The sequence below is a fragment of the Littorina saxatilis genome, linkage group LG7 (assembly GCF_037325665.1).
Source record: "Littorina saxatilis isolate snail1 linkage group LG7, US_GU_Lsax_2.0, whole genome shotgun sequence".
Taxonomy (NCBI): domain Eukaryota; kingdom Metazoa; phylum Mollusca; class Gastropoda; order Littorinimorpha; family Littorinidae; genus Littorina; species Littorina saxatilis.
This window is the reverse complement of record NC_090251.1, coordinates 25,726,450-25,870,628: the sequence shown is the minus strand read 5'-3', so window position 1 is coordinate 25,870,628 and position 144,179 is coordinate 25,726,450. Positions and strand designations below refer to the sequence as shown.

Below are 144,179 nucleotides of genomic sequence, written 5' to 3'. Positions count from 1 at the left end.
CAAGACAGAATCTGTCACAAATGTTCATCAGGTGACCTTGGGGACGAGTTCCATTATATTTTTGTATGTCCTTTTTTTACCAATTATAGAAAACAGTTGTTACGGTGCTATTATTATGCCCGCCCCAATTCAGTTAAATTCAGAGAGCTTTTTTCCACTACAAAAAAGAGTTTATTGCTAAAACTCGCAAAGTTCATGACACTTGTCATGGACTGTTTGAGAAGCGAGTAAAATTTAATTCTCTTTTAGCTTTATACTCCGTTATCTGTTTTGTGTTGTTTGTAATAGTATCTTTGTCCTTATGTTAACTCACCCATCACCCCCCCTCCCCCTTCCCCCCATTTCCCATAGTAAAGAAATGTATGTAATTACTTTGTGTGTTTTATTATTATTATTATTATTATTATTATTATTATTATTATTATTATTATTATTATTGTTGAATTGTTTCTTGTATTGTTTTTGCTCTCCCTCACCCCTCAACTCCCTTTTCTGTACATAGTCTGATTTCTTTTTGTTTTAGTTCCTTTTATTTGGTGTTGAATGAAATGTGCTTTTATTGTGTTTTTTAATTTTCCATGTACCCTCACGGGGTTTTATCGGAATAAAACTTGACTTTGACTTGACTTGACATTCGTTAAGTGAATGACACTCGGCTGTGTGATTCCAGCCTTCCCATAGGAACCATAGCACTTCCACTCTGGGTAGGAGCCGACCGTAGCCCGAAAAACCCACATGACCCTGATGGGATTCGAACCCACGACCTCCTGGCCCACAGCCCGATGCGCTAACCACTGCGCTACGGGGGCCGGTGTACCTCACTTATTTAAAAACAAATTTATTATTGTTTATTTTTGCCGTTTCATGCAAGGAGCGACCATTTTCCTATCTCAGAATATGACCTACCCATAAGCTTCAGGGGGCTTCGCCCCCTGACCCCCACAAGGGGCTCTGCACCTTGACCCCGCTAGGGGGAACATCCCCCTGGACCACCACTGGCACCCCCCCCCCCCCTCCTCTTAGCCTAGTCCGGCCGCCTAACAGCATTTAAAGAAACACTTATTTCATCCTGTAAGCAAACCTGGCTTGAAAATGTACAAGGAAGTGAACGTTTCTCTCTGTACAGAACCTTCAAATCAACCCTAACATTATCCAACTATTTAAGTGATTTGAAACATATTAAAGCTAGAAATCTTCTGATTAGACTTAGATTGGGAGTATCCCCTCTGAAAGTGCATCGATTTCGCTTTAATTTAAATGCAACCTCCGTTGATTTATCTTGTCCATTTTGTTGTGGCAGTGTTGAAGATGAAGTCCACTTTGTTTTAGTATGCCCTAAATATGCTGAGTTAAGAGAATATTATATTCCACGAAAATACACTAGAATCCCATCATTGTTTAGATTAACCATGCTGTTTTCAAACACTAGTAAGCCGCTATTGCTACGTTTTTCTACATTTGTCATGAAGGCGCTTTCCATTCGTAATCCGTAATCCGTAAACGAAACAGGGCGATACTCCCTCACAAAGCATACACGCGCTCGTAAACATACACTCACAGACACACACCATTCATATGACCACACGCACACACAAACACCCATGTACGCGCAAGTGTGTGAAAAGCACACTGAATTATTGGAATAGGATTATATATTATGAGTAGGATGTTCTTGTTTTTGTTTACCATGTGCATTTGTATGCTGGTGCTTGAGATGTGCTCATCTCCATGAAAAGGGCCCAAGGCCTACTCATTAAAACATTCAGACTTCAGATTTCAGACTTCTCTCTCTCTCTCTCTTTCCCTCTTTCTCTCCCTCTTTCTCTGTCTGTCTGTCTGTCTGTCTGTCTGTCTGTCTGTCTGTCTCTCTCTCTCTCTCTCTCTCTCTCTCTCTCTCTCTCTCTCTCTCTCTCTCTCTCTCTCTCTCTCTCTCGTTTCGCTCCGTCAACATTTAGCAATGATCTTAATATGTCCTTTTAAAACGAAGAATCAAATGTGTCGAAGTCAAAACTATCGCTTCGCATTCACGAAAAGAAAAGTGATGTCATTCACCACTTGCTGACACACTCGAGTATCGCCTCTTTGCCTTTATTGCCCTTCTGTCATTTGTGTATACACGTATTTACTTTAGCTTACCAGCCAAGTCGTTTGAATAGAAACGAAAGCTGAAAACATCTGTGGTGGTTTCCTCGATCGCTAACACGAGAAGGAAGGTACCGTTGTATCGTTTGCTTGATTGTTTGTTTGCTTGCTTTCTTGCTTGCTGGCTTGTTTGTTTGTTTGTTTGTTTGCTTGTTTTCTGTTTGTATGTTTGTTTGTTTGATTATTTATTTGTTATCTTGCTTGCTTGCTTGCTTGCTTGTTTGCTCGCTTATTTGTTTGTTTGTTTCTTTTTGTTTGTTTTTGTTTTTTGTTTTTTGTTTGTTCATTTTCTTGTAGGCATTTCACTCACTAGAAACTGTCCAGCCCGGGCGATGAGGAGTTCCGTGCTGTCATACAGGGAGACCACAGTGTCATTCTCAGACGCCACGATCCGGAAGATGTCGCCCACAGACCTGTCCGGGGTGGAGGTGGTGATGAAGGTCTTGCCCCACGTGTTCACCGGTGTCAGCATCTCCGTCAGGTGATCCGCGCTTGGCTGTGCATATATTCATCAGGTGTACTTTAATTCACAGGTGTTGATACAACAACAAGCCTAAAGCTTATAGTGGTATGTATCTTCAAAGAGAGAGAGAGAGAGAGAGAGACTTAGACTTAGACTTAGACTTAGACTTAGAACATTTTATTCACATAAAGGGTAGACATTTTAGGCCATAGGCTTAATCTTACAATGTGCCCTTTACATTCACACAAACACATATTCACGCGTGCGCCCGACTAGAATCATAGAAACATCAAGCATACAGTAATAATAAATGAGAAAAGTAGTAGAAAATACATGAATGGAACATCAATAAAGCAATTACAGAATGGAACATTAATTACGCAATCACATTTGCGCACTCACACGCAGACGCACAAGGAGGTACACATATAATACTAGAGAGAGAGAGAGAGAGAGAGAGAGAGAGAGAGAGAGAGAGAGAGAGAGAGAGAGAGAGAGAGAGAGAGTTTGTGGAGAGAGAGAGAGAATTGGTGAAGACAGAAAGAGAGAGGGAGCAACACAGAGAGAGAGAGAGAGAGAGAGAGAGAGAGGGAGCAAGAGAGAGAGAGGGAGAGATAGAGGGAGGAAGAAAACGGGTGGGGGTACGGGTCTGTGTCTGTCCAATTTCGTCCAAAAAAGCCGGTGCGTCTAATAAATTCATGAACGGTTTTAAATACATTTATATTATCAGAGAGACTCGAATTTCTGTCGCCGTCCACTAACGTGGAAATAATAGTATAAAATGACTCCGAAGTTTATTGATATTTGTAGTGTCATGGCGTTCTAGCAAATACATTGGGCAATCAAAAAAACATTGGTATCTGTATCCACACTGTTGCCGCATAAAAGTGTGCCGGAGGAACAACATCATCCCTGTCAAGAAAACGTTTTAATTACTTAATGAATCATTTTCTTCAGAACTTTTTAGCAATATGTTCACATTTTCTGTTGTTCAACTAGATGGAATAACGGACAGTCGATATAATGCAATAGTCTTTCAATGCGTTCCACATTTCTGTTGTAGGTGGAATAACGGACAGTCGATATAATGCTTTATTCTTTCAATGCGTTCTACATGTCTGTTGTAGATGGAATAACGGACAGTCGATAGACTCTAAACTATAGTAGAAGTGTTCCAATTAATGTGAACACACTTTTTGTAACGAGTTGTGAACACTGTGTGACATGATAATTATAGAATTCTACTATCAAAAGGAGAAGACAGTCATTGTAAACACTAAATAGCGTGCACAATGTGTGCTACTTTTGCAAGTAGAATTATATAGTACGTATCTCACACAGTGTTCAAAAGTGGTTACAAAAAGTGTTTTCCCATTGGAACACTTCTAGTTAAGAGTGTATAATGCTATTTTATTGCAATGTGTTCCACGTGTCTGTTGCAGAAGGAATACACGACAGTCGACAGAACTCTATATTAGGGGTAATCACGGTAATACACGTAAAAATTCACTCGTGCAAAAACATGAGTGAACGTGGGAGTTTCAGCCCATGAACGAAGAAGAAGAAGAAGAAGAAAGCGGCATATGGCTGCCTAAATGGCGGGGTCAAAAGGTCAGGCACGTAAAACAAACACTCGTGCAAAAAACAAAAACAAAAAATCCGTGGGAGTTTCAGCCCGTGAACGCAGAACAAGAAGAAGAAGAAGAAAGAAGAAACAAGTCGCGTAAGGCGAAATAACAACATTTAGTCAAGCTGTCGAACTCACAGAATGAAACTGAACGCACTGCTTTTTTCACCAAGACCACATACTCGTAGTTTCGTCAGTCCACCGCTCGTGGCAAAGGCAGTGAAATCGACAAGCCATGCAGAATAGTGCGGTAGTGGTCGCGCTGAGCAGGATAACACGCTTTTCTGTATGTCTATTCTTTTTAGCTTACTGAGTTTGTTTTTAATCCAAACATATCATATCTATATGTTTTTGGAATCAGGGACCGACAAGGAATAAGATGAAATTGTTTTTAAATCGATTTCGGAAAATTAATTTTAATCATAATTTTCATATTTTTAATTTTCAGAGCTTGTTTGTGTTAGGAAACGCTACCGTTGCTGAGCTTTGGTTCAGTTTTGTGTGTTGCATGTAGTTGACTTATTTGTACTTTGTAGGAAAGTACCGATATTATATTTTGTAAACACAATATTTATGCTTGGACGAGAATGCAGGTGAACTTTCTAGTCCTGTCAAAACAAGTTGTTTATCACGCTGTTTGTAGTGTGAGTTCGTGGCGTTCGTTCGGATTAAGTGCGTCGGCGCTTTTGATGTGCGTCACAGAGAGAATGTCGCTAGTTTAGTCTATGCACGGCTCGTATAATGTAGTTGTATCGTGTTCGGTCTGGAATATTCTCGAGATTGAGTATTTACTATATATACCAGCGCGATTTGAATGTTAAAAGAAGCTTCTATTTGAGTTCTGCTACGTTGTGCAGTTGTATGTATTGAATGCTGAATAAATCCTCGAACTCAATTTGACGAGTTGTTTTCTGTTGCTGCGAAGACGGGCGACGTAGAATAAAAGAACACAACTATACGACGTTTGAGAACTTGTGGCAATCTCAAGTGTCGTGTAACAATTGGGGGCCAAGCCAAGGATCTACGTTTAACGCCAAGGGTTTTCCAGTAACAAGGACCAGCGTCAAGACAGTCACAGGAGGTAGCCATCAATCGGGTGTATCCTGAGGGATCAGTATTGAGACTACGGAACCGTGGATTCGGTGTGACTGGTGAAGAGTTTGGTAATCGCCGCAGCTCGGTACGGTGAGCGACGCCGGAGTGTATCGGGATTACAGAGGTTAGCTGCCGTTTGGACGAGACGGACTTCGTCGCGGAGCTAGTGCATTAATACTACGAAATACGACTGAGGTACGTCGTGTACGTATCGTGAGCAGAGTGCGCCGTCACGTTAGACGAGGAGGGTGGCAGCCTGCGTCTACGAAGGTGAACAGCGACGAGAGAAGCATCGGAGGTGCAGTAGAGACTGTGTTCTTTTAGAAGACTACATTCGTCTACGTTCGGGGCTGTAAAAGAATACAGACGAACGCACCGGAAAAGACCAGAATGGCTGAGTTCTGGGAAAAAGGAGTTGAACTGGGACTAAAAGGCAAGCAGTTGACGGAGTTCGTCGAGTCCCAGACACGACTGCTGGCGCAGCGTGAAGAAAGACAAGCGCAGCGTGAAGAAAGACAAGCGCAGCGTGAAGAAAAAGAAAGAGAAAGAGAAGCACAGCGTGAAGAAAGGCAAATTGAGCTGAAACGCTTAGAGCTCCAGATAGAAATGGAGACGAAACGCTTAGAGCTTCAAACAGAAATGGTGCGTGTTCAAAACGAGCACGAGGCACCACGCCAAAGAGATAACCAGCAGCAAATGTTACACAGGGCACCGAAACTTCCAGCATTCGCTGACGGGAAGGACCAGATCGACTGCTACCTTGCAAGATTCGAGAGGTTCGCTGAGAGTGCTAGATGGCAGCGCGACGACTGGGCGATTCAACTCAGCGCACATTTGACTGGGGCAGCACTTGAGGTCTACACTAGACTCTCAAATGATGACGCCAGAGACTATGATGTGCTGAAGGAAGCTCTGTTGCGTTGCTACAACTTCACTGAAAGGGGCTACCGTCAACGCTTCCGCGAATGCCAGCCATTGTCTGGAGAGACACCGCGCCAGTTTGTGGAGCGCCTGTCGTCATACCTGCAGAAGTGGGTGGAGTTATCAGGTGAAGAGCAGTCATACGAGAGTCTGCGGGACTTGATCGTGAAGGAGCAGTTCCTTAATGCCTGCCCGAAGGACCTGGCGACCCGCTTGGAAGAGCAAAAACTGCGGGGTTTGAAGGACATTACTGATGCTGCTGAGCGTTATCTCATTGCTCATGGAAGGACTCTGGGGACGTCAAAGTCATCGAAACCTTTCCAGAAGAGCGGGAACCAGGGAAACCAACCTGCCAAGGGACAAACTGAGTCCGCACCATCATCCAATGAAGGGCAGAACATAACGTGTTTCCTTTGCAATGCCAAGGGCCACCGAGTCGCCAACTGTCCCCAAAAGAAAAATAACGGACATGTCAATGACAAAGCGCAAGAACATCGACGGAGATATTACGACAACAAGAGGCAAACGAGTGGCTCGAACCAACAAGTATGTGCGAGCAGCGTCATACTTCCAAGGGCTGCCGAGCAAGTGGCTACACCATCGGACGTGGAAGGATGTATATCTGATGGCCAGCTTCTACTCGCCAATGGCAAGTCAATCTCTGTCGTCGCCAGCGCAGCTGTGTCAGTGTCGAACATGCCCGTGTCGAAGGGATTTGTTGAGAAGCAGGAAGTGACTGTTCTCAGAGATTCGGGCTGCAATGGGGTCATCGTCAAAGAGGATCTGGTGCCAACAGAGAAGTTCACTGGTGACTTCAAGTGGACGCTCATGGCTGACAGCAAATGCGTGAAGGCACCAGTGGTAAAAATCCAGATCGATACTCCATACTTCACCGGAGAAGTTGAGGCCGTCTGCCTGAAGAAGCCCTTGTACGATCTACTAATTGGGAACATTGGGGGTGCGAGACGTCCTGATGACCCTGATTTCGAATGGAGAATGGGCTCAGCTCAGCCTGCTGCTGAGGAGGAAGACCCACTGCCATTCGCGAATGAAGATATCAGCGAACTGTTACGAGATGACAGAGCAACTGTGCATCGCCGCGACCAGCCGCAGGTTGTAAGCGCTGTGACGACCAGAGCCCAGGCGAAGAAGGACAAAACAACTACGCCACTCAGGGTCACCAACAGTTCTGCAACTGCTGTCGTGGACAGGAATCGGCTGATTCAGCTACAGGAAGCTGATTCGACTTTAACAAAGTACAGGAGTCGTCCTGTCAAGGAGATGACTAAGGGCGAAGGCACTGTGCACTTTGAAGTAAAGGCCAAGATCCTGTACAGAGTGTTCCAGCACCCGAGAGTCAACGGTGGGAAGCCATTACGTGAAGTTCTGGTGCCTCAACCACTTAGGCGCCAGGTGATGGAGGTGGCCCACGACTCTATTATGGGAGGTCACCTGGGTGTCAAGAAGACATCAGACAGAATCCAGGCTGTGTTTTACTGGCCAGGACTGCATGCAGATGTGACTCGATTCTGCCGATCGTGCGATATTTGCCAGAAAACCATACCTCGAGGAAGGGTCCCGAAGGTGCCATTGCAGAAGATGCCTTTGATCGACCGACCTTTCAAGAGGGTGGCCATTGACCTCATCGGCGAGATCAAACCGCCAAGTGAAGCGGGTCATCGTTGGGTACTGACCCTGGTAGACTATGCAACCAGGTACCCAGAAGCCGTGCCTCTGAAGAAAATTGACACCGAGACTGTTGCCGAGGCACTTGTGGACATTTTCAGCAGAATTGGGGTTCCTGAAGAGATCCTCACAGACCTGGGGACACAGTTTGTCTCTGAATGCATGGAAGAGGTCAACAGGCTGCTGAGCATTCGTCACTTGACTACGACACCCTATCACCCGATGTGCAATGGGCTGGTCGAAAAATTCAATGCGACGCTGAAGTCCACGCTGAAGAAACTATGCAGTGAGCAGCCAAGGCAGTGGCATCGCTACATCAATGCCTTGCTATTTGCATACAGGGAGGTGCCACAAGAGTCCACTGGATTCTCCCCGTTCGAGCTGATGTACGGGCGGACCGTGAGAGGCCCGATGCAGATACTAAAGGAATTGTGGACGAAAGATGTGGACACACCTGAAGTGAAGAACAGTTACCAGTACGTGTTCGAGTTGCGAGAGAAACTGGAGGAGACTCTCGAGATTGCGAGAGAAAACTTGAGAAAGTCTCAGGATAGCGGAAAGCACTACTACGACCGCAAAGCCGTAAACAGGAAGTTTACACCAGGTAACAAAGTGCTGATACTGCTCCCCACTGATCACAACAAACTACTGATGCAGTGGAAAGGCCCATACGAGGTTGAGGCCGTGGTAGGGATCAACGACTACAAGGTGAATGTCGGCAAGAAGTCCAAGATCTACCACGCTAACCTCCTGAAACTGTATGTGGAGAGACCTCCGGAAGCAGTACAGGTCGCAGCAAGTGCGGAAGAACCAGCCGAACAAGACGAGTTCGACGGTGAGGAACTACTGGAGTTGGGAGACCTCCACAAGAAAGAGGGAGTGGATGACGTCAAGCTAGGACCTGACCTGACAGAAGATCAGCAGAAGGAGCTGCATGATTTTATGGGCGACTTCACCCATAGGTTCTCTGATGTTCCAGGCTCTACGTCCTTGGTCGAACATGAAGTCCACCTCACATCTGACGTTCCTGTTCGGTCAAAACCATACCCTATCCCGTTTCAGGCTCGGGAATCCTTGAAGAAGGACATCGACAACATGTTGAAGATGGGGGTCATCCGTGAGTCATCATCCCCTTACTCATCTCCCGTTGTTGTGGTCAAGAAGAAGGACGGCACAAACAGGGTATGCATTGACTTCAGGAAAGTGAATAAGATCACCGTGTTTGACCCTGAACCAATGCCGACGGCAACTGATCTATTCCGACAGTTAACCGGCAGTAAGATCTTCTCAAAGATCGATCTCAGCAAGGGATATTGGCAGATTCCTGTGCGCGAAGAGGACATACCAAAGACCGCCTTTGCAACTCCAGACGGAACGTATGAGTGCCTGCGGATGCCTTTTGGCATGGTGAACAGTGGTGCTACCCTGAAGAGGGGAATGCGAAAAATGCTCAAAGGAATGAAGAATGTTGTGTACTACTGGGATGATCTGCTAGTCCACACGGAGACCTTCGCAGAGCATCTGGAGACTTTGAGGGAACTGTTTTCCCGCCTGACAAAAGCCAATCTGACCGTGAGACCCAGCAAGTGCATTTTGGGGACCGACAACGTTGACTTCATAGGTCATTCACTGAAGGAAGGTCAAAAGGGGCTTTTGTTGGAAAACGTCACCAAGATCCTCAATGCGCCACGTCCTGAAACCAAGAAGCAGGTGCGATCCTTCCTTGGATTGGCTGGGTACTACAGAGAGTTCATTCCAAACTTCGCTGCCATAACGGCGCCTTTGTCGGACATGACCCGAAAAGGATGCCCCAACCGAATACTCTGGGGACCAGCTCAGGAGAAGGCATACCAGACCGTGCGCGACCTGATGTCACGAGACCCGGTGCTACGCCTTCCTGATACTGCCAAAGAGTTCATCTTGCGTACAGACGCATCGGACGAAGGGATCGGCGCCATGCTGATGCAAGAGCATGGAGGTAAACCGTTTCCGGTCAGCTATGCCAGCAAGAAGCTGTCAGGAGCCGAGAAGAACTACTCGACCATGGAGAAAGAGTGTTTAGCCATCGTGTGGGGAATCAAGAAATTTGAACTCTACCTCCAAGGGGTGAAATTCGTGCTTCAGACTGATCACAAACCCCTCACCTACCTGAACTCTGCGAAGTTTGTGAATAATCGTATCATGAGGTGGGTGATGTACTTGCAGAACTTTGATATGCGAGTGGAATCGATCAAAGGTTCAGACAATGTTGGAGCAGATTTTCTCAGCCGAGTATGTGAGTGAAACTGTGTTCATTCTCCAACAGACTAATGTACATACCTGGATTTCCATCTGTTATGTATACATAATATGTGTACAAGTAGCGTTTCAATGATTGAAAGAAATTAGGTAAATTTCTTCTGGTGTTGGGGGTAATGTTAGGAAACGCTACCGTTGCTGAGCTTTGGTTCAGTTTTGTGTGTTGCATGTAGTTGACTTATTTGTACTTTGTAGGAAAGTACCGATATTATATTTTGTAAACACAATATTTATGCTTGGACGAGAATGCAGGTGAACTTTCTAGTCCTGTCAAAACAAGTTGTTTATCACGCTGTTTGTAGTGTGAGTTCGTGGCGTTCGTTCGGATTAAGTGCGTCGGCGCTTTTGATGTGCGTCACAGAGAGAATGTCGCTAGTTTAGTCTATGCACGGCTCGTATAATGTAGTTGTATCGTGTTCGGTCTGGAATATTCTCGAGATTGAGTATTTACTATATATACCAGCGCGATTTGAATGTTAAAAGAAGCTTCTATTTGAGTTCTGCTACGTTGTGCAGTTGTATGTATTGAATGCTGAATAAATCCTCGAACTCAATTTGACGAGTTGTTTTCTGTTGCTGCGAAGACGGGCGACGTAGAATAAAAGAACACAACTATACGACGTTTGAGAACTTGTGGCAATCTCAAGTGTCGTGTAACAGTTTGCGATCCGAATATAATATATGTATATGTTTTTGGAATCAGAAAATGACGAATAATAAGATGAAATTGTTTTTGGATCGTTTAATAAAACAATAATTTTAATTACAAGTTTCTGATTTTTAATGACCAAACTCATTCATTTGTTTTTAAGCCACCAAGCTGAAATGCAATACCAAAGTCCGGCCTTTGTCAAAGATTGCTTTGCCAAAATTTCAATCAATTTGCTTGAAAAATGAGGGTATGACAGTGCCGCCTCAACTTTCACAAAAAGCCGGATATGACGTCATCAAAGGTATTGATCGAAAAAAAGAAAAAAAACTTCCGGGGACATCATTCCCAGGAACTCTCATGTCAAATTTTATAAAGATCGGTCCAGTAGTTTAGTCTGAATCGCTCTACACACACACACGCACAGACACACACACACACACACACACACACACACACACACACACACACACACACACACACACATACACCACGACCCTCGTCTCGATTCCCCCTCTATGTTAAAACATTTAGTCAAAACTTGACTAAATGTAAAAAGAACAGTTTATAAAATCCTGTTGTAAAACTTGGCGCTTTATTTATTTTTATTTTTTTTTTTTGCACTGACCTTTAATCCTTCTTTGGTACCCACTGCAGCCTTCCTGTTGCCGCTTATGACACTGACAGGCTTGGTAGACGTAATGTGAGTGCCTGTGAAGTCTCTCTTCTTCCCCCCTCCTCCTAGGGCGTGGAACGTTTCGAACTTGTTCAACGTCAGTTGGAGTGTTTTGCCTCGGCTGGGAGAAGATTCTTCTTTTTAATCGGTGAAGAAAATTCGGAAATAATATTATTGTAAAAGAGAAAGCCTTTGTAATAAAGAATGCACATTAGATGCAATGTTTTGCCACTGCTGGAGAGAAAAGGGTTTCTTTCGTCGGGAAAAGAGTTTAGAGATATATCATACCAGACAAAACTTTGAAAATAGATCATGTTAATAAGTTGAAAATGTTTCACCATCCCCGGGGGATTCCGTTTTCACACACACACACACACACACACACGCACACACGCACGCACGCACGCATGCACGCACACACACACACACACACACACACACACACACACACACGCACACACGCACGCACGCACGCATGCACGCACACACACACACACACAATGCTGGCAGTGGTGTGCTAGAGAAAACCTTAAAAACAGAGAATTATTGTTATGGTTGTGGGTGTGTGCGTGACTGTGTATGTGTGTGTGTATAGGGCGATACAGAGAAACTACTGGACCGATCTTCGTGAAACTTTACATGAGAGTTCCTGGGTAAGATATCCCCAGATGTTTTTTGGGTTTTTTATAAATGTCTTTGATGACGTCATATCCGGGTTTTGGTAAAAGTTGAGGCGGCACTGTCACTCTCTCATTTTTCAACCAAATTGGTTGTAATTTTGGTCAAGTAATCTTCGACGAAGCCCGGACTTTGGTATCGCATTTCAGCTTGGAGGCTTAAAAATTAATTTATGTGTTTGCTCATTAAAGTTTTCATTAAAATCGATTTTTCGCAAACAGATTGATCTTGACGAAATGTTGTTATATCGCTTCACGCGACTTGTTTATATTGTCATGTCCACCATCATGAAGATTTGTGTAATTTGGTATTGTTTTGGTCGCGTAAAATAAGCTTTTGCTTGAGTTTCTGTCCTGGCTGCTTATTTTCCATTGGTTCATGTCATGTAATTTGATAACATATTGTTTAATCCAATCAATTGGGTTAAACAGTGTTTTATTCAACAATGTATGGATATAATGTATAATAAGCATGTTTAGGATCAACAACAAGCAATAAGCACTTGCGCTCAGAAGCGAGAGGTTGCGAGTTCGACCCTGGGTCAGGGCGTTAGCAATTTTCTCCCCCATTTCCTAACCTAGGTGGTGGGTTCAAGTGCTAGAAGTCTTTCGGATGAGACGAAAAACCGAGGTCCCTTCGTGTACACTACATTGGGGTGTGCACGTTAAAGATCCCACGATTGACAAAAGGGTCTTTCCTGGCAAAATTGTATAGGCATAGATGAAAATGTCCACCAAAATACCCGTGTGACTTGGAATAATAGGCCGTGAAAAGTAGGATATGCGCCGAAATGGCTGCGATCTGCTGGCCGATGTGAATGCGTGATGTATTGTGTAACAAAATTCCATCTCACACGGCATAAATAAATCCCTGCGCCTTGAATATGTGCGCGATATAATTTGCATAAAATAAAAATTAAAAAATTAAAAAAATAGATCCCTGCGCTTAGAACTGTACCCACGGAATACGCGCGATATAAGCCTCATATTGATTGATAAGCTAATATATAGTGGTGATCCTAAACCCCCCACAATTTGTTCTTCTGGTTTATTATTGTCGTGTCCACCTGGTCCATCATGAAGATTTCTGTAATTTTGTATTGTTTTGGTCGCGTAAAATAAGCTTTTGCTTGAGTTTCTGTCCTAGCTGCTTATTTTCAATTGGTTCATGTCATGTAATTTGAAAACATTGTGTTTAATCCAAATGGTTTAAACAGTGTTTTATTCAACAATGTATGGATATGATATATGATAAGCATGTTTAGGATACACAACAAACTTATTTATAGTGGTGATCCTAATTAAACCAATGTGTAGCCACTCACTTGTAAGATCAAATCACAAAAGGGAAGTAAGCGCTCTAAATGCATACGACATGTGTAACAGAGTAAACGAGAGTTATTCGGAACCAATCTCCTGGCACCTGAGAGGATAGCAAGCATTGAAATGAACAAGCGACTTTCATCCTCTAAATTGATCTCTAAATAGCGCTCTGCCTCATTGGTTTATATTGACCATCTGTAATGGGTGCCCGATGGATTTCCACCTTGACGAGGTCGGGGGGCTTGCGTGCCTCAGCCTCCCATAGAGCTATGCCGGCGGGAGATGATGGTAGTGCCACCCAAGCCAGTCCCTTAAAAATAAAAGGCTTGTTACGTTAACAGCTAAACATTTGTTTAAGACACTCACTTGTAAGCCACCCCTTCGAAATCAATCCGACACGCTAGACTGGTCCGAGGACAGGTGATGTTGATCTGGGTGTCGTCTTCAGTGGCAACGACGAGCAGCACCGGCTTGTTAAGGTAGGTTATGGCGTAGTACTCAGTGCCCAAGACGTCCGCTGGCAGGGAGATGTAGGCGTCTGTAGACTTGTGTTCCTTGTTAACCGAGTACACCGATATCTCGTCCGTCGCTGTGATCAACACGCCTTTGTTCGACTGAGAAATATAAAAAAAAGAACATGGCTGAGAAGATGAACAAGTGATGATCATTTTGAACTTATAAGTGGCAACAACAACAAACAAGACATTTATCAAAAAAAGGAAAAACCTTCTGGAGACACCATACTCAGGATCTCTCATGTCAAGTTTCATGAAGATCGGTCCAGTAGTTTTCTCTGAATCGCTCTACACACACACACACACACACACACACACACACACACACACACACACACACACACACACACACACACACAGAAACACAGAAATACACACACACACACACACACACACACACACACATACACCTCGTCTCGATTTCCCCCTCTACGTTAAAAAATTTAGTCAAAACCTGACTTAATGTAAAAAGTAAGAAAAACAAGTCGCGTAAGGCAAAAATACAACATTTAGTCAAGCTCAGTCGAACTCACAGAATGAAACTGAACGCACTGCATTTTCGTGGCAAAGGCAGTGAAATTAACAATCCAGAAAAGCGCGGTAGCGGTTGCGCTGAATAGGATAGCACGCTTTTCTATATCTTTATTCTTTATATTTAGTCAAGTTTTGACTAAATATTTTAACGTAGAGGGGGGAATCGAGACGAGGGTCGTGGTGTATGTGTGTGTGTGTGTGTGTGTGTGTGTCTGTGTGTGTGTAGAGCGATTCAGACTAAACTACTGGACCGATCTTTATGAAATTTGACATGAGAGTTCCTGGGTATGAAATCCCCATACGTTTTTTTCATTTTTTTGATAAATGTCTTTGATGACGTCATATCCGGCTTTTCGTGAAAGTTGAGGCGGCACTGTCACGCCCTCATTTTTCAACCAAATTGGTTCAAATTTTGGTCAAGTAATCTTCGACGAAGCCCGGGGTTCGGTATTGCATTTCAGCTTGGTGGCTTAAAAATTAATCAATGACTTTGGTCATTAAAAATCTGAAAATTGTAAAAAAAAAAAAAAATTATAAAACGATCCAAATTTACGTTTATCTTATTCTCCATTATTTGCTGATTCCAAAAACATATAAATATGTTATATTCGGATTAAAAACAAGCTCTGAAAATTAAATATATAAAAATTATTATCAAAATTAAATTGTCGAAATCAATTTAAAAACACTTTCATCTTATTCCTTGTCGGTTCCTGATTCCAAAAACATATAGATATGATATGTTTGGATTAAAAACACGCTCAGAAAGTTAAAACAAAGAGAGGTACAGAAAAGCGTGCTATCCTTCTTAGCGCAACTACTACCCCGCTCTTCTTGTCAATTTCACTGCCTTTGCCATGAGCGGTGGACTGACGATGCTACGAGTATACGGTCTTGCTGAAAAATGGCAGCTACTTGACTAAATATTGTATTTTCGCCTTACGCGACTTGTTTTAACTTTCTGAACGTGTTTTGAATCCAAACATATCATATCTATATGTTTTTGAAAATCAGGAACGGACAAGGAATAAGATGAAATTGTTTTTAAATCGATTTCGGAAATTTTATTTTAATCATAATTTTTATATTTTTAATTTTCAGAGCTTGTTTCTAATCCGAATATAACATATTTATATGTTTTTGGAATCAGAAAATGATGAAGAATAAGATAAACGTAATTTTAGATCGTTTTATAAAAAATAATTTTAATTACAATTTTCAGATTTTTAATGACCAAAGTCTCATTCGCTGCGTGTCGGAACTGGAATTCCGACACCTGTGTCTAGCGTTGGCTGCGTGCCGGTACTTGAGTTCCGACGGATATCACGAATTTTTAACGGTGTAAACGGTCCTGCTGACCAAGGGAAACAACCCCTGCAATGAACTTCTATCTGTCTAATAATAATAATAATAATAACGATTACTTATATAGCGCGTAAACCTCGTGGTGACGAGCCCAGAGCACTTTACACTTACACAATCATAATACAAACAAGGAAAGAGAACTAAATCCGAATAAATTCAAACATGGTCACACACACCCACACACGCACGCACACACACACGCACACACACACACACACACACACACGCGCGCGCACACACTCACACACAATCTTTCTTTCGTCATTGTCAATGTTCAGGTAACCCGCAATGTCATTCCATGTACGCATACGTTATTCTAGTACAACACACACAGGCACATACACATCCTCATGAACGCCACACTTTAGTATATAATACACGTGGCAGCGCCGATGACTCACCGATCATGGGATCTCCTTCAGAGGTCTAACTTAAACATGTGTGTTTTGAGGGCTGTTCTAAAGGCAGATGGTGACTGGGAATCCCTAATGCTCCGGGGGATTTTCTCCCAGACAAGAGGTCCCTGGTACTTGAAGGATCTCTCAAATCCATAGTTAGTTGATTTTCTGTTTCTTTTTGGTTTACTAAGTACATTGGTATCTGTTGCAGAGCGAAGAGAGGAGAGGTTTGAATATTTTGATAACATCTCAGAGAGATAAGCAGGTCCTGTACCATGAAAGAAAGAGAAACAAATGCATGCAATTTTGTATTGAATACGACTTCTTACAGGCAGCCAGTGAAGGGATCTCAAAACAGGTGTGATGTGGTGTCTTTTAGGGGTCTTTGTGATTAATCTAGCGGAGTTGTTCTGTACTTTCTGCAGTTTTTCAATGAGATAGTCAAATGAACCAGAAAGAAGGGCATTTCCGTAATCTAGCCTTGAAAGAACGAGAGAGCAAATGAGGGTTTTTGTAGCATCGGAAGAAAGGCAGTGGCGGATGGAGCTAATTTTTCTCAGTTCATAGTAGGCATTTCTACAGACAGTGGAGACTTGTTGTTTGAAGCAGAGAGTTTCGTCGAAGATGACACCGAGGTTTCGTACTTGAGAAGCCAACTGAATATCAGTTCCAGCTATAGAGATTTGGGCAGGAAGGGATGGTTCTTTTTTAAGAGAAGGGGGTACAACTAGCATGATCTCGGTCTTGTCGTCATTAAGTTTCAATTTATTTTCGGTCATCCACAATTTCAAGTCAGAGATGCAGTTCTTAGTTGTCTCGATTGTGTTGGGGAGGTCAGTAATAGGGCCAGATTTTTGTAACTGAGTGTCATCAGCAAAGCTTTCATAGGAAACAGAGTGGCGAGAGATGACATTAGATATTGGTTTCGTGTACATGATGAATAGCACCGGGCCAAGTACAGATCCTTGGGGGACACCGAAAGTCAACGGGGATGGAGCAGATTGGAAGCCGTCAATGGAGACTATCTGAGAGCGGTCTGTGAGGTAGGACTTAAACCAAGCTAAGGCAGTGTGGCAAATACCAAAAGAATTGTGAAGTCTTGTCAGGAGAACGGAGTGGTCAATAGTGTCAAATGCTGCCGAGAGATCTAATAGAGAAAGGACAGACACATGCTTTTGATCGAGAGCTAAGAGAAGGTCATTTGCAACTTTGATGAGAGCGGTTTCTGTTGAGTGGCCAGCCCTATACGCGGACTGATGGGGGTCGAGGAGCTTGTTCTGGGTGAGGTGCCCAATGATCTGAGAGAGAACTATCTTTTCAAGTAATTTCGAGAAAAAAGGAAGATTTGAGACGGGTCTGAAGTTTTTTAGGCAGTTAGGGTCTAGGGAAGGTTTTTTAAGCAGAGGGCGGACTACCGCCGATTTGTATACAGATGGGAAGATCCCGGTGGCCAGCGAGTCATTGACGATACCGGTAATGCATGGAACTAGCGCATCAATACACTGGTTGAGAATGCACGAGTCTACAGTGGTACCATTCACTGTAAACAGTTCCTTCCCATCAATTGTTGGGATTAATAAAAAATTTGTTGACGGTGTGCGACCCACGTGTTTTGACTTTTCCAAGATGGCGGATCGTTCTGCTGAGACGTAGTAACTTGAAAAGAGTGCTAGAACGTGTTATTCAGTACGGTTCTGATCTTGACCTCAGTGATGATGATAGTGGAGATGATATTTTAGATTCTGGTGACGAGTTTGTGCCAATGGACGATCATTTGGGTGATGATTCGGGCAATGCAAGTGTCGATCATGACATTGTGTATGATGAACCCATGACGTAAAAATTTTTTTTGTTTTGCTTCAAATTGGATATTTTGCCTGGATATGAAGACAACAAAAGGTATGTACTTTCAAATGTTTCATATATTTTCTAAAAGAGTAAGTTCCAAACTTTGCAAAAAACATAAGGTATGTAAGGTTATCTTGTGTTGTTGATTTTTAATAATTTTTTCAAAATGGCTCTAAATCGCGCGTTGGCAGGGAACACAGGGGAAATTTAGACGCGCAGCGAAAGAGTTAATTAATTTTTAAGCCTCCAAGCTGAAATGCAATATAAAAGTCCGGCCTTTGTCAAAGATTGCTTTGCCAAAATTTCAATCAATTTTATTGAAAAATGAGGGTGTGACAGTGCCGCCTCCGCCTCAACTTTTACAAAATGCCGGATATGACGTCATCAAAGACATTTATCGAAAAAATGAGAAAAAAAAGTCTGGGGATATCATACCCAGGAACTCTCATGAAAAATTTCATAAAGATCGGTCTAGTAGTTTACTCTGAATCGCTCTACACACACACACACACACACACACACACACACACACACACACACACACACACACACACACACACACACACACACACACACACACACACACACACACCTATGTTAAAACATTTAGTCAAAACTTGACTGAATGTAAAAAGGGGGGAAATTCGACACGCTGCGTCCCGCTTTCCGTTGTATGAAATACGCTTTTTCTAGCGAACAAACTGGACGCGTGATGTTGACGAACTAAACTGAATTGAACTGAACTTTAGTTTACAAGGACCAAGATGTGAAGAGACAACACAAGAGGCAGCGAGATAGAGAGGGGGGACAGGCGCACAGACACATATGCAGACAATTATTATGACAGGCAAAGAGACAAGGTCACTCCAAGGCCGAGATTTATACAGAGCAAGACAGACAGAGAGAGACAGAGAGAAACGGAGAGAAAGAGGGATTTTTTGTTTGTTTGCTTAACGCCCAGTCCACCACGAAGGGTGATATCAGGGCGGTGCTGCTTTGACATTTAACGTGCGCCACACACAAGACAGAAGTCGCAGCACAGGCTTCATGTCTCACCCAGTCACATTATTCTGACACCGGACTAACCAGTCCTAGCACTAACCCCATAATGCCAGACGCCAGGCGGAGCAGCCACTAGATTGCCAATTTTAAAGTCTTAGGTATGACCCGGCCGGGGTTCGAACCCACGACCTCCCGCTCACTGGGCGGACGCCTTACCACTAGGCCACCGTGTTGCGACAACAAATTCTTTATTTACGAGGGTAATGGCATAAGCAAACAGGTGCTTTTTTACATCCAGCCCTCGCCCATGGGAGGGTTTAATCTAATGATAATACGTTTTAAAATGTTGGAATATTAATTAAAGAAGTAATAAAAGCAAACGGCAAACAAGCAAACGATTAACAGACTAAACAAACAAACAGAGAGAGAGAGAGAGAGAGAGAGAGAGAGAGAGAGAGAGAGAGAGAGGGGGGGGGGGGGAGTCTGGAGTCTGGAGTCTGGATGGTTTATTGATTAGGCCTTGGGCCCATTTCAATTCGGGGTGTACAAAGTTTCAACATTCATGCTTCATGAAAAATAATCATAGTAATATTAATCATAATAAAAATCATCATCATCGTAATGACAGTCGACATGGCGACAGTGGAAACAGGCATTTACAACAGCAAAACGTTTGAAAAAGGACAGTAATGCATCAGCACAAAATCCAGTCTCTGTCGCACTTCACTCATGTCTCTCTGTCATCCTTCCGTCCATCCATCCATCCATCCATCCTTCTATCCATCTCATGTCAGAGAGAGAGGGGGGAGAGAGAGAGAGAGAGAGAGAGAGAGAGAGAGAGAGAGAGAGAGAGAGAGAGAGAGAGAGAGAGAGAGAGAGATATAACGGGGAAAACATATAGCCACGACGAGAGACACACGGGCAAGGAGAGAAGCAGAGAGGCAGGTTGAACATTTCAAGTCGCCTTCTTATCTTGGCACTATCAATAGATTTAATCAATTAAAAAAATAGATTTCTAATTTTGCTCAGCCAATAGACAGGCACACACACACACACTGGCAGGCAGACGGACAGAAAAACAATTCTACATCTCGCACCTTTTCAGTACCCACGCCACAAATGCGATGAGCGATGCTGACACTCTCTGTCGAGCCTTTGTAGACTATGGCCACTTTCTTGAAGTTTGGGTCAAGCAAGGGAGTGGTCACGTTAACCTGGACAGGGTCCGGAGAGTTTGTGGCCAGGAACAATTCGATGTCGTTAGGTTTATGAAAAGTGCGAAGCAACCTGCATGCAGTCAATCAAAGGTCAAGGTCAAGGACAATTCGAGGTCAAATGTAGACAAATATTTAAAACTGTTATTTTGTTGTGCTTGACTGTAGAATTACACTTCTGTCTGTCTGTATAATTATATCTTTCTGTCTCGCTCCATCTTTATTTGTATGTCTGTCTGTCTGTCTCTGTCGTAGTGTCTCTCTGTCTACGAGGTATGTCTCTCTATCTCTGTCTCTGTGTCTGTCTCTCTCTCTGTCTCCCTCTCTCTCTCTCTTTCTCTCTTTCTCTCTTTCTCTCTCTCTCTCTCTCTCTCTCTCTCTCTCTCTCTCTCTCTCTCTCTCTCTCTCTCTCTCTCTCTCTCTCTCTCTCTCTCTCTCTTCTTTGTCCTCTTCTCTTTCTCTCGTTATATTCTAATTACGAGTGGATTCAATATGACTTCCCATAACTCTAACTCTAACAGGCAAAAAAAAAGGAAGGAAAGACAGAACGCTTACTCATTTTCCATGAAACCGATGAAGAATTCTGTCCCTTGACTGTCGGGAGCTGCGTCAAAGGCAAAGAAATGTTATCTTGATTGTCAACGGGCGGATTTCAGTCTTTTTGTTTTATTATGTCCTAAGAATACATGGAATCCACAATTCCATTTAAAGCGTGCACAAACATACTTTTGGGTCAGTTTTATTCCCAGACGATAACCAGCGCGATTGAACTGCGATGACTTAACCGTGTTGCCTAATCTTCTTCTGCGTTCGTGGGCTGAAACTCCCACGTACACTCGTGTTTTTTGCACGAGTGGAATTTTACGTGTATGACCGTTTTTTACCCCGCCATTTAGGCAGCCATACGCCGTTTTCGGAGGAAGCATGCTGGGTATTTTCGTGTTTCTATAACCCACCGAACTCTGACATGGATTACAGGATCTTTTTCGTGCGCACTTGGTCTTGTGCTTGCGTGTACACACGGGGGTGTTCGGACACCGAGGAGAGTCTGCACACAAAGTTGACTCTGAGAAATAAATCTCTCGCCGAACGTGGGGACGAACTCACGCTGACAGCGGCCAACTGGATACAAATCCAGCGCGCTACCGACTGAGCTACATTCCCGCCCGTGTTGCCTAATGATAAATGTAACAATTAGACTTCATAAAGAATGCAACAGAGAATTTTGAAATTCTTTTGCTTCATGTAACGTAACCTCACCTTACAGTGTTCAGTAATGTATATGTGACCCTCCACCACGGAATGAGTCGCATGTCACCTTTGCATGATTTTCATATTTTTACATTTTCCTAAAGCGGTTTTTATGCTCTATCCAGTGGTGAAAACCGTTTTAGAAAAGACCAAAAACTTGTTTGAGTTATAAGCCTGTGACTAAGGTGACCCTCACACTGTTACCAGACACTCTCCGGACTTATATCAAGCCTAGCGCAGAACCGCGCGAGGTGACATGCGACTCATTTCGTGGTGGAGGGTCACATATTGTATTGATTGTTATAGCTTTTGTGATTTAAAAAAAAGTTAGGCCTACATATATAGATTCAAACCGAAACATCTGCTGTACAGTAAAGTTTTGATGTCCAGATGCTCTACATTAATTTTGTTTCCATTGAAAACAACATTATCTTATCTTATCCTGCTATCTTATTTTATGTTATCTTATGTTTTCTAATATATTACCATATCTAACCCTATCGTATCTGTTATAAAATCTTCTTCTTTTTTTTAATCTTATCTTATCTCTTTTATCTTTGATTGTGTAAGGTTAAGAATGGGGATATCTTTATAGTCATGTGAGGTAACCCTCATGGAAATTCGGGTTGACCTCTCCCTGGAGAAAGCAAGCTGCAATCTCTTGCCTGTATGCATGTGTTCGTGTTTTCAAGCCCTAAGATTTTCGCTGTGAACTGAGGATATTTTACGCGTCCATTGCGTGCACACGGGGGTTTCGAACACCGGAGGAGAGTCTGCACAAGTTTGACCCTTGGAAATAAATCCCTCGCCGAACCCGGGATTTGAACCCACGCCGACAGCGACAACTGGGTTGGAAGTCATGATCTCCGCTATGGAACGAATGAGCGTCTACCCGCCCCTAATTAAAATCATAATTATCTGGCATTGTCTAATTTGTTTAACGCCCAGCCGACCACGAAGGGCCATATCAGGGCGGTGCTGCTTTGACATTATAACGTGCGCCACACACAAGACAGAAATCGCAGCACAGGCTTCATGTCTCACCCAGTCCCATTATTCTGACACCGGACCAACCAGTCCTAGCACTAACCCCATAATGCCAGACGCCAGGCGGAGCAGCCACTAGATTGCCAATTTTAAAGTCTTAGGTATGACCCGTCCGGGGTTCGAACCCACGACCTCCCGATCACGGGGCGGACGCCTTACCACAAGGCCAACCGTGCCGGTATTATTGTCTAATATCCTACCTGCAAAGACAGCGCAAGGCAGCAGGAGCAGCAGTGCCAGGCACGTGCAACATAGAAGCAGTTCCATCCTCTGTCTTTTCGCCCCTCCTACATGACATAGCAGTGACCAAACCAAATGTAATGATACTCTCCTTTCCCGCGTGGAACGTCTTCTATGTCACCAAAGTCACAGACCAGTCTGTACGATGTTGTCAAATGATAGCAATGCCATCTCACACGGCAGAAATTAATATTTATTTATTTATTAAGGAGATTTCTATAGCGCATAACTAAAAGCACTATGCGCTTTACAATATCACCAGGTATAAGCACACGCAAGCATACTCTGATTAAATAGAACTTAGCCTAACAAGACATACTAAGAACACTAAACATTTGAGTTCATACAAAAATATGTAAAGCGCTTTGAGAACGTCAAGCGCTATATAAATCTCCCATATAAATAAATAAATAAACAATGAGGTATCATAATTATATTCCTGGGAGAGTACCCTCGTTGAAATTCGGGCACTAGGGAAAGCGAGTCGCCAACTAGTACTACTAGGAAAAGGGTTCTCCCCCTTTTCCTTCATGCGTGTATTCGTGTACACACACACACACATACACACACACACACACACACACACACACACACACACACACACACACACACACACACACACACACACACACATACACACACACACACATACACACACACACACACACACACACACACACACACACACACACAAACACAATCGATTAATCAACTAATTGACGAGTCAAGCGCCCAGTTACATCTTGATCATCATCATCATCATCATCATCATCATCATCATCATCATCATCATCATCATCATCATCATCATCGTCGTCGTCGTCGTCGTCGTGAACAAACACCACCACCACGGTCTTGATCATCATCTTGATCATCCTCATCTTGATCATCATCATCATCATCAGCAGCAGCAGCAGCAGCATCAGCATCATCATCCACCACCACCATTACATACTATATGAGTATTAATAATTAAATCTGTTTTTATTAATCTCCATAAAGTACAAGCTATGCATGTAGTAGGATGCTTTACCTGGGATGTAGGTCTGCCTGGTCCAGGGAAGTGTAGCAAAATGTTGATGTTATACAAAGTTGCAAGCCCAAGTTATATCGATTGTTTGAAGGCACAGTCCTGCACTTGTAAACAGTTCAACTTACTGTCTTCAGGGCTCCCCAAAGGTGCTCTACCTAGCGGGTTCAGGGACCCCGGGTTTCAATTTGTAGGGTGGTCCAAGGACGCCTCAGTGGAAATTCAGAGTGCCTCCAAATGAGGAAGACTTTAACAGTTCTGTGAATCATTGATAATGTAAGCGTTGTTTGTGATATCGGGTAGATTTACTCGGTAAATTAGCTTCGGTGTAGATCTCGCAGAAAGTGTAATGCATGGTCTTCAAACTCCAGCCAAGTGTTGGGGAGCCCTGATCTTAGATCTGACCAGGCTCTTACGAGGTGCAAGGCCATCCCTCCACTTGTACATATACAATAAAGCAACACCCTGGTTGTTTCCTCTGCTGAGTGGGAATTTTTGATGAATTAATTTCGGAGACTGCCACTAGTATCAGTTGAGAAATGAATTCTTCCAAAGCTACCCACTCTGCACTGGAAACAGTCATGATCTTGATATTTGGTATGTGTCCAAGTGATGAAAAAGCCTGGCCAGACTAGATCTGAGATGGTGTGTCGAATAAGAAGGACTGTATCTTTATTTGCTCGCTCTGAAGACCAAGATAAATTGGGAAAACATCAATTTTCCCTTGACTCACTTTTGTCATTAGGCCAAAAAAAAAATAGGTGTGTTTACGGTAACCCGACCGACCCTATTTTTTTCGCGCAACGCTAGACTTTTTTTTGGCATTTGGGGGGAAAAAAAAAAAAAAAAAAAATCTCTTTTTTTTTGCAAAATAACGTAAAACTATGGTTTTTTGGAGGAAAAAATTTAAAAAAAATCAAAAAAAATCCCGACCTACCGACCCTATTTTTTTGGCCTATGTTACCGTAAACAGACCTATTTTTTTTTTGGCCTTATATTCCGGCGCAAGGATGGCTACTTTTGTCAGGATAGTACACTTTAAAACTACCCAAGGACCCAAGATGTATACAACAGAAATTTCAATTTGAATAATGTGTATGTAGGCTAAATGTACCCTGTAAGTGTGTCCCTCCATTCCAAGTAGTAGCAAGCGTATGAGACGTACGCACTAACATCTTATCTGTTGCAACCATCCTCATAATAAGTACTGCAGTTAATTACGAAGAGAAAGACTACCGGCAGATGTTGAGAACGTAAGAAACGTACAAGCCTTCGGAAGTAAAATTGATTTTCATGTCTGTGCCCGAAACACTCCATCATCTTTAGTTGTGCTTCCAACAGGTTGATTAGCGTGGTAGATCAAGTAGACATGGAACAAAGAGTCACTAATCATCGGATAAATCTAATTAATAGGTCAATTCATCTTTCAGTTCCTCGTAGATAAGCGTCGCGTCTCATAAGAAACACTGACACATTGATTTTTGTTCTATCTGACAAAGCATAAAACAAGTCAACATTCACATGCACGCGAGGTACCACACGCACGCACGCACGCACGCATGCACACACCCACACACCCACACACACACACTCTCTCTCACACACACACACACACACACACACACACACACACACACACACACACACACACACACACACACACACAACAGTAAATAATGTGTAGAGTGTAGGGGTGTTTGCACTGAACGCGTTTGCTAAAACGTCCGTGAACACTGCGTATTCAGCCTGCATGGTGTCTCCAAAACACCTGTGCCGCTATCTCGGAACAAATAAAAAAAAATCGAATTCAAAATTCCATTTTGTGACTGTTGTGTTCATTGACTTGTTCGGTTGCGTTTTTTCTTGTCTTTGACTCTCAATTTTGAAATGTTAACAGACTGAGACTTGAAGTTCATAGCACTGATCCACCGACCTGAGGATATGACGGCCCGTGTCCAGCCTGACAGGTTTATCTGTTCGCATTGTTTTGTATTTTTGCAAAGTTTACTGAAATAATATCCGCGAAATCAATAGACGATGTTCGGAAATAACCCTGTTGGTTTTGTATGGGTTTTCAAAGAGTGAATACCCTAAAAAATAATAATAATTCCCACATGCGTCTCACTTCTTCTTCTTCTTTTCGATCGCCGATCACACTTGGAGTCCAGATCTTGAGATATAACTAGTGGTCCTCTGCAGCGCAGCCACTGGCCCGTACAGCTTGTTGTGCAGGGACTCCGGCAATGGCCAGATTTCCTCTCTCAGCACCTGGTGGTTCCTGCAGTCTCGTAGGATGTGGGCCGTGTCCTGCTCTGCTTCTCCACAAGAACACATGGGGGAGGGCACAACATGCAGCTTCCCGTGGAGATGCTGGTTAAGTCTGTTGTGTCCCGTTCTCAGGCGGAAGATGACCACCTGCTGTGGTCTGGATAGCAGGTGGTAGCGGTCCTGTGGCTGGGGCGTCCTGTGCAGAGACTTAATGATGGTCTTCATCTCTGTCAGGCTCACAGGGTTGTTCTCTTGCTCATCTTCTGCACCCAGCTTTGCCATCCTGTCCGCCTCTTCGTTTCCTTGTACACCACAGTGGGAGGGGATCCATTGCAGTACTGTCCTCAGGCGTCTCACTAAACGCAAGGGTATTCACTCTTTTATAACCCATACAAACCCCGACGGCGTTATTTTCGGAATTAGTATATTCAGCGTTCACACACAAATCTTACTTTGCAAATAGCCAGGCTATTGATTTTAATTAGTGTTCGGGGCGGGGATGTAGCTCAGTCGGTAGCGCGCTGGATTTGTATCCAGTTGGCCGCTGTCAGCGTGAGTTCGTCCCCACGTTCGGCGAGAGATTTATTTCTCAGAGTCAACTTTGTGTGCAGACTCTCCTCGGTGTCCGAACACCCCCGTGTGTACACGCAAGCACAAGACCAAGTGCGCACGAAAAAGATCCTGTAATCCATGTCAGAGTTCGGTGGGTTATAGAAACACGAAAATACACAGCAAGCTTCCTCCAAAAACGGCGTATGGCTGCCTAAATGGCGGGGTAAAAAGCGGTCATACCCGTAAAATTCCACTCGTGCAAAAAACACGAGTGTACGTGGGAGTTTCAGCCCACGAACGCAGAAGAAAAAGAAGAATTAGTGTTCACCGTGTGTGCTACTTTTGATATCAGGACGTTGTAGTATTTCACAAAGTGTTCAATACTGGTTGCAGAGAGGGTGTTCAAAACTGGTTACAGAGAGGGTGTTTAAAACTGGTTACAGAGAGGGTGTTCAAAACTGGTTGCAGAGAGGGTGTTCAAAACTGGTTACAGAGAGGGTGTTTAAAACTGGTTTGTTTGTTTGTTTGTTTGTTTGCTTAACGCCCAGCCGACCACGAAGGGCCATATCAGGGCGGTGCTGCTTTGACATATAACATGCGCCACACACAAGACAGAAGTCGCAGCACAGGCTTCATGTCTCACCCAGTCACATTATTCTGACACCGGACCAACCAGTCCTAGCACTAACCCCATAATGCCAGACGCCAGGCGGAGCAGCCACTAAATTGCCAATTTTAAAGTCTTAGGTATGACCCAGCCGGGGTTCGAACCCACGACCTCCCGATAACGGGGCGGACGCCTTACCACTAGGCCAACCGTGCCGGTCATTACCAGGTTGCGGACTGTTGACGGTCAGAGTTATTTCAGGACACTGTTCTTGAATTTAGTGACCGATCTAATAGACGATTTTTGGAAATAACTCTGTCAGGAATTGCAAGCGTTTTCGAAAGAAATGGGATCATATCGAGCGGACACTGCATAACATACACATCGAAGTCAGTTATTCGCTGCCATCGTTGTTTTAACCGGTCGACCATGTGTTTTCTGTTTGTTCGAGGGTTTGTTAGCGGGGCGCAACTCTTCCGCTTGTAAATCCTGACAGAGTTATTTCCGGAAAACGTCTATTCCAAACAAGGTGGGTGTCACGCAGAGCTTCTGGTCCTTACAGAGTACGGTTCCCTTCTCAGAAACTCTGTTCGGTTGGCTGCTGTTCTCGCGTGAAAATGTTTTGACAATTTTGTTTATTTACGAGGGTAATGGTATAAGCACGAATTGATTGCTTTTTTACGGCCAGCCCTCGCCTTAAGGAGGGATTACACTAATAATTAACACTAAATGAAGAATCAAAAAACACCAAATTGTTTTTTTATTCTGAATTTTGGAACGTTGGCAGTCTCTTTGTTTGGGCATTTTTTTTAACACTAAATGAGTAAAATATTACATTCAAAAAGTATGTCAGAATGGCTTTCGTACATGAGTTCTTTTTCGTACAATCATATTGAACGCATGAACAAACTAAGTGAAGAAAATGAATGAGACGTCACGAATGAGACCCTTTCTGAGTCGGTTAAGCTGACTTTGGCTGAGAGGATACTGAGCAGGTTCAACCACAAAACGAGCAGTCGATTAACCAAATAAAATTACATTTATGTTTCCGCCGTTAATCGTAAACGCCAGCTGCATAGCAGTAAGATATCGAACTTTGGCCAAGCTGTTGTAGGAGTGAGTGAGTAACGATGTTGATATTTCTCAATATATAACGGAGGATCGGCCCCCTTGAAAATATTTCGTAAGTGATCGTGTGTAGGTGGGACCCAAAACAAATACGAGTAGATTCGTGGGTTTCCTCGATAATCAATCAATCAATCAATGTGGGGCTTATATCGCGCGTATTCCGTGGGTACAGTTCTAAGCGCAGGGATTTTTATTTTTATTTTTTTTATGCAATTTATATCGCGCACATATTCAAGGCGCAGGGATTTATTTATGCCGTGTGAGATGGAATTTTTTTTACACAATACATCACGCATTCACATCGGCCAGCAGATCGCAGCCATTTCGGCGCATATCCTACTTTTCACGGCCTATCATTCCAAGTCACACGGGTATTTTGGTGGACATTTTTATCTATGCCGATACAATTTTGCCAGGAAAGACCCTTTTGTCAATCGTGGGATCTTTAACGTGCACACCCCAATGTAGTGTACACGAAGGGACCTCGGTTTTTCGTCTCATCCGAAAGACTAGCACTTGAACCCACCACATAGGTTAGGAAACGGGGGAGAAAATTGCTAACGCCCTGACCCAGGGTCGAACTCGCAACCTCTCGCTTCCGAACGCAAGTGCGTTACCAGTGCGTCAATGATTACGTCACTTTTGATGGGGTTTAGAAAAACGCTCTTAGATTTCCCAGCAAAATTGAGAATATAGCACACAAAAACATGTGTTGGGTTTCCACTGCACCTTTCCGTTGACCCGCATCATTTTTCCCCGCCGAGTTATCAGGACTTAAAGAAACATACCCTAGAGCAAAAAAGGGATAGGTGAAGAAGCAGTACATAGGGCGCACAGCAGATACAAACTTTGCCATTGACTACAAATATGTTAACTCACAATACTCCACCTTCTGTATGAAATAGATAATTACGTTGAAAGTGTTTCGAACTTTGCGCGGCAAGGAACGATCCCATATATAATAATTCTGCTGCGTCATAATTGCAAAATATGCATCAGGAGGTTTCTGTCACTTATAGCAGCTAATCATGCGAGCATTTTGACAAAATCTAAAACATCTACGAGAAAAACTGAAAACCTTGTGAGAAAGAACAAGGTTTCAGGTTTTCATCGCACTTTTCCGTAGGTCCGTATCATTTTTCACCGTCGAGTTATTAGGACTTAAAGAAGCATACGCCAGTGAAGAAAAGGGACAACCGAAAAGGTATTGCACGCGGCGCATAGCAGATGCAAACTTTGACACTGACCAATTATAATTTCTCTCTAACAATATCCAACCTTCTACGTGAAAAATATCTTTACTTACAAAGAAAATATTCCAAGGCTTGTAACGACCCCCAGCATGATAATTATGCTGCGTCATAATCACACAATATGCATCCGGAGGTCTGTGCCACTAGGGCATGGTGTGCACATCTTTAGGGCATAATTACGGATTATCTGGGGTGTTTTGTGTTCTTGTTTGTATCCAGAACATTGACAGAAAAAGTGCAACATATTTGAAGTTAAATAGGTTAAATCATGGAACCACCCAATTTTGGATTGCGTAGATAATTATTAGACCTTAAAGTGGCATATTCCAGCAAATAAACATTTTCAAGCAACCACACGTGTTCTTTTGATTGCATGTTGTCAAAATCTCCGTGTTGAAAGAGGGGAAATACGCACTGTTTTAGGGTCCACTATATTCGGGATTTGCCCTTTAATTGCGCCCCCGTCTCATTGGGCCCCCGTCTCATTGGGCCCCCACACTTTTTGTAGCAATAACAAAACGTGTCATTGGGTCCCCATCTCTTTGGGCCCCCAGCATAATAAACAAGCCTGAACGGTATATTCTGTATTTCAGCAATGCAAAGGTACAACCCCTCCACGTTAAAGGCACAGTAAGCCTCCCGTAAACCATCACAGACCCTCCCTGGGCCATCCCATCTCTAACCCTGAACCCACCACCTAATTCACGTACACCAGCCTTTCTGTCCAAACGATGGCGCCTGCAAAACATGGGGCACACGTCATCAGTTTCCCCGCATACTCAAAAACAGGTGACGTGTCGTTTCCGTAGGATAATTATAGCCGTGACGAAATATATTAATCTTCCTGACGTGTTTTTCAAGCAATGATTAAAAAGATGTCTCTCCGACAATGTTTAGAGTTTGGCTTATCTGTCAAAATCACGTTTGAGATGTCCGTGTTTGAGTTAGCTATTTTTTGACAGAGTTTGGCTTATCCAAATTATAAATAGTCGTATAAAGAGGGGGTCTAGCGGGGAATTGATATTGGTTTTGAGATATCAGAGTTTTTTGCTTTAGCGTGTTTCGTTTAGGCGAGTGCGGCTGTACACACATTCACGCAATCCAGTAATGGGATGTAGACGCAGCTCATTATACTTTAGCTTATTTCAATTCGTCAGCTTTCGACGGACTGGTAATACTCACAAGAAGGCCGGCATGCCTAAATCCCCCTTTGACCTTTAAATAACATTGACCCTGAAAGGTCATAATATCTAGACTTGGGGGCCCAAGGAGACGGGGGCCCAATGAGACGGGGACCCAACGAGACAGGGGCCCAAGGAGACGGGGGCCCAATTAGACGGTTGCCCAATGAGACGGGGGCTCAAAGACATCTTGCCCTATATTCGCCAGTCTCCCTTAATACTCTAGCTCTCTTCCCACTAATATTACTTCTTCGGACATACCCTTAATAAAATGTATCATTTCTCTCTCACTCTCTCTTTCAGACATACACACACATTCCTTCATCCAATCAATCAATCAATCAATCAACCAATCAATCAATCAATCAATAACACACACACAGACACACACACACACACACACACACACGTACACACAAACACACTAGGAGACAAGAAGCATGTATCCAACTTAAAACATTTTTATTACACAAAAACACTGCCAAGTAAAACTTGAAACTATGAACACTTTAAAATTCATTTAACTAAAAATCACTGACTGAAATCAAGATGTGTCAATAACCTATGCACAACAAAGCAACACAAAGCTACACATTATTTTCATGAATCAATAAATCATACCACCATGAATTATATCCCTTTACATACAAAAGTATGTGAAGAATCATATATGTATATGTATGATACAAGTGTTCCTCTCTCTCTTTTCGTTCTCTCCTTCAGTTATGTTATTAAAAGTGCTTTTCTTTATCCTCTCTCTTGTGCGCAAGCACACACACACACACACACACACAGAAACTCTCTCTCTCTCTCTCTCAAAAATGATCAAATAAATAACACAAACATGGGGAATCAAAATGATATGCAAAGCTACTAAGACTCCATTTCATAATGATATATATTTACCTATTTCACAGGCATAACATTTTCCTAAAAATGAAAAAGCAAAACATATTCAACCATTTCTGTGTGTGTGTGTGTGTGTGTGTGTGTGTGTGTGTGTGTGTGTGTGAGAGTGTGTGTGTGTATGTGTGTGTGTGTGTGTATGTGTGTGTGTGTGTGTGTGTGTGTATGTGTGTGTGTGTGTGTGTGTGTATGTGTGTATGTGTGTGTGTGTGTGTGCGTGCTTCCTCTTTGTTTTAGTAGGCATTACAAATGCAGGACAAAAAAGAATTCTCAAGGGCACAAACATCCATTTATTTAAGTAAGATCTCCTCTTTACTGTGAATGCAAACAAAAAATTAACTTTATCAATGTCATACATTGATTGTCTTCACAAATATGAAAACACACACACACACACCGCTTTGGGTAGCAGCGTTGTTGAACACAACTGTTCAAAATATTTCTTTCCAAATAAGAGAAAAACCATCCATCTTTACCATGAACGGTCAAAACAATGATCCTGCTAAACACACAATTTAAAAAGAATTGTCACAAAAGCAAACACGCAGATTTGAAATTATAATATCTGAACAATGCTCTGTTAAATGTTTAGCCAGTGAAGAACACACTTCTCACCCCCCCCCCCCCCCCCCCCCCCCCCCCCCCCCCAATAGTAAAATGTTTGTTTCCAATGTCAAGGCGATGAACCCCTTTTACAAAGTGTACATATCCCTTAATTCTTTTGACATAATTATGTTGTAATCGTCCGACAAATCCAATATTTTTTTGAGATAATTAATAATCTTAGCTTATTGAGCTCCATGGATTCAATTCATTGTATGCGGCATTGCTATTTGTAATTCTTTGAATAAAATTGTTTAAACCAAAGGCCAAAAATATGAGTAACTTAAACAGCAACAACAAATTTGTTTTTCTATTTACACAGAGACATCTGGCTAATTGTTATTAGCCACTTTGTTATTAGCCAAAAATCATGCGAGATGTGGCCCCTGGATGTCGGAGAACTGAGTAACTTTCCGCGTAAAGTCCGCAAAATCAACTTTTATCATTTAAAAAAATAATATTTAAATTGAAGGGTCAATATAATTCTAGGGTCGGGAGGAAACAAATAGTGTGGGGAATCTGAAACATTGACTTTTTTGGTAGCTTTATGTTATTTAGACCGAGCACAACCACTCCTGGATAAACAGTCTACCACAGACGTTCTTGTGCAACCAGACACATTTTGATTTTTTTTGTTAGAAATATTGATTTTAGCAGCAGACAATGTTTTCTGGATGGGTCTTAACCTATTCACAACCACAAGAAACTGGCATTCTGAGATCAACATCAATTATTTGTTGTTATAGTGTGTATACATTCACATCCCCCAAAGCAAAAGAAAATATTTTGCTGTGTAAATAAACATGAAATAGAACCTAAATGAGGAAACTGATCCTCACCGTAACAGTTCCTATGTTTGAAAATTATACATTCTTACATTACCATGCTGGAAACTAGTAAGCAGACAAACTCAATTTTAAAAAAAAAGTTTGTGCTAGTTAAAACACACACACACACACACATGCATGCAAGCACTCACACACACACACACACACACACACACACACACACACACACACACAGAGTAAAGTACTTAGTAGATGGACTATAGGTATTCTGTGTTGGTCAGATACATTTTCAAAAGCTGCACTTAGTTCTAGTAAATCTGCTGCTTGGTTCATTTGTATGTATTAAATCTCCATTACTTTTTTTCAAACAAAATCTTGAGCATCATTTCATCCAAATTATGAAATTAGTCAGAAGCTTTTGATAAAGGTGTTTGATATGCGTTTAGTTACGTAAAAAAAAAAAGAAAAAAGATACATACAATATTTTGAAAAAGAGAAATTGAGATTTCTTGATGTGACATTCAGGTATATGATTGAAACATTTCAAAGACCAGATATCACATATGCATGTTAGTCTAATAGTCTTTTTGATAACGTTTCATTAGTCATCATTAATCAATAACTTACTCTAATGGCTTTTTCCATATCCAGAAGAGACCATACAACAATGTGACCAGTAAAACACATTACTTGTTTCATTTCCATTTTTACATTTAGTCAAGTTTTGACTAAATGTTTTAACATAGAGGAGGAATCGAGACGAGGGTCGTGGTGTATGTGTGTGTGTGTGTGTGTATGTGTGTGTGTGTGTGTGTGTGTCTGTGCGTGTGTGTGTGTGTAGAGCGATTCAGAGTAAACTACTGGACCGATCTTTATGAAATTTGACATGAGAGGTTCTGGGTATGATATCCCCAGACATTTTTTCGTTTTTTTAATAAATGTCTTTGATGACGTCATTCGGTTTTTTGTAAACACGTAAACACCCTCATTTTTCAATAAAATTGATTGACATTTTGGCCAAGCAATCTTCCACGAAGGCCGGACTTCGGTATTGCATTTCAGCATGGAGGCTTAAAAATTAATTAATGACTTTGGTCATTAAAAATCTGAAAATTGTAATTAAAATTATGTTTTTATAAAACGATCCAAAATTACTTTTATTTTATTCTTCAACATGTTCCGATGCCAAAAACATATAAATATGTTATATTCGGATTAAAAACAAGCTCTGAAAATAAAAAATATAAAAATTATGATTAAAATTAATTTTCCGAAATTGTTTTAAAAACTAGTTCATCTTATTCCTTGTCGGTTCCTGATTCCAAAAACATATAGATGTGATATGTTTGGATTAAAAACACGCTCAGAAAGTTAAAACGAAGAGAGGTACAGTAAAGCGTGCTATTCGGCACAGCGCAACCGCTACCGCGCTAAACACTCTCTGTCACATTCACTGCCTTTTGCACTAGCGGCGGACTACGGTCATTGTGAAAAAATGCAGTGCGTTCAGTTTCATTCTGTGAGTTCCACAGCTTGACTAAATGTAGTAATTTCGCCTTGCGCGACTTGTTCTTCTTCTCATTACTGTTTTGTCCAATCGCTTGGAAATTGGGGTCTCTTCCTCCCAGTGGAAAGCTAGCAGCAACAGAGTCGCGCTACCCAGGTGTGTGCGTGTTTAAGTGTTATCAGCCACCTGCACTTATGGCAGAATGACCAAGGTCTTTTACGTGCCACAGTGGTGACACAGGGGTGGAACATGGATACCGTCTCTGAGTCTGCATATAAAGTTGACCTGTGTCCGTCCGGGCCTGGAATCGAACCCATCACCCTCGGATCACAAGTCCAGTGCTCTACCCACTGAGCTACCAGGCCCCTTTTGCATCAGTATCACATCAGTGCCACAAAAAGAACACACCAACTATGTTTTTTTTTTTATATATTCCTTGAATGAACTCTTAACAGAAACATGACCAAGTGAACTCCTAATTAAACAGTCATGAATGAACTTCCCAGTAAACAGTCCCATACCCCTCCCCTTAAAAAAAAAACCCACCCCGCAAACAAACATGAATTAACCAACTAACAAACAAACAAGCAAACAAAACTGCTGCAAAACAGAAGCGAGGATAAAAAATGTAAAAAAAAAACATTGGGAAAAGCACACAAATAGATATGTGAAATAAAAATATTCATTAAAACAACCAAAACTATACAAAATGAACAGCTGGTCAGTCAGTGAAGTGAAGTGATCTATACTAGCTTTTGTTTAAAACACGATCGCACACTCTCAGTTTCATCCCACATATAAAAGGTCAAATCTCTCAGTCACTGGCACTGGCCCTGACACACTTGCGGTTTTAAGTTATGATTGTAATACTTGGTCTGAAACGACAACTCTTTCTCTCTCGTAACTTACGGTAGCATATATGATATAACATTTCTTTTTACATCACAATACACAAGTCTAAAAATGTCTACACATCGGGTACGTATAAGATGTTACCAATTGTAAACCACAATTTGCAGCAAGAACAAAAACATATGACAGGGGTGGGGGGAAGCGGGGGGTGGGGGGAGGCGGTGGGGGGGATGGGGGGGCGGAGGGGGATGGGGGGGGCAGGGGATGGGGGGAGAGTCCTTGGTTCTGGACGCCTCTGCAGCCCCCACCCCCACCAGCAATTGTACTTTTTTTCTCCAAGAGAAACCCAAAATACTCATTTCAAATGGTAAATTTCAACAGCATCTTTAGAACTGTCTCCCTGCCTTATTTTGGAAGCCCCAGCCCTGACTACACATAATTATGAAGTCAACAGAAGTTTGAGGTTTTCCGGTATAATATGATTATGGTTCTATTCATGAAGGTACTCTGGAAGCACATGAAAACTCTTTCTCTTTTCCTCACTAAAGTATTCTGAATGAACCCCACCACAAACTCAATTCTGAAACAAACATATCATTTTAAGAGCAAACATATCATTTTAAGTCAATCGTAAGTAAAAAACAATTGATCTGTTATACTTCCAGTTTGACCCAATAAGATGCGAGAGCAATATTCCAGTCAAGTTATATGCCTTGAAGGAAGGAGTTACTTCCCTTAGATACTTGTCATTAAAACTTGTGCAAATGAACGAACCTTTTATAATACAGATCGTAAGCTTCTGCCAAACTTCAAAAACTTTGACTTTGTGCATTACCACATCACTTAAATTGTTACTTATTGTTGTTGTTGTTTCATCAAAAAGTAGATACATGCACGTGCGTTTAAATATGAAAAACAAGTGTACACACGCACGCACACACACACACACACACACTGTACCCCCCATCCCCAAACACACACACACGAACACACAACTTGCTCAACTTCAGAATGACTAATGCAACATCCAACTTCACAACAAAAAATTCACCTTTTTTTTAAAAGAAAATTAAAACACAAGTCGATCTATCCATGCCTCCACCTAAATCAAGGTATGTAACACTCACAGCATTCATTGTTACAACAGACCAGTCCATTACTGTATGAAAACAGACTATAACTCACATACACACTCATCCGTGTCTTCATGAAGCTTAGAGCAAATGACTGCACTAGTTTTGTCTGGCGGTGAACCAAATTCAAGTCAGTCTGTGGAACAAATTGGCTATGCCTCACTCCATGGGATTTTCCTGACACAAAGAACACATCATTCATGAAACTTTGTCAGGTCTCTGCAGATAGTCCTGTGAGCTACTGCACCTGTCCAATTCAGTACAGGCCCCCGCAATTGAGACTTGTGTTCCCTCTCTGTCAATAGATGATTTTGGGAGATAACTCTGTCGGATTTGTATGGGTTGTAAAACAGCGAGTACCCTTGCTTTTTCTCAGGCAAGTATTGACACATGACACACACCCTCGCTAGTGACTGGCTTAAAATATCACGTGGGGAAATGATGTCACGTGGGGAAACTTTCCCATGTGACATTTTAGGCCAGTCACTAGCGAGATTGTACATCTCAAACACGTATACAGGAAGCATGTGTCAACATTTGGCCAGGAAAAAGCAAGGGAACTCACTCGATCTTTCACAACTCGTACAAACCTGACAGAGTGATTTCCGGAATTCGCCTATTCCTATGCCCGCCTCACAAGAAATCCTTGGCTTCCTTGATTTTCCGGGCCATGCAGCAAGCAAAGATGATGCCGAATATCTGAAATCAGATAAGAAGATGGAAGTGACTAAAATGGTGGAAGATTTTTTTCAAAATCCTAAATAAAATTGTAATTCTCAAAAGATTGCCTTGGTGCTGTGAATTAAAAGAAGTAAGGTTATGATTTACACATGATTTTCAAGCCATCAGCAACACTCGTCAAACTTGCTTAGCTGTCTTTTAACCTGCCAAAATGAATAACAGTCATAAATTGTAGTGTGATTGTCTGAATATGGAGAACAGTCATGAAGCTTATTTTAAACTAGTGTGTATCATTATAATCCAAAATGTAGGGTATTTTACCCATTTTTATGTGAATATATATATTTTTTTAAATTGGTCAGTGCTATCGGTTTTTACCGCATTTGATATTTTTTTCACATCAGATTAAGGCTACTGTTGTATGATCTTTTGGTCTCATTTGCAATATTGCTGTACAACACATCAAGCACGATCAAGGCAAAACAGCCTTTCCTGCTGACCATTAGAAGAACAAGAACAAGAATTTATTCCGCCATAAATTTATAGCATGAAAACCATTGGTATTTGTCCTTGTGTAGATTACAATCATACAGCCATACTCTCCTTACAAGAAAAAAAAAAAAAAAAAAAAAAGGTCAAATGGCTAACGTACAACAAACTACAAACCTGCAGACAGCAGAAGCCCAGCCCGATGCCCCCGATGATGATGAGATGAGACTTGAGGAACAACTCCAGGCTCTCCCAGCACCCCTGTAACCACACAAATCTCAGTTTCAGCAGCAGTGTATAAGTTTGTAAATGCTTGCAAAGCATCCCAAGACTGTTACTGGTTTTGAAAATAACGCTATATAATATAAAAATGTCTTAATATTATCCTTCCAGAATAATTGCCTTTCATTTTTATCATTTTCATAACTTTATTTTCCCATCGCTTGGAAACTCGGGTCCTTAATCCTCCCACTGAAAAGTTAGCAGCAACAGAGTCGCGCTAGCCAAGTGTATGCGTGTTTAGGTGTAATCAGCCACCTGCACTTATGGCACAATGACCGAGGTCTTTTACGTGCCACAGTGGTGACACAGGGTTGGAACATGGATACCGTCTCTGAGTCTGCACATAAAGTTGACCCGTGTACAGCCTGGCCCGGATTCGAACCTGTGACCCTGGGATCACTGGTCCAGTGCTCTACCAACTGAGCTACCAGGCCCCACGTGGCACTCACTGTTAGGTATATATTGGAGGGGTGGCCGCTAACGCCGCAGCCGTCAGACGGTGATATACAGCAGGAGTCTGGCACAATGTTGTCCGTCGTGTCCATGGCCGTCCACTGCGAGTAACGCCAGTCCTGGAAGCCGTCCTTGCCGTCAGCTCCACAGCAGTGAAACTAAAACAAAAGAAAATGTATTGTATAACGATGTCGTCACAGAATTTTGGCGTAACTCATTTCAGACAGCTTTTCAGCAGAAGGCACAAACTGATTAGTTTTATTTAGAAATAATGTTGATATGTGTACCTGTTATGCATAGAAAGATCAAAGAATGTTAAATCATGTATTGTCCATCATATTTAAAAGAATATTTCTCATGGATAAATGATTTACTCAAAAACATCAAAATCGCCAACAATCGAATTACGCCAAAATTCAAGGACAATGCCGATAAGTGAGATGCACAGAGTAAAATGTGGGAGCAGAGTTGTCGTCGAGACACTTGAGATTAAAACAAAAGTTTGTATTTGTGTTCACAATTGTTTTGACGACTGATCCCAAAGAGTTTTGTTTCAGAGGCAATGCGTCAGGAATAAACACCCATCCACACCATCGAGTTTCTTAAACTAGAGACATACAATGTCTCTACTTTAAGAGACAAGAGCTATAAAAAAAAATGTTGAGACCCCCTCATTCAGGACTTCCTCCCTTGTAAGGCCCTCTTTTCTCAGACTTTCTGTTCACAACTTTTGTTAATTTATCTCCATTTCTTTTTTAAGACCTGGTTTGCTCATTTTTTTGGAGATCTTAAAAGGGGGAGGGGGGGGGGGGGGGGGGGGGGGGGTTCCACTGTATTTTTCTCCATACGGAATAAATAAATAAAAACAAAGAGACTGCCAACGTTCCAAAATTCAAAATAAAAAAACAACAAAGGTCGATTTTTGGAACGTTTGTTATTGACAAAACAATACATTCACAGATATTTCAACCAAACGGTCTTTTAAGTGAACAGACAAACAAATATTCACACGAAACTTATCTTGATAGAATCAGTTTTCGCCCACTCGCCAGGAAGTCGAGTAAATGAATGAGTGGGCGAAAACTGATTCTATCAAGATAAGTTTCGTGTGAATATTTGTTTGTCTGTTCACTTAAAAAACCGTTGGGTCGAAATATCTGTGAATGTATTGTTTTGTCAATTACAAATGTTTCAACAACCGACCTTTCTTGTTTTTTGATTCCATACGGAATAATATGGAACCACCCTCTAAGACCCCCTGACTGTAAAGACCCGAGTTATCCAGATAGCCAACATGTAAGCATTACCATTCTGACATGTGTACCCACTGGCACTGTCACCTAATAAGTACAATCCTAGGCTAATTTTTCACAACACACACTTTCGCTTACTTGGAATATATACGCCCCCATAAAGATCGATAGAGAAAGGCGGAGGCGAGTCACAAAATCTAGATAATTTCGAATCAAAGTTCGAGTCATTATCTCTCTCGCCCCTAGCATGGACCTTTTTGATTTTGTTGCCCTCAATTTATTTTTCAATAGTGATCATCAGTCAATACAAGAATCTTTTTAAGTAATTGTACCGCAAAAAATGACAAAATCAGACAATTATCTAGCGACAGCACAAAGTACTGCATGTCAGAAAGGTTTTCTTGTCCCGTGGTTTTCATTTCAATGGTTATAAAAGTAATAGTCTACGGTAATAGTAGTTTACTGAGGAAAACTTCAAGGGAAGCAACTCTTATTCTGAATTCCACTCTGCTAATGGAAAGCTACAACTCTTCATCCTTTGCATAAGATAGGGTAGGTGGGGTTGAACAAGTAAGAAAACAATAAGTTAAAATAAATTCTACACTTCCTTTTCATGACAATATGAAGAACTATAGCTCCATCATTTCAAATCTTCGCATCTGTCTGAGCAGTAACATGATCATATCGACACAATACTTGCTATCACAGTAAAAACCAAATTGCTCACCAAAAAACACACACACCTATAGAGTTAAGTGCCTTAACATCAAACAAAGTATAAATGTGCTATAAAAATAAAATAAACATATTTCATGTACATTTGTTGCTTTTTAACTGTGCCCTTTAAAATATTTTTTTTCTAAACCTCTGACAATTCTAACAAGTCGAGAGCAAAACACGATGTAATACATTGGCTCAAGAAAATTGTGATTTAAAAACATCCTATAATGGTGGACAACACACAGGTAATGGACGTTTGATAGTGTCAAGATTTAGGTGAGGGGAGCAGCTCTAGCTCTGCAAAATCAAATCCGCTAAACCACAACCATTCAGGGGACGTTATCCAGCTTGGCGCATGTTAGGTTGTTGCTGGTTGGGTAGTGTCCCTTCTTCTTTCTGTTCTTGATTTTCTCCCCCGACCACACCAATATGAATATTAGCGATATTTCTGGGTCACAGGCTCAGTGCAAAAGCCTATACTGGTAGTAAATACTCATGCAGAAAAAAAGTAATTCAGTGCGATTGCAGTTTGCGTTTCTCTAAGAAACTGACACAAATTTCCATGAGGGTAACCTCACATGACTTTACATGCTAACCATTCAATATTTCATCCTTTTCCAAAGCTGGCACTACACAGCAATTTCGGTTACTTTGCAAGTGGAACTCTCAAATGTACACTACATTGGGGTATGCACGTTAAAGATCCCACGATTGACAAAAGGGTCTTTCCTGGCAAAATTGTATAGGCGTATATAAAAATGTCCACCTAAATACCCGTGTGACCTGGAATAATAGGCCGTGAAAGGTGGATGCAGCGCCTAAAGGCAGTCGATCTACTGGCCGATGTGAATGCGTGATATATTGTGTAAAAAATTCCATCTCACACGGCATTAATAGGTAACATGCGCCTTGAGTCGCCTTGTGTGGTGAGATGCATACGTGCGCGATATAAATCCTCGTAAATAAAAAAAAATTAAATAAATAAATTAAGTAGATGTGCAACGCCAAGGCACTGCATACCCCAGCGAAAGACAAACCTCTCTCTCTCTCTCTCTCTCTCTCTCTCTCTCTCTCTCTCTCTCTCTCTCTCTCTCTCTCTCTCTCTCTCTCTCTCTCTTTCTCTCTCTCTCTCTCTGTCAAACACACACACACACATACACGCACACACACACATACACGCACACACACACAAACACACACACACACTCACACACACACACACACACACCCCAAGTCACACACGCACACATACACACACTCACTCACACGCACTCACTCACTCTCTCACAAAAACTTCATACACACAAAACACACACGGTGACACCCATACGCACATATGGACAGACAGACATACACACCTTTACAAACAAACACACATACACGCACACACATACACGTATGCACATGCACACACACACACCACACACACACGAGTACAGGCTCATGCACGCGTGCGCGCGCACACACACACACAAATACACACACACACACACACCCCACACACACTCACACACACACGAGTACAGACTCATGCACGCGTGCACACACACACACAAATACACACACACACACACACACAAATACACACACACACACACACACACACCACACACACACTCACACACACGAGTACAGACTCATGCATGCGTGCGCACACACAAATACACACACACACACACACACACACCACACACACTCACACACACACACACACACACACACACACACACACACACACAAATACACACACACCACACACACACGAGTACAGACTCGTGCACGCGTGCGCACACACAAATACACACACACACACACACACACACCACACACACACTCACACACACACTCACACACACACGAGTACAGACTCATGCACGCGTGCGCACACACACACAAATACACACACACACACACAAACACACACACACACACACACACACACACACAAACAGTAACACTAACACATGTGAACAAAATGAACACAAACACACACACCGCGCGAGAGAGAAAGACTACAGGGAGGCATGACGTCATGATGCATTAATTGACGTCAAAGACTTTCGACCGTGACGTATTCTTCTTACGCGAGCTTTATCCATAGACTTGGAAACTACGGAATTTCTACCCGTCCAAAGCGGCCTTGGGTGGCGTTTGCTAAAAAAATGGGGGCGCCAATTTTACCCACCGTATTTTTGTTAGTATGGTCCCAATTTTTGGTGAACTTCCATCTCCAACTGTGGCCCATTTTCGGGCACAAAGAATCCTTCTTTATCATGTATTATTCGGTATGCACATTTCTCAAATCGATTACAGTATAGCGTTCACGGGATACCTCCAGCTTCGCTGGGATAAAAGCATGACAAATTGCAAACTAGTCTGAGATAATGGGTATCGGTTACATGTACAAAAGGATGTCTGCAAATAATTATCACTCTGCACAAAATGCAGTTAGGTTCAAGATTTTTAATAAGGCCTAAAAAAAAAATAGGTGTGGTTACGGTAACCCGACCTACCCTATTTTTAGGGGCCGACCCTATAACTTTTTTTTACATTTGTCAAAACAAACACAAAAAAAACCAAAAAAAAACCAGTGCAGAAAACGCAATGAAAGCAAAAGCGCTCGAGTCGCACACTTATTTCCCTGTCAAGTAGGTTTAATTTGTACACATTAGAAAAAAAAGTTTAAAAAAAAAGTGATTGCCTACCTTCCTACCCTATTTTTTTTGGCTATGTTACCTTAACCACACTTTTTTTTTTTGGCCTAAGAGCAGTGATGACGCTAGTATTTTTTCAAACCGGTACACAAACTTTTATGATGCAAACTGTCCAGAAAAAAAACCTGGTAGGCTGGTCATTGGAACCAGTAAGAGTCATACCAGAATACTGGTTTTGTTGTTGAACCAGCGAAAAAAAAAGGTAGTTCTAAAACTCAACCGGTAGGTCATACCGGCAGCCAATTTTTTTCCGGTATTCTCATTTCAACCGGTAAAATACCGGTGATTACCGGTTAACGCCAATACCAATAAGAGTTAATTTCAAAGGATGTACTTAATCCCATGCAAAAGATTGGACAGATTTGTGAAGGTTAGCCTGGCAGTTTCCATAGAAAAGAAGGGTTGGGGTGAGGGACTGGGGGGCGGGTGTGGGTGTGGTGGCAGAACTCTTAACTCAGTCGGTAAAGCCGGTACAAACAGAGGTAACATTTATGTGTTGAAAGACAATATCCATATATCCCGTCCATGTGTCACCGCTGTGGCATGTAAAAGACCATTCCACAGGGCTAACACACAAAAAAGGTGAAAAACCTGAAAGGCCAGGGTCCACGGCGGAGCCCCCCACAAGCTGAGGCTTCTTTTTTTTATTATCTTGTAGGGACAAAGAACAAAGTTTTACTTTAAGAAACCAGATTTTCCGGTTTTAAAAGTTTTCAAAAACCGGATTTCCGGCGAGAACCGGAAAGGTGTTAGCCCTGATTCCGGCAGAGGGTGCAGTTGGTTGATTACACCTAAACACGCACACATCTGGGAAGCGATCCTTTTATTGCTACTGGTTTGCCACTGGGAGGAAGAAACCAAAATTTCTAAGCAATGAGACGATAATAAAGTATAAAACTCAATAATATGACATTTTGAATTGTCAGCTGACCAGATTCCATTTCCGTTTTTATCAATTTATTATCCCATTGTTTGGAAAATCAGGTCGCTTGCTCCCACTCCCAGTGGAAAGCTAGCAGCAACAAGAGTTGCGCTACCCAGGTGTGTGTGTGTGTGTTTGGAAGTACAATGTAATCAGCCACTTGGATTTATGGCAGAATGACCAAAGTCTTTTGCGTGCCACTGTGGTGACACAGGTGGGGGACATGGATACCATCTCTGAGTCTGCACATAAAGTTGACCCGTGTCTGTCCCGGCCTGGATTCGAACTCATGATCTGGATGATTGATGCAAGCTACGCTCACTCACATCTCTCTGCATGCTGTTCACAGCCTTGGTAATGGCGGGCACAAAGCCGTAGCCCTCCATCATCGTCTGATTCAGGTTCCTCGCTAGCTCCTCTCGGATCTGAAACAAGCGTAAGTTGCAATCAAGTCAATGATAAAATAATAAGAGGTTTTTTTCTGGTTTTTTTTCTGGGAATCAGCTTTTCTTAATGAGATATTAGGGCTTACAAACGGAGATGCCTTATTTTACAATCTTATAATATCAATAACACCTCATTCATTATGTATCTATGTTATATAAAATATAAAACAGTCAATCAGTTAAAAAAAATAAACAAATTGCCTTTTTTATCCACACACAAAATTCGTACATATTTAATTTTTCCTTAATAGCTATTTCCTATCTATTCATTTTTTCCTGAGCAGCTATTTAAAACAATTTTTTTTTTCCTTTACATTCTTCTTTTCCATTACATTTATATAATTTCAAAACAAATGGTAAGAGTTGTTTTATGCTTTAAATACAAGGAAAAATATCAAAAAAACTAGTGACAATTTATGACTGTCCAAAATATTAAATCTTGTTCATCCGATCCGATAGAGTGGGATGGGTTGGAAGGATGCCTTAAAACGGCAATTACACTGTAAATATTGAAACACTATCTATTATCTATTAACACTACCTATTAGCTCAGGGCAGTATTTCAACCTTTGCAACGAAACTTTGTAAATTGTTTAAGTAAAGTGTATGACTATTTGATTTGGAAATTGTGTACAGAATAATTTATTTATGGATGTTTTTGTGAGGCGCTTATTTGCGCCATATATGTACAGTGGAACCCCCCTTTTAAGACCCCCCAGTTTAAGACTCCCTCCCTTTTACGACCCCGTTTTCTCAGACTTTCTGTTTATAACCTCTGTAAATGTACCCTTTTATTGTTACATGTTTGTCTACCATAATTTACCATTATTATTTTGACATTATTTCAAATTTGTTATATTAAAATCGTCCGCCAAATTTCATTTGCTTTTAAGAGTACGCTCATAAGCCTAGCTTGTTGTGCTCCATGTTCCTTATTTCATGTATGCGGTAATAGTACCAATGGAATTTATTGAATAAACTTGTTTAAACCAAATGTACCCCCATTTTCACTCATTTCAGACTCGCTCCTTTTAAAGACCTGATTTTCTCAGATTTTTGGAGGTCTTCTTCTTCTTCTTCTGCGTTCGTGGGCTGAAGCTCCCACGTACACTCGTGTTTTTTGCACGAGTGGAATTTTACGTGTGTGACCGTTTTTTACCCCGCCATTTAGGCAGCCATACGCCGTTTTCGGAGGAAGCATGCTGGGTATTTTCGTGTTTCTATAACCCACCGAACTCTGACATGGATTACAGGATCTTTTTCATGCGCACTTGGTCTTGTGCTTGCGTGTACACACGGGGGTGTTCGGACACCGAGGAGAGTCTGCACACAAAGTTGACTCTGAGAAATAAATCTCTCGCCGAACGTTGGGACGAACTGATCACGCTGACAGCGGCCAACTGGATACAAATCCAGCGCGCTACCGACTGCGCTACATCCCCGCCCCTTTTTTGGAGGTCTGAAAAGGGGGGATCCACAGTATCCTCATTATTATCATCATCATTATTTTCTCAGTACTCACAGCGCTTTCATACATGTAGGCCAGCACGCCAGAGATGGCCTCCATGACGAAGATGACCAGCAGGAGGAAGGCGAAGGTCACCAGACAGCAACGGATCTCGTGCAGCGCTCCCAGACATCCCAGAAAGCCCACCAGAATGATGATGATACCCACGGACAGGAAGAGGAAGGTGGTGGCCGAGTAGGTGTTGTTGCCTAGGAGACTGATGTAGTCGTGTCGGCTGATCAGCGCCCAGATCCCCACTGCCAGGAAGGTCAGACCCGTCATCTGTGGATGGAGGTATGAAAGTATAAGGGATGAGGATGAAAGTCGCTTGTTGATTTCAATGCTCGTTGTTCTCTCAGGCGCCAGGAGACTGGTTCCGAATAACTATCACTTACTCTATTACACATGCCGTGTGCATTTTGAGCGCTTACCTCCCTTTGTTTATCAGATCATAATTATGTACATGTACGCACATCATTTTTTGAAATCACGTAAATTTTTTTAAAATTTGAGGGAAAATGATTGTGTTTTTAGGGGGGGGTTTGTTTTTGTTTGATTGGTTGGTAAAATATAGATCTTTTCACTATGTAACATAGATTACATAGATCTATAATAATATGAGTAAAAAGTATTCTTCAAAAATAATGTTACAGGAAAATATATCTCACTGTAAATATGTTTGCTTCCACATGCACAGAAAACACATATTCTCTGTCTGTCTGTCTGTCTGTCTGCCTGTGTGTCTCTGTCTGTCTGTCTCTGTCTCTGTCTCTCTCTCATGCACACACACACACCCACACCACACTGAGATAGCATGGAATGTAAGAGACAGAAAGACAGGCAGACAGACAGACAGACAGACAAACAGACAGACAACTCAGAAGGCTAAAGCAATCACATTCAAGGAAGAAGACTCAGACAAAAATCAAATCAATAGACACACACACACACAAAAGGAGAAACGGAACAACAGACAAACAAAATGCCTGAAGTGCACACAATGAGGTCATGGAAAGTTTGAAGAGGCAAGAAGAAGTGTAGAATTCTAGAAGTAGAAAGCAGTGGAGGAAAGAGGGGGGGGGGGGGGGATTGTGAGCATGAGGAGTTTTAGAGGCCAGAACCACTGAAAAGCAGTACAGAAAAGAAAAATGCAGTAATTCTTCCTCTTCTTCAAGGTTGAACGGGACTTAGGGCAGAGGGGGGTGTGTGAAGAGTGCTAATGAAGCCCCTCTTGGCAACACAGACCGCCATTGCACTGCATCTCTGTCTGCTGTGGTATGGATTGTGGCCTGCTTGTTCGTGCCCCCTCCCCTGTCTCCCAATATAACCCACCCCAACAATGCCCCTCATTTATTCGTTGCATTCTTTGGTGACCTATTTTTTCTGTGTATATTTTCTTAGTTACTGCCTTAAAGTTGTCCTCGGTTTCTCTTGAAAACAAATATATATCCAGTCTCAAATCTGTTTCAAGTTACTGAATAATAACAAAGGGCATTTACAAAAGGAAACAAAACATGACAAAATACCACTGCTCAATGGTACGCGTTTCATATTTTTCATAAATGTATATGTTTGTGCAACAAATTGAGTCACGTGGTCGTAAATAAAACATCCATAAAGCTCAGTGAGCCATTCACATGTTGGCCGCAGTCTCTTCTCCTTGTTCTTCCCCGAACCCCCTGTCCATCACAGAGCGAGTGGGAGGGAGATAATACACACCTACACAACGACAGACTCCGGCAAATCAAGCCGACTTTAAAGTTTGCACTTTGAACACTCACAACTTTTGGAGAAGAATCGTTTTCTGCTCTAACTTTTCCACAATCTGCACTTGTTTCGTTTTCCTTTCTTTTTTTCTTTTCTTGTTTAAAGCACACCCATACACTTTCTTTTCTTGTTTAAAGCACACACACACACACATCCACACACACACACGCACACGCACGCACGCACCGTACATCACATAGGGAGTCCCACAAAGCGGATTTGTAACACCCCCTCCCCTCCGCACTTCTATCCAACCCCCTTCTTTTCCTCCCTAAATCCCTCCATGAAAAATCAAACACACACACACACACACACACACACACACACACACACACACACATACAGCGCGCACAAATCCTACACCCCAAAGGGAGTCCCCAAAGCGGATTAATTTGTAACACCCCCACCCCCCCCCCCCCCCCCCCCCCCGCACTTCTATCATCAGCACCTTATAGCCATCCCTAAACCCCTCAAGCAAAAAGTCTGAGACAGCGGACAGCGTGTAGAGTACTCAGGAATCGATCTTAAACAGTGTAAAATGTTTATACCACTCTCATACTGCGCACGAAAGACAGAACTGACAACTTAGCTGCATGGTTTAACGACACTGTTTGGAGAAGATACATGAGCTTACCAAATCAACGCGGGGCTTGCCAAATCAATGCTCAGCTTACTAAATCCATGCTCAGCTCACTAAATTCATGCTGCCATTTGTTTCTTAGCACAGGACAATGACGCCAGAAGAAGACAAAGGAAATACGATAAATAACAAAGAAAATCATACTTAAGGCCTGGTAAACAAAACAAACGTGTTTTAACAAACAAAGAAGAAAAGAAACAGTCACTGTGCAAAACGAGAGTTGATAGCACAAAAAAGGAACATTTTTGTCTAGCTATTCCACGATTTGTATTTGTTCATTTGTAGACACGCAAGAACGCACGCACGCGCGCGCACATACACACACACACACACACACACACACACACACACACACACACACACACAGAACTTACAAGAACAACAGCAGCTAAATGAACGGGATAAAAGACGAATGTATTCCCCACAGGTAAACCGACCACTCTCGTAACAAAACTACCCTGATGCAATTCTTGGCACAAGCAAGGGAACTAAAATAACGAACCCCATTGACAGCTTTACATCATTCCCCTTCTTCCTCAGACTTTGTGCAAACGAGAAATAAAAGACAGACTGATACACACAAACTCACAACACAGACAGACACAGACAGACACACACACCCAGGCACACTCGCAAAACAGACAGACACAGACAGACACACACACCCAGGCACACTCGCAAAACAGACAGACACAGACAGACACACACACCCAGGCACACTCGCAAAACAGACAGACACAGACAGACACACACACCCAGGAACACTCGCAAAACAGACAGACACAGACAGACACACACACCCAGGCACACTCGCAAAACAGACAGACACAGACAGACACACACCCAGGCACACTCGCAAAACAGACAGACACAGACAGACACACACACCCAGGCACACTCGCAAAACAGACAGACACAGACAGACACACACACCCAGGCACACTCGCAAAACAGACAGACACAGACAGACACACACACCCAGGCACACTCGCAAAACAGACAGACACAGACAGACACACACACCCAGACACACTCGCAAAACAGACAGACACAGACAGACACACACACACACCCAGGCACACTCGCAAAACAGACAGACACAGACAGACACACACACCCAGGCACACTCACAAAACAGACAGACACAGACAGACACACACACACCCAGGCACACTCGCAAAACAGACAGACACAGACAGACACACACACCCAGGCACACTCACAAAACAGACAGACACAGACAGACACACACACCCAGGCACACTCACAAAACAGACAGACACAGACAGACACACACACCCAGGCACACTCGCAAAACAGACAGACACACACACCCAGGCACACTCACAAAACAGACAGACACACACAGACACACTCACAAAACAGACAGACACAGACAGACACACACACCCAGGCACACTCACAAAACAGACAGACACAGACAGACACACACACCCAGGCACACTCACAAAACAGACAGACACAGACAGACACACACACCCAGGCACACTCACAAAACAGACAGACACAGACAGACACACACACCCAGACACACTCGCAAAACAGACAGACACACACTCAGACAGACAGACAGACAGACAGACCGACAGACACACACAACACACACAACAGACAGACTGACAGACAGCTTCCTCTCATTCCCCTTCTTCCTCACACTTTGTGTAAACGAGAAATGAAAGACAGACCCACACACACACTCACAAAACAGACAGACAGACAGACAGACAGACAGACACACACACACAACAGACAGACCGACACACACACACTTAGACTTTCCTAGGTTTACCTCGAGATCTATGATCCATGTCTCGGGGGGGGGGGGGGGGGGTTGAGGGAGGAGGACGGAGGGACGAGGGGGAGGGACGAGGGGGAAGGGGAGGGTTTCTTTAAAGGGGGTTGCCACAGTATTTTGCAACTTGTTCACACAAAATGTAGTCGTGGGGTGAAAGCCGCAGATTTAAGAATGTGCGCCCCAGGGTTTAGTCACCTCTTGCAGTACTCCACTTATCGATCTCACTGATGTTGCCACCTTAGCAGAATTAACTCTATTTGTGGATGTTGGCCTTCCGACCTTTTGTTGACGTTGTGTTGTCTCTTGCAGGTTGTCATTGTTCTCTGCTGTTCTGCCAATGTCGTCATCGTCAAATGTCAGCAATATTTGACTTGATGGATTTTGTTACTGTCCTCTCTTGTTATGGCAATCTTTTCATTATGTAACATCGATTAAAGGCACACCTCTTCCCGTGTGAACAGTTAGACCCCCCGCGGGTTAGGGGGAAGAATTTACCCGATGCTCCCCAGCATGTCGTAAGAGGCGACTAACGGATTCTGTTTCTCCTTTTACCCTTGTTAAGTGTTTCTTGTATAGAATATAGTCAATGTTTGTAAAGATTTTAGTCAAGCAGTATGTAAGAAATGTTAAGTCCTTTGTACTGGAAACTTGCATTCTCCCAGTAAGGTCATATATTGTACTACGTTGCAAGCCCCTGGAGCAATTTTTTGATTAGTGCTTTTGTGAACAAGAAACAATTGACAAGTGGCTCTATCCCATCTCCCCCCTTTCCCCGTCGCGATATAACCTTCGTGGTTGAAAACGACGTTAAACACCAAATAAAGAAAAAGAAGATGAACAGTTAGGCTTACCGTCTCAGATCTTGGCAGGCTTTTACACGGGATAAGGCCAAATAAAAATATAGGTTGGTTTAGGTTAACCCGACCGACCCTATTTGTTCCCGCCGACCCTACAACTTTTTTTGTCATTTCTCAAAAAAACAAAAACTTTTGGCACATTTTGCGAACCATACCAAGACTAATGGGAGTAACCTCCTCTAAAATCGACTAAATCAAAGCAAAAAAAAGCCGACCTACCGACCCTATCTTTTTTGGTCACGTTACCCTAAACCAACACCATTATATTTTTATTTGGCTTAACACTTTCTACCCCACCTATGTTGACCAATTTTTTTTAGCCGTGACCAGCTGTGCTGCAGCAGGTCACTCAGAATTGTAGTAACTGTGTAGTAACTGTGTATTAACACACTGGAATGCAGGCGTAAGATGGACGTTACAGGAAGCGACTGAAGCTAACAGTCTGAGCGGATATATATTCGTACCTGGTCAGATAGAGCCATATGACCACGTGCACACAAATAGGGCCCAACACAGCGACGTCATACAGTGCCATTCTAATCAAAAAGAGCAGTGCTGTCACTTATACTGACACACTATGCCATGCGCAAGCATGCCCGTATTTCAAACTAAAAACAAGAAATTCCTCCGAGGTAGGAAAAACACCCCCGTTGGTCGAAGGGAAATAACCATTCTCACTGCCACCAAGTGAGAAGGTTATTTCCCTTTGACCATTAATATGTCCCTCTATAAGTCCTTGTAGAATCTTAATCCACCAATAACTCCCTAACCGTGTGTTTGACTGGTCCCAATTTTTGTAAGGACCGTCTCAGGAATGTATAGAACCTGTTCACCAAGTTTGGTGACGATCGGTCCGTTCATTCTTGAGATCTATATGCGAACACAAACACACACACAAACAAACAAACACATCGACCGAATCCTATACACACCCCTATACCGGCGGTGTAAAAATATAATAAACGCAAAACATGTTTTTGAAATACACAATTCGCGTGACGTGTCTTACTATTGTCACAACAAAAATCGCACAGGTATTGCGTTGGACCACAGGCGGAAGGTATCGTTCACTGGACCACCACTATCATAGTACGACTATGATAGTGGTGGTCCAGTGAACGATACCTTCCGCCTGTGGCCAACCAGATGACGTCAGAGTGATAAGGTATCTTACCCAGAATATGACGTTGAAGACGACCATGAGGGAGCGAAGAAAGGGGAGACTGCAACATCCCGTGTCTTTCCGCCGGTTCTTGACGTGTACCGCTGTGGCGACCATTTCTTCTGCAAAGACACATTCACAATCATCATTCAAGGCGCGACTGGAAGCGGCTGAACTGCAAAACGGTGCATCCCCCGTTTCAAAACCTTCAACAATCTTAAAGACTCAGGTTTTAAAGTAGAGTTGTTGTTTTTTTTAGTGCAGGTGAACTTGCAGCAGACATCCTGAAACAAAATCTGAAAAGTGGGGTGTGTTAGGCTGTAATTCTTAAAAAGGTCTTAAAAGACAGGGGGTGGGAGTGGTTGAAGGGGAGTGGGGGAGGGGGGTGGAGTCTGCTCAATAATAATGGACTACCTGGCTACCCACTTGACTGCCTAATTATTAATCGATTGACCGATTCCGTAAATGAAAGCATGAAGCCGTGACTGTGCGAACATTGGCTTGATCTGTCACAGTTTCTCGAAAACTTCCCTTAATTACTCGCAACATAATGTGTCACAAAGTCCTGTCAATTAAAATGTGACGAAAGTGTCCAGCCCAAGTGCAGACACAATCCCTTTGCTCTTGTGAGTGTTCATGCAGCCCTGGTGTTTTTCAAAACTAAGAAGAAGTAGAGAAGCTCAGCATGTGAGACCACGATAAGTTTTTGCGAGGTGTACGACACAGCAGAGCAACACTATCTATTCCGGACACAGCTGGTACAAGCACGTGCCAGTCGTATTGTTCTTTCCTCCCAAAAACAAGGGCTTGGGGCAGGACCGAACACTCGACTCTTCCACTCGGGGTGAAAACACAAGGACGGGATGTTTTCACAACACACACGGTGTCACCCTCGCAGGAATGTAGGTGGATAGGTACGCATGAGGTGTGTCTGTGTGTGTGTGTGTGTGTGTGCGCGCGCACACAAACACACACTCTCTCTCTCTCTGATGAGAAGGATGAGTCTGCGTGTTATGGATTGTGTGGGCGTGTGTGTGTGTGCGTGAGTGAGTTGGATTGTGTGCGGGTGTGTGTGTATGTGCGTGTGTGTGTGCATGTGTACACAGGTATTCTTGACGTGGTGTAAATGTATGAGTGAGTGGTGCAGATTAATGTTGTTTGTTTGTATCCCTTTGCATTATTTTGATATGTCAGCTTAAATGTGTTTTTATTCATTTGATATTCGTAAAGATCATGTAGTAGTTGCGATAATGCATGATTAATCTCTACATGTATAACCTTTTATTCGCTTTTTTTTTCGTGTCGGTTTACGATTGTCATTGTTTCCATCTTAATACATGTTTAGTTTTAGCAGGGACAGATTGTAAGACTAGGCGTCAGCCTAAAATCTCCATCCTTGAGTAATAAAGTTCGTTCGTTCGTTCGTTCTCTCTCTCTCTCTCTGAAAGCCAAATGCATGTTGAACATTTCAATTTGCCACTTTTATCTTGGTAAGCAAGCACCGTTAATAGAGTTTTAAAATACAGCGCTAAAAGTCCACAAGATGGGGCACTTCTCATAATTTACTAGCCAGCGAGCAAAGTTTACTCGCCAAACCAACCATTTGCAACTTTACTCGCATTTGGCGAGTAGATTAACATTTCTACTCGCCATTTACAGATTTTTACTCGCCAAATACTCGCCACTTTCAGGCCTGAAATAGATTCCAAAATTCGCTCAGCAAATAGACCAGACAAAAAATAACGAAATTTGGAGAGAGAAAAATCAACGAACCACTTGTAAGCTGTTCATTCGCGCTTCCATAATTCTTTTGGGTTGTACCGTAACATCATACCCGTTATGCGCCATTCTCCCACAAACGGTACTTAACTTTCTGATGTAAAAGCATACCCGTTATGCGGCATTCTCACAAAAACAGTACTTAACTTTCTGATGTAAAATCATACCCGTTATGCGCCATTCTCACTGAAACAGTACTTAACTTTCTGATGTAAAAGCATACCCGTTATGCGGCATTCTCACAAAAACAGTACTTAACTTTCTGATTGAAAATCATACCCGTTATGCGCCATTCTCACTGAAACAGTACTTAACTTTCTGATGTAAAATCATACCCGTTATGCGCCATTCTCACAGAAACAGTACTTAACTTTCTGATGTAAAACGGACAGAAACTGGTAAACTTCCTCCGATACGTTAATAGGAATCGACTTATTTCCAAAGGTACACGTTGAATTTTGTTGAAACCAATATGAACATGTTTACAACGCTACCACCACCCCACACACATATTTCATGCCGGGGATTTTTGTGTCAATCTACCACGGCTTCAGACCAGGAAGTAATCTGTTTGTAAATTACATAGGACAAATATAAAATCTTTGACATTTCAGTTCCAAAATCGTACACGCAGGCGTTAATTTCGCGGGGAGTCTTAAAAACTCCCTTAGGGGCGAGCTGCCTTTGGAGACTTTGTGATGTGAGCAAAATTCTCAACAACAACAACAACAACAACAAAAAACATAATAATACTAAACATTTCAAAAACACACACCAGTAAATGACTAAAATAAAGAATGAAATGAAAAATGAAAAGAGAGAGAGAGAGAGAGAGAGAGAGAGAGAGAGAGAGAGAGAGAGAGAGAGAGAGAGAGAGAGAGAGAGAGAGAGAGAGAGAGAGAGAGAGAGAGAGAGAGAGAGAGAGAGAGAGAGAGAGAGAGAGAGAGAGAAATGAACTGTACTGAACTGAACTATAATTTGTGGTACACATATGTTTTAAATTGAAAAGAAAATATACAGACCATCACTAGTTATTTGTATTTCTCTCGTTCAAGATGATTTTGTTATCGTTTCCGATTGTTATGTAATTTGCACACAATTCATTCGTAGAGGATCATTTTCTTTCCCGGAAGAGGTTCTTTAAATGTTTTGATTTTCATTCTGCAAAACTCTCTCGCCTAAAGGGGGATCCTGTCCAGAAAGACCACTTTTGGTCGGTCCCTTGAGTGGTCGTTACGGACAGGTTCAAGTGTACCTTTGAGGTCGCTGACATCAACATCTTCACTCGGTACCAGTCAGAGACATTCTCTCCCTTTTCATTCATTTCAGGCAGCCAATTACATGTACATCCGTCTTTCTCAATCTCAACTCCACCATCCTCCTCTTTCTTCCACGGCGTCTCTCCCCCCCCCCCACCCCCCCCCCCCCCCCCCCACCCCCCCCCCCCCCCTCGAATCGTGACTGAAAAACTGTGTGATCGAATATTGAAGAAAAACGTCAATATCCGAGTCGTATTGTTTTGCTCGGAAGTTTAGAAATGCTGATTTTGTTTCTCTCTCCCACCCCTCGCTCAGTGTTCTCATTAATCTGGGAGCAATTAACCGTTCAGCCGTAGGCCTCCTCTGACTGTCTGTTTCTGTCCGTTTCTCTCCCGCCCGCTCTCTCTCTCTCTCTCTCTCTCTCTCTCTCTCTCTCTCTCTCTCTCTCTCTCTCTCTCTCTCTCTCTCTCTCAATCTCTCTCTCTCGCTCTCTCTCTCACACACACACACACACACACAAACACGCACGCACACACACACACCTTGTCCAGCTTTCCTCAGGAGAAGGGAGAAGGGAGTCGGGGGGGGGGGGGAGGGGGAGGAGGAACCGCATCTCTAGCCCAAGGGCAGGTGCAGCAGACAGACACGCCCCACCCACATGGCCAATTTGCCCCCCCCGGGAGAATGGGCAGAGGGGCGTGCAAGGACAGTGGGCAGCGAGGGGTTAATGAGTATAGTCTCCCTGCAGCGTCCAGCATGATGACACGTTCTGTACTGTCACCACCGTTTGGACTGACGCCAGGTCAGTGAAGGTAGAGGAAGGAGGAGGAGAAGGGAGAGGAGGGGGAAGAAAGAGGAGTAGAAAGAGGAGGAGGAGGAAGGAGGAGGAGGAAGGAGGAGGGGGAGGAGAAGAAGAAGGAGAAGAACGAGAAAAAGAAGATGTAAAAGAAGAAGATGATGAAGAAGAAGATGGAGGAAGAGGAGTGGGAAAATGAAAAAGAAGATTGAGGAGGAGGAGGAAGAAGGAGGAGTGGGGACATGAGGGAAGAGGAGGATGAATGAAGGGAGGAAGGAGAAGAATTTGGAGAAGAAGGGTGGAGGAGGAAAGAAGAGATGGAGCAGGAGGAGGAGGAGTGAGAGGAGGAAGGAGGAGGAGGAAGAACAAGAAGCAGGAGGAGGAAGGTGAAGGAGGGGGAGTTAGAGGAGTCGACGTGCACATTCCTTCCTTCTATTCCTCTTGGTCGTCTTCTTACTTGACTCTGGTAATGGAATGAAGGGGGATTTTCCCCCCAGCTTATCTGAAATCTTTCTCTTCCAATGAATACTGAACAAAAACAAAAATGTTTTCATTTCCAATTCGAACGAATTGATTTTGGGCTCGTTTCGCCTCATTATTGTCAAATTGAGAATCCGCGTAATTTCAGCTTTTTGCGTGTTTTATTTGAAAGACTTCACAAGTTGGACAGGGAGTACGGAATTGCGTTTTTTCCTCCTAAATGCTCATCAAAGACGAAGAAATAATTAGACGGAGAAAGAACGATCTCCGAAAGAAATATCAACGCGTTCGTTGACCTTTCTCCACATCATGGCATGATCATCTGTTTTTACTGTATGCCCGGTCCTTTACCTTAGAGGGGCGGCTATCCCTGTGTAATTATGTCTTCCGTTACTTCAGAAGAAAAAAACATTCCAAATTAAGCGGAGAAAAGTATACTTCAGACTGGGAACATTATTATCCAAGCTAAGATCACCTAAACATTACGCGTGAGCTCATGTGCACAGACAGTCAGCGAACCAAAAGTCTCAGAATTCTCTCTCTGTCTCTCTCTGTCTGTCTGTCTGTCTCTGTCTGTCTGTCTCTCTCTCTCTCTCTCTCTCTCTCTCTCTCTCTCTCTCTCTCTCTCTCGCTGCTTATTTTTAACCACAGTAGACGACCCCGTCTTTAGAAAGAGGCCCAAATGTAAAAAAGCAGATAACTAGTTATTCTGCAACTCTTGTTAAATCAGAATTCTCTCTCTCTCTCTCTTTCTCTTTCTTTCTCTCTCTCTCTCTCTCTCTCTCTCTCTCTCTCTCTCTCTCTCTCTCTCTCTCTCTCTCTCTCTCTCTCTCTCTCTCTCTCTCTCTCTCTCTCTCTCTCTCTCTCTCTCTCTCTCTCTGTATTGTTTAACCACATTATATTAGTCCCTAATTAGTACGATGACCAGATGTAAAACAAAAGCGGATCACTTGCTTATTCTAACCAATCCTTGTTACAAAATGATTAATTGTATCTTCTCTTACCTAACCTAACCCCCCCACACACACACACACACACACACTTTCTCTCCATTTCCCACCCCCACTCCTCCTCTTCTTTAACACACAACCTTGTCCCATACCAAATTTATTTAACACATACTTACGCGTATCAAATGCAGAAAATGTCGACACGGCAACATTCTGTATGCAAAACAACAACAAAAAAACAAAAACAAGTCGCGTAAGGCGAAATTACTACATTTAGTCAAGCTGTCGAACTCACAGAATAAAACTGAACGCACTGCACTTTTTCACCAAGACCGCATACTCGTAGTTTCGTCAGTCCACCGCTCGTGGCAAAGGCAGTGAAATCGACAAGCCAGAATAGTGCGGTAATGGTCGCGCTGAGTGGTATAGCACGCTTTTCTGTACCTATCTTCGTTTTAACTTTCTGAGCGTGTTTTTAATCCAAACATATCATGTCTAAATGTTTTTGGAATGAGAAAACGACAAGGAATAAGATGAAATTGTTTTTAAATCGATTTCGGACATTATATATTAATCCTAATTTTTATATTTTTCATTTTCAGAGCTTGTTTTAAATCTGAATATAACATATTTATCTGTTTTTGGAATCAGAAAATGATAAAAACTAAGATGAATGTAATTTTGGATCGTTTTGAAAACAATTAATTTTGATTACAATTTTCCGATTATCAATGACCAAAGTCATTGATTAATTTGTAAGCCTCCAAGCTGAAATGCAATACCAAAGTCTGGCCTTCGTCAAAGATTGCTTGGCCAAAATGTCAATCAATTTTATTGAAAAATGAGGGTGTGACAGTGCCGCCTCAACGTTTACAAAAAGCCGGATATGACGTCATCAAAAACATTTATTAAAAAAACGAAAAAAAGGTCTGGGGATATCATACCCAGGAACTCTCATGTAAAATTTCATAAAGATCGGTCCAGTAGTTTTCTCTATCGCTCTACACACACACACAGACACACACAGACATACACACACACATACACCACGACCCTCGTCTCGATTCCCCCCTCAACGTTAAAACATTTAGTCAAAACTTGACTAAATGTAAAAACATGTCACGGAACAAGATATATAGCATCGTTCTTGTTTCATTGTAAGGCCTAAAAAAAATAATAGGTGTGGTTACGGTAACCCGACCTACCCTATTTTTAGGGGCCGACCCTATAACTTTTTATTACATTTGTAAAAAAACAAACAAAAAAACCAAGAAAACGAGTGCAGAAAACGCAATGAAAGCGAAATCGCCCGAGTCGCACACTTATTTCCCTGTCAAGTAGGTTTGATTTGTACACATTAGAAAAAAAAGTTAAAAAAAAAAAGTGATTGCCTACCTTCCTACCCTATTTTTTTTATGTGGCTATGTTACCGTAACCACACCTTTTTTTTTTTGTGCCTAAACAACCAGTAAAGGAGGGATGAAAAGTACCATTACCTCTCATTCGTACGGATTATTGGGCCATTGGGAAAACGTATTATCATCCACTTTCATTCAGTATATTGATGGCGGCCGGGCTTATGTGGCTCAATTAACGGCAGTGTTGCGTTTGCTTGTAGCCCAAAGAATATAAGCAAATTTCCCTAGGTCCCCATAAATTCCATCAACGTGTATGCATCCACCACCATAACCCCCCCCCCCCCTCCCACTAGCGGTAGTGGTGTTTTTGAATATCATTTGTAATACATATACACCTGTTCCTTTACCTAAAGTGTGTGTGTATGTGTGTGTGTGTGTGCGTGCGTGTGTGAGCATGTGTTAGTGAGTGAGTGAGTGAGTGAGTGTGTGTGTGTGTGTGTGTGTGTGTGTGAGTGTGTGTGTGAGCGTACATACGTGTGTGTGTGAGCGTACATACGTGTGTGTGTGTGTGTGTGTGTGTGTGTGTGTGTGTGTGTGTGTGTGTGTCTGTCTGTGAGTCTGTGCATCTAAATGTGCGTACGTGCGAGCTATAACTGCCCGTTTACAAAGATTTACGACAAAAACGTTTACATAAATAAAACGTCCACACAATGACCTTATGTCCTATAATTCAATGAAACGTTTATGCCCGCCGCACACCGAGACGATATGATTCCCACGTAACTTGACCTCCATTGCTGTCTCGGTAACGTCATAAAAAAACGCTCAGGACGAGACAGCGCGAGTCTCCTCGAAATTCCCCGGATGTCTTTTCTTTGGCAGCAAATGCGATGTGTTTCTCATTTGTGCGGGGCCGTTTTGCAGGCTTCATTTAATGCAGCTTGGAAAAATAATGGATAGCAGTAATTGAGATAGACACTAAGACGAATGGCCTGTGTGGCTGAGGAGAAAAAAACATACACAAAAGTGAAAATAAAAAGAAAGAAAGAAAGGGTAGGGCGCTGACAATCCTGCAAAGACGTGGACATGAAGAAGCCCAGCGGAACGTGTGTGCACACGCTCCAATACCCTCCCCCCCCCCTTCAAAAAAACCACATAACAACAACAACACTACTTTTGTTTAGATTAAGACGATGCTGATAATGACAACGATGGCAGTGATGATGATGCTGATGATGTTGGTGTTGCCAACTATAACGACAAAGAAGAAGAAGCAGAGATAATGATTACGACGACAGAGGATACACACGAGTATAAAGCTTTTACACTCACAACATTTAATACCTCACACACACAAATTAAATGAATGTAACACAAACAGAGGAAAAAGAGGAAAAGGCGTGATTGAAGACGTGGAGAAGGATAGAATGCAACAACAGTCAGCGTTCACATGAGAGAGAGAGAGAGAGAGAGAGAGAGAGAGAGAGAGAGAGAGAGAGAGAGAGAGAGAGAGAGAGAGAGAGAGAGAGAGAGAGAGAGAGAGAGAGAGAGAGAGAGAGAGAGAGAGAGAGACGCTTGACGCTTTGACAGTTTATTGTCTTTAGCTAATTATAAAGCCTTATTGTCCAAACAGTGGTAATACACGCAATTGAAAATGAACGTATCCACATGAAATATTGGAAATGAATGTATTTACACGTACTATTTACAGACGTTCTCTAGCACAGCATCCTTGCAAGTAATGTATATAGTTGTTACTGAAAAGTTCCGCTCGAAGGCAAATTGTTTACTTCAATGATCAGAGAGAGCAGAAAACATCCACTGAAATAAAATTCGCAAGCGAAAAAAGAACCACTTGGAGAAGCTCATCGCCGCCAAGAATTTCAGAAGAAGATGGAAGATAACACAAAGGTTTAAACGAAGCTACAAACTGAACAAAGCTTCGTCTGTACTCGTACTCTTCCAGACATTAAAACACAGTAAATGCTCTCTGCCAAGTTCAAGTTGAATCTTAACAAGTCGCGTAAGGCGAAAATACAACATTTAGTCAAGCTGTCGAACTCACAGAATGAAACTGACAGTGAAATTGACAAGAGCGGGGTAGTAGTTGCGCTGAGAAGGATAGCACGCTTTTCTGTACCTCTCTTCGTTTTAACTTTCTGAGCGTGTTTTTAATCCAAACATATCATATCTATATGTTTTTGGAATCAGAAACCGACAAGGAATACGATGAAAGTGTTTTTAAATTGATTTTGCAAATTTAATTTTGATCATAATTTTTATATTTTTAATTTTCAGAGCGTGTTTTTAATCCAAATATAACATATTTATATGTGTTTGGAATCAGAAAATGATGAAGAATAAGATGAACGTAAATTTGGATCGTTTTATAATTTTTTTTTTTTTTTACAATTTTAAGATTTTTAAAGACCAAAGTCATTAATTAATTTTTAAGCCACCACGCACACACACACACACACACACACACACACACACACACACACACACACACACACACACACACTCACACACACACACACACATACACCACGACCCTCGTCTCGATTCCTCCCTCTACGTTAAAACATTTAGTCAAAACTTGACTAAATGTAAAAAAAACAAAAGCTGCTCTTATCCCATGTAAAAACCTGGACAGATCTGTCGAGATTTACAAGATGATTTATACGGGGAAGAACGGATCTTGAACAACATAATTATTGTATTTCCCTTTTCTATTTCAAGGCTTCATTCCTATAAAGACCTGATCTTCCAGCGCTGAAAGTCCACAAAATGGGGCACTCGCCTTTGGCTAGTACTTACTCATAATGTACTAGCCAGAGAGCAAATTTTACTCGCTAAACCAACCATATTTTGTTTCAGCAACTTTACTCGCTTCTGGCGAGTTGATTTAACATTTCTACTCGCCATTTACAGATTTCTACTCGCCATGGCGAGTAAAATACTCGCCACTTTCAGGGCTGTCTTCTCACATGTTGGCTGTTTTAAAACACAAACAGACATCTAATCTAAGTTTGACAGACAGACAGATAGACAGACAGACAGACAGACAACCAATACACCAGCGTACATAGGGAGGTGTAAAAAGGCCATGGGGGAGGGGGTATCTTGTGTGTCTTGTTCTTCAAAGCCAGACCCCCGTGACAGATTAACTAACCATACAAAGTTCGGTGGTCAGTGTAATGTAGCTAGACAGCTGGCCACTATCTCCCCTTGGTCACCGTTAAGACACAACAACAACACTGGACACAACAGCGGCTATTCACAGTAAACCACTGGTCAGGGCGGGGCAGTAGCGACACCGACAGCCTGACAACACGGCACACAGGTACAACTACAGTCATTGACAATGTGGACTGAATTTCGCTTGTACGAGAACACGAGAGGGTTTGCAACTAAACTGCGGACAGTCTGCGTGTGGACATAACTGTGGTGGTTCACATAATTGCATGAAGTTACACGAACAAGAAGGCGTCTTGAAATATACGGTTAGGGTTAGGGTTAGCCTGGCTGCTTCCTGTTCATTACAGGATTTTTTTCTGAAATAATGTCGTGGATTGACGAGGGGGGGCGATGCTTTACCACGTGCACCGGGAATGGGCTTTTTGGACGTAACGTGCATGGGAATGGGGAAATTCTCGTAGCGTGCACCGTGCACAGAGGTCCGGCGTGCACCGTGCATGGAGCTTTTTCGTAACGTGCACCGTGTATCACCGTGCATGGCACTTTTGGCCTCAACGTGCACGTGCACAGACACCCCCCCCCCCTCCATGGTGACCCTCATTGACATTGGTGTCAGTTACAAAATTAAGTCAGAAAAAAACCATAGAAATAATTTTTGGTTAGATGTGTTTGTGTGTTTCCTTTTTTTCTCTCTCTCTCTTTTGTTGTTGTTGTTGTTGTTGTTGTTGTTGTTGTTGTTGTTGTTGTTGTTGTTGTTTCTTCTAAACTTGAACAATGTTTTGTGTTAAACTGACTGACTGTTTTTGCATAGTGTGTAAGGACTTGACTGTCTGCCACGTTCGTATTTCTGATTGCAAGTTTATTTTGAAGACACCGTGCACCGTAAGCCGTGGGCTTCTTGTCGTTTTCACTTTATGACAATGTACATTTCCCGAACATGTTAAAAAAAATTTTTTTTAAAAATCATTGTTTAAACCAAATACTTTTTTTATTGAGGGGTGGGAGGTGGGGGGGGGGGGGAGAGGGGGGGGCTGAAGTACCTCTCTGCACAGAAGCAGTAAAACTGTGGTTTGTTGGCGTGTGTTCAAGTGGATTGGAAGATCTAATCAGGGGTAAACACCTGGAGGAACGTGGTTTTTTTTCCTCGCAGTTATCCATTTAAACCGTGTATCACGACCACCTATATAGCCACCGGCACGGTTGGCCTAGTGGTAAGGCGTCCGCCCCGTGATCGGGAGGTCGTGGGTTCGAACCCCGGCCGGGTCATACCTAAGACTTTACAATTGGCAATCTAGTGGCTGCTCCGCCTGGCGTCTGGCATTCTGGGGTTAGTGCTAGGACTGGTTGATCCGGTGTCAGAATAATGTGACTGAGTGAGACATGAAGCCTGTGCTGCGACTTCTGTCTTGTGTGTGGCGCACGTTATATGTCAAAACAGCACCGCCCTGATATGGCCCTTCGTGGTCGGCTGGGCGTTAAACAAACAAACAAACTAGTTCCTGTGAGGACGTTAAAGGCACAGTGCGCCTCCCGTAAACCATCACAGATACTGTCAGGCTTTTACACACAGTACACCCTTTCATTTAAACGCTCACCGCTTGAGAACATCCTAGGTGCCCTCCGTAAAGAGCGAGCAATTTTCAAAGAATTTATTTTTGCGTGGTTTATCTTACCCCTGAGCCATCGTGAACCCGTGTTCCTTTACTTTATTTGGTGTTTAACGTCGTTTTCAACCACGAAAGTTATATCGCGACGGGATGAACCCGTGTAATCCAGTTTCCCTTTTTCACAATGCAGTCGTCAGTTAGTAATTTGAATGCGACTCGCTGAGCTTATCTGCAATAGCACGTTATTATGTACCTCTGACTACTCAACTCAACTCAACTCAAATTTTATTGGCTTCAATTTTCATGGAAGAATTTGTCTTGCGCTTGGGAGAAAGTAAGAGTATAACATATAAAAACAGCATTCATATCACATTTCATGTATCACACACAGTAATCACTAGTATAAGCCTACAATTATCACATTTGTACCTGTATCATGCATGAAACAAACGGCTGTGGTTCACAAGAACTCTCGCGATGGCTTTTGACTGTTCAGAGGAACTGGCGATAGGCATAAACCGTCGTCTGCTACGAGAACCACGACCTTGCGTGACCCTGCTTCCGGGCGTTTCTTTTTTCAAACTTTCAAAAGTTCGAATTGTACTGATCTTGTCTTGATGAAAAAAGAATTCTTTTATGATTTAAGAATGTTTGTGTAACAAGCTGTCAATATATTATTTAGATTTTAAAAGTTAGGTCTAGCGCCAAAACGCACCACGGTCCGATTGTCTACTGAGACAATCCGCAAAATTAAGTCTTTGAAAATTGCTCGCTCTTTACGTATGGCACCTAGGATGTTCCCGTTTGGTCAGCGTTCAAATGGAAGGGTGTTTGTACTGTGTGTAAAAGCCTGACAGTATCTGTGATGGTTTACGGGAGGCGCATAGCATAGCATAGCATTGGTGATCATTTTAATTGTTGATTTCTTCATTTTAAAACTGTCGGCTTACATGAAGCTAGTTCAGAAAAGTTGTGTGCGAGTCGAATCTGAATAACTAAGAAGCTGTTGCTATGATCGACGTCAGAAAATAGCTTCAATCTAAGGTTGCCCATTCGAGCATTGTCCTTTTCAGATGTAAGACACAATCAGCATCGCCTATCCTCAGGTATGTCGATTGTGGGATCGCCAATTACAGGCAGAAGTGGTCGCAGTATCGAAACGAAGTCTTGGCTACAACGAAGAGCACAGGTAAACCTAATGAGCGTTAGTAACTTACCCCTCGCGTACACACACAACTAAAAAGAGAGAGAAAAGTGTAAACGGTGATGGAGCCGGTACATGCAAAAACCCTCTTCCGCCTGACTGATTCCAGCGACCACCCAAATGGTTCTAAGAGGACGTTAAAACGAATTATCATATCAGCGTCCAGTCAAGTGCAGCCGCCTCGGACAAAAGGTGACCATCGTTGGTCAGTCATGCGTGCGGGAAGCGCTTGGAGTGCCGGCCGCTGATTACGCGGTGCAATGAAGCGTGCATCTTGTCCTACTGTTTTCGCCCCGGTGGTCTCAGCTGACCTTACAAGGGCCATGGTGGGGCACTATGAGAACAGGTGAGGTATGTGTGAAATACGGCGATATGGCACCATTACAGCCATGGGGAACCCGCAGGAAGCGTAATGGCTTCGTCTACGATTTTCCCGTGGCGCGTTCTACGATGGACGTATGCGTTCATTACAGCGTGTGGCAGGGAAAATCGTAGGAAACCGAGTAGAGGAAAAAGGCGAATTGAGACCAGATGCCTTATCGCTCCATAAATGTGGGTTAATCCGGTATTTGGGCGTACGTTTCTTAAAAAATCAATAAACGAACGTGCTTATACAGTATAACGATGAAGAAATAAAACAACATAAATTAAATGAATAGAAGTAAAGTACGAAACACATGGACAAAACATCCTGGACATTTTTTTTTTAAATCTCTACCGATCTTTTGATCCTTGGATCGTTCGATCTAAAACCTTCCACAAATGCTAGCTAGCGGCCGTTTTGCAAGCCGGCCAAAGCGAACAAAAGGGCCTGGCTTCATCAAAAACCGGTCACTAAGTTTCGGTGGAAAGTCAAAGAAACCAAAGTAATGAAGTGGTTAATTCACTTATATAATTTGCTGGTGAAAATCATAAAAGACCATTCCGCCATTTGGTCACATACCAAAAATCAACAACCTAGGCGCTTTCCGTGCACGGTCGCATTTTTCATTTTTTGTTTGTTTGATAAATTCAGTTCATTGTATAAAAAAAAATATAAAAAAATGTAAATCATTAAAAACAAAATTCCAACTAACATCAGCAAGCAATTAGGATGCTGATGTTTAGTATGTGATGGTCTTATCCCACATACAATCCTGGCCAGATTTGTAATGGTTATTACGGGAAACAATGTGCCTTTAATTGAGCAAGAAACTCCTTCTATGCACAGAAAGTAAAGTTGGGATGTAGTTTTCTGTTACAATTTAGAAACTGACATCTGCGTGAACCTGTGAAATAAATTCATCAACAAAGTTGCATCCTCCAAGCAAGTTAGTGTAAGGATGCTCTTATAGTATGTAATAATCGCCTTGGCGGAAGCGTGGTTTACATGATGGTTCACACAGGAAGGAAGATACCTTAGAAATTGAGGAGTTCCTTGGTTGGCTGTTGGTTTTTTTATGTCCCTTCAAATGTTAGGCTGATCGGGGGCCCGGTAGCTCAGATGGTAGAGCACTGGACTTGTGATCGGAAGGTCGCAGGTTCGAATTCGGGCCGGGACGGACACGGGTCAACTTTATGTGCAGACCCAGAGACGGAAGCCATGTCCCACCCCCGTGTCATCACAATGGCACGTAAAAGACCTTGGTCATTCTGCCATAAGTGCAGGTGGCTGAATACACCTAAACACGCAGACACCTGGGTAGCGCGACTCCGTTGCTGCTAGCTTTCCACTGGGAGGAAGCGACCCGAATTTCCCAGCGATGGGACAATAAAGTAATGAAAATGAGAAAATGAAATGAAAAATTAAAATGAAAATGAAAAATGAAAATGGTGGGGTGGGGGTGACTATATACTGCTTTGTGTGTATGTATCATTCACACATATATATATATATACACGTACATTATACCAATTTAATGTACCGGCCTCTTGTAAAAACGCCGGTACCTTCTCCTGGTTGAGGGTAGGCTGGGATGAAGAAATACAACGCAAACACACAAGCAGGTAATCTTCGAGAGAGGGGGGTGGGGGAGAGAAAGAGAGAGGGAGAGAGAGATGCAATACGCAGACAATACTGTATAAGAGCCTCCTAAAACAAAAGAATCATCACTCATAAAGCACTGAACAGCTTCCCAAAACACGCATAACTGAAAACAGTCAGGTCTCCTTCAGGAGTCTCAGCATACACAAAACTTGGCAAACGGCAAGAAAACCGTTAATACATAAAAACAATAAAACAAAAATAGAAACTCTCAGTCTCGGTTACAAAAACAAGACACACGAGAACAAAAGACGGGGAGAAAACCAGTCAGTCACAACAAAACAATCTTGCCTTTAGCCATCTCTGGCAGTGCTAATTACCGCAGCCTGCAACACGACCAGAAAGGTGAGATGGTAGCCAAGACGTTCCAGAAAATCTGGCACCAATTCCAGAAAGTAGCCGGCCTCACAAAGACTCGGACTAACCGTGCGGGAAGAGTGACGACAGAATCGGGTCTACCAGCAGAATGTCTTTACCTCTACCTCTCTATACCGGCAAACACACGCGTACAAAGCCGAAACTTTCTCCTCCCTTTTCCCCGTTAAAAACAGCTGTTAAAATCATCAGTTGGCCCAGGTTTGGGAGAGAACGAGAAAGCCTAGAGTACTCAGGAGAGTTGTTGAGTGTGGTTTTTTTTCCCCTTTTTCCTTCTGTTTTTTTTTCTCTCTTTCCTCTGAAACTTCTTGTCGTCTCAGAGTCTAACCCGCACGTGAAGTCCGGCAGTATTTTACATCAGTGAACTGCTTCGTTCTGCTGGATTTTCCGAGCACTCGCACTCCGGCAAACGCTATCTCTCTGTTTCTGCTAACAGCGATGATAGAAATTGATGCGTTTTGCTTATCACTTCCCCTTACTTCACCCGTCTTTTTTCCACCTTTTTTTTTCTATTTTTCTGTTCAATTCTTCATAAAAAAAAACATTTTCGCAGCCCAAGCACATTCCTCTCCACCCGAAAATCACTGCGTTGTTGCTTCTTTCGCGGTGAGAAACAGAAGACGGAAGAATTCGCAGGTGAATAAATAATTGATTAATAATTTTTGTACTAATATTTCGCGAGACCAGCCAGGCAGCAGCTCCAAGCGAAAGAAGACTGGCTGAATGTGAAAGTTTTCACAGACAGAGCGAGAGGTGGGGGGGGGGGGGGGGGGGGGGAGAGAGAGAGAGAGAGAGAGAGAGAGAGAGAGAGAGAGAGAGAGAGAGAGAACATGCCGCACGAGCCTGCCTTGTCCACTGTGTGAGCGTCTTGTTGTCGCTGTCCAAAATCGCTGTCTATCATTGACTGTCCCCGATTTGGTAGAGGGGTGTGTGGGTACGAGGGGGCGTGGTTGTGTGTGGGTGTTGGGTGAGTTGTGCGGATGTAGGGTGTGTGTGGGGGGGGGGGGGAGAGGGGGGGGGGGTAGCAATATCCCGATTTAGCCCAAAGATAGCTCGTGGAGCTGCGTCGTCAAACAGAATGAATCTAAAATAGAAAAACAATACAAAAATAAGAAGAAGGTTAACTCAATTGATTAAATTGATTAGTGTGACTTCATCTCCACAGCGCTATTTGTGTGTGTGTGTGTGTGTGTGTGTGTGTGTGTGTGTGTGTGTGTGTGTGTGTGTGTGTGTGTGTGTGTGTGCGTGCGTGTGTGTGTGTGTGCGTGCGTGTGTGTGTGTGCGTGTTTCAAAGAAAACAAATGGTTACAAGAGAGAGAATGTGTTTCACCTTTTCGTAAAAAGGTGGCACTCTCAGGTAAACAGCTGCTGGAGTTGTTCTCACACATCTGGCCTGCAGACTTGCACAAGGCTGTGATTTAACTTCACAGAGTGAGAGAGAGATAAGAGATACAATTATGTGTTACTGCTTGTAGAATGCAATGCATGAGGGGGGACTGTAGGAGGGATATAACGGGGATCAGTGTGTGTGTGTGTGTTTGGAAGTACATGTACCGTTGGCGAGGGAAAAAGAACCCTAGGGGTGGGGAATGATGGCAAAGGAAACGCTTTCGAAATAATACTCCCAATAATTAAAGAAACACACTTTTTCTGTTGCAAAATCAGCTAGCCATGTTGCAAAAAGACTTGCGACACTTGCAAAAACAAGCGCCGCCCACTCATGGTCAAGCACGAGGCGGGTACGAATGCGCATGCGGATCGCCACCGGACCACTGAGAAGAGGTTTGATCACAATATAGCTCCCATCCCTGGGACTATTTATCAAAAATGTCAGTAACCAACAATTTGCTGTTATTTATCGGACCACTTAAATAAAATAAAAACTGAAAATACCGGAAACAAAATCGGTTTATTATTTCGTTCCAAATTGTTTTCCCCCGAACAATGAAATTGTAATCAGTTGTTTTAATAGTTTTGCATGACCGTTTTTTGCTTTACTTTATATGTTTGTCTGATTGTTTGTTTCAGTTTCGGTTGTGTGTGAGAGCATCCATTCGTACTTGGCAAGCAGTTACTGGTCTTGAAAAGGGCATAGCGTGATTGCTACACTTTGAGTCAGAATGGAAAATAAGTTGGTTGGAGAATGGAACAGTACAGGGGGATAAGGGATGGGTGCTTGCAACAAAATAACTGTAAGAAAATATGCAAAACAGCTAGTCGGCGAAGGAAAGCGTAGCCCTTGGTGAAAATGCAAAACACAGCCTCGGATAGTGAGAAAACGCACAGCCGCGGAGCACAGTCAACAGATGGCTTGTCAGAAATGATTTTTGTTCAACACTGTCCTTGAGAAAGGAAGCGGAAAGGTAGAGAGGTGCTCAAGCCACTTAGAGCAGAATGCCAGACTTCAGACTGCTAAAAACAGACTCTTCGCTCCTCGTTTCTCCAGAGACACGCAGGGAGCTTGCGATAAGACAACAATTTGACTGCGGCTTGCAAGAAATCAACTGGCACAAGTAAACAACGCTACAAAGAAAACAGCTGAAGCTTTGGGGCTTTAATCCGACGCGACGGGGTAGGCTAGGGGAGAGAAGATGCGATGTACCTTCTGTGTGCATAATGCGTTTGACGGTGCACTGACACACATACATATATATATAATATACATTGTCACACTGTTGTCCGTACATAAATATCAGATTCCAAGCTCCCATTCTCTTCAACTGCTCAACTTAGTTCAAAACACACTCTCGAACACACACACACGTTAAACATACACACGCTAAACACACACACACACACACACACACACACACACCATACAATTTTTTTCTCTCACAAAGGTTAAAACAAACCACCGCAATTAAACACCAGCACAGACTGAGTACGACAAATGCAGCAGGTGGCCTAACTATGTAATGAACCCAGCTGATCGAGACAAAGCTAGTCAGTATAAGTGCTTTGAACTTGGGCACTGTGTCAATGACGAAAAGGTCACCAGAGTAACCTCTGACCTTTCTCAAAGGTGTACACAGTCACAAGGTGCAAGAAGATTAACGAGCACCCGACACACCAACCGGCTTTAAATGAAAACCATACCTGCTGATTAAATGTAATTACAAGTATTGCCTGTTCTCATGCAATGACTCGGATTACTATGAGCCAAGCTGCACTGTGTAAGTTATGTACAATTTCTGCACGAATCCTAATTGTTTAAACTTATTCACTTCTGCATTTAAAACTGATACAGCAATGCACACTAAATTGTATAACTGTATTACACTTCACCTGCAGTCCATATCATATGAGTTCTGTGTGTCACAAAGTCTTGGTCCCAAAACAATCCTGGTGAAGGATAAAGTAATCAATGTCAGGCATAGTACATGATCATGATGTCAAAGATGTGTCTTGTTCAAAGCTCTGTCCAGATCTGCCCAAAATCACAAATACTGAGAATCTGAGAATTCAGAGATCTACATGGGAAAGCATGGGGTCACAACCACCGATCACAATTTTGGTAACAAATCTGATCAAGACTTACAACCTGTGGGCCAGCAAAAAGTTGCTTGTCGAAAAAACTAGCGGTTGGACTTAAAAAGCATCAAATAGATACATGTATGTACATGTACAAGCTCGGTTTTTTTATGGACAGTGCATCTGGTAAGAACAGAAACAGTCATTTGACAAAACATACACAACAAAACACAAATGAATGAAAACACTCTGACCTGATCTTACCCTTGTTTGTTTGTTTGTTTGCTTAACGCCCAGCCAACCACAAAGGGCCATATCAGGGCGGTGCTGCTTTGACATATACGTGCGCCACACACAAGACAGAAGTCGCACCACAGGCTTCATGTCTTACCCAGTCACATTATTCTGACACGGGACCAACCAGTCCTAGCACTAACCCCATAATGCCAGACGCCAGGCGGAGCAGCCACTAGATTGCCAATTTTAAAGTCTTAGGTATGACCCGGCCGGGGTTCGAACCCACGACCTCCCGATCATGGGGCGGACGCCTTACCACTAGGCCAACCGTGCCGGTATCTTACCCTTGGCTACACTCACAAGAGTATTACCAACCCAACCACTCCAGTTAACCAGCCACACAGAGCAAGAATTTACTGCTGCTGTCCTTACTAAACCACACTGACAGGGACAAAGTCACTAAGTACTGAAAACAAGGGCACTGTGTCAATGAAAGTCAAGGGTCATCAAATTAACCTCTGACCCTCAGATTTACCTCTGACCTTCCCCAAAGGTCACACAAGGTGTTTGCAAACTTATCAATCTACTAGCTACCTGTCCAGTTATGAAACGTGAAGTGTTGATTAAATGCTTAAATTGCAGTCCTCGCGCAATAACTGAGATTTTAATACGCCAAGTTGAAGTTCAATACATCTGCCACAATAAAAAAAACTCAATTTTGACTTTATTTGACACCTACCAAGTCCATTTCAAGAATAAATCATGTACAAGGACTGGGTGGCCGAGTGGTAACGCACTTGCGCTCGGAAGCGAGAGGTTCCGAGTTCGACCCTGGGTCAGGGCGTTAGCAATTTTCTCCCCCCTTTCCTAACCTAGGTGGTGGGTTCAAGTGCTAGTCTTTCGGATGAGACGAAAAACCGAGGTCCCTTCGTGTACACTACATTGGGGTGTGCACGTTAAAGATCCCACAATTGACAAAAGGGTCTTTCCTGGCAAAATTGTATAGGCATAGATAAAAATGTCCATCAAAATACCCGTGTGACTTGGAATAATAGGCCGTGAAAAGTAGGATATGCGCCGAAATGGCTGCGATCTGCTGGCCGATGTGAATGCGTGATGTATTGTGTAAAAAAAAATTCCATCTCACACGGCATAAATAAATCCCTGCGCCTTGAATATGTGCGCGATATAAATTGCATAAAATAAAAAATAAAAGAATAAAAAAATAAATCCCTGCGCTTAGAACTGTACCCACGGAATACGCGCGATATAAGCCTCATATTGATTGATTGATTGACAATGTGTATACGAGTATGCACACAACATATCTCCTAATTCCATTCGGATTCCTAATTCTATTCACAAAAGAGTAAAAAGTTTGGAACTAAAGTTGTTGTAACATGAAGTCACTATGTTCCTGAACTTTAGCGTACCAGATACACAAAAGCATAAGCATAAAGCAATCTTCAGCCAAACTTTGGAGCAAATTATTGTCGTCAACCGTTACCTAGTTATATTAATCTAAAAAAAAAATCACTGATTTTTCTTGCGCTCTCTCATTTTTAAACATGATATAAAAAAATAAAAAAACGACACTGTCACATCGTGACAACCAAACAATCCAATCAGCTAAAATCATAGATTTTATATTCTCAAGTCACTGCTTCTGCTTTTGAACACACAGCGCAACACTTTCTTTTTAGGGTACACAACAGTAAAGCAATATTTATATATATATATATTCGTGACACGTCACGCTCATATGTCAGCCATGCAGCCACATTTAGCTGAACATAAACCTATTTGGGCCATAAATCAGGTCTGCTTTATAGGCACTTCTTTCCCCCCAGTAAGAGGCACTTAATGACCATGACTCACCTTCATGTTGCTAATCACAGCAGGTGCAGGTGAACATTTTGTGCTTCTCTGACCTGACGCTGAACAACTCATTCCCAATTCCTTTGTGAAGTTTCATCTGGGATTTATCAGCACCCCCCCCCCCCCCCCCCTTCTTATTCAAAGTAATGTTAATTACTTTTCCGTTAACCTTTTTCAGGTGCAAGCTGCTGCAGGCATGAAGCACATGTATCTGGCCTGAGGGTGCCTAAAAGTAAAAGAAGTACAGTGCTGTAGAACGTCGACCCCCACAACCCCCCTTTTTTTCAAGACCGCCATAAATCTAAGGCCTAAAATGAAAATAGGTGTGGTTACGGTAACCCGACCTACCCTATTTTTAGGGGCCGACCCCATAACTTTTTATTACATTTGTCAAAACAAAAAAAAACCAGTGCAGAAAACGCAATGAAAGCAAAATCGCCCGAGTCGCACACTTATTTCCCTGTAAAGCCTAGGTTTAATTTGTACACATTAGAAAAAAAGTTTAAAAAAAAAAGTGATTGCCTACCTTCCTACCCTATTTTTTTTGGCTATGTTAACGTAACCACACCTATTTTTTTTTTGGCCTTAATTAAAAGTATGGTTTCACTGTACTAGTACTACTAGGTTAGTGAGTGGGAGTGCCACTCTAGTATTGTTGCTGTCTTGACGGATTGAGCTCCAAATTTAAGCATCGTTAATTAATTTGGTTGTTCAATCGACGAAAATGCACCATAAATGGCGTACATGGTCAACCATGGGACATCATTTACACGAAAGAGTTGTCTCCCTTGTCCGCTCATACGGATAATTCCTTCTTTGACCCATGTAAACGAAATGCATTCGTTACAGTTCATCGGAGTTCATTCCGTAACTTCAAAGGGATCTAAAATGACTTGTTATGATTACAAGTGCAGGTTCTACAAATTTGGAGACTTAAATGCCTTTGAATTATGAGCTATGAATTTAAAGGTCAAGATTACCCACCTATAGGTGTATGTATGATGACAAAGTTCTGACTTGTCACAGTTGTGCGGCCACAAATGCAGATATTTTTGTTAAAAAACAACCTGTCCTTTGTGTTACGTCTACCCTCTCCATTTAGTATAGACTCCTGTCTGAGACAGGTGAAACTGAAAGTCACCCCGTGTAGGAATTCCATAACAATGAGAGGAATATAAAGGAGCTGTATGCACAACACGTACCATGCAGACAGCAAAAAACTGACAGCCACACAGGAAGCCTGTCTGTCTGACACTGACAGCTGCTGGGCATTTATGCAGACGCATGAATTGCTCATGCAAGCTATTTCCTCTCTTCTCTGATGATGAACAGATGCTTTATAAATGTTTTGGATATCCCCTTCGTCAGAATTCTAAGAGAACCAGAATGAAACAAAGAAACCGATAATGATAATTGATACCTCGGGGGGGGGGGAGATGAGCCAAGAGATGACATTTCATTTTAAGCATTACTGAATTGCCAATTAAAGACAGTAGGTTGACTTCCAGAAACACATTGTGCGCAGGGGCTGGACCTAGTGCACTCGGGTGGGTGGCTTCCAAACTGAGGCAAGGGTACATGTAGATCAACCGTGACTGCATGGCTAATCCGGAGGGGGGGGGGGGGGGGGGGGGTATTGGGATGCTGTTCGAAATGCATTAGGCAAGCTACCTACAAACTGGCATGACTGTGAGAACAGTGGACGGGTGATACTGGCACCGGGGACGGGAGGGTACTGGTAACGATAACCTAAAAAGGTTCTTACAATGTATCGATCCTGATCCTGGATGGCCCGGGAGGGGTGCGAGAAACTCCACACCTGTGCGAGGAAGATAGATCTCTTGAGTAAGTGGTGTCGGATGACGTTTGTAAGACATGAGACGCCTTTGCGAAAGCATGTCACCTACGGAATATGATCTCTGATGCATCAGTCACTGTTACTCCACTGACTTATCACATAGACTGATCGACAGAGGGCAACAGGTGCTTCAAGTTTTAATGGATTCCACCAATCCTCTCCCCCAAACACACAAGTTTCAGTGCACCAGGTCTCTTAAAAACCGAAATGCCCTCAAACAGTCATAATGTGTCTAACACTTCAGAGATCAGGCACTTTCACAAAGAAAGTGCAGTACCACACGGTTGAAAAGACCACGTCGAAGGCAAAGGCAAACATGCCAGAAATTCTAACTCGGTGATCACACGATCCGACAAGCACTTTTGTGCATATTTGCAACATCGGTGAGGTAAAATTTTATAGTTTCTATGGGAAATACACGTCTGCGTGAGAATAAAGTCAAAAATACTCACCTTCTTTTTCTTGCAATCACTTTCACAAAACTTCTGGAACACTTCTCACAGAACGAATGTGCTCACAACTCCACATGATCAACAAACCGAAGGCTGATCGGCTACTTTCGGAACTTTCCGTCCGCCGCCACGAAAGTGACCGAAGAAGATTTGAGGTGGTGTACGTCATCAGTTTTGGAGCACGCAGACAGCCGACGATTCATTTCCTGTAACTACTATTTCCTGCAGACGCGCTGAGAAATGGCTGAACAAATGGAGGTAAGACATGAAAAAGCTTTTGGTAAAAAGTGAGAGATGATCCTTTTCTTGAGGGCGTCATTATGAACAGACATGCGCGTTTGTTTTATGATCATGTATGTGTTCATTGTGTGTTTCATTAGCGCAGATTTCCGTTTTCGATTATTTGCTTTGTCTGCCCGAATTCTCACGTGGTCCATGGCGCTTTCATTTTGACTGAAGACACGTTGCCGGTTGCGGAAAACCACCAGAGCAAAAGCACACAAAAACACCACTTTGTATTCAATAAAAAAAATAATCGCTTTAACACCAACAACAAAAATGTGCAACATGATTAGCTTGGACTATCTTTACATCTACAGTAAAGAGAAAAATGATTTCATTAGCAAGACAACTACGCATGTTGAAATGATGAACGAAAGGAGAACAGCGAAGAGAGACTTGACACAAAAGAGTGCCGAAAGCATTAAATTACACATGTGTGCTATGATCAATGTTATCATACAGCAGTGATGCTACCGACGATCACATAGAGAAAAAAAGATGTCGATGATTTCCAATCTTTCTGCACCTCGCATAATTAAAAAAAAAAATGATATTGTCCCCTCTCTTTTCACATTCGACGATTCGTCATTTGTGACATTGTGATCACCTGTATCCGTTTTCCCTGAAAACCCACTTAAAACCTTTAAGGGGGGGGGGGGGGGGGGACTCACCAAAGGTCTCAAGACAAATTGAATCTGAGATACAAATTGAATCTGAGATAGCTGGCAATGGGTCTGTCGGTGTCAAAACTGTGATGATACTCATACTGATAGCTCAATTCTTTAAATCACAAGTGCTGAGTTGCCAACTGCTACGCTGATAGCATGCTGATTTTCACTAGCAATTGCTACGCTAAGCTAAAGACTGCTATGCTTTAAGCAAATAATCACAAACCTGCAACAGTTGCCTTGTTTTGTGTGACTGATTTCTGCTTCCCACTACGTGTAACTGTCACAAAATGGGTCATAAAACGTCGTCTTCATCAGTACATTTAAAAAGTGGCACAGCAGATACTCTCTAATGGGCATTTTGTGTGCCTGCATTTTCATGAAACTTTAAAAACAATTAGGTTGCGGCACACCCCCTGATAACTGACCATCAATGTGTAAAATCATCTATTTTTGGTCTTCTTTCGATAATGATTTCTCAGTCACTAATCCACCAATGTTTGCCTACTAAACATAAAATTGAAGAACAATCTTTTATCTTTACAATACTCTTGGTTTTGTTTGAATTGATTAAATGTGTACCTCAAGCCAATAAAAATAAAAACCCATGTGTTGCGCTGCTCGCGGCATTTTGGACCGCCATGTTTGCAGCCTTTGTGTGTACAGATTTTCGTGTGCTTGTTTCGCGGCCTTGGCTTGTGTTGGACATGCGACCTACACACCTATATTTAGTATCAAAGTGTTCACGGAAGAATGAGGTTTTTAATGATGTAAAGTAGAGTTGTCTTCCAATTAAAAGCATGGGCGTAAAATAGATTTTTCTACAAAAGTTGAGTATTTTTCAACGATTCTGACAAAAATATCCACCTAAAACGCATCCTAACTTCAAGAAAAATGAAGCTGAATCCGTACCCTTTCGAATGAGGTACTAGGTTAATGTATTCATGACGTGTCCAAGGCAAGCGAGCCAATCAAAACGAAGGGTCCGTCCGCGATGTTCGAATTCGCCAGTCACAAAATGGCGAGTGAAGAAAGTGACGCCGCGGATGCGATTGTGACGGACAATTCAAGTGGAATCGGTAAGTTTACTGGTTTTTTGTTTCAGTTTATGCTAGAAAAATGATGTAGGAAGATATCTGTTGTAGTATTTTGCACATATTGGGAAAAGTATTGCAGAAATCAAAACTTTCAGCGAGTGCTAGCGGACACGATGTTCGAAGAAGTTTCATCAGACCGGAAGTGGCGGTCGGTTCGATAAAAATGACTTTTTCCAAGATTTACACATTATTATAACAAAAATACACATCTAACACAAAAGATTAGAGTCTTTTGGAGTTGTCTTATTTTATTTTTTAAAGGTAGTGGTAGGATTACGTTGTAATTTGGATCAAATCGACAGCGTCTGTTCGGTCAAGGGAGGTAATCACCATAATGCGTCCGATCCGCACCTTGTTTTGTGTTGTACGACGTGATACATTTGAACTAACGAATTGATACGCTTCGCTGTGAATAAATAAAAATGTTATGGCAACAAATAGATAGACTGCACAATATTCTTTTCACTGAATGAAGTCAAAATAATGAAACTTTTAAAAGAAAATAAGAAAAATAAATAAAATGTCACTTTTTTTTGTTATTATCTTTTTAACATTTTTCTTCAACAATTATTTATTTAGGCAAGCACAGATTTATAATGACACATTCAAAAGCAATGTCACTGTTTGGCAGTGAACCTGAAAGTGACACAGAAAGAATCAGGACACACACACTGTATATATTGTTACAACTTCTGGCTTTTTTTGTGTGTGTGCAGAGGGTGAAGTGTTTGAACAGCTGAAGGCTGTTTTTCTGGCAAATGGAAAAGGCAGCTTCCTGCGGTTGTCCTCAGGGATCAACTACTACTCCAGACGTTGCTGTTGAGGGATCAAGGATACAAAACATATGATGAAGCTGCACTGTTTCTCAACAAACTTCCGGATGTACCTGTTGCAAGACTTCGGTACATGCTTGTGTCTACAAATGCGAAGAAAGATGTGTCTTCAAGTTCTTCACTGTGTGACACAGACAGCCTTGGACCTTACTTAGAAGGCATGCCCCATCGTCATCTTCAGGGCGTGCGTTCATCGTGGAAGCACCACACAACTTGGGACAAACGTATCGTGCCTTTAAGGCCTACGTGATTGAAAATGTGCTGCAAAATAAAATGACTGTGCTTCCGGCTAGCTTTTTTGGGGGGGGGGTCTTTGTGCTGAAGGGGTTCCTTTAAAGGGAGTATTGTACTTTTACTTGATAGTAAACTTGGATTCTTCTTTGCTTTCAAATTTGTGGTAAATCCATCAATTCGTTCAAAAGTTGTGACAGTTTTTGTGTGTGTACAGACAGCAACATGCCAACTCTTTTTCATATTTTTAGGATTTTTTTTACTTAGTTTCCATATTTTTCAAGCTATCAATCCCACATTTTGCAAGAATGTAGATAAACGTAGAATGTGCTATGTCTCAAAATTTCATTTAGATACTCCAAGTATTTCAAAAGTTATGAAGCTTTGCATATATGTACTGGGGGGGGGGGGGAGGGGGTGGGGGGTGGGTCCTTTGTGCTGAAGGGGTTCCATTCAAGGGAGTATTGTACTTTAACTTGATAGTAAACTTGGATTCTTCTTTGCTTTCAAATTTGTGGTAAATCCATCAATTCGTTCAAAAGTTATGACAGTTTTTATCTGTGTACAGACAGCAACATGCCAACTCTTTTTCATATTTTTATAAAAAAAATTTTTCTTAGTTTCCATATTTTTCAAGCTATCAATCCCACATTATGCAAGAATGTAGATAAACGTAGAATGTGCCATGTCTCAAAATTTCATTTATATACTCCAAGTATTTCAAAAGTTATGAAGCTTTGCATATATGTACCTGGTAGAACTGCCGGCCGGACGCCGGTCAAATTGATGTTTTTCCTGACTTTGGCAATTAATAAGTCAAAAGGTTATTCCAATAATGTCTTGAAAAAAATTGGGCATGTTCTATATATATTTGTTTGGAAGATCTGACAGTTTCAGATATCTGCTGTCAATAATTTCAAATCTGTGATGGCCTAAACTTGCCCCCCCGGGCAGTTTTGGTTTGTTTTCCGCTTTGTTTTTCGTAAAGTTTCAATGCTTACTGGTAAAACAAATATGTGACTAGAGTGCTGGAACAATGATTTCTTTCTATTCCTGGTTGCTGAGAACTGATTCTCATAAGCTGAATTGACTGAGCAATTACTTTGTAGTAGCTTTGTGCTGTTAAAGTTGCCCTATTTTTCAGTTTTAAATCGCATCGCGACGGCGTACATCTTAAAATGCGAATATCTCAGGAACTAATAAAGGTATCCACTTACTTTTTTGTGTGTTTTGCTTGTTTTTTATTGTTCTTTAAAGATACACCAAAACATACACTCTCAATTCATAACAAAATTTTGACTGCCGCAACCTAAAACAATTATATTCTTGTGCAAGATGGCATAAATGCGGATGTGGGAATACATTTGAGTAGGTTGCGGCACACCCCCTGATAACTGACCATCAATGTGTAAAATCATCTATTTTTGGTCTTCTTTCGATAATGATTTCTCAGTCACTAATCCACCAATGTTTGCCTACTAAACATAAAATTGAAGAACAATCTTTTATCTTTACAATACTCTTGGTTTTGTTTGAATTGATTAAATGTGTACCTCAAGCCAATAAAAATAAAAACCCATGTGTTGCGCTGCTCGCGGCATTTTGGACCGCCATGTTTGCAGCCTTTGTGTGTACAGATTTTCGTGTGCTTGTTTCGCGGCCTTGGCTTGTGTTGGACATGCGACCTACACACCTATATTTAGTATCAAAGTGTTCACGGAAGAATGAGGTTTTTAATGATGTAAAGTAGAGTTGTCTTCCAATTAAAAGCATGGGCGTAAAATAGATTTTTCTACAAAAGTTGAGTATTTTTCAACGATTCTGACAAAAATATCCACCTAAAACGCATCCTAACTTCAAGAAAAATGAAGCTGAATCCGTACCCTTTCGAATGAGGTACTAGGTTAATGTATTCATGACGTGTCCAAGGCAAGCGAGCCAATCAAAACGAAGGGTCCGTCCGCGATGTTCGAATTCGCCAGTCACAAAATGGCGAGTGAAGAAAGTGACGCCGCGGATGCGATTGTGACGGACAATTCAAGTGGAATCGGTAAGTTTACTGGTTTTTTGTTTCAGTTTATGCTAGAAAAATGATGTAGGAAGATATCTGTTGTAGTATTTTGCACATATTGGGAAAAGTATTGCAGAAATCAAAACTTTCAGCGAGTGCTAGCGGACACGATGTTCGAAGAAGTTTCATCAGACCGGAAGTGGCGGTCGGTTCGATAAAAATGACTTTTTCCAAGATTTACACATTATTATAACAAAAATACACATCTAACACAAAAGATTAGAGTCTTTTGGAGTTGTCTTATTTTATTTTTTAAAGGTAGTGGTAGGATTACGTTGTAATTTGGATCAAATCGACAGCGTCTGTTCGGTCAAGGGAGGTAATCACCATAATGCGTCCGATCCGCACCTTGTTTTGTGTTGTACGACGTGATACATTTGAACTAACGAATTGATACGCTTCGCTGTGAATAAATAAAAATGTTATGGCAACAAATAGATAGACTGCACAATATTCTTTTCACTGAATGAAGTCAAAATAATGAAACTTTTAAAAGAAAATAAGAAAAATAAATAAAATGTCACTTTTTTTTGTTATTATCTTTTTAACATTTTTCTTCAACAATTATTTATTTAGGCAAGCACAGATTTATAATGACACATTCAAAAGCAATGTCACTGTTTGGCAGTGAACCTGAAAGTGACACAGAAAGAATCAGGACACACACACTGTATATATTGTTACAACTTCTGGCTTTTTTTGTGTGTGTGCAGAGGGTGAAGTGTTTGAACAGCTGAAGGCTGTTTTTCTGGCAAATGGAAAAGGCAGCTTCCTGCGGTTGTCCTCAGGGATCAACTACTACTCCAGACGTTGCTGTTGAGGGATCAAGGATACAAAACATATGATGAAGCTGCACTGTTTCTCAACAAACTTCCGGATGTACCTGTTGCAAGACTTCGGTACATGCTTGTGTCTACAAATGCGAAGAAAGATGTGTCTTCAAGTTCTTCACTGTGTGACACAGACAGCCTTGGACCTTACTTAGAAGGCATGCCCCATCGTCATCTTCAGGGCGTGCGTTCATCGTGGAAGCACCACACAACTTGGGACAAACGTATCGTGCCTTTAAGGCCTACGTGATTGAAAATGTGCTGCAAAATAAAATGACTGTGCTTCCGGCTAGCTTTTTTTGGGGGGGGGTCTTTGTGCTGAAGGGGTTCCTTTAAAGGGAGTATTGTACTTTTACTTGATAGTAAACTTGGATTCTTCTTTGCTTTCAAATTTGTGGTAAATCCATCAATTCGTTCAAAAGTTGTGACAGTTTTTGTGTGTGTACAGACAGCAACATGCCAACTCTTTTTCATATTTTTAGGATTTTTTTTACTTAGTTTCCATATTTTTCAAGCTATCAATCCCACATTTTGCAAGAATGTAGATAAACGTAGAATGTGCTATGTCTCAAAATTTCATTTAGATACTCCAAGTATTTCAAAAGTTATGAAGCTTTGCATATATGTACTGGGGGGGGGGGGGGGGGGGTGGGGGGGTGGGTCCTTTGTGCTGAAGGGGTTCCATTCAAGGGAGTATTGTACTTTAACTTGATAGTAAACTTGGATTCTTCTTTGCTTTCAAATTTGTGGTAAATCCATCAATTCGTTCAAAAGTTATGACAGTTTTTATCTGTGTACAGACAGCAACATGCCAACTCTTTTTCATATTTTTATAAAAAAAATTTTTCTTAGTTTCCATATTTTTCAAGCTATCAATCCCACATTATGCAAGAATGTAGATAAACGTAGAATGTGCCATGTCTCAAAATTTCATTTATATACTCCAAGTATTTCAAAAGTTATGAAGCTTTGCATATATGTACCTGGTAGAACTGCCGGCCGGACGCCGGTCAAATTGATGTTTTTCCTGACTTTGGCAATTAATAAGTCAAAAGGTTATTCCAATAATGTCTTGAAAAAAATTGGGCATGTTCTATATATATTTGTTTGGAAGATCTGACAGTTTCAGATATCTGCTGTCAATAATTTCAAATCTGTGATGGCCTAAACTTGCCCCCCCGGGCAGTTTTGGTTTGTTTTCCGCTTTGTTTTTCGTAAAGTTTCAATGCTTACTGGTAAAACAAATATGTGACTAGAGTGCTGGAACAATGATTTCTTTCTATTCCTGGTTGCTGAGAACTGATTCTCATAAGCTGAATTGACTGAGCAATTACTTTGTAGTAGCTTTGTGCTGTTAAAGTTGCCCTATTTTTCAGTTTTAAATCGCATCGCGACGGCGTACATCTTAAAATGCGAATATCTCAGGAACTAATAAAGGTATCCACTTACTTTTTTGTGTGTTTTGCTTGTTTTTTATTGTTCTTTAAAGATACACCAAAACATACACTCTCAATTCATAACAAAATTTTGACTGCCGCAACCTAGTTTGAGATAATGCTTTGCTACACTTTAAACATTTGCTACGATGAAAATTCTACGTTGCTACACTTCACAAGGGTTAGTAGGTCTGCCAGTGTCATCAAATGCGAATTGTTTGATCAACCAACTGTCCCCCCAGACAAGATTTTTAACCTTTAAAAGATCAAGATGTGTAGTAACTCGATCACTGTAACAGTAACAAAATTGTGAAAAGATGTGAGCATTTTGGAATGTTCTTCACTTTACTGTAGTGTAATAGACCAAAATTTCAGTACATGTAGTTTCACTTTCAAACTTGGAGACTATCATGTAAACTGAGGAAAGAAAAAAGGTCGAAGGGACATGGACAAAAAACCATGAACATAGTTCTTTACTAAGTACAATCATTGAATCAATCATGTCTTCTAAAATTTAGGTATGTGATTAATTGAAGACAGACTCTTGACATTGTGATTCTTGGGGCAGCTGCTTGTTGAAGACTTCAGGGATGTCGTTAGGCGTCGGACATAGACCGATTAACAGGCTCAAATGTCCGATTCACATGGCCGCATAGCGGTCAGATGTCCTATTGCTTTGAACTGAGCGCTGGCATTGTCCAATAAGAACTCAATTCCTTCAGACAGCGCAATATTCGTTAATTCTCCTTTCAAGATACACATTTTCAAAAAGCGACCAAGCATTCTCGCGTACAGGTGCACTGAAGTTGTACAGTGCGGATCTTGCGTTTGGGTGACACACGTCTGCAGCACATTAAAGTTAGGAGTATGGAAGACAACTCCAACGGACTAAGTCTTGCGTCTGCTTTTGCTTTCAGTTCGAGACATTTTGACGAAGCGCACTGAGTTATGCGTACTTATGGCTAAAAATAAAACTTAAGCCTGCCAAAGCTGAACACGTTTGGCTATTCAACGGCATACTGTGCTACATGGGGGGGGCCACGGCGAGCGTCATTCTTGAAAATGAAAACATTCTGACGTCCTATTGAAATTCCTGAAAGCGGTCAAATGTCCTGTTGATGCTGAAGAGCTAGGACATTTGTCCTATAGGTATGAATTTGTAGCAACATCCCTGAGACTTAAGCACTGTATTGTATTTGGAACAAAGGTGACCCATGCCATTATTTATCGCTGGTCCTTCAGAAACTGTTGAGAAACGCATGTACATTTTTTCACTTGAGTTCCATTTTCCAAATGTATACTTGCTCTTTTTATTACATTAAATCAAGTTTTGACTAAATGTTTTAACATAGAGGGGGAATCGAGACGAGGGTCGTGGTGTGTGTGTAGAGCGATTCAGAGTAAACTACTGGACCGATCTTTATGAAATTTTACATGAGAGTTCCTAATCCCCAGACGTTTTTTCATTTTTCGATAAATGTCTTTTATGACGTCATATCTGGCTTTATTTATTCTTCATCGTGTTCTGATTCCCAAAACATATAATTATGTTATATTCGGATTAAAAACAAGCTCTGAAAATTAAAAATATAAAAATTATGATCAAAATTAAATTTCTGAAATCGTTTTAAAAACTATTTTATCTCATTCCTTGTCGGTTCCTGATTCCAAAAACATATAGATATGATATGTTTGGATTAAAAACACGCTCAGAAAGTTAAAACGAAGAGAGGTACAGTAAAGCGTGCTATGAAGCACAGCGCAACTGCTACCGCGCCAAACAGGCTCGTCACTTTCACTGCCTTTTGCATTAGCGGCGGACTACGTTCAGTTTCATTCTGTGAGTTCCACAGCTTGACTAAATGTAGTAATTTCGCCTTACGCGACTTATTCCTTTTTCTTTTTTCTACTCTGATTGGTACCCTGGTAACTAACTGCCAGTCATTAACTCGTTGAATGATTTTAAACGTTGCAGGCTGCACCAAGTGTCACTGCCAGCGGCGATGGAACAACTGAGACGCCCGCTGCTGGGCTCCAGAATGGATCCTCCGTTCCTGCTGAGGAGATGACCTCCAAAGACTACTACTTTGACTCCTACGCTCACTTTGGCATTCATGAGGTTTGGACATTGTTCTCAGCATTGTACATCACATGAGTTAGGAGGTGTAAATGTCTGCAGATGTCAGACATTGCATTAACTATTGAACATATTTGATTTAAAAGAGTAAGAAATGTATAGGTTTTTGTTCAGGAGGTAAGGACACTTAAGATTTGTACTTTTGGAGGTATAAATCAAGCTTGCCTCGTGCTTGTGTTTGAATCAGGACTGTCAGGACTCTGAAATTGTGATAAATATCAGCTTTAGTGTGTGTCTGCATTATTAGTTTTACTTTCACTTTCAGATTGCATTTTATTATTAATTTGAATGAAGTACTAGTAGAACCCCTCTTTAACTCTTAGCATCCTGTACTGTTCTCTATAGAGTAATGCTCATATCCTGTAAGGATTTGTGAAAATGAGCCATAAATAGGGTTACTCGGCAAAATGTGTGTAACTTTTGTATTTGTTGATAGATTTGCTTTATATTTTAGGGGAGGTTAGCACTTAGGTTGTTCTACATGCCTAGTATGTTACTTTAGTTTTATTTACCCTTTTACCTGTAAAAAATTAAACTTAATTAGCAATTGCAGGTGTTATTATATGTGTGTGTGTTAATAAAACATTTTCATGGACAACTTTCTTATGTTGTGGTGTTTAAAGTGTACAGACATCATGCCAAGAAGTAAACATGCACACCACTGACCTTTGGATGACTTTATAATGCATTATTGATGAACGAAATCACAGGTACCAATAAGTCACGTTTTCTTCTATTCACAGTTTTCACTTCAAAACCTTGCTGATGGGCATATCGCTCCGTCTCTTCTTTAATTTTTTGGAAGAGTGTCTCCGGGAAAAGTTGAAGAAAATACTCCACTGGTTTGGCATCTAATCCCAAAGGCATAGTTGGTCCAAATTCACTTTCAAAAGGTTCTTTTTCGAAGTCCTCAATAATGTCCACCCATTCTGCATCAGAGTCAACTTCTGCGTCGGACTCAGAACTATCGATCTCTACCTCCGAATCAAAATCACTGAGATCGGCAGTGTGCACTGTAGACACTGAAATATCACTCTGGTTGTCAACACCAAGTCCCTGCGCTCTTTCTGCGATTAACTGATCGATTAAATCGCCAAATTCTGATCCACTGTCGGACGCATCATCTGCCATGGCGGCCACAAGGTGTGCAGAAAAAAATCCGAGAAAAATTGCGCTAAAACAACCCCAAACAAAGAAAACTGCAGTCAGCGGGAACAGACGACGCAACTAGAACGTTTCCGGAAGTGGACTAAACCTTCTCTCTCGCACAGAAGAGCTCCAACTTCCTTTGAGGTCATTTCTAAAAATGGCATCAGCGAGTTGCGGTTTCGTGCGGTACAGGACTGACATAGAGGTGCGGTTTCATGCGATACAGGACGCTAAGAGTTAAAGACCTCCAAAAATGTGTGAGAATCAGGTCTTATAACAGAGGGAGTCTTAAAAGGGAGGTAACTTTACACAGGTTATCAACACAACTTAAAACAAATCAAGGTCTTAAAAAGGAGGAAGTCTTAAACTAGGGGGGTCTTCCACTGTATGAAATAATGCTAACTCTTGGGTGGCGTGTGTGACTTTCAGGAGATGCTGAAGGACGAAGTGCGCACCAGGACGTACCGTAACTCCATGTACTACAACAAGCACCTGTTCAAGGGAAAGACCGTACTGGATGTCGGCAGTGGTACTGGGATCCTCTGCATGTTTGCTGCCAAGGCTGGTGCCGCCAAAGTTATCGGCGTAAGTTTTCGTGATTTAGTGTTGTGTGTATGTGCTGCGCTTTCGTTTGCAATTTTGTTGTTTGTGTAGGAAAATTGTTACTGTTGTGAATTTGTCAGGTTAAAAGTAGTACTTTTTATCTGGAAAGGACAGTAAAAAAATTGAGACTTGGCTCCAGAACAGGTCTAGACTTGGGTCCAGTCTTTCGTTTTATTTCATTTATATGATTGATATTGATGCACTATTCCGTGCACTATTTTGCACAGTTTGTGGAATTCCTGTCCCAGAGTACTATTACAAAAATGTACAAGCCTACTTTAAAATTGATACTATTCTGGTAGTAAATTTACTGTTACGATTGCCATTGTGATTTAAGCCTTTTTGTCAGGCTTTTCATCATTCTTTCTTTTTTGCTGAAGAGACTTACATTTGTATGATTTTTTTGTCTTTCCAGATTGAATGTTCCAGTATTATTGACTACAGCCAAAAGATCGTCAAGGCCAATAAACTTGATCATGGTGAGTGAAACGCAGATTCCCATCTCGATTGTATATTGTAGTCATCTGATAGTGTTTTTATTCACACAGTATTGCATGGGTGAAACTAGCCCGTCAATTGACTGAAATCCGTCAGTCTGAAAATAAGTTTGACAGAAATTCCGTCAATCCGCAATTTTAAAAAAATTGGAGAAAAAAACCCGAAACTACTTGCGGAACGCGTTTTCGAACTGCAATAGTGAACCGGTTGCAGTTTGCTTGGAAACGGAAGCGCTTTTGCCCGTGCTCGCGGTAAACCCCGTGGGTGAGGTTTCTTTGCTTTCGGATTCGCTCTGCATCACGATAAAAAAAAAAGTTCTCTCGCGTTTTGGCAGGCATTACGAAGTGGTGACACGTTTTCTGCGACAAAGATGCCGGTTTTGACGGAAAACGCACGGACAGATCTTATTGATGCTGGTCTTGCCAACAAATGGCGATGGGACTGGTTGGAGTTCATCAGTGAAACTAAAACTGTGTGTGATAAGTTTGGTGCTTGAAACTCAAGTGCTTTTCCTTGCGAACTTTGCACTACAGTGGAACCCCTCTCTAGCGACCTTGAAAATGTTGACAAAAATCGGTCCTTATGGAGGGGGTTCCTTACAGAGGGAGGGGTCAGGGGGCCACAAAGAAAGTCACCTCAGATTTTCAACAAAAAAAAGAGAAAACAGAAGTTTGAGTTGCTGACGACCGTTTCCTCAAGCAAACTGCTTCGATTTCATGTTTGACATTGTGGATGGTGTCCACCAGTTTTGGTGCATGTACTACCCTCAGATCTCAGTACCCTGGCCAAGTTTCCTCTCAAGACATCAAAGAGACCGCCATAGGTTAAACTCCCCATAGGTTAAACTGGTGCAGGAAGTGTTTCCTCTCTCAGATATGAAAGGGGAACCACCTCTTGTAGCTAAAACTGGGTCAATGGCCCCTGGGAAGAAGGTCAGTGTCTTTTAACAAGGCCACCCAACTATCACAATGAACCTGCCTTTGATCTCGATGATTGGTTTGTGATGTTTACTCAGCCCACCCAACCATCACACCTCTCAGCGGTTTAGTGCCTTTGCTTACGCGAGACTGTTATAACTGGTTATAACCGGTTTGTCAGTGATGGTTACGCTGACTGAGAGTCTGGGCTTTGTCTGACAAAGTCGTTGCACAAGCTGTTAGGTCGGTCCTTAGACGTTAGAGCGGGGTGGTCGCTACACTGGTGACAACTATATAAGGAAACACATCGGTTAAAAAAAAGGGTCGTTGTGGCGGGGAAGTCCTTAGAGAGGGGTTCCACTGTATAAGAGATGCTACTGCTTAGTTGCTACTTTGTGCAGTGCTACATCATGCTGTTTGCATGTGTGACATTCTGTTTCATCATTTATTTCAATGCCTGTCTGGCAATGTTTGCTTCTTATAATTAAATATTTCGAACTTTTATTTCAGTTGTTCAGTTGTTCACTTTCTATTTCATGTAGTATGGCTGTTGTCAATGTTAATTGTTATCAATTGTGTCGTTGTGTTGGAAGATGCAAGTGTGAAAGGATACACACAAAAATGATTACTTCTGTGAATTGTTTTGATTTTGTTTACCCTTTTTACCATATCATTAGAATCTGAAGGTATTTTTTTGACCTGCATGATAGTGTATTTTTTTGCCAGGAAAGGCCACAAAATCACAATGAATAATGCAAAAAAAATCGTTTTCGGCCCCCCTGGACCCCTGCCTCAAAAAATTTTCAGTCAATTTGATTTTCCTAGATTTCACCCATGGTATTGTTCTCAGTTGTTAAACCTTTTTTTAATCATTAAACCTTTTTATTTTTTTTTATTCTTATTTCTTAAGTGGTTACACTGATCCGAGGCAAGGTGGAGGAGGTGACTCTCCCTGACGGAATTGAGAAGGTGGACATCATCATCAGCGAGTGGATGGGCTACTGCCTGTTCTATGAGTCCATGCTTAAGACCGTCCTCTACGCCCGCGACAAGTGGCTGGTATGTATTTTTGGCCAAGAACAAAAATGTGTGATATGCAGGGTAATGTGTTAGAAATAACAAGAGGCGAAGCCTTCAAGGCTCACGTAAGAAATCGACAAACAGCAACACAAACTCAATCACTCCGTCACACATACACACACACAGTAAGCATAGGGGACACGGTGCAAGAGTGCGAGACACTAGATCTAGATCTGTCTGTCTGCAGCCTACTTACGGGGACACGACTGCCAGATGGCCAGATCGACACTGTGCTTTCGACAGCACTTCCTCGCGCAGACACTGGAAACACGCTGTGGGCACGTTTCATGATATTGAGGATTGCAGTTTCCCTCTCACACACAATATTCCAAAATAATAAATAGTCAAACAGGGGCCAAAAAACAGTTAGCACCAAGAGTTCAACTTTTTATCTATCCAAAACAGTAAAAAAAATTATATGAACATTCGTATTTCCAAGATGATTGGCGTTCCAAGACGCTATATCCTAAAAACCCCAAAACATGCTTTTACAACTTCAGTGCATAATAACTGCCCAAAGGTGCTGTTTAAAGCAACCATTGATAATAATTTTTAACATACTCCTTGAACACATTAATAAAAACGGTTAACTTGCAAATAAAGGGACAGTATTGATCAGAACAATGGTAAGATAAAGGACGCTACTTATATTTTGTACATTTTTTATCTTTATCGTTTCCTGTAGACCTCAGAAGTTCTAACCAGCTTAAGAAATCATTCTAAAATCGAAAAACAAACATCTATACAGTTTGTACGCAAAGTAGATTGATATTTGACACAGTCACACAGACATACGTGGGCTATGGGGCAACCCTACCCCCTAAATTTGAAAACGGGGTCAATTTCTTAACTGCATGCATTCAGCAAAACAATCCCTAAAAATTTATTTTTTTCACAAATGAACTTATGACTTTAGAAAAGCATTCAAAAATGCATATATACAACGCTTTTTCTTTGGTCCCAATTCAAGGGGGTGTGCTATTCTCAGGTAACACTGTGAACGCTCAAATGAGACTTGGTCACATGTCAAAATAGTAATCCCCCCTGTTGTTCATGGTTCGTTGGTGGGATTTTTTTTTATCTGAGCCATTGGCAAGCATGAAATGTCATCAACATTAGGAAAGACATAGTATCTCCCATTGTCTTTTGCGCGCAAACACTTCACACAGATCTCCTCTCGATCTGGCCCATCGGGGAAATGGGTTGACTTGGGGATGATCACCGCCCTGTATCTCTCCACCTTTCCATCCATGCTGACAAAGTCAGCGGTCACAAAGTCCCCAACTTGAATGTCTCACTGTGGGACAAAGAACCTGGTTTTCACGACTGGCACCACGCGGCATCCAGTGGCGTGTTGTGGGTAGACGTCCATTGATTTTGATAATAATTTTTATATTTTTAATTTTCAGACTTTGTTTTTAATCCGAATATAACATATTTATATGTTTTTGGAATCAGAAAATGATGAAGAATAAGATGAACGTACATTTAGATCGTTTTATAAAAAAATAATTTTAATTACAATTTTCAGATTTTTAATGACCAAAGTCATAAACTAATATTTACGCCACCAAGCTGAAATGCAATACCGAAGTCCGGCCTTTGTCGAAGATTGCTTGGCCAAAATTTCAATCAATTTGATTGAAAAATGAGGGTGTGACAGTGCCGCCTCAACTTTTAAAAAAAGCCGGATATGACGTCATGAAAGACATTTATCGAAAAACTGAAAAAAACGTCCGGGGATATCATACCCAGTAACTCTCATGTCAAATTTCATAAAGATCGGTCCAGTAGTGTACTCTCAATCGCTCTACACACACACGCCCACACACACACACATATACACACACACACACACACACACATACACCACGACCCTCGTCTCGATTCCCCCTCTATGTTAAACATTTAGTCAAAACTTGACTAAATGTAAAAAGAAAAAGAAAAATTCAAAAAAATGGGATAGCGGCGAAACGGGATTGCGCCAAAATGGGATGCGGTAGTAAAATGACGCTTGGCTTGTTAAATGTCGCCAAAATGGGACGGCGGCAAAACGGGATTGCACGTAAATGGGATATTGCGCGAATTATAAACGAAGGAGTAGGCCCTAAGTTTCTCGTACGAGATGTTTACTGGGAGTAAATATTTGGGGAGTAAAAATTTAGTTCCTTGTGAGTTCTTTTTTCGTACAAGATTTTTACTGGAAGTTTACTCCGTCCGAGTCAATTTTTCGTGGAGTAAAAATTTTGTGTTACACCGGTTCATGACCGTTGTGGTAACGAGCGCACATTGTTGTCTCTATATATTGTGTTCCTACGAATCGAAAGTACGATCGCCAAGCCAGTCTGTCATTGAAGGCAACGTTCGATATTTCCGTCTGTCAGCGTTGCCAACGTTCGACAGATTTTACTACTGTTACTCACAAACTTTCAATTTACACAATGAAATGCCAATAACATGTACACACAAGAATGGGAGACGAAGGGAAAACCTACTAGCGATTGAAATTATGCAAACGAACTCACAAATCCCTCACTTTCCGAATGCAAACGCTGCAAATCCGTATGCGTGCGTCGCTGTGCCGAACGTTGGGTTGACGAACGTTGCTGACAGACGCAACAAAACTTGATCAAAAGGCACTAAAAACGATTAAATGTTTTACTCACTGGGTATCGCATTCCTCTTTTTCTTCCTGCAGACGATATGAAGCGGTTGAAACGTCGTTTCCGATTAAAGGCTCGGTTATTTCCGTTAAAAACGAAGTTTGCCGAACGTGTGATTCAGTCTACAGACACCGGTCGGATCACAACAAAAATGTTCATTCTTTGCGATTTTGTGATACTGTTGATGATACACCTGCTTTCCAGTGAAGAACATCAATAAAATGATGTTCACAAGCAAGAATAACAGACAAAAGCACGCGATGTGTAAAATTAGGCTTTGCTTTGCAAACAAAGCACGTGTTTTTTTTACTGACAGACACTTTCGGTGGTGATTGAAAATTTTTCCAGAAACGGTTTTATGCTCCCATTTGATATTGTTTCCCTATTTTCTCTAGTCAGAGACTAACCTTGTGTATTAATTGAATTAATAACCCCATTATCATAAGTTTTGTGTGTTATTTTTGTGTCTGTTGAATCACACTTTGAGATGGGGTCATGTGACAGAAGGAAATGGTGTCTGTCAGGATTCACACGTTCGCTTCGAAAAACGCGCTCAAATAATTGCTCAAACACAAACATTTTAGCTTTTATTTATTTTTTTGTATTGCAAATACCATACTTACTCATGCCAAGCAGAAAAAATGATGAAAATCAACACAGTAAGCAAGTAATTTGAAGGCAAAGTTTACACACATCAAAGAGTCTGATTACCGTGAAACCTGCCTGTGCAGATTAACCTGCAGGAAATATCCTTTGGTATCTTCTTTGTCTATTTTTCTGGAGCTACGAAACCGAACAATGTGAAATCGTCTTCTCCGAATCGGCGAACTGCAGCTCGGTGATAACTGTATCTATACCACAAGTCTTCACGCGATCTGACCTAACCTTGACCCCTGATCTGGTCTACATACCACACACGACACAAACCAGTCACCTGTTTTTACCCCCCCAAAACCCCCCACCACCCGTTTTCTTTGGATACACACTTTAACTACATACGTGCCGACGAAATGTTGATCATTGCTTCAATATTTTGAAGCTGTTGCTTGGATAATAACCAGGTAAAATTAGTATTTCGGTGTTTAGTCAAATGTTAAAGTTTCTATCACACACATACACACGCACAGACAGACAAAGTTTAGCATCGCATAGGCTACACTTACGTGAGCCAAAAATGGTTGGTAGACTTTTTTTGTTTTCTTTTGTGGAAAGCACTTCTAAGTATTAAGACAGTTGTTTTTATCTCCTGTGTGTTTGTGTAAAAAAAAAAAAAAAATCTTGAAACTTAACGGAAAAACGTTTATGGGCTGCAGAAAAAAATAGGTACGGTTGGATTACCATAATCACATAATTAGTTATTACGCCTTAACATTTCAGGCTGTGTGTCAATGCATGTGAGAGAGTGAATCATTAGAGTGTACACTGGTGTGTCTGTTCGTACATTTGTTATATTTCCCTATGTTGACAGTTAAAGCTGTGGTCTATTTATGACTATCCGGGGCTACGAGTTTGAAAAGATAAGGTGAAAATCATGTACAGAATTCTGTACAGCAAACGCTACCCATCTATACGGCGTGTATGACCTTGAGAGCTTCAGTCAACGCTTGAATTTTGCAGTGGTAACATCCGGTTTGCTCTCTCAGAGCTGGGCATACTTGTCAAAATAAACGACTTGGCAGGGATTCGAACTCAAGGCCTCGGGTCTTCGAAATGCCGGGGCCAATGTCTTAACCGCTAGGCCACTCCACCAGTGTTGTCAAAGATGGAAATAATAATAATTTTATATCATTCTACGCTTCAACTACCATTCATGCGTTGCAAAAACATAAAAATTGCCCTTCAAATTTGCCTTTATTTGCAAACATGTTTCACGGAATCGCAGTACATGTTTACACCGTCATGCTACACGACATTCGCCTATCTCTATTTACAACATTAAAAAAAAATGACAAGAAGAGTATTTGAATCTCTCCAAAGCTCTGTGAAGTTAAAAACAGACATCAAAGAAATAGTTATACATGTATTCACTTCTGAACAGTGGGCGGATAGATATATAAATCATGCTGCTTCAAGAATAACATAACATGAATTCATATCAATGTTTTTCCTTCTGTAGATATATAAATCATGCTGCTTCAAGAATAACATAACATGAATTCATATCAATGTTTTTCCTTCTGTTTCTCAATTGGCGCGGTAGCCTAGTGGTTAGGTCATCAGACTCGAGGTCGAGAGTTCGAATCTTCGTCGGGGCTTTAATTTTTTCCCCTTGATCTCTCTTGAAGATAAAATATGATCAGTCTTGAGAGAGCAAACCGGATGTTATCCCTGCAAAATTCAAGCGTTGACTGAAGCTCTCAAGGTTATACACGTCGTATAGGTGGGGTTTCGGGTAGCGTTTGCTGTACAGTAGAACTCCCCCTTAGCGACCCCCCTGTTTACGACCACCCCCTTTTTACGACCGATTTTGCTACCACGGATGCATTCTACTATATAATGAACCCCCAGTGAACGACTCACCCCAAAACGCGACTTATGACCAAGCTTTTGGGGATGAATTACGACTTTCGCGCATTTGTAGTCGAGCAGATGAAAACAATACATGGCGGCTCATGCTCCTCGAACTATCGCGAGACAACAACAAAATTAAATCTCGCGCACGATAGAATCCGCGGCGACTTCCTTAGGAGTCGGGAAGACGCAAATCCTGTGTATCGTCAAGGATAATGACCCAAAACGCAACTTAAGACCGAGATTTTTGGGATGATTTACGACTTTTGCGCATATTTCGAGCAGACGAAAACACAACATGGCGGCTCTCGCTCCTCCAACTATAAAAACGAAATCTTGCGCGCGCGAGATCCTGATACATCCGGGTTTTTTCTGCACACTATCTTGTCACGACGACTGTCTTGTTGACAAACGAAGATTCGCAAAAGAAAAAGAAAAGCACCGACTCTTGAGTAGAGAGCTAAGGCCAACAAAAAAAAATGCTTTGGTTACGGTTTCATGGCCAAAAAAAATAGGGTAGGTAGGTCGATTAAACTTTTTTTTTGTTTGTTTTTTTGTTTTTTGGTTGGTCCCTCTTGAAATGATAAAAATAGTTTTCGAGAGTCATGCCAAAGTCCAGTTCGAAAGAGTCTTCGGGCTCGGCACTTATTTTCGTCGACCCAACACATTTTATCCCGAACAGTTTGCCGTCCAAAGTTGGATGAAAATCATGAAAAAATGTCCACCAAGGTTGCACTCTTCGAAAGTTCGATATGAACGCACTTTCCGAATACGATTTCAAATGCAGACGACATCTTTTTACGTTCGCGCAACGAACGAACGCACGAGACTGACTTCCCTTGGATATGGGAGTTGTAAAAAGTGGAGTGGTGTCCCTTGTCGGGCTTGTTGTTGTCTGCTCGCCGGCGATCGATGTTTTCTCTGTGCCGTGGTGTTGTCGTTTTCGGTGGGTTTGTGTGTGTGTGTGTGGTTTTTTGACTCACATGCGAAGCAAAAGTGAGTCTATGTACTCACCCGAGTCGTCCGTCCGTCCATCCGTCCGGACGTCCGTCCGTCCGGAAAACTTTAACGTTGGATATTTCTTGGACACTATTCAGTCTATCAGTACCAAATTTGGCAAGATGGTGTATGATGACAAGGCCCCAAAAAACATACATAGCATCTTGACCTTGCTTCAAGGTCAAGGTCGCAGGGGCCATAAATGTTGCCTAAAAAACAGCTATTTTTCACATTTTTCACATTTTCTCTGAAGTTTTTGAGATTCAATACCTCACCTATATATGATATATAGGGCAAAGTAAGCCCCATCTTTTGATACCAGTTTGGTTTACCTTGCTTCAAGGTCAAGGTCACAGGAGCTCTTCAAAGTTGGATTGTATACATATTTTGAAGTGACCTTGACCCTGAACTATGGAAGATAACTGTTTCAAACTTAAAAATTATGTGGGGCACATGTTATGCTTTCATCATGAGACACATTTGGTCACATATGATCAAGGTCAAGGTCACTTTGACCCTTATGTCAGCGGGGAGCGAGTATTACGCCATGAGTAAATTTTCTTTGAAAGTTGAGTTCAAGTTGTTCTGCTGTTATGTGTTTGGGTGTGTGTGTGTGTGGGTGTGTTTTGATATGACAGTAAACTGCAACTGTGTGTTTGTGTGTAAACATGACAGTAGATACACTGCAACCAAGTTTATGACCGACCAGCCAAAAACTCAAACCCCCCTTTTAAGACCCCCCCTTTTTACGACCTAATTTTCAAGGTTTTTCCAAAGTTGTAAACAGGGGGTTCTATGGACTATGGACTAAAAAGCAAATGGTGAGGACATACTCACAAAACCTATTTCATTTACCATTGTCAGCTATTAAAAAAAAAAGAAACTCAGACAGTGAGAGGTATCCAGGACTTGATCCACAATCTGTCATCTGACAGTTTTTGTGTTGTGACAATAGATTTTTGTTTTTTCAGGCTCCCGATGGTCTGATCTTCCCTGACAGGGCCACCCTGTACATCACAGCCATTGAAGACAGACAGTACAAGGATGAAAAGATCAACTGTAAGTAACAGTCATAGTTTCAGGTGTCTGTGATTACCTCCCTTGGCTTTTTTGATTTGGTGTGACTTTACCACAGTCGAGGTTTTTTTTATTGAGGCCTTTATCGGCATGTTTTATTTGTCTTCTCTATTTTGCTGTTACAAGTATAGTAATCTACCTAATATCAAATTTGTGGGGAATTGAACTTAAATTGAACTCGGGAATGCATAGTTGGAAGCAAAATTGTCTGTTACATTTTTGAGTCACTTGAGAAAATGTGACTCTATGTAATCGGTCAGTGTTAGTCTGTCTGTCCGTAGACACCACCTTAACGTTGGACTTTTCTCGGAAACTATCAAAGCGATCGGGCTCATATTTTGTTTAGTCGTGACCTCCAATGACCTCTACACTTTAACGATGGTTTCGTTGACCTTTGACCTTTTTCAAGGTCACAGGTCAGCGTCAAAGGAAAAATTAGACATTTTATATCTTTGACAAAGTTCATCGGATGTGATTGAAACTTTGTAGGATTATTCTTTACATCAAAGTATTTACATCTGTAGCCTTTTACGAACGTTATCAGAAAAACAAGGGAGATAACTAGCCTTTTCTGTTCGGCAACACACAACTTAACGTTGGGCTTTTCTCGGAAACTATAAAAGTGACCGGGCTCAAATTTTATGTGAACGTGACTCCCAGTGACCTCTACACTTTGACGTCTGCTTTGGTGACCTTTGACCTTTTTCAAGGTCACAGGTATGTCTTGAAGGAAAAAAATTGAAATATCATATCTCTGAAACTATTCATCGGATTTGATTCAAACTTTATAGGATTATTCTTTACATCAAATTATTTACATCTGTATTGTGTTGTGAATAGCAATTTCTTCCTGTCCATCTGATGCCTCATATAATATTCAGAACTGCGAAAGTGACTCGATCGAGCGTTTGCTCTTCTTGTTTTTTAATGGGAACAAAAACAATAAATGAGCACATACACAGATTGGGCCCTCTATGTCATTAGCTTGAACTGTAAAGATCATTGAAATTCCTTGGTGCTGATTGTTTTCAAAATGCTGTTTTCACAAGTATGCTGCGCGATTTATCATGGGTTTTCCCAGACTACTTCACATTTCAATTTGTTCTTTTCTTTTATCAATAGGCTGCTAAAGGTTTGGAACGGTTGTTTTCATTAATACTCTATTTTGTATCACCAGGGTGGAACAGTGTGTACGGGTTTGACATGAGCGTGGTCGGCCAGGTGGCTGTGTGTGAACCGCTGGTGGATGTTGTGGACCCCAAACAAGTTGTCACAAACTCCTGTCTCATCAAGGTACATGTTCTTTTCTCTTTTTTTCACAGCTGTGTAAATGATAATCACATCGACATGTTTGCACATGCGTCATTGTTTTTGATGTTTGTGGCTTGCCTTGTTTTCACACTTGTGTGCTTGATGTTTCTAGTTTGCCCTGTTTTTCACTCCTGTGTGATTGTTTTTGATGGTTGTGGCTTGCCCAGTTTTGACACCTGTGTCATGTTTGTTGTGCAGGAGGTGGATATGTACACCATCAAGGAGGGTGACCTGTCGTTCTCCGCCCCCTTTCACCTGAGCGTGAGACGCAACGACTACCTGCACGCCCTGGTCACCTTCTTCAACATTGAGTTCACCAAGTGCCACAAGCTCACGGGATTCTCTACAGGTAAGGGACATACTTTCAGAGTTAAAACAATCGTTGGTGTGTGCCATCATAGGGGAAGCCTGCATTTAAAAAAAAAAATCTGACTATGTTGTGGAACTTGGCAGTCAGTCTGCTGCATTAGAACAGAGGCCTTGGTCAAGTCTGTTCTTGTAATCAAACTGCAAGAATGATCTGTATAACTAATTGTCTCCCAGGTACGGATATATCTGTACCCACTCATATGCCGATATGGCTCTGTACCCACTCATATATCCGCTCAGACTGTTAGTTTCAGTCGCTTCCTGTAACGTCCATCTAACGCCTGCATTCCAGCGTGTTGATACAGTTACTACACAGTTACTACAATTCTGAGTGACCTGCTGCAGCACAGCTGGTCTCGGCTAAAAAAAACTTGGTCAGCATAGGGGGGGTAGAAAATGTAAATATGTCTTCTGTAGATTACTTTCCTTTCTACCTCCATTACATTCTTCCTTCATTCCACTTGTGTATACAGCAAAAGCCAACAGCCTGGCTGCTTACTGTGTAGTGGCATTTGTTGCTGAATTTATTTTGAAAATTTACATTGTGTCGGCGATCTTTGTTTTTCATTTCGGTGCTTTTTGTTGTGGATAATGTTGGTAGCAGTCTGTGCTTGAGTTGGCTCCCTTGAATTTGGGGAAGCAACTGACAGGAAGGGGACGATCTCCTCTCCAATGCGGTATGACTTAAAAGTACATTCCTGTTGACTCGTCTGCCTTGCAGTCCATCAGACCTAGTTCAACATATGCGGCAGACAGAAAAGTTCTCCACTCACCGACAATAGTGATCTTCGTGTTTAAAAAACCCACCTAAACCTGACGATCTATACATGTTGGGATTGTGTTTATATCTCGCAGCCCCTGAGGCCCCTTACACCCACTGGAAGCAGACGGTGTTATAACTGGGGGAGCATGACCTGCCATTCCGTACATGTTACTCTTTATGTCTCGCAGCCCCTGAAGCCCCCTACACCCACTGGAAGCAGACTGTGTTTTACCTGGGAGAGCATGACCTGACCATCAAGAAGGGAGAGGTGATGGACGGAGTCTTCACCATGAAGCCCAACAAGGCCAATGTTGTAAGTATAACTTCTTCTTGTTAAATGTGCCTTTCTTCCTGTGTAAAACTGCATGTAAATTGCAACATGTCTGTCCAAGCTTTAACTTGGGATACGAGCATCTTTTAACTTAGTCATGTATCAAAACCAGCAACCTGGCTGCAGCATGTCTAGATTGGAATTTTTGACTCACATGCGAAGCAAAAGTGAGTCTATGTACTCACCCGAGTCGTCCGTCCGTCCGTCCGTCCGGAAAACTTTAACGTTGGATATTTCTTGGACACTATTCAGTCTATCAGTACCAAATTTGGCAAGATGGTGTATGATGACAAGGCCCCAAAAAACATACATAGCTTCTTGACCTTGCTTCAAGGTCAAGGTCGCAGGGGCCATAAATGTCAAAAAAACCAGCTATTTTTCACATTTTCTCTGAAGTTTTTGAGATTGAATACCTCACCTATATATGATATATAGGGCAAAGTAAGCCCCATCTTTTGATACCAGTTTGGTTTACCTTGCTTCAAGGTCAAGGTCACAGGAGCTCTTCAAAATTGGATTGTATACATATTTTGAAGTGACCTTGACCCTGAACTATGGAAGATAACTGTTTCAAACTTAAAAAATGATGTGGGGCACATGTTATGCTTTCATCATGAGACACATTTGGTCTCATATGGTCAAGGTCACTTTGACCCTTATGAAATGTGACCAAAATAAGGTAGTGAACCACTAAAAGTGACCATATCTCATGGTAGAAAGAGCCAATAAGCACCATTGTACTTCCTATGTCTTGAATTAACAGCTTTGTGTTGCATGACCTTGGATGACCTTGGGTCAAGGTCACATGTATTTTGGTAGGAAAAATGTGTAAAGCAGTTCTTATTGTATGATGTCATTGCTAGGTTTAGTTATTTGACCTTGACCCTGAAGGTCAAGGTCAAGCATGTGAGTCGTATGGGCTTTGCCCTTCTTGTTGTTTTATGCAAGTATCTAAAGATTTTCAGGAAATACTTTCAGTTTTTGAAAGTTAAATCCTTAGTTTTAACTGCTATGAGAATGAAGTCCTGTTAACAATAAGCCCTTGAAGGTATTTATTTTCATTCTGATGGCAAGATTGCTGGTGAGTTGAGTGAGTTCAGAGAATTTCTTGGAGGTTGCTCAAGGCAGGGATTTGGCTAGAGAAGTTGAGCTCTCTCGAGTCTGTTTCTGTTCTGTTTGAAGTATTTTGAGCAGAAGTATGACAAGTCTTGCATTAGTTCTCTCTTATTCATAAAGACACCTACCTTGCTTGAAATTTGACTGACTGGTTTTTTTCTTTACCTCTTCTTGCAGAGGGACCTGGACTTCACCGTCGACTTTGACTACAACGGAGAGCTTTCAGAAGCCAGCGCCAGTTTAGCTTTCAAGATGCGTTAGTGACGTCCGTCCCAACCACGCTTTCCACCAGGCTTTTCAAGACAGTGACTTTGTGTGTGTGTGTGTGTCACTCGCGGTGCTTTGCATTGTGTCAGTGACAGGCACATTTGTGGCGTCCTGATGTGACGTGTCAGGTGTCGCGTTGTGATGCTCTAGGCGCCCTAGCGCCAGCATTCACACCTCTAGTGACTAGTTTGACGTCAACGTGCTTCACTCTGGGCGCCGTCGCGCCAGTGCTTGTGCGTTGATGCCAGACAGTCGTTGTTCTGGTGGTTACTTTGATACCATGCGTTTGCACTGTTGGGAGAGTGTAGTGTGAAAGTGTGTGCGAGAGAGAGTTGGGGTGTGGCATGCTGTGAGAGGGATTGAGTGTGTATGCATGATTTGGTTGGTGCTGATAGACTTTTTGCTGTGCCGTGTGGTGTTAAGGAGTGCTGAGGTGTGCCGTTGAGCTGTTGTCTGCGTGTGAACTGCTGCTCATGATCCAAATTGCCACTCAAGCTAACATGTTTGAGTTGAAAGTTCCAGTTCTCTGCTTTTGTCCATTTAAGAATTTCCCACTCGCTTTCTTTGATACACATTGCTCAGACCATTTGTTGTCACCTCGGTACTTAAAAAAGAAGATGATGGATCTGATGAGTCCATATTCCGTTTCCCTTTTTACTTAATTTTGATTTGTCCAATGAAACGCTCCCCTCCGACATGTTTTCATTATCATTTCCATTCAGCGAAGAACAAAACTTCGTCTCCTGGTTGATTGCCTAAGCAGCTATTTAAAGCTAAGGCCAAAAAAAAAATTTGTCTGTTTCTGGTCACCCGACCGACCCTAAATTTCGGCGCCGACCCTAAACTTTTTTTTTCCAAACTCAAAATTTTTTTAATTTTTTTTTTGGTGGTAAAGGACAGGGTGAGAAAATGAACAACAAAAACGTGTGAAAACGAAAGTCCGCTGACGATTTGTAAATGTGTTGAGTGTCTTGTCTCTATGTATAGTGAATCCAGTCTCTTTGCGCGATTTTTAAAGTTAGTTTTATTGGTCTACATTTGGGGTAAAAAAAAAAAAATATCCCTACCTACCGACCCTATTTTTTTTTAGCCATGTTACCAGAAACAGACAATTTTTTTTTTTGGCCTAACTTCAGTCGGTCAGTTACCATTTTGTACTAATGCAGGATAACAACTCATTTTTTTTCAAATTTGATTGTGAAGACTGCTAGTGCTACGCAAAAATTAAGTGATGTTGAGGCAATTCAGATTTGAACGGATAATATACTTGACAGAAGGGTGTGGTTATGTTGATTTGAATTAGCGCAGTCAGTTTTAATGCATCTGTTCAGTACCTTGTGTTCTTCATTTCTAACTTGATGGTTGATCAGATTGAAGGCGGTGTAAAAAAAAAAGTACAGCCAAAGAATCACATTATTCAAATCGAGAGAAGATTATAACTAACAGCTGGCCTCTTTAAACTTTTAAGTCAATTTAACTTTTTTTTCTTTAGACACTTGCCTCTTTTTTGTAATCCTGCTTTTGTAATGCTTTTTTGTAATCCTGTTTACAAAAAACTAGTTGTGATTGAAGCTGAACATGAACTGCTGATTTGATTTGACAAGTTTTTCAAATCTGCTTGTGTGTACAAGTGCTGAAACAGATGATTAGGCACGAGCACGAAAGAGAAGCACTCGTAACTTTGACACAGGGTTCGTACAGGTCATGGAAAACCTGGAAAGTCATGGAATTTGATTTTTAATTTTCCAGGCCTGGAAAGTCATGGAATTTCAATTCAAGCCATGGAAAGTCATGGAATTTAACAAAATTAAGAAAGAAAAAACATTAACCTTTAGCACGCCAGCGGCGATTTTCGTCTGTCCCCCCCCCCCCCCCCCCCCCCCCCTTGCGTCACCAGCACAAGGCTTGTTCGTATGACCAACTTCTCGTTCGTATTTGCATACGAATATAACGGTATTTTTAACGGCACTTGAGCCAAAGCGAGGCTCACTTCCTTCCGTTATCTCGTCGTGTCGTCTGCGCTGCATTTGAGTCGGTTTCGTCGAAGTTTTCTGCTTTTGTTTTTCCATCGATAAAGTACTTTAGCGCTTCGACAAGCAAGATGGAGAATGATGAGTTTGAAACTTTCTTTCGAGTTGTTTCTTGACAACAAAATGTATGCGGAATTGGAACGAATTACCGAGGAAGATCTTCGCAATGAACTGTGTATCGCGGTGAAAAAAAATGACAGTTCGTCAAGTCACAGTGACGGTTACGAAACGGAATTTACGAAAGTGCAGATGGATACAAACAGTGGCTGGTCCAGTTTAGTGAAATGACAGGACCAGCAAACATTACCGATAATCTGACTGCGTAGCAAATGCTTGACTTGCTTGTCGAAGAGACACTGCGTAGAAACTGACTCAAATTCAGTGCAAAGCAAGCCAGTGTCAAAACTGGCAGTGACAAGACGTAAAAAGTTTGGTGTTCGGAAATGGCGACCTGTGGATCTAGTCATGGAAAATGTTATTGAGGCTCATGGAAAGTCATGGAATTTTGTTTCTAAAAAACAGTGGGGACCCTGTTGACATGTCCCTGATAACTCCGCAAAGAAAGCTGTATTGTGTGATTGGTGCAACTTTTAATATTTTTTTGTATCTGGACTTATGATCTTAATACTTTCGCTGTGAAAAATAATTTTTAGTTTGTTTGGCCTAATCTAAGTGTGTGTCAGATGAAAAATAAATACTGTGTGGGTAGGGAGCAGATTCTCCTGAATGGGAGAGGGGTTGGTGACGTTCATATTTCATTGTGTTGTTTAAGACTGCGAGCACAGTACCCCTTGTATTTAAAAAGTTCACTTTCTTGTTATTTGGGCTTCATGCTAAATCTTACATTTTATCAACTGGGCTGTATGGATTGGTGTAAGCACGCAGAGCAAAAAGCAAATCGATGAATTTTCATGAAAGGACTGGGTGGCCGAGTGGTAACGCACTTGCGCTCGGAAGCGAGAGGTTGCGAGTTCGACCCTGGGTCAGGGCGTTAGCAATTTTCTCCCCCCTTTCCTAACCTAGGTGGTGGGTTCAAGTGCTAGTCTTTCGGATGAGACGAAAAACTGAGGTCCCTTCGTGTACACTACATTGGGGTGTGCACGTTAAAGATCCCACGATTGACAAGTGTCTTTCCTGGCAAAATTGTATTGGCATAGATAAAAAAATGTCCACCAAAATACCCGTGTGACTTAGAATAATAGGCCGTGAAAAGTAGGATATGCGCCGAAATCGCTGCGATCTGCTGGTCGATGTGAATGCGTGATGTATTGTGTAAGAAATTCCATCTCACGCGACATAAATAGATCCCTGCGCCTTGAGTCCGAGTGTGGAGATACACTCGCGATATAGGACTTCATATAACATATAACATAACTGTTTGTATTTCATTGCCTTTCATTCATTCGTTTCATGATGATCATTGAAAATAAAGATGTGAAGTTTTATCCTTATTTGTGCGAGTTTTTGTGTGTGCGTGTGTTTTTGTTTAAAGAGTTGTGAAAATTGACGGTCAAATAATTAGTTGTGCAGCATATATTATACTCCGTAGTCTCCCTTCTTGAAATTAAGAGGCTGGTATGCCTTTCTCAAGCAATGGAAATTTAGATTTGCAATCAAACTAGTGACTTTTTGCCATCAAGGTTAGGGCTAAAGTTAACGAGGAAGAGGAGTTCTGCCTGTATAAAAATAGAATTAGATGTTTTAGTATGACTTGCACAGTTAGTTATAAACAACAGAAAAAATACACACCAATAAAGGCACTGCAGTTGTCAAAAGCGCGATGAAACTTCAAGATTTCCTGAATACCTTTGATCAAACATATACAGTGGAAAATGCACACAAATTGAAATAATGTCCACGACTAGTTTAGCTTATGGCGTGGGTGTGGCTTATGATTAAGCTGTTGACAAGTCTAGAACTGACTTGTGCTATATTTGATCAATTGTGAGGGGTTCATCATATTTGTGCAAAACACCACTGGTCACCTCGCTTTACCTTTCTCCTCATTAACTGTCAATCTCTTGACAACTAAATGAATATATTTTCATAAGAACCTTTTAAGTGCTGTTCACATGGCAGACTTTCTCCAAACTTTCCAACGATTTTAGTACACAGTATCAGGGGCGGATCTGGGTTTTGAAAGGGGGGGGTGCAAAGTTCTTTTTTTTTTTTTTGTATCTTTCTTATCGGCGAAGCGCCGAACCGATGGCGCGAAGCATGGTAGGGGGGTCCGGGGGCATGCCCCCCCTGGAATTTTGTTTTAAAAAGGAAGCAAAATTGTGCAATCTGAGCGTGTAAAGTGCTATTTTCAGGTGATACATTTTTCTTCTTTTTTTTTTTTTTTTGTTCCCCTGGGGGGGGGGGTGCAATTGCACCCATTGCACCCCCCCCCCCAGATCCGCCCCTGCAGTATAGTCGGCGCCAAGTCAAATAAAAATCGTTGCCGATGTGACCAAACAAACTAAACAAGTTTTAAGCGGCAATTCTCGGCATACTTCAAGGCCTGTTCAGCTATCGGACCTACCTCCTATAATGTGGGAAGAACAGTTTGGTTACAGCTAACCAATCAGTAAGCGCGATAAGGAAAGTGCGCCAAGTCACGACCGAGTCAATCGAGCACTGCGCTCAACTGAGTTTTTGATTCTCGGCTAAAATGTCAAGGTGTTTTCACATGGCAGACCGTTTGCCAACTTGGCCTCAACGATTCGGGAGCAATTTCAAACCAACAAAAGTTTGGGAAAAGTTGCTTGGAAGTCTGCCATGTGACTTTAGTCAAGTTTTGACTAAACTTTTTATTTTAACAGACGAGACGATGATGGTGTGTTTGTGTGTGTGTGTATGTGTGAAGAGCGATTCTAAGAAAATTACTGGGCCAGTATTCATGAATTTTAACATACAAATTCCTCCCAGGCGTTCTTTATTATTATATTGTGTTGATCAATGTCCGGTGATAAAGTCATATCCAACCGGCACGGTTGGCCTAGTGGTAAGGCGTCCGCCCCGTGATCGAGAGGTCGTGGGTTCGAACCCCGGCCGGGTCATACCCGGCTAATAAAATTGGCAATCTAGTGGCTGCTCCGCCTGGCGTCTGGCATTATTGGGTTAGTGCTAGGACTGGTTGGTCCGGTGTCAGAATAATGTGACTCAGTGGGTGATACATGAAGCCTGTGCTGCGACTTCTGTCTTGTGTGTGGCGCACGTTATTATGTCAAAGCAGCACCGCCCTGATATGGCCCTTCGTGGTCGGCTGGGCGTTAAGCAAATAAACAAACAAACAAAAAAACGTCATATCCGATTTAAAGTGAAAGTTGAAGTGGCACTGTCATGACCCATAGACCTATATGCTGCATGACCTTATTTTTCAACAAAATGGTTAAAACTTTGGTGAAGCAACCTTTGACTCAGACCAGAATAAGGTACACCTTGGAAGCTTGAAAATTAATGTATACGTTTGCTAATCAAAAAGTTGTCATTAAAATCGAATTTTCTCTCACAGATTTAAAAAGGATTGTATTGAATTCCTCCTCTTCTCGTGAATGCAAATATATATAGATATGTCATGTTTACTCTGAAAATGTGCTCAGAATTAAAGAAAATCGGTGTATGTAAATTAGGTACTACGTTCGTGTATGATTCGCCGAGACGAACGCAATACGGCGTCTTGGTCTTTGGGCTTGGGCTAGCCAAGCCTTACTACTTATAGTTTTGGTGATAACAGGTTTTCAGTTATTGTTGATGTTTTAGTTTCAGGCCGACAAATTGACTAAATGTGTTGATATCGCTTCACGCGATTTTTGTTTTGTTTTTGTTCATCACTGAGACTCGCGTTCCATACACATACAAACATTAACCTCTCGCAGGCAGCCTCCTCCTCATTACATTTAAGATTTCTACATTGCTTATTAGGGCGGCTTAGGAGATATGATATCAATAAGACAATACAACAGAGTATGGGTGGGGTAGTGAAAAAATAGGGGTGGGCGTGGAGGTTACATACAAACTTGACAGATAACAAGCAGTCTTAGAAGGTGAACTGATACAAAAAGAGTAGGAAAAGCGGAAGTAGATAAAACTCATGTTGATTCTAAATTGTGAGAATGAAGTCTACAGAATGCGATCTCACAGATGTAGGAAGGAACACGCTTACACAAAGAACTAACGGAAAAACACATGTTTGGGCATAACACGGAATTTTCTTCTTTTAGTTTTGAATTGATTTTTAAAAAATATATTTTGCATTGGGGAGAAAATTGTGTGACTTTTGCTTTACGAGTGAAAGGAAGTGCAATTATATAGGCATGAAAGTGCATGACTATATAGTTCTTTTAACGGAATTTCTCAGCGACTTAAGATACATACCTGCAATTATGAAGTTCGAGTCAAATATGTTGTAACAATTTTAAAGAAAATGGTAGAAAACAATTCGCGTGAAACGATATCAAGATATTACGTCATCAAAGACATTTATCGAAAAAATGAAAAAGAAGTGCGGGGAAATCATCTGAAAGAAGTTGTATGCAAAGTTTCATAAAGATCTGTTCAGTAGTTTTCCTGGAACTGCTATACACACACACACACGTCACACACATCTCCTCGTCTCAATTTCCAGTCGATGTGAAAACATTTAGTCAAAATTGACCAAATGTTAAAGGTACTGAACTTGTCAAATCCAGGTGCACGGAGCCCCTGGGGCTTTTAGTCATACCTCAGGCAGCATCCGTTAGAAGAACTACCAAGTTTCATTGACTTGCACCCAAAGAGTCAAGAACTGCGATTTTTTTACGAATTAATTCCGTACTCGGTCTTGGTCTATTTTTGGATATAAATTTAGATCAGGTAGATCACCACATCATGCACAAAAATACACGTCACTAGCAAACTATGTCAGACGTCATCATGAGTTTGTGTAAAACAAAATGGAGGCCGGAATCACTCAGTTGAATCGAACTCCGACCAAACACCACGTAATAACTAGGTTAATGTATGCACTCGCGTGAACAAGAAACTGTCGAGCTTCACAGATGTCGTCGTTGGGTAGTTTTGGGTTTGTTTTACTACCATGGGAGGATTTTTGAACTGTAAATGCACTCATCTGCAACAAAAACGCAAAACGAAGGCTGTGAGCTGCACTGTGCCTTTAAAACAAAACAAGTAATTTCTCTTCGAAAAATAAATAAATTGTTAAAGTGGTGTCAGTCATTGAATAAGCAGATACACACTCTCTGTCTCTCTCTCTCTCTGTCTCTCTGTCTCTCTCTCTCTCTCTCTCTCTCTCTCTCAGTCTCTCTCTCACACACACACCGTGACGCGCGCGCGCACGTCGCTCTTGCACTTTTATACGTGCGCGCGCGATTCGGAAATGTAAACAGAGCCCTCCTTCACACTTTTCACGGTTATTGAACATCCATCCCGTATATTTTCTTTTCCTGTTTGCCGCTTCTCAATGATTCCACAACAAACACTGATCGTGGCACAGCTGATTTTATATTTCAGATCCCAGTCTGATTACACTTGAAATGCTAAGCTTATTTGAATTTTCAAATATAATCTGCCTCGTGATATGCACAAAGTTGCAAACGGCGTAACCTCGTGCTTTAGGTGCGTGTTGATCACGTGTCAACTTCTGGCCAATGAGAACTCCCCGCCAGACAGCAGACGGTCAGGGTCGCCCGACAAAACACACAGAGTTGTGACCGCTGCAATTTTGAAAAGAGCTGTCTTTATTCCGATAACGGTAAGATTGCTTTGATATGACATGCATTTAGCAAAGAAGTGGTTAACGTCATGCATGAACTGTCGCAAAAATAAAAACGATTTTTCGGCGGCTAATGAAAAGATTGTCGATGTTGAGTCGTCGGTCATTCGATTCAATACTCAAATCGAAGATTTGTTCCTCATAGCCGGTCGGCTGAAATACATCACGTTGATCCATGTGTAGAAGTGATGTGGCAGTGATCGGAGTATAGTTGTTTCTGAGTGAACTTTGCAGGAGGATGCTGGCTTTTTGTTGTTAAATATTTGGCAGAAGAGACTGAGAGTCAGAGTCCGTCGGCAGCCATTGATGTTTTCATGTTTGAATTTACCGCCATAGATTATTTATACTCTGGTTCGTCTGCACGAAAGATGGAGTAAGCGTAGATTCATGAGCACAACGCACCCGAGGGGTATCAAGTGCGACAATGAGTCAAAGTCAGCCTAGACACAAACTGACAAAGTGCGTAGTGAGCAATGCCTTCTCTACTTATCTACATGTATACGTTTTCGATCTTGACTGACTGGTAGATGCAGAGAGGCAGAACAAGAAAATGTCAAGTGCCGGTCAGAACCAGACGTCGACAAAGTGACGCTAAGTGGAGAGCAAGTGTGGCCAGCTGCTACGAAACGCTCAAATTTATCATTCCCAACGGGAAAACACTGCCAAAAAGGAAAGCATCGAAGGTAGGCTGACTCATACTCATAGATTTCAATTGTTACACCGTCAGAAGTTCAGACAATTTATCTTTAAGTTTAATCTATATAGATCTGCAGCGTCAGTAGTCGCAAATAGGACATGTCAAATAGGTCTGTGAAACGCACTCACAAATACACACGCACATACGCATGCACGCACAATTTTAGACCAAAGATGTTTACTTGAACGAACCTACCACGTAATGTTAAACAACGCTGGGGGGGGGGGGGGGGGTGATCACAGATTGGATTGAGTTTCTTGTTGTTTTCTTTTGTTTTTGTGTTGTAAACTTAGGTTTTTCCTTGTGGTAAAACTTTTAAAAACGAGCAAGCCATACCCCCCAAAAAAAAATTTCCGTCCACTGAAACAGTTCAGAAACAAGATCATCAAAAGGAATAGACTATACTGAAGTATTATATATATTTATTTACAACACATTTAAATTTATAAGAGGTTGAGATTTAGATTATCAAATGTGACCCTCCACCACGAAATGAGTCGCATGTCACTTCGCGCGGTTCTGCGCTAGGCTTAATATAAGTCCGGGGAGTGTCTGGTAACAGTGTGAGGGTCACCTTAGTCACAGGCTTATAACTCAAACAAGTTTTCGCTCTTTTCTAAAACGGTTTTGCATAAAAAAAACTCTTTAACTGTTTAAGAAAATGTAAAAATATGAAAATCATGCAAAGGTGACATGCGACTCATTCCGTGGTGGAGGGTCACAAATGTAGGAATAGGATCATTCATTACGTTTTGAACTTTTGGTTCTTTCGTCGATTTGTTTGCATGTATGATGTAGTTAGGTTTTTTCTTTGACATTTCCAGTCCTTGATATTGCAAGAAACGGAGAAACATATAGGCAGTTTGGAAAGGGCGTTATCAAGGCTTTTGAACATTGAAGGTAAGAAGAACTGACTTCCTTCAGTGCATAGTGCGTGCTGTATAATTGAATGTGAGCAACATGATGTATTATATTATATCCTTTTGTGTTCATTAATTGACGAGTACTCAAGGTCGGAGTTGGACAGGAGACGTACTCACTTCAGAGACTAAAAATAAGGTTGGAAGTGTTGCGTATACTTCATTAGCATATATCACTTAGGCCAAAAAAAAAAATTTGTCTGTTTCTGGTCACCCGACCGACCCTAAATTTCGGCGCCGACCCTAAACTTTTTTTTTCCAAACTCAAAATTTTTTATTTATTTTTTGGTGGTAAAGGACAGGGTGAGAAAATGAACAACAAAAACGTGTGAAAACGAAAGTCCGCTGACGATTTGTAAATGTGTTGAGTGTCTTGTCTCTATGTATAGTGAATCCAGTCTCTTTGCGCGATTTTTAAAGTTAGTTTTATTGGTCTACATTTGGGGTAAAAAAATAAATAAAAAATAAAAAATCCCGACCTACCGACCCTATTTTTTTTAGCCATGTTACCAGAAACAGACAAATTTTTTTTTTTGGCCTTATCAATATCATTATCAATATCAGTCCGACACATTCTCTTGCAGAGAAAGAAGTATTGAACATTCGCCAGTGTAGCCAAAATCGTCTCCTGATAAACATCACAAAGAACTGTCATACAATGCGTGAACGTCTGATAAGATTTTGATGAAAAGCAATTTTTTCGATAACCTGCGTGATTGTGACGGATCTTAGCGGATTGAAGGTTTCTATTTTAAAGAGAGAGAAATAAAAGATGATCCCCCCCGCGGGTTAGGGGAAAGAATTTACCCGATGCTCCCCAGCATGTCGTAAGAGGCGACTAACGGATTCTGTTTCTCCTTTTACCCTTGTTAAGTGTTTCTTGTATAGAATATAGTCAATGTTTGCAAAGATTTTAGTCAAGCAGTATGTAAGAAATGTTAAGTCCTTTGTACTGGAAACTTGCATTCTCCCAGAAAGGTCATATATTGTACTACGTTGCAAGCCCCTGGAGCAATTTTTTTTATTAGTGCTTTTGTGAACAAGAAACAATTAACAAGTGGCTCTATCCCATCACCCCCCCCCCCCCCCTTTCCCCGTCGCGATATAACCTTCGTGGTTGATAACGACGTTAAACACCAAATAAAGTAAAGTAAATAAAAAGATGAAAATCTGTTTTAATGTTTCACTTGCAGCGCAAGAAGAAGGCCAAGGAGTGTTGTGGAACAAGGGGGACAACTGGTCACCGGCAACGCTGGAGGATTTTCAGAACGACTTCACCAAACAGCAAGGGGTCATTTTTCAGCAGTAAGAATTAAGATTTGTTTGTGTCTGGCCAATTTCCCTTGAAAAATGCATCATTATGTATGTATAATAAAAAGTTAAAAAAAAATTAAAAACACTGAACAGCGTTACAATTTACACTGCACACACCTGTGCCGTTCGTCTTTGGTAGGCCTATACCACTTTTGACTGAGAAAAACAAGAACTCATTTATCAGCAACAAATATCTGGCAGCAGTGATTAAAAAAAGCTCATTGTGTGAAATGCAGTATTGATTTTTAAGATTTGAATCCCTAGGGCATAGTGTGACCAGACAACGATTGTCAGATCTAGCCAAATCATTTATTTTTACCTTGACTTGATTCTTTTCAAATAAATCAGAAGGGAGTCCAGGGTTTCGTTTACTAGTGCGCCCTGCGCCATTGGCGCATTAAATCTGAAAATGTCCTATCACAATTTGCGTCAGTGCGTCAAAGGGCGCATTGAGATTATACGTTCCACTGCGCCAGCAAATGTACACTTTACATCGGATCACACACACATATACACGCACGCACACACACACACACACACACACACACACACACACACACACACACACATACAGAGATAACACGATATAGCGGCTAATTCTCAGATGGCACCATATTGCACTATTTTGCATCTTTGGTCAAAAAGTGTACAGGCCTCTTTGGAGCTTCTAGCCTTCGACTATGTCCCATCGGAATTTGGTTGAGGGGGACAAATGTCCCATTGCCTTTTTCTTCCAGGTTAAACCCTGGGAGTCAAATGTTCTCACCAAAAAACAGCAAGAACGCGCGTCACTTTCGATCTCACTTCCTCCCTTACAATTCATTTTTTAGGTTAGGTGACGTTAGACGTTCATTTTCTGTGTCTGTCTACTCTTCTTGTTTGTTTCTTGTACTTCTTTTTCTGATGAAGACAAAAGTCAACACTGACTTGTTCATGTTCATTTGTTTCTGTTTTCTGGTGAGTAAATTTTGTTGTTATCTTGGTAGTTCCTCCCACCCGCGCGCAGTCCCTTGATGTCAAAAGGGAGTAGATTAGGATGTTCAGCGAATCATGTGAACATTTTTGTGTTGTACTAGCACTATATAACTAGCACACAGAGGTTCAGAAGCAGCTTTCTTTACTGTTTTTAATTTTTGGTTTTTTTTACACTTGTTTATGTCTTCGTACAAATAAATGTTTCCCTAAAATTTTAGTACAAACTGAAGTGAAGTTTACAACTGGGTTATATCACGCATACACCGATGGATAGGGACAGACAGACTGGTTGGTTCGTTGTTAGAGGCAGAAAGACGAGGCGATTGATTGATTTATAAACTGCGAGACCTTCTTTTCTTCTTTTTATGTTTTTTTTGTGTGTGTCTTTTTTGTTTTTGTTGTCTTACCCTCAGACATAAACATGACACGATGCAGATCTGACTGCAGGTCGCCTCAAGGTCGCCGGTGTTACAACATGCTGCACGACATACAGGAGGAGATCCTAAACCTCAGCGCAGACAATCACAACATCGCCTTCGTTCCCCTCAACCCCGGCGACGACGACAAGAACACCAGGGACGCTGCCACATGCACTACACGGAGACAGCGGGTCAGAGATTTTGATGAGAGTCATAACAGAGTTCAGACCTGGGAACCCATACGATTTCGCCGTATTTTGTACGCCTATTAAAATACGATCAGTACGCACGGTTGAAATAAAATACGACGAGAAAAATTCCTAGACTACTTTTCTTCATTAGCGCATCCCTGTCATTCCTGTTTATTTCTTGTGCACTGTATATTTTAATGATTAAAATAACTTTATAACTCGGCATTTGATCGATGATTACAGCTTTTGTCATCAAACATTGGAAGGAGCATTAGTTTTAAATGTGTTGGTAAACTTAATTAACGGTGCAACAGACACGTGCGAAGCATGATTGAATCATGGATGTTTAAATGTTGTGTGGACTACACTATTTTTTTCTGAAAATACGACAAGTTTATTGGAGAATACTCCAAGAACAAAACGGGGGTTCCCAAGTCTGAGAGTTTCTGAACTAATTGCGAGTATTAACGATTAGTTTGGCTAGTAGAAACCGGCTGGCCAGTGATAGTTCTGGTCAAACGCATAACTACTTTTGATTGTATTTATCCAGTTTCAAAGTCATACAAACACTGCCAATGCCTACCCGTGCCTTTTCGTGAAAACACGGTGTTGCTAACCATCCCAGGTCTAGCCAGGCTTTCTCGTTACACAGTAGTGGCTTTTTGAAATATTAATTCATTAAAACAAAATTGTTTTTAAAAAGCCCACATTCAGGCTGTTCAGTTTTGGTTTGTGACCAGACTGGGTGCTCTCTGTAAACAGTGGTTTTTTTCTCCCCAGAATGGATTTCTTTAAAGGCCCTGGTGCCTTTTTCAGAAATGAATCCATTAACACATTCAAACTCACCATAACAAGGAGTCATGGTGTTCAAGTTTCTATCTTCTGATTCTCTCAGGTGCTCGGGAACTTGCTCCTCACAGCTCTCACTAATTACAAGATTGTTGCCTGTTTTAAGAAGGCTTACTCCCCTTTGTTGTTTGATCACAGCATTTGAATCGCGATGTTTTGATTTTGTTGGGTGAAAAGCAGTTTCAAAACAATTCAAACACTGGATATAAAGAGTTTTGCTTATGGAATTCTTATCTTGCCATAAGAACCAAGGATGAAACTGATAGTTGTATTTTAGGAGTTACTTCTGTACAGCAGTCCCTCTCATGAACGGACACCCTTGGGCCATAGCAAAACTGTCCGTACATTGCAGGTGTCCGTTCACGGGAGGGGTGACCACACCACCCCCTCCCCCATACACTCACACAGAGACACACAAACAACAGGATTGAGTCTATGCTAATCACTTCTTGTGGCTGCTAAACAATAACAATAAACTCCTAATACTTCTTTAAACGTTCTGTAAAAATGATTTGTATGAAAAGTGTTGAAAAGAAGAGATAAAATAAATCCTCAAGGCAGTGAACACACTCATCATGCACTGACATACGAAAGCAGCCACACAAACACAGCACAGAGGAGCGTGTGCAGATGCTTTGCAAGAATAAGCTTGAAAACCAGTTTGAATAAATAGCAGCAGATAGAGCTGCATGTCATAATCATGTAATTTATTTTCTTCTTGTCTGGCTTTATTGACTGCATGCCGATCATGTGGCATGGCAGTGACTTTTCACTCTTCAGTCGGAAATACACTGTACATAACACAGCTAGCTCCCACTCTCCCTCACTAATGCCTACCCCAAGCCGTGACAACTGATGCTTGGAAATTGTGTGGAAGAGTACACCTCTCTATTTCTCTCCAATGCTCTTCCTGCTGACATGCAGTGACACCGGACACCCCACAGAGTTTAGCCAGCTACCCCTCCACCCCCCCCTCTCCCTCTCTCTCACTCCCTCTAGCCATGTACTGTTTGGGGCTGTGCCAAACCAGAGCAAAACCAGTTGACTGTGTGTTTGACAAAGCAAGTCACTGGTCAAGGCTGAGGGGAAACAAGAGTATCTTGTCAATGAAAGAGGTTACACACAGATCGACACACGATGCTGAGAACTGTGGCCGGTTTTTCATTCTCTTTCGCTCAGGACCTTCATCGACTGTGGTTTCTGTTGTTTACGTCCAACAGACAAGAATAAAGAGCACAGTGCAGTTTCATGTTGGCATCTTCGTAGGTACTCCACTCCTGACCAAAACTACCCCCCTCCTGATGGGTACACTCAAGTTATCAGTGACTGTCATCACGCCATTGCGGCTGTGATCTTTGTACCAAGAGCCCGACTGCTCTGTTATCGATTTTGTTGTGGTGAAAATTTGACGATGGTCTGTCCGTACATTGGAGGTATGACCTGCTGTTGGGACCGAAAATGAGTGTCCGTGTCCACGTTTTGCAGGTGTCCGTTTAAGGGGGGGGGCAAATATAGAAGGAAAACACTCCTGCCGAGCAAATGTGTCCGTACATGTCAGTCAGGTGTCCGCTTACGCCGGGGGCCGTACATTGCAGGGACTGCTGTATCATGAAAACAATAAAGGTGAAAATGACCATAGTACATACTTATCTGATCGCGCTAGGTGTGATGAATCAACAGAAGAAATGAAGAATAGCTGCACCAAGTACTATTGACTTGATCGTTGTGACAATGCAGTCAAATTATAGTCACTACAGTAGCGTAGCAGTAGCTTACATCGCATACAAAAACGAAACAACAACGTTAACAGAACAAAACAAAAACAGGTCACATGCGATTAAAACCGACGTTTTTTTTCCGCGGTCATTTTCACATACCAGCTGATAGCTACTGGTGCATGTAAATACATTTTCCGTTAACGCGAACACTGCCAGAAACATCATTGCCAGCAAGTATGTTTATTGTTGAATTCCTTGATGTACCTTGTTGCAGATTTCCAAAGCCCGGTGCCGCTACGAAACAGAAAGAGCCACCCAGAGAATACTCTCTGCCTACAACACAGGGGACTTCGTCGACGCAGTAATCCCTTTCCCAAACAACACCAGCACAGACGACTGCAGCGACCAGGCTCAGGCTGTCCCAACCACCCCAGTGACCACACACACGTTGACCAACTCAGCTTCAACCGCTTCCGTGTCCAGCAATGCTGTCGTTGGCACAACCGTCCGACTGCAGAAACTGGGAGGCTTTTTCATCAACGCAGATCACGGGTTCCACGCCAGGGCTTCGCGGCGAGCGTCCGATGGAATGCCCTTTTCAAGTCTGTCCGGGTTTGACCGAGTGGTGGTCAAGCGACAGCATGAGAGTGAACAATTGCAGAGTCTGCAGGAGGTAGAAAGCTGGCAGCGAGTTATTTTTTGCGCATGTTAGTTGTTGCTTGCATGGTTGTTTGGTATTTTGCTCTTTTAGGCTGGGGGTAGAACTGATGCTGGCAGATAGTTGTCATTTGTGCCTGTTACTTTTTGATATGTGCATGGTTATTTGGCATGTGTTTATCGTTTTCTTTTCTTGTTTTGTGGTTTTACAGATTCATCAGTTTGCTGTTGATTAATCGCTTAATTGCTGAGTTCTTATCAAATTGATTGTCAGTTTCGTACTTAATATTGTTGAAATTGCTCATTAAGTGTGTAGTAGTGGACTGGGTGGCCGAGTGGTAACGCACTTGTGCTCGGAAGCGAGAGGTTGCGAGTTCGACCCTGGGTCAGGGCGTTAGCAATTTTCTCCCCCCTTTCCTAACCTAGGTGGTGGGTTCAAGTGCTAGTCTTTCGGATGAGACAAAAAACCGAGGTCCCTTCGTGTACACTACATTGGGGTGTGCACGTTAAAGATCCCACGATTGACAAAAGGGTCTTTCCTGGCAAAATTGTATAGGCATAGATAAAAATGTCCACCAAAATACCCGTGTGACTTGGAATAATAGGCCGTGAAAAGTAGGATATGCGCCGAAATGGCTGCGATCTGCTGGCCGATGTGAATGCGTGATGTATTGTGTAAAAAAATTCCATCTCACACGGCATAAAAAAAATCCCTGCGCCTTGAATATGTGCGCGATATAAATTGCATTAAAAAATAAAAATTAAAAAAAATCCCTGCGCTTAGAACTGTACCCACGGAATACGCGCGTTATAAGCCTATTGATTGATTGATTGATTTTCGGTTGGTCAAATTTGACAGCGATTCTTTGTTTTGTAGAAGCTCGGGAAGTTTCAGCTCGCCAGATGACATTATTATTTAAATGTTATGATAGTTATTTTAATAATTGTTGCTGGCTTTTTGTTTTAGGAGAGAATATCAGATGTTGGTTGTAGGTGGGTGGGTGTTTTTTTAATTTGTATGGAATAGCATGCTTTTACCTCCCAGCCGCCCAACCCCAAATCTCCATGTCTACAAGCAAATATTTTCTTTTGAAGTGGACATGTCTATCTTTTTTATTACAGTTTGGAGTTTGTGCATGCATGCGTTATTATCTTATAGTTGTTTGAGCATGAAAGCATGTATTATACTGAAGTCTAGTAGCTACAAAATAATTGTTACTGTCTTTGGACAAAGAATTGTTCATGAAACGATCTGGAAACCGAATTGACTTGTATTTTGAGTAGTTCACAGGATTGCTCTATTTCAGTTATTAATACGCATGGGCGTTTCTTCTTCGTGTTTAATTTTCGTTTGATCAGTTTAGCATATATTATACAAGAAGAATTCTGTACTGGTATATTCTGGCTTGATGTTGAATGAGAATAAAACTGGAATGAAATATGAACAGGAAGGTCTGTGTTCTAAGTCTTTGCTGAAATTGCTATGTCGTTGTCGAATACTATATCGATAGCATTAATTAGGTTACAACTTACAAAACATCGGATTGGCTCATCGGCAACACTCGAGAGATCGGTACAACGTGATTAAAACGAGTATCAAGCATGTACTGTTTCAAACTGCACATTAGTATAAGCAGTGTTACCGAAAAATACTGACACAGTCGAATAACAAACGGGTTGCTAAAACAGGAGCAGCTGCAAACAAAGAGAGAAACAATTTTAGATTGCACTCAACGTTTTTCACGTGCCCCAAGGTTCCAGTGTCGATGACGCCACGCAAAGTGTACGGCCTCGCTCACCATGACGTCATGATGCCACAAGAGTGTGAGGTCACAGACGTTGGACACTCGGCGGCGCCTCAACTGACCGCTCCAGTGGCCAAGCTGACCAGTCACTTCTTGGGCAAGAGAGAGGACAGTGAGCACAGCGTTCCCACTCTCTCCAACGTGTGCAAGAAGGTGGGAGATTATGTAGCATTTTTGAGTCACTTGAGAAAAAGTGACTCTATGTAATCGGTCAGTGTTAGTCTGTCCGGCCGGCCGGCCGGCCGTCCGTAGACACCACCTTAACGTTGGACTTTTCTCGGAAACTATCAAAGCGATCGGGCTCATATTTTGTTTAGTCGTGACCTCCAATGACCTCTACACTTTAACGATGGTTTCGTTGACCTTTGACCTTTTTCAAGGTCACAGGTCAGCGTCAAAGGAAAAATTAGACATTTTATATCTTTGACAAAGTTCATCGGATGTGATTGAAACTTTGTAGGATTATTCTTTACATCAAAGTATTTACATCTGTAGCCTTTTACGAACGTTATCAGAAAAACAAGGGAGATAACTAGCCTTTTCTGTTCGGCAACACACAACTTAACGTTGGGCTTTTCTCGGAAACTATAAAAGTGACCGGGCTCAAATTTTATGTGAACGTGACTCATTGTGTTGTGAATAGCAATTTCTTCCTGTCCATCTGATGCCTCATATAATATTCAGAACTGCGAAAGTGACTCGATCGAGCGTTTGCTCTTCTTGTTGAATCTAGAGCTAGAAACTGCACACGCTTTCAGGTTCAATTACCTGTAGACATGGTGAAAATTGGCCCGTCTTCATCAAATTCAAGGTAACAGCTGGGTAAAATTCAGGTCGAAAAAGTAATGTTCGTTAATTGAACTTTCTAAAGGTAGAGTTTTGAACTTGCCTATTTTAAAGCCTCTGATGACCCTCATGGTCATTTTTGTTCCTAATTAAGTATACACTTTGTATTGACTGTCTGGGGTTTCAGAGCTTGGAATCCTCTTCGTTTTGAAGTATTTCGTCCAATAAAAATCTGTTTGCCTCATGAAAGCTTTTCTTCCTCCTTCATAACAGCCCGAAGCTTGTTCCCCTTGTCTCTCTTTCGCTTAAAGATATGCTCAGGAAGCACCGGATAGCTATGTATTGGTTTTAAAAACGTTCCGGGGAGCAGGCTTTGACCTTTGAGAGGGATGCCTCTACGGCTTTTCTTAGCCACTTTAATAATCCACACGTCAATGTTTTCTCCTTTTTCACCGTGTTCCATTTCAAGCCCTGGACTTCTGAAATCGCACTCTGGTTTGAGTTTTTGTCAATGATAAAAAATGCTGACGTGGGTTTGTGTGTGTGTGTCTCCGTTGAACTCAGACTATATTTCACTGTAGCTATTGTGCGTTCTATTCATTTGATTTTTTCTCTCGTTAAATTTCATTCACATTTTATTTGATTTCACATGCGCTTCGGTATGTTCTTTGCACCAGTAATCAAGGTGTTTTATATTGCAGCTGGATTTCACCGTCCCACCACCAGAGCTGTTGTTCGAGAGCGACGGCAGTATACACGTGACAACCAGTCCGTCGCCTGTACTCTCCTCTGTTGTCACCGCCACCAGCACGGGGCTCACCCCCCTCAAGGCGGCCACATGCACGCTAGGTATTGTCAGAAATAATCTGTGTGTGTGTGTGCTTTATGTTCGCGCAGGCACACTTGCGTCCCCTTTTTGACAAGCATCTTCCTCAACCCTCAGTACCCTCCCAAGTACCAACCATCCCCACCCCTTTGCCACCACTCCCCCCCAAACCCCCGGGTCCCCGAAGATCTTTGCATCACAGAGCGAGTGGGAGCGAGATTATACACACCCACACAGACTCAGTCCGGCAAATGTGTGTGCTTTATGTTTGTGTTTAATTAAATGTAGGAGATTTAAATATACAGAAAAAGGGCAGTTTATTCAAAACTTCAGGATATCCACATCTCTTTGCTTAGCACTGTACTTTTGTTATGATTCGATAAACACACTGTCACAAAAACTGCGTCAGAAAAAACCCTACCCAGGAAACAGGCACCCATTCTTAAAGTGTAATCGATGCGTCACAAAATACGTTTCGGCATAGGCGATACGAGAAGTGCAATGTTGATACATGTATAAAATCTCTCAATAAACAACAACCCATGAAGGTAGGGGAACATCAGAGCTGGGCACAAAGCACTTACCTTGCAGATTCGCATGCGCAGTCGCATGGTACAACTGTCTATCGCAGTTTGTCGCACAATTCGCCCGCTGTGTCGCAAAATTGCAAAATTGCCGAGCCCTGGCCTGAAAACAAAGCTAGAAATCTGGTTTAAACAGTGTTTGATTCAACAATAATTCATAGATACAATAAATAGTGAGCATGTTTAGAATCAAGCTAGGTACATCACGTGCCGGCATTCCTTGTCATTACCATCCTGAAGAAGTCAGCGACTGTGACGAAAGTTTGATGACGCATTTACCAACACTGGTTGCTGTTGTGTTTTCTTTTTGTTTTGATTTTGTTCAAGATAGGTATCTCTTACCTAATCGTGTCACCTGCATTACCTTTTCTGCAGGTATGACGCCACTCAAGTCAGCAACTACAACCTTGAACGAGGACGTGCACACGTTCACGCCGTTGAAAACGTCGTCAGAACCGTACATGTCGGACACAGCTCTCTTCTCACCCAACTCTGCCTGGGCCCTTGGGAACGCCATGGACGCTCGAGTCCCTCAGGTACAGAAATATATTCACAACATCTTTAGAAAGTCTGGAAGTAGGTGTTAGTAGTACAGTATCAGATCATTTGATGTGGAAACGTTTACATTCAAACGTTCATTTTGATCTCTTTCCATGCTGTGCAGGCATGTCTGCATGTGTGACCTTGAATTGATTGACCTTGGCCAGTTTCTATGCTGTATGGGCACGACTGAATGACCTTAAAATATTGACCTGTTTCTACTCCGAGCAGGCAGGACTGAGTGACCTTGAAACGTTGACGGATATGGAGGATGACCACAACCTGCTGTGCATGGAGAGTTTTGACCTGGATGACGTCACGGAATCATCTTCGCATGACAAGTAGGTCACATACTTGCTACATGTACAACTTTCCACATGATTCTTACATTTTCTCTATTCCTGACCTTTCCATTTTTGAGTCACTTGAGAAAAAGTGACTCTATGTAATCGGTCAGTGTTAGTCTGTCCGGCCGTCCGGCCGGCCGGCCGTCCGTAGACACCACCTTAACGTTGGACTTTTCTCGGAAACTATCAAAGCGATCGGGCTCATATTTTGTTTAGTCGTGACCTCCAATGACCTCTACACTTTAACGATGGTTTCGTTGACCTTTGACCTTTTTCAAGGTCACAGGTCAGCGTCAAAGGAAAAATTAGACATTTTATATCTTTGACAAAGTTTATCGGATGTGATTGAAACTTTGTAGGATTATTCTTTACATCAAAGTATTTACATCTGTAGCCTTTTACGAACGTTATCAGAAAAACAAGGGAGATAACTAGCCTTTTCTGTTCGGCAACACACAACTTAACGTTGGGCTTTTCTCGGAAACTATAAAAGTGACCGGGCTCAACTTTTATGTGAACGTGACTCATTGTGTTGTGAATAGCAATTTCTTCCTGTCCATCTGATGCCTCATATAATATTCAGAACTGCGAAAGTGACTCGATCGAGCGTTTGCTCTTCTTGTTTTTTTCGGTCTCTTTGATTTTCTGTCAATTCGGTCTCTCTTCTTTGTCTTTCGCCTACTCATTAAATTACACTTATGCCGAGAAAATTGCATGGCTTCGCCGGTTTGTTTTTCCGTGGTTGCTTTTCATCTGATGTGTCTATCTCTGTGCGTACGTCTGTGTGTGTGTGTCGGTCTGTCTCTCTGTCTCCTTGTTTACATGGTCGTATAGCCCTGTACGTGAAAGAGTACCCATTCAAATAGTCTTTTGAGAGCTTCGTTGCGGACACCGTGACATTTGGTAAAAACTTTATTATGTCTCATTTCGCCAGGACACCCCAGAAGCCGCCAAACTTGGAGGACACCAGCAAGCACGTGTGCAAGAGAAGATCTGGCTGCAAAAAAAAAAGGTAAGTAAATGTAGAATTTACGTGATCCTACTTTGAAATGAATGTATTGACAGATATTCTCATCTCGCGTTAACACTACTTTATTTACTTTTGTACGGGTAGATTTGCCATTTTGAATGACTGTAACTATATGGAAAAATACTCCCATCTCGCGTAAACCCATCTGTACTTAAACGTACGGGTAAATTTGCAACCCATCAGATTTTAGATGATTCTTTTGCTTTCTCATCCGAGAGGCTTTACATGCGCAGGATAATGTTATATACATCCAAGCACGATAGTGAGAGCATTTATACAAATTTGAAAGCTCTCTTTGGGCGTACTTGTTGGATACGGTTGTATACCATCAATTTGTTTACCAAGCCAACCGAGCAGAAAAATGCGTTTTGTGTTTCAGCCGGTCAGAGAGAAAGCATGGACACGCAGCAAACAGACCACGACCCCGATGTCGGAAGCGGCTTGAAGGGCAAGTCTTTTCCTTATTTCTGTTCAGCTTTATGCAACTTTATTTTGTTTCTCTCAAAGTGAAACCTATAATTTTGCTTGAAGGGCAAGTCTTTTCCTTATTCCCTTTTAGCTTTGTGCAACTTTATTTTGTTTCACTCAAACCTATCATTTTGTTTGAAAGGCAAGTCTTTTCCTTATTTCTTTTCAGCTTTTTGCAGCAACTTTATTTTGTTTCACTCAAACCTATCATTTTGCTTGAAGGGCAAGTATTTTTCTTATTTCTTTTCAGCTTTTTGCAACTTTAGTTTATTTTGTTTCTCTCAAACCTATTATTTTGCTTGAAGGGCAAGTCTTTTCATTATTCCCTTTAAGCTTTGTGCAACTCTATTTTTGTTTCACTCAAATCTACCATTTTGTTGACGAAGAAAAATCCCTGCAAAAAGTCAACACTGACAGTTTGCTGTACTTATTAAGCTTGTACTTGTTTGTCGTTGAAAGAAATCACAACCACTTTCACGTTGAATTGATGGATGCTCTTTTTTTCCACAGACTGTACGAGAAACACACGGAGGGCAATGACAAAACGAGCGGCGTTCCCTTCACGACGAAGCTGTGTGACGGCAGTAGTACTGAGTGGTCCGACTTCGACGGGTGAGTTAGCTGCATACGTTCTTTTCAAGGTTAAATTCAGGAGCACTGTCCTAAATTCACTATCCCCATCTACAGTGCGCCATGTCCTTTGATCATGAAAATCAAGTTTTTTGAATTTATTGAATTTCAAAGTTAACAGAATGTATCGCTTTTTATCACTATTTTGCTTCAGTTTCAAAGTACTGCCACTTTTCTCTCCGTCTGGCAAACTTAATAACTTGCAACAGCTTCACTGAGTTGACTTTGGGACACTGTTCTTGAACATTACCCTTTTAACCTTCGCCGGTCGTCGTGGGTCCGTGTGGACCCAGAAGGGTGTTTAATTGCAAACATCTCTTAAAGGCATATGTACGCGCTCCCGTGTTTACAAAGTGTAGTTTGCCCATAATCGATGTCAAACGCACCATAAGACCATGTAATGACGATATGTCGCCATGCGCGGACCATATACATGCATTACAGCTTGTTTTAGAGTCTCAAAAACTTTGGATGTAAACAAAGACGCGGAGTTATTTCCCTTGCGTCAACGCTACCTCTGTTGGCAAATCTATAAATAGGACGATCCAGATCAAAATGAAAATTAACATATCTCAACATTGAAGGGGTCCTAGACCACAATATTTTGCAGGGAACTTAATTTAGCATGTCTCCAGCTGTTGGTAAAGCAATTAGCGTGTATAGTCATCGAGTACATATGGCTTTAAACCAGTTGGATTTTTTTAATGAGCTTTTAAGAATGCCTCAGACACCTAAAAAGCTCTATGTCCTAAAAGATCATTAAATTTCAGCGAGATGTAATCAAAAAAACAAAGGTCAAATTTAGACTAGGCCCTACACACGGAAGACATCGTGGGGCCGTGCGGACCCATGTTTCTCAAACTGAAGGAACTTACATAAAAACAAGGGAGAGAAGTCACAAACCGTCAGGTATTGGCTCTAAACATCATTTTCTACGATGTTTCATTTTGGAGTTAACAAGCAAGTCGCGTGGAGCGAAATTAATACATAACAATGTGGGTCCACACGGCCCCACGTCTACTGAAGGGTATTGACTATTCGCGTTTTTCCTTTTTTGAGAAGCTTTAGTCCGCACGGTAATAATTTAATTTAATTACTTCTCGCGGAAATTTAACCACGGCGTCTACGGAAGGGGATGCACGTTTTTGCTTCTTTGGAAAGCATGGGTCTACGGAAGGGTATGCATATTTTTCCTTCTTTGAGAAGCATGGATCCGCACAGCCCCACGATGTCTTCCGTGTGTAGTCGATAACCCGGTCGAGCGAAGGTTAAAGATGATCGAGCCTCACGATTTGCTTCGTCTTGTTAGAGTTCCTGGGTATGAAATCCCCGAACGTTTTTTTCATTTTTTTGATAAATGTCTTTGATGACGTCATATCCGGCTTTTCGTGAAAGTTGAGGCGGCACTGTCACGCCCTCATTTTTCAACTAAATTGGTTGAAATTTTGGTCAAGTAATCTTCGACGAAGCCCGGACTTCGGTATTGCATTTCAGCGTGGTGGCTTAAAAATTAATTAATGACTTTGGTCATTAAAAATCTGAAAATTGTAAAATAAAATAAAAATTTATAAAACGATCCAAATTTACGTTCATCTTATTCTCCATCATTTTCTGATTCCAAAAACATATAAATATGTTATATTTGGATTAAAAACAAGCTCTGAAAATTAAATATATAAAAATTGTTATCAAAATTAAATTGTCGAAATCAATTTAAAAACACTTTCATCTTATTCCTTGTCGGTTCCTGATTCCAAAAACATATAGATATGATATGTTTGGATTAAAAACACGCTCAGAAAGTTAAAACAAAGAGAGGTACAGAAAAGCGTGCTATCCTTCTTAGCGCAACTACTACCCCGCTCTTCTTGTCAATTTCACTGCCTTTGCCATGAGCGGTGGACTGACGATGCTACGAGTATACGGTTTTGCTGAAAAATGGCATTGCGTTCAGTTTCATTCTGTGAGTTCGACAGCTACTTGACTAAATGTTGTATTTTCGCCTTACGCGACTTGTTTCTTCTCTTTTTGTTGTTGTTGTTCGGTTGAGGTTCAGGATTCATGACATTTTTCAGTACCACCCATGAAAACCTCTGTCTCTGAACTAGGAAGACCTTCTAAAATCTATTTGTTAAGATCCTTCAACACAATCATGATACAACTTAAGCAATCACCTGGGGCCACAAAGTCAAGCTTACGCTACTCAATAATAGTATAATACAGTTGGAGGTGACATTACAGACATCACAATAAACAGAAAATCTGAAAACACGAAGCGAAAGTGGGTGCCACCCACGTGGGAGAGAGCCAGCCGCGGGGTCTGATTGGTTGACATTGAGATTTGTGGTAATGTCAACCAATCAGACCCCGCGACTGGCTCCCTCCTATTTAGATGGCACTCACTATCGCTTCGTGCACCTCGGCCCAGGTGTTTTGAAAAGGGGGTCAGACGCTTAAATTCAACTTTAGATACATGACCCTTACAACAGCACATTCACGCTTTAAATCTATTATCATGATATCATATTTAGACTTTGCAAATGTATAACCCCGCCCCACGTCTAGCCTTTTCCCGCAGGTATCTCCTGTACTACCAGCAAGTGGCGCCTGGATTGAAGCAACAGCTTGGGACCTCGCATGACGCCAACTCTTTGGCCGCCATAGTATCGGGCATGTGGTCCCGGTTGCCTAGCGACGACCGTAACACCATGGTAACGCTCGCTGCCCTGGAGAACCAGGACTCCAACTCTTCTGCCAGCGGCAGTCTGTCTCAGGACCTGGAGGAGCTGAATGTCACGCCCATCGATGCGAAGGAGGGGGGATACTGATTGCTGAGTTGGACGTTCTGCTGTTTATTTGATTTCATTGTCTATAGCTTAGGGTGTTTAGTGCGAGGCCTGCGTGCGTTTGTGTGTACGTTTTGTTTTGTGTGTGTTGTTTTTTTGTTTGTTTTATGTGTGTGTGTGGGTTTTTTTTTTTGGTTTTTTTTTTTGGGGGGGGGGGGGACTCTTGTTTGACGCCAAACTCTAGGATAGTACCAGAGAGATAATCAATGTTCTCGGAAAATTCAACTGAATGTGACACTGTTTGCTACCAAGAAGGCGTGTTACTGTAAACTGAGTCTAGGGCTTTTTTTAGGAGGGAGTTAAATTAATTTATAAAAATAATTCCAACTCACCACAGCAAGCAGTTAAGGCGTTGATGTTTTTGTATGTGACCAAGTGAAGGGATAGTTGTATCCTATGTAAAAGCCTGGCCAGATCTGAGATGGTGAACCGAACTTGTGTACCTTTAACTCGAGAACAGTACCAGGGAGACGTTCTATTTCAGTCAACTTTCTTAGAATCTCGAGGAATTGAATAAGTGACATCCGTTGTAAGCAAGAAATCGGGCTACTAAACCACCTGATTTTATGTAAGGATGGGGTAATAGGGAGGGTGGGTTGGAGAACGTGTCACTCTCCAAGCGCTTAATTTAATAAGATGAAGACCTATTCGTGTTTGTTATTATCTTTTTGTCATTATTGTGTGAAACTGCTTCTCGGCAGATAGAGCTTTGGGAAATGCTAAACCCAAGAATGTGTAACCTCCCAGAACAATATTAAAGAAAGGTTTCAATTCAGTGAGTCTACCGACAACGTTTGTTTGTTTATTCAGCGTGAAACTTTTTCTCAGCAGGTAGCGTTCAAAACTTCAGATTTTTCAGTCAGTAGTGTTCTTCAGCTTCCCATCGTCACCAGATAGTTTTGGGTTGTAGTCTCCGTCTTGACGGTTAGTGGAAAAAGTATTTCCAATTCAGGAAAAAAATACATTTGCCGTTGTAGAAACGAAATATGAGTCCAGCTATTGTTTACAACAGATGACTGAAAACATGCTGAAAATGAAATACTTTGAAAGCTAATCGTTACAAAATATCATACTGAAAGAGACAAGGAATGTTTTACGTGGAAGCGACAGAAGTACATTTTCTTTCCTCCAATGAATGGCTTGAATATGACTGAAAACATGCTGAAAATGAAATACTTTGAAAGCTAATCATTACAAAGTATACTGAACGAGACCAGGAATGTTTTACATAGAAGCGACCGAAGTACATTTTTTTTCTCTCCAATTAATGGCTTGAATATGGAGCTCGTTCATGAAATATTAATTTACATTCACAATGAATTACTTGATGTAACGAATTCATTATCAACTTTGCAAGTCTTGTTAATTCTTGTTAAAATCATCCGGGTCAAGTATGGAAGTTTTGGGAAATCTGAGTTTTAATCAAGCGTTGGTTATTGTTGACTAAATTATGCCATTGTTTAATTCATGTGGATTTTATATTGAAAACACAAACATTAGAACTTTGTGAATCAATATTGAGTCATGTTATATACTAAATGATTTTTTTTAATGTTTAATATGTGCAATTTATGTTACGTTTGAAACATGTTGCAAAATCTTTTTAAATAATTATGTTGATCATGTTTCAACGTTAAATATTAAAGAAGCGTGTCGGCAGGGACATTGTTCCCATGTGCGCAATTGTTCAAAAGAGTTATTGTTTAGTGTTAAAGAAGTTCGGGGGATGTAACAGATTTGAATGGCAATGTTATCCAAATGGAGCAATGTACACGTTTTCTTGAAAGTTTGAGAAAAGGCTTCTTGTTACAGATAGCGAAAGGTTAGACTGGTGTGTTCTTTGTACCAGACTAGTAAGATGTAAAGGAAAAAACGAAAGAGAAAAAAAGAAATGCAACGGAGTTTTTGTTCTTAGATTTGTTGATTAAGTTTCCAAACATCCAAGCAGAAAAACTTGAATAGAAACCAGATTTCCACAATGATGCAAGGGGCAAAACTTTACCTAACAATTCACGAAATGTATGTATTACTCCCCTTGGTTGCGATCTTTTCATCTTCGGGAAACGAAAGCTAGTTCTGTTTTCTACTATGTGTCAATGTCATGTGTGTTCTGAAATTACCCGAAATCTGTTTACTAATGATTCTAGAGCTTTCACTATGCACAAAGCAGGCGCGAATTGCTATCCTAAGCGTAACACTGGCTAACGCGAAATGAAAAGCATACCTGTGAAACGTTTTTTGCTCCCTTGTAACCTCTGGCCATAGAATAAGACAGCCATCGATCAGGCATTTATGTTTCAGTATGAGAAAAACTGCGCTCTCTACGGCCGAACTCTCTCTCTCTCTCTCTCTCTCTCTCTCTCTCTCTCTCTCTCTCTCTCTCTCTCTCTCTCTCTCTCTCTCTCTCTTCTCTTCTCTCCTCTCCTCTCCTCTCCTCTCCTCTCCTCTCCTCTCCTCTCCCTCCCTCCCTCCTGTAAGTGAAGTAATGTTGATAGTCAAGCAGTAATTGTAGAAAGGAAAACCATTTTCGTCAGCACTGTTCTCGCTGTAGTTCCACGGTCTTGAAGAAAGGCAACGAAAGAAGGAAGACAAAACACACTGTTGAAATCTTATCATTCGTACACCTTCACAATCTGAAAGAAAACAGTTCATGGAAAGTACGCATTGAAAGATGAAGTAATCGCTTCAAAGTTCAGAAGCATAAATTTGTGACAGAAAACCGTCTGGATCGTAACTGCTTTGCAAGAATTCTCGCAATGTTGTACTACTGTTTGCAGAGCATTGTCAACCTGAAAGTGTCTCAGTCAGGGCGCATTCTTTTCATGGAAATAAGAACAACAATTCGTTATTTGTTTTTCCTAAGCTAAACTCCGTACGTTTTAAAGGCAAATGACGAAAAAGCAACATTTCAAGAACAACCCTTTCAACTAAACGCTGTTTTAATTAATCACCACTGCGATTAAACTATGTCTAGGATAACGAAAACATAGAAACGGAAAATGCAGCAAACTTACGTATACGTACAGAAAAAGGCAATTCCTGGTTTTGTTTCAAGGGAACAAAGTTTGATATTGTTAAAAAAAAGTTATGATTTCATGAATTTACCAAATTATTTATTTTACCGGTCTTGAGTGAAAATTAATTTATTGTTTCCAATGAAATAAATATTTTAGGAAGGTAACCATGTCTTCAAAAATGATTGATACGAAAGTGTTTGGGCAATATTATTGTAACCGTAACGTTATTTATATACTTAAGAAACAGGAGCCGTTGTCTTTATGCGAAGGTGCTGTTGGTGTGTTTGTTTTTGCAAGTAATTCATGTCTAGTGCTGTTATACAATTAATACTATTGTGGTCTTTTTACATTTAGTCAAGTTTTGACGAAATGTTTTAACATAGAGGAGGAATCGAAACGAGGGTCGTGGTGTGTGTATGTGTAGAGCGATTCAGAGTAAACTACTGGACCGATCTTTATGAAATTTTACATGAGAGTTCCTGGGCATGATATCCCCAGACATTTTCTTCATTTTTTCGATAAATGTCTTTAATGACGTCATATCCGGCTTTTTGTAAAAGTTGAGGCGGCACTGTCACACCCTCATTTTTTAATAAAATTGATTGACATTTTGGCCAAGCAATCTTCGACGAAGGCCGGACTTGCATTTCAGCTTAGAGGCTTAAAAATTAATTGATAATTTTGGTCATTAAAAATCTAAAAATTGTAATTAAAATTATTTTTTTATAAAACGATCCAAAAACAATTTCATCTTATTTGTCATTATTTGCTGATTCCAAAAACATATAAATATGTTATATTCGGATTAAAAACAAGCTTTGAAAATTAAAAATTATGATTAAAATTAAATTTCCGAAATCGATTTAAAAACAATTTCATCTTATTCCTTGTCGGTTCCTGATTCCAAAAACATATAAATATGATATGTTTGGATTAAAAACACGCTCAGAACAAGCGGTGGACAGATGATGCTACGAGTAAACGGTCTTGCGGAAAAAATGCAGTGCGTTCAGTTTCATTCTGTGAGTTCGACTGAGCTTGACTAAATGTTGTATTTTCGCCTTACGCGACTTGTTTTTATTTTAAGTTGCACAGATCAATGTATAATCTGTTTTGTCTTTTTACATTTAGTCAAGTTTTGACTAAATGTTTTAACGTAGAGGGGAAATCGAGACGAGGGTCGTGGTGTATGTGCGTGCGTGTGTGTCTGTGTGTGTGTGTGTGTAGAGCGATTCAGACTAAACTACTGGACCGATCTTTATGAAATTTTACATGAGAGTTCCTGGGTATGAAATCCCCAGACGTTTTTTTTCATTTTTTCGATAAATGTCTTTTATGACGTCATATCCGGCTTTTCGTGAAAGTTGAGGCGGCACTGTCACGCTCTCATTTTTCAACCAAATTGGTTGAAATTTTGGTCAAGTAATCTTCGACGAAGCCCGGACTTCGGTATTGCATTTCAGCTTGGTGGCTTAAAAATTAATTAATGACTTTGGTCATTAAAAATCTGAAAATTGTAAAAAAAAAAAAAATTTTTATAAAACGATCCAACTTTACGTTCATCTTATTCCCCATCATTTTCTGATTCCAAAAACATATACATATGTTATATTTGGATTAAAAACAAGCTCTGAAAATTAAAAATATAAAAACTATTATCAAAATTAAATTGTCCAAATCAATTTAAAAACACTTTCATCTTATTCCTTGTCGGTTCCTGATTCCAAAAACATATAGATATGATATGTTTGGATTAAAAACACGCTCAGAAAGTTAAAACGAAGAGTGGTACAGAAAAGCGTGCTATCCTTCTCAGAGCAAGTACTACACCGCTCTTCTTGTCAATTTCACTGCCTTTGCCGTGCGCGGTGGACTGACGATGCTACGAGTATACGGTCTTGCTGCGTTGCATTGCGTTCAGTTTCATTCTGTGAGTTCGACAGCTACTTGACTAAATGTTGTATTTTCGCCTTTCGCGACTTGTTTATATCTCTTGTCATTACTCCACTTATGTATAAAACGTACGTTTTGGATGTAAACATTTAATCACTGCATCTTGTAACTCGCTCACATAAACGTACGGGGGGGGGGGGGGGGGGGGGGGGGGGGGGGGTCGGTGATTACTCAATTATATATTCAGGATTATGAGCAAACTCAGAGGCAGTTGTGTACATTCCGTACTAAATTAAAATCGTTGTTATACTGTTACCATTCCTGTTAAGTTATGCTGGTAGGTGATTTTGTTATGAGTTGATTGCTCATTTTCGTTGATACGAAATATGTTGGCTTGCGTTTGTTTGTGCACTTTTTACTGTGTACGTGCAAGTTATCGTTGAAGTTTGTATTTTAAAATACAGTGTTAATAAATCATTTTTTTCTTCTGTTGACTATATCTGCTGTATTAATCATATATTTAATCCGCTGTTATATCTGGGGTTTTTTGTTGTTAAAATTTTCAGCAAGAGCTGAACCTTTTTAATCCAAAATATGCCTTCTATTAATTTGATTTATTTGTTAATCATAAAATTGACTTATTTATTTGTTAATCACAAAATTGACTGCTGTTGATTCTATCTATTCGTTGTTGAAACGCTCAGCAAGAGCTGAGGAAGATTCTGTGTTATAATTTTCTCTGCTGTTGATTCTATTTATTGTTGTGAAATTCAACACAAGTTCGTTGATGAGTAGTTAGACTACGTTGTTAATTTTATTTTTGTTCTTGTTAAACTCGGCAAGAACTGAGGCTGTCTATTGATACATTCGAATGCTGTTGAATCTATTTATTTTGTTGGGAAATGTTTGGCAAAAGCTTGGTGTGTTGAGTATTAGTTAGACTGTTCCTGATTCTATTTTTGTTGTTGCAAAACTCGGGAAGAGCTGAGTCTTTGAAAGACAAATAGTCACCTGTATATTTGATTAATTACATTAATTAATTTATTAGTTTTAATTTATATTTTGTTTGTTGGGAAATTCAGTTGGAACGAGTGATGCGTTGAGTTCTGACTGGAGTATTTTACCTTGTTCCGCGTTTTCTCATTAATTGTTGACTATGTAATCTTAATGGTGATTCCTTCGGCAATGTGAAAATAAAGTTATACCCTTCACTTTCCTTTGATGCTGGTCTTTTCTGCTTTAAAAGTGATGTGTATCACTGTATGTCTAATTTCATTATGTGGAAGAGTGCTCTTTTTCCACGCGTGAACAGATCTGTTCAGACTTGTGAGAGCTGAAAAACACAAAGGGAAGTAAACGCCCTAAATACATCAACAGTGAGTGAGAGTGTAGTCATGCGGAACCAGTCTCCTAGCACAAGATCGTTCAACCTATGTGGCTATGAGGGACAGGCTAGCACACGAGAAAATAAAGAGCAGAAACAGTCAGTGATTTTTGTCCTCAAGATCACAAGATGGCACAGTTACTTGACCGACTATGCAGACAGCATTCATCAAGATTCCTTAGGTCTAGTCATTTTAATTGATCTAGAGTAAATTGAGTTGCTCTGGAAAAAGTATTTACAATAAGGATTTTGGCTTTTCGTACTATGCTAAGGACGGGCGCAGTGGCCGAGTGGATAAGACTCCGGCCTCCCAAGGGGAAGGTCGTGGGTTCGAATCCCGGCCGCGTAGGAGTTTCAGCTTTCATAAACTCAGAAGTACTGTCACGTGGTACACAAAGCACGACTGCTTCAGCTGAAAACCAATCACGAAGCTGACCTTACGTTCATCAGCAACGCAGATTCTCTTTGTGTCGATCCTACGCCTTCATTTTGCTTTAAGCCTCATGTGAGTAACGTGTGCTGCGAATAATAACTGAGACGTCGACGCGTTTGGTCCAAGCTCGCCACGAAGTTTTGTTGTCAGAAAATGTTTGAATATGAAGTTTTTGCTGTTAAGAAACAACAATTTTAGATGCGAGGAAAGTCGTTCCGCGTAATAACTCTCGCTGTCGTTTTCTGTATGTGGAGCGGTTACTTACCTTCGTTTCCTAGCTCCCTCTACATCGACAAAATAATATAGGGCCTACTAATGCGAAAAACACTCCCTTACTCAAGTTACTGCTTCGGAGAATAAATGATTTGTCTAACAACCAATGTCCTTCAAGAGTGCGTTCGTAAGTCTGATACATTATTATTGTGTATCGTTGAGATCAGTAAACAATTGTTTGCAGTCACATCAGAGCATGTGCGATCCTATGCAAATGGACTTTATTTGGCAGGAATCTTGGGTGTCCCCACAGGGCATAAAACGGTTTCATACAATTCTCTCGCGTGTTGCTTCTCTGCGCAGAAATGAGAACTTGATCCGGCGTTTTTACAAGCCTACCGGCGTTGCAAATCGTGAATATCATTACTCCCTGCCTCCGCTCTCTCTCTCTCTCTCTCTTTCTCCCCCCCCCCCCCCCCCCCCCCCCCCCCCCCCCCCCCCCCACCACACGCACACTCACACACCGCACCGTCTTTCTTCCCACCCGTCTCCCCTCTTCTGATTCTCCCTCCTCCGGCAAAGCTTGAAAGAGACAAATTAAACAACGAGAAAAATCATGTCACGATCACAGTGCGTTGTCTTCCGTGATAAACTGCCGGTGGCAGAGTTTCACCCTGGTGACAGGAAACGGCACCATCAAACTGACAACCACACCTTTACACACGTGCATGAACAAAGGTCACGATTTGCAATCACTGCCTGGTCATTAATGGGGTCTGACGTCTCATTTTGGGCAACAAACAATGACACCCCTGAGGAAGCTAACTAATGTGTGTGTGTGTGTCTCTCTCTCTCTCTCTCTCTCTCTCTCTCTCTCTCTCTCTCTCTCTCTCTCTCTCTCTCTCTCTCTCTCTCTCTCTCTCTCTTTTTGTTTTGTTGAACATGAAAAGGATAATATCTAAGAAGAAAACTGTCTCAAACCGCCCCAAGAGCTGTACTGTTCAGGTTGGGGGTTGTAATTATATGACCACACACCAGGAATACCTTAAAATAAACGTTTGAACGCTCAGTTACTCAAATTGAAAACGGCTGGTGTTTTTTTTAGTAGGAATCAGACTGTAATTCCCATTGTGGCGTTTTTTGCGCGAGGCCTAATTTTCGTCCTTCCTTTCGACTCTGAGTATTATTAGCTATTTCTAGAGATACATATTTGAAATTGAGCGAAAAGCTATAAAAAAAATTTTTTTTTTAAAAACCAAACAATTATTGCGACACATTTCGCACCCAAATTAAAGCATTAATTGAAAATTCCCGTGTCATTTCATTCAAACTTTATATGCCAAATAAGGCCGTTCACTTGAAATTCTGGATCACCTTTTGGATAAAAGATTTATTTTACAGGGATCACGTGACCGTCACTAAAATAAGGGTACCGGACAAAAACGAAAGGGATCAATAAAAAATTCGACAAAAAATCACAATGGGCAAAACATTGCAACTTTTACATACAAGACAGTCGAATCAATTATCTACCCAGAACATTTTGTTTTATTTAGCTGCGTCTCTCCGGTGTCGGAAATGACGCGGCCGCCTAGTAACAAGCATCACATACAATCAAGGGAAGTAAAGTTACTCAGTGGAAGTGACCCGACCCAATCATCACTAAGGCTTCTATTTCTTTTCCTGTTCTACAACTTTTATTTAAGCTTTTGAAACACGTCCCTTTGGAAAGTGAGGGCGGGTGGACAAAAAGAAGCAAAGATAATTATTTAGGAGCAAAGAAGTGTGGTACGTGATCCCCCCCCCCCCCCCCCCTCCTGCCCCCTGGTTATGAGACGAAAACTACTTGCACATCAGACGGGGAAAAGAAGGCAGTCTTTACATTGAGGTAAATTTCTAAAATCGGACACTGCGTCTTGTGTATGTACGATGTGTGTGTGTGCGCGTGTGTATGTGTATCTGTGAGTGCGTGTGTGTGTAACTCTGTGTGTGTGTGCGTGCGTGCATCTGTCTGTCTGTCTGTGTATTCGTGCCGGTGAGTGTGTTTTTGTTTTAAAAGAGCAGTTCCACTGTATCAGCACACACAAGGTAGGATCACACACAGGGGCGGAGCAGGTTAAGCCAGAGGGGGGGGGGGGAGGTTACAACCTGGGGTCAAGGGGTCTGGGGGGCGAAGCCCCCCTGAAGCTGAAGAATTTTAGCTATTTTATAAACAGTGTGAGGCTTATCCTTGATTTTAAACATGATCAACTGGTGTCGGCAGCCACTCATTATTTCTTTTAAAGTTAGTATGAGTTATTTCTAATACTATGATGCTGACTGTTAGCAAATGATAACAGACATGTCGAGAAAAAAGATATCAAGCATGAGCCTTTTATCGTTTGTGAGACATGTCTGTTATCATTTGCTAACAGTCAGCATATTAGAAATAACGGTTTTATTACCGTTTACTTCGACCAAAAGAAATTTCGAAGCGACCCCGCGAATTAGACAGAACAGCCGCAATGGGAACTTCCTGAGTATGCCTGTCAGTCAAAGAATTCTCGTGACCTGGATCAGCCAATCAGATTAACACACCTGACGTGATGAATATTCACAGGTCAAATGCGTTTGACACACAACAATCTCACAAGATAAACCATGTTGAACATGCGTTTCGGTTGCTTCGCTTTTTCTTGTTGAACAGAGAGCGACAGATTTAGAACCAACTCCAGACGGATGGGAAATGACGTAAAGATACATTTGACGTAAAGCGAGTGACGCAATTTCACTTGATTTTTCCGAACTTTGATAATTTAGATTTCAAGTGAGCGGGTCGGCATTGCACACTCAGAGGAAGGGCGATGCCTTGCTGTTCCGTAAAGCACCCACCGACAAAACTCGCTTTTCGGTATTTTGTAGATAAAGAGAGTATTACCTGACAGCATTTCGGAAGTGTCATTCTGTCGAAGAAATCACCCTGATATTGTTGATTTAAATTGTTACTTTGTCCTGTTAAATTTTAGCTTGATAAACAAAAAGGGTCCCTGCCTGAACGTTATAACATTTAGAGGGTCACCTAGAATCCGTCCTGATTGGTCAAAAAGCCATATGGGGCACTGAATTGGTAATAATATTAATTGTCAGTAAGTACTGGTGTCACATGACTGATGTGAACCAGTTGATTGGCTAATGGCGATGCGCTTAAATCTGTTAGCGCACTCTTGGAGTGCGCTAGCTTTTCCACAGAGCGTATTCTTACGCCCTTTGCCAAAGCGAGACTGTACTCTAATCCTCAGAATTAATTAATGACATGTAGCTTATATTCTTCACTTTACCAAAAAATAACCATACATTTCCTGCGGCTCAAAGCAGAAGTTTTTTTTCCTGACAGATCGCAGGCGCCTGTGCCACAGTTAAGCCCACTGATCTAAAAATAGAAGCGGCTGTATCTCTTCCACAAATGGTCTCTTCTCGTTTTGACTTGCAAAGATTCGTCTCATATGCCGTGATAGTGGCATGTAGCTTATTAACCACATTACTAAATGATGAGTTAGTGTACAATTCCCAGCGGCAAACAGAAAACACAAGTGTTATTCCGATAACGTATCAGCTAGACCAGCATTTGGAAGTCGACTCTGTTATACGACTACACTGAAATACGACTGCATCAGTTCAGTAAATGAATGGTTTCCGAATTATTATTTCAAGGCAACAACAATCGGAATCGAAAACGTGTAGGGTTAAGAACGTTCTTACCATGTATAAAACTTATTACCAGCCTGCCTCATGCGTGCAGACGAGCAATTGTTGTTTTTGAAATGAGACTGCAGTGCAGTGCCGTGGTTCGATTGCCCTAGCCGCCTAGCAGACGACATAAACCCCGTTGAGCTTAATGTGAACAAACAAACGATGGGGACATAATACGTGTAGGGTTCACAGCATTCTTACGGTTCATATAGTACCAGTCTCCCCGATGAGTGAAGCTAAAACACGAGAAACATACCACATTTAGGCTACTTTGAAAATGTGCTAACCGTGGCCTTGGCCGGAGTCAATTCAAGGGGCAACACTCTGCACAGTCAATCTGTCGAAGCTCGATGAAGGTTTCGAATCGCAAATAACTAAGAGCACAGTCCTTTCTCCGAGTTTAAAATAATGAGGTCTATATGAAAGATCATCACTTTTTAGCTTAACGCTACACTGGAATTTACCAACAGAAATTAAAACAAGAGTTTGCGTGTGACGAAAGCACGACACACTTGAGACAACCCACACAGAAGTAGATCTGACCACACAGTTACGCCTATCCAAATGCGCATTGCAAAATGTGCGTTTTGAATCTTCTTTTTTCTCTGGCGGTACTGACCACAGAATACATATAGAACAGAAGCGGCAACGCCTCTTCGCAAGGGCGAAAAGTTGGTTCAAGGCCGTCACAGCGTCCGCCATGTTGTTGTGTTTGCAGCTGTCTCGGTATAAGCCACTCACTACACTGAAAAGGTTATTTATAAGTCGACTTTAGGGGGTTAAACCTTCCGGTTTTTGACTCACCTGAGTAATTGGTGAGTATTACGAATCTTATGTGTCTGGTTGTATGTCCACCCGGGCCTGGCCCAGGCGGCCGGCCGGCCGGCCGTCCCCCCGTGGACAAAACACTGACATTTAACGTTGAGGTATCTCGAAGGTTTTTCAAGCTAGACCTCTGAAACTTTGTACACTGTCCGAGTTTGATGATCTTACAAAGTGACCCCAGTTTGGTTGACCCTCGTCAAGTATTGGGGTCACAGCGGGGTCATGTTCGTTTCATAATTAAACTTAACGTTGAGGTTACCTTGGAAGCTTTTCAAGCTAGACCTCTGAAACTGTGTACACTGTCCGAGTTTGATGATCTTACAAAGTGACCCCAGTTTGGTTGACCCTCGTCAAGTATTGGGGTCACAGCGAGGTCATGTTCGTTTTATAATAAACTTAACGTTGAGGTTATCTTGGAAGTTTTTCAAGCTAGACCTCTGAAACTTTGTACATTGTCAGAGTTTGATGATCTTACAAAGTGACCCCAGTTTAGTTGCCCCTCGTCAAATATTGGGGTCACAGCGGGGTCATGTTCGTGTCACAAAAACTTAACGTTGAGGTTATCTCGGATGTTTTTCAAGCGAGACCTCTAAAACTGTGTACACTAGCTGTCAGAGTTTGATGATCTTACAAAGTTTGGTTGACCCTCGTCAAATTTTGGGGTCACCGTGGGGTCATGTTCGTTTCATAAAAATTTAACTTTGAGGTTATCTCGGATGTTTTTTAATCTAGAGCTTTGATACTTTGCAGATATCTAGGGATTGATAATCTACCGTATACCAACTTGACATAAGTTAGATTGACCCTCGTCAACTTTTGGGGTCACAGGGGGTCACGTGCGATTCATAATAAGTCAACATTGACGTTATCTCGGGCGTTTGTGAAGCTAGAGCTTTGAAACTTAAAACACTTGAAGGGTTTGACAATGTTCCGATGTGACCCTAGTTTGGTTGACCCGCGTCACATTTTGGGGTCACAGTGGGGTCATCATTGTGCCTGTCTTCTCCGGCGGCAGGTGCATGGTAATTTTCCATCACGCCTAGAATGTGTGGCACCAGGGACCTATATTTAGATTTACATTAAGTTGAACGATGTAAGGCATAATGTGAATCGGATATTGTTGTTGGATATTTCTATGAGGAAACACGAGTCAGACAATGACCCAGATGAGTGACAATTTCTGTGTGGTAACAGTTCAATATTTAAACAAGTCGCGTAAGGCGAAATTACTACATTTAGTCAAGCTGTGGAATTCACAGAATGAAACTGAACGCACTGCATTTTTTAACAATGACCGTAGTCCGCCGCTTGTGCAAAACGCAGTGAAACTGACGAGCCTGTTTAGCGCGGTTGTGGGATCGCTGTGTTCCATAGCATGCTTTTCTGTAGCTCTCTTCGTTTTAACTTTCTGAGCGTGTTTTTAATCCAAACATATCATATCTATATGTTTTTGGAATCAGGAACAGACAAGGAATAAGATGAAAGTGTTTTTAAATCGATTTTGGAAATTTAATTTTAATCATAATTTTCATATTTTTAAATTTTCAGGGCTTGTTTTTAATCCAAATATAGCATATTTATATGTTTTTGGAATCAGAAAATGATGAAGAATAAGATGAACGTAAATTTGGATCATTTTATAAAAAAAATATTTTTTTTACAATTTGCAGATTTTTAATGACCAAAGTCATTAATTAATTTTTAAGCCACCAAGCTGAAATGCAATACCAAAGTCCGGCCTTTGCCGAAGATTGCTTGGCCAAAATTTCAATCAATTTAATTGAAAAATGAGGGTGTGACAGTGCCGCCTCAACTTTTACAAAAAGCCGGATATGACGTCATCAAAGACATTTATCCCAAAAAATAATAAAACGTCCGGGGATATCATACCCATGAACTCTCATGTAAAATTTCATAAAGATCGGTCCAGTAGTTTAGTCTGAATCGCTCTACACACACACACACACAGACAGACAGACACACACACACACACACACACACACACACACACACACACACACACACACGCACATACACCACGACCCTCGTCTCGATTCCCCCTCTATGTTAAAACATTTAGTCAAAACTTGACTAACTGTAAAAAAATAAACTCGTGTAAATCTGGTACGACACAGCAAGCCATGTAGTATTCTCTATATGCCGTCCTCTCGGACACTTCTCTCTGGAGAGCGACATTTTTACAAGCCTCCGTGCAAACATAAGAAAATGGCGGCCCGAGGTTTTCCGGAAAATCACGGAACATCCCGAAGACGTGAATGCCGCTTCTGTTCTATATACATGTATTCTGTGGTACTGACAATATCGTTATTGAAACAATCCCAGTGCACTGGGATGTCTCAATAACTTAAAATATAGCTATTCTGATGGACACGTGGGGGAATTCGGGGGCTGTGATTGGATGGTCTCACACATCCCTTTTCCGATCATCAAAGCATAACGCTACGGAAGTTGGTCAGTTATTGCCGATATCCAAACGATATCGGCAATAACAAAGACGCATGGTTCCGGTTTCTTCCACGTGTATAAAGTACACGCATACCTCGCCAGGTTTGTTTCTGTGACTCGTCGACAGACGATGCCATTTGCTTTGTGTGTGTTTTTGTTGTTGCTTACTGTACATGACATACATTACGTGTAAAATCCAGTTCTTGAACAGGCAACAAACCTTGCAAATTTCCAGAAGCTGCAATCTGAAGCGACCTATCTCTGATTCTAGCAGACGATCTCTCCAATGTTTAACGCAAAATCAGCAAACTCTCCTGTGATTCCTGTCACATAGAACGTCCATTGTATAGTGCAATGTTGAAATGAAGTTACCGGTCTGAAACATTTGGTCGTTTCTTCTGAGACAATCCTTATTCTCTTATCAGATTTACCGCAGTCTTCACCACGCGAATTCCCAACAGAAGTCAGACTTTCGAACATACAATCTACGTAGGCAAGCATGATACGTCATGACGTCATATGATTCCTAGCAAATTGACGTAATGCTAAACATCCGGTTACCTCGAGTTTTCTCCGTAATACATGTCCGTGGGTTTTTCAATGTTCGGTTATTTCCGTGGCTTCATGCGGAAAGGGAACCGTCGTCTGCAATCAACGACATGGACCATTCTGGTCCTTGTTGCTGACAAAAACATGATTTTAACACAGAATGTAATGTCAGAATAGCTATATAAACGCTATTGTGTTTTCATCGTAGCAATAGGGTCCGATATTTAGACTCGAACAAGTATAATGCGACTCGTCTTCGACTCGTCGGCATTATACAGATTATGCTTATCTCGTCTAAATATCGAGCCCTATTTGCTACGCTGAAAACACAATAGCTGTTAATATCAGCAATTTATCTTCACTGATATCCGCTTCCGACATCATAATTATAGCTTCACTCCTATATGACGTGTCTTTTGACCTAAATACCCCTGAAACGCGTTAGGCCTAGTTTTTGAAGAAGTTTTGAGTTTCGGGGGGGGGGGGGGGGGGGGGCGGAACCCCTCGCCCCCCGCAAAAAAATGTTCACACGTCAGTTGCGGGCTTTCAATCCCGAAGGCTGGTTCCGAGTAACTACGAACGTAATCGAAAGTTCCGATGTTTACCAAGTCAAAGAGCCGAGTCGAACACTATCCTTGCGTCATCCAGAGATACTGTACAGATCTCTGCGTCATCTTTGCAAGCATCTTCGGAGATTTCAAAATGTTTGCTGTGTGCAACACATGTTCAACGACAACATCTAATACGGATATTTTGGATGTTTTGAAGGAAAGAACTTCTTTTTCTTGTCGTAAAACTAAAATACACCCTATAATTAAAAAGCATGCACTCGTATGGGAGCCACAAACCGCATGCATACTGGCACACGCTGATGCTGGTGATACTGACTGTACACTGTTACACCTCAGATCTAACTGAACATGATCACGTTACTCGTTAGATCATCAGTGCTATTATTTTGTAGAAACTAAAAAGGCACTCGATCGGAGTCCAGTAACAACATATTGAAGTACCTGTGAATGTGTTTCTGGCAATTACATGGGAACGCTGGTGTACAAGAGGTCTTCTGCTGCAGTGCATGGTGTCTAGATCTGGGTTTTGAAGGCTTCCACCGAGGCTGATGATACTGCCTGTGGTGGGAGGGCGTTCCATTCGCCAATGGTGCGAGGAAAGAAAGACTGCTGTCTGTATGATGTTCTGCAGGCTGGGAGTTTATGAGCCTCAGCATGGATTGAGCGAGTGCTGAGTGCAATTCTTTTCGCTCTATCCTATTAATTCACACATTGACCCTGCAGCAGTGACGATCATTTCTAGATTGCAATCGGCAAAGTTCGTAGCTCGGATTGCACTCATTCCAGCGCTACCGTGTACTGGGTCAGCGAGACACGAACGACAACTCAAATCGATAAGCATCCGAACACATCGGAACTTCCGTTTACGTTCGTAGCTACTGGGAAATAGCCTTCGGGATTGAAAGCCCGTAACTGACGTGTGAAAAAATTTTCTCCCCCCCCCCCCCCCTAATCCGCCCCTGACACAATTAGCGGCGACACTTGGGTCTTGACATTCCGCGATCTGATGGATTCTGTCTGGGTCACGTGACACGGACCTTGATCATCGCACTTCACGGTGGCGCAGAGGTATCGACATCCATTTCCGGCGCTACCAGAACTCTCCTTGATCATTTCCGGTTTCGTTGTCAACATGTCGCGTTTTTCCTGGACTCAATTTTGCATGCAAGTGTATGGGCGTTGGATGTTTCAGGGATTGGTTTTGCTGTTGTTCTTGTTGTGCTTTGAGTGTATTTGATTATGTATGAGGGTGATGTCGCTGAGAAGGGTTTTGCCGTTGCAGCTTTGGATTAACATGTTTTTGAGTGGAATGTTGCCGTAGTTGTTTTGTGTATAGTTGTGTGGAGGATATTTTTGATAAAAAATGTTTTTGAATTAAATGTTTTCGTTGTTGTTTTGTGTTTTGTTGTGTGGAAGAAAAATTTTGGAAAATAATGCTTTTGAGTAAAATGTTGCGGTTGTTGTTTTGTGTTTTGTTGCGTGAACAAAGCTTTGGAAAAGAATGTTTTTTGAGTGGAATGTTGCCGTAGTTGCTTTGTGTTTTGTTGTGTGGATGGTTTTTTGAATTAAAATATTTTGAGTTAAAAATGTTTTCGTTGTTGTTTTGTGTTTGTTCGTGTGGATAATATTTTGGATTAGTAGTGTGTGTGTGTGTGTGTGTGTTAGTGTGTGTGTATGTGTGTATGTGTGTGCGTGTGTGTGTGTGTGTGAAATGTTTTCGTTGCTGTTAGCTTTCCACTGGGAGGAAGCGACCCGAATTTCCAAGCGATGAGACAATAAAGTAATGACAATGAAAAATGAATCATCGTCATCATCATCGTCGTCAACACCATCGTCATCGTCAACATCATCGTCGTCAACACCATCCGGTCATCGCCAACACCATCGTCGTCGGCATCGTCATCAGCAGGAGCAGCATCTTGGGCATTATTTTACCATCGTTTTTTTCTGTCCAAGTTCACTGTGCCTGACTCCCATTTGAGGGTTAATGTATTCAGTCTGTGTCTGACTCCCATTTGAGGGTTAATGTATTCAGTCTGTGTCTGACTTCCATTTGAGGGTTAATGTATTCAGTCTGTGTCTGTCTTCATGTGTCTTTGTGTCTGTCTGTATGGGGTTTTCTGTGTTTATGTCTGCCTCTATGTCCAGCGAAATGCTAATTCTCGCTCTTTTTATATTTAGTCAAGTTTTGACTAAATATTTTAACATCGAGCGGGAATCAAAACGAGGGTCGTGGTGTATGTGCGTGCGTGTGTGTGTGTGTGTGTGTGTGCGTGTGTGTGTGTGTGTGTGTGTAGAGCGATTCAGACTAAACTACTGGACCGATCTTTATGAAATTTGACATGAGAGTTCCTGGGTATAAAATCCCCGAACGTTTTTTTCATTTTTTTGATAAATGTCTTTGATGACGTCATATCCGGCTTTTCGTGAAAGTTGAGGCGGCACTGTCACGCCCTCATTTTTCAACCAAATTGGTTGAAATTTTGGTCAAGCACTCTTCGACGAAGCCCGGGGTTCGGTATTGCATTTCAGCTTGGTGGCTTAAAAATTAATTAATGACTTTGGTCATTAAAAATCTGAAAATTGTAAAAAAAAATAAAAATTTATAAAACGATCCAAATTTACGTTTATCTTATTCTCCATCATTTGCTGATTCCAAAAACATATAAATATGTTATATTCGGATTAAAAACAAGCTCTGAAAATTAAATATATAAAAATTATTATCAAAATTTTTTTTTCGAAATCAATTTAAAAACACTTTCATCTTATTCCTTGTCGGTTCCTGATTCCAAAAATATATAGATATGATATGTTTGGATTAAAAACACGCTCAGAAAGTTCAAACGAAGAGAGGTACAGAAAAGCGTGCTATGCAGCATAGCGTAACCACTACCCCGCTCTTCTTGTCAATTTCACTGCCTATGCCGTGAGCGGTGGACCACGAGTATACGGTCTTGCTGCGTTGCATTGTGTTAAGTTTCATTCTGTGAGTTCGACAGCTACTTGACTAAATATTGTATTTTCGCCTTACGCGACTTGTCTCATTCTGCTAA

The 144,179-nt window shown here is 41.6% G+C and overlaps 4 protein-coding genes across 7 annotated transcripts in view; 2 read left to right on the top strand and 2 right to left on the bottom strand.

Annotated features, from left to right (window-relative positions):
• LOC138971015 (IgGFc-binding protein-like) overlaps positions 1-25,185 on the bottom strand; it is a 41,989-nt gene extending 16,804 nt beyond the window's left edge. The window contains exons 1-7 of one of the 2 annotated variants that reach the window (XM_070343612.1): positions 25,116-25,185; positions 22,932-23,018; positions 20,989-21,037; positions 20,317-20,506; positions 13,924-14,171; positions 11,510-11,678; positions 2,453-2,638 (exon numbers count right to left, since the gene is read on the bottom strand). In XM_070343612.1, the coding sequence (XP_070199713.1) occupies positions 2,453-2,638; positions 11,510-11,678; positions 13,924-14,171; positions 20,317-20,506; positions 20,989-21,037; positions 22,932-23,018; positions 25,116-25,176 (990 nt within the window). In that variant the 5' untranslated portion in view covers positions 25,177-25,185. Of the gene's footprint in view, positions 1-2,452; positions 2,639-11,509; positions 11,679-13,923; positions 14,172-20,316; positions 20,507-20,988; positions 21,038-22,931; positions 23,019-24,004; positions 24,098-25,115 lie in introns of those variants that run through there. The other variant, XM_070343613.1, reaches the window with a different exon arrangement.
• A 10,703-nt stretch (positions 25,186-35,888) lies between these two features.
• LOC138971038 (CD151 antigen-like) lies at positions 35,889-75,542 on the bottom strand. Of its 2 annotated transcripts, XM_070343641.1 has the most exons (8): positions 75,417-75,542; positions 74,872-74,925; positions 52,501-52,610; positions 46,262-46,528; positions 44,620-44,718; positions 38,681-38,842; positions 38,127-38,210; positions 35,889-37,478 (listed from the first exon to the last, which is right to left on the bottom strand). In XM_070343641.1, the coding sequence occupies exons 3-8, from the start codon at positions 52,603-52,605 to the stop codon at positions 37,413-37,415; spliced, it is 783 nt and encodes a 260-aa protein (XP_070199742.1). In that variant the 5' UTR covers positions 52,606-52,610; positions 74,872-74,925; positions 75,417-75,542; the 3' UTR covers positions 35,889-37,412. The 2 variants fall into 2 exon arrangements, with proteins under 2 accessions (XP_070199742.1, XP_070199741.1); XM_070343640.1 differs by lacking the exon at positions 74,872-74,925.
• A 56-nt stretch (positions 75,543-75,598) lies between these two features.
• On the top strand, positions 75,599-101,222 carry LOC138971033 (protein arginine N-methyltransferase 1-like). Its single transcript, XM_070343636.1, has 10 exons — positions 75,599-75,674; positions 84,840-84,983; positions 86,580-86,735; positions 87,169-87,232; positions 89,079-89,227; positions 96,393-96,480; positions 97,676-97,791; positions 98,008-98,158; positions 99,130-99,254; positions 100,566-101,222. The coding sequence occupies exons 1-10, from the start codon at positions 75,657-75,659 to the stop codon at positions 100,647-100,649; spliced, it is 1,095 nt and encodes a 364-aa protein (XP_070199737.1). The 5' UTR covers positions 75,599-75,656; the 3' UTR covers positions 100,650-101,222.
• A 7,125-nt stretch (positions 101,223-108,347) lies between these two features.
• On the top strand, positions 108,348-127,761 carry LOC138971014 (uncharacterized). Of its 2 annotated transcripts, none has more exons than XM_070343611.1 (14): positions 108,348-108,419; positions 108,968-109,123; positions 109,962-110,037; positions 111,251-111,362; positions 112,794-112,956; positions 115,798-116,196; positions 117,935-118,138; positions 119,473-119,620; positions 120,557-120,717; positions 120,953-121,062; positions 122,003-122,080; positions 122,478-122,546; positions 123,077-123,178; positions 125,775-127,761. In XM_070343611.1, exons 2-14 carry the CDS (start codon positions 108,968-108,970, stop codon positions 126,022-126,024), a joined length of 2,028 nt encoding a protein of 675 aa, XP_070199712.1. In that variant the 5' UTR covers positions 108,348-108,419; the 3' UTR covers positions 126,025-127,761. The 2 variants fall into 2 exon arrangements, with proteins under 2 accessions (XP_070199712.1, XP_070199711.1); XM_070343610.1 differs by having other exon boundaries at positions 112,782-112,956.
• Positions 127,762-144,179: the final 16,418 nt, after the last annotated feature.

Coding starts and splice junctions, on each gene's coding strand:
- LOC138971038 (XM_070343641.1), bottom strand. CDS start 52,605: ATGGTCGCCACAGCGGTACACGTCAAGAACCGGCGGAAAGACACGGGA. Junction 38,843..44,619: donor TGAACAGCATGCAGAGAGAT/GTGAGTGAGCGT, acceptor CTTTTGTTTTAG/TTTCACTGCTGTGGAGCTGA. Junction 38,211..38,680: donor CCTCCAATATATACCTAACA/GTGAGTGCCACG, acceptor GTGTGGTTACAG/GGGTGCTGGGAGAGCCTGGA.
- LOC138971033 (XM_070343636.1), top strand. Junction 84,984..86,579: donor CTCACTTTGGCATTCATGAG/GTTTGGACATTG, acceptor TGTGACTTTCAG/GAGATGCTGAAGGACGAAGT. Junction 86,736..87,168: donor GTGCCGCCAAAGTTATCGGC/GTAAGTTTTCGT, acceptor TTGTCTTTCCAG/ATTGAATGTTCCAGTATTAT.
- LOC138971014 (XM_070343610.1), top strand. CDS start 108,968: ATGCAGAGAGGCAGAACAAGAAAATGTCAAGTGCCGGTCAGAACCAGA. Junction 109,124..109,961: donor CAAAAAGGAAAGCATCGAAG/GTAGGCTGACTC, acceptor TGACATTTCCAG/TCCTTGATATTGCAAGAAAC. Junction 123,179..125,774: donor GAGTGGTCCGACTTCGACGG/GTGAGTTAGCTG, acceptor CTTTTCCCGCAG/GTATCTCCTGTACTACCAGC.